General features: G+C 35.4%; 1 protein-coding gene across 2 annotated transcripts; it reads left to right on the top strand.

The window, feature by feature from the left end:
- Positions 1-33,645: 33,645 nt before the first annotated feature.
- Positions 33,646-135,860, top strand: ZBBX (zinc finger B-box domain containing). 2 transcript variants are annotated; one of them, XM_063114696.1, is made up of 19 exons: positions 33,646-33,713; positions 38,799-38,912; positions 41,859-41,949; positions 46,554-46,602; positions 47,546-47,655; positions 53,573-53,668; positions 70,117-70,275; positions 81,655-81,829; positions 87,339-87,459; positions 97,757-97,866; positions 98,253-98,353; positions 99,463-99,542; positions 100,853-100,995; positions 105,015-105,322; positions 111,917-112,070; positions 117,314-117,430; positions 123,429-123,686; positions 133,862-134,000; positions 135,734-135,860. In XM_063114696.1, exons 1-19 carry the CDS (start codon positions 33,646-33,648, stop codon positions 135,858-135,860), a joined length of 2,520 nt encoding a protein of 839 aa, XP_062970766.1. The 2 variants fall into 2 exon arrangements, with proteins under 2 accessions (XP_062970766.1, XP_062970774.1); XM_063114704.1 differs by lacking the exon at positions 117,314-117,430.
- Positions 135,861-144,179: the final 8,319 nt, after the last annotated feature.

Here is a 144,179-nt window from a genome sequence, read left to right as displayed (position 1 = left end):
TCTGTCTGGAGGCCTGATCACTATTGATGTGTTAGGACTTTCCCAATTGTACCCATACAGTGAAAGGCCTAAGTACCATCTGTCCCTGACAACCTGAACCAGTAGGACATGCACCCCCTGTATGAAGTGCAACAATGGAACTTTCTTGGAACGGCCATAAGATGGACCTGTTTTTTCGGGAATGTGATCTACTTCCCTTCAACCCTGCCTAGAGAATTCTGAAAAAATGGAGAAAATGTAACACCTTACTCTCTTTTGGCCATGTATCATGTCTTTTATCCCCCTAGTTAATGGAAGAAATTGGAAGTGGCATTAAAACTTGCCTGTGCCTTCCCAGGACCTGTGGACATGTGTCTCTGTGTAAATATCCACTTATGTAAAGGGGGAAAAAAAATCACATATCATTTCTATAGCTCCACTCTTGGGACTAGAAAGTTAGATCTTAATCAGACTAATTTAGTAACTAGGGCAATATGACATATGTTGCAGTGATAGTTCTTTTTATAAACAATTCTTTTGAAATCCCCATTCTCAATGCTTATCATAGCTATTCTCAGAAACTGTTCCCTTCTGGTCTTTCATAGACTCCAGGGACTTGATCTGATGTGACCAACTTTCCTTCATGCCATTGTATAACATAGCTAACCATTGGTGTACTCAAAAGGCTTCTTTTTCAAATGTTGAAATCGGGTGGTGATCATAGGAAACAGAACCAGAACCCAACTCCCCAATCTTCTCTTGACTACCTATTGCTACTCTGGAATCAGCATTACCCTTAGACCCAGGCAAGTGAGTTTGGGTCTCATGTTATAAACCTCTCTGGCCCTCTTCTGACTATGTTTCCTCTCTAAGGAGCTGAAAGTCTACAAAGTCAAGGAGATTATGTCCATCCAGAGCTTGGGACCCTCTGTTTTAGACTACACTTTGGATACCTGAAACCCTCGAACTCACTTTCCAAACAGACCCAAGCTTGCTTCCAAGGACTGTGGAGGGCACTTCCTGGAGTGTCTCCTCTTTAGGAAGTATTGCTCTGCTACAGGGCCTACCTCAAGATCCAAGAGAAGGCCAAAAGACTGGTGTTTGCAGGGGCACAGATGGAGCTTGGAATCTGAGGTTGGAATGGCCATGCAACCAAGCCTCTTCCAGGGTGCGACAGAGGTAGGGGTGGAAGACAGAGACATAGGTGACTCACTTCTGGCGACTAGGGACTGGTTCTCCTTATGTTACCATGTTTTGTTGCAGACACTCAACGAATGCAAGAATTCCAAATTCAAGCTTAACCTTCTAGGTTCTTACAAAGATTTATTTATTGAAGTAGCAGAATAGACATATTTTCTCTAAAGTTTTGGCTTGATTTATAACTGTTAAACACTCAAACATACAGTATGTGGGCCTTTATTTGTATTCTTGCCCAGGGACTCGCAAATGTTACAGGTTAGCGGGCCCAGATTCTTAGGAGTTTCCAGAAAAATTCAAATGCTTTATGATTATAACTTTTTGCCTAACTTTAAAGTATTTATCTCAAAGTCTGAGCTGGATAGAAAGAGACAAAAACAAAATTCTCTAACTTATCACAGGACAGCTCAGGCTGGAATGAAATCAGGCAGAGCGGCTTGTTTACGTCTTTCTCAAGCCTGGACCTACATTTCATCCTTTTATAAGAAGGCAAGGGAAGGTGAATCTAAAGAAATGCCTGCCAAGGGAGGATGGAAAAGAAAATGTTCACTTTAAGTCTTGGAGAACAGCAGACAAAAACCATCTCTTCTATGATTCTTCTCTGAGAGCTACACTGGTTCCTGAAAGACATTTCCTCTATCTACACTTGGCTATGATTTCTTAGTGAAAAGGCATTGAATATTACCATTGTGGTATTATTTGTATTTCTGGGGCATATATTTGGTTAAAAAGCTACAGGTTGAGTTCTTTCATGAGTCATTTTGCTGTTATGACCAAGCACAGAACAAAAATCATTTTCAAGAGTTGTTATAGATGTGTATCTAGACCTGGCAGACCAAACATACAACTGCAGCTAAGATTACTGCACAGACAGCAGGCTGAGGAATGCTCTCAAGCAGTGTCCTTTACAGAATGATGCTTCAGTGAGGCTAGCGTCAGCCCAGGTGTGTCCTGACTTACACAAACAGAGCTTTGGATGCTGCTACAGGGAGTGCCAGGATTGCCACTGCCCAGCATCCAAGTAGCACCACGAACACTGAAAATTGAAATTTCTTATTACCTTCCACCTGGTAAATTAATCCCCCAGTAGTCGTCGTCGTCTTCTTATTTTATTAAACCTTTAGGAATCTCACCATTCATACAATTTTATGACACCTAATATCGAAGCACAGTACAGATGCTGATAAAGTTAGCATGTCCATATTACTCACTGCTGATCTCCTAGTGAACTGCCACGTATTCTGGCAGATCAGAATGTGGAAGCCAGGTTTAAGCATTAGCTGTGTTGTCTGTTTTCAAGCTTGATACTGCATTTAGCTATGCAGCAGTGGTAGTGCTCATACACCTTAACATTTCTAGGGCCCACCCTGTGTGTAAGTAGGTTAGATGGCGACCTCTGTTACTGATTTCAGAGACTGCAAACCTTTCCTATCACTATTATTTTAAAATATCTACTCTGCACCTACCTTTGTACTAAAACCTGTGCTAAATGCTAGAGCTAGAAAGACATAGTGTTTGCCCTTGAAATCATTAGTGCTATGAGAGAAGCAGAGGTGTGGAGAACTCTTGTAGTAGAGGTGTTCCTTGTCATTAAGTAACTAGGTCTCCATGCTGCTGCCTGTGTTAAAATAGCAAACGTGGGAGATGAGACTCACTGGTCTATTAACATCTGTTTTAGTTAGGTAAAGGCTAAGCTGCTATTTTTTTTTTAAAGTAGGTCCCAAATACAGTGGCTTTAAAAGATGTGTAATTTTCTAGGAAATGTCTTCATCTGCATGATCAAAGCTGAATTGCAGACATGTCCATGTCGTGGCTCTTGGCAAGGGAAAAGAACAGATGTTGAGGGCAAGCAATTTTCTTTTAAACCAAATGAGGCAGAAATTGCACTTATCACTTCTGCTTATATTCCCTTGGTGAGAACTCAGGCACAGCCCAGAAACAACTGCAAAGGAGTCTGAAAAATGTAGTCTAGCTGGATGGCCACATATCCAGTTTAAACTCTATGATTACGGAAGAATAAGAGTATGAATTTTGATAGATAACTAGCAGATTCACAGAATCATTCAAAACTTCAGCATTTTCTGCATAGTTCATTCAATAAAGTAGCTATTGTGCCAGTAAAATCTTGAAGTTATAGGTCATATAACAGTAATATTTTTAATGGGGCAAGAGTAGGTAGGCCTTCTGTGGAATGGTTGTGTCTCATTGTGAACTGGGTGCAGAGACAAGACGATAGTCACCTAAGATAAACTTGAAGTAGACTGTGGTAGTCAAAGGCAAACTTAGAGCCAATCTGGGGGATCACCCTAGAGCACAGTGGAGATGTTATACTGAGCTGGTGTATGAAAAGGTCAAGATCATCTCAGAGCTGTGTGTGAGCACATTCAGTAATTACAGTACTCATGTGTTCAGTTTTTGCAAACAATATCATACCTCTATTTGCCTCTCTAACTGGAAAAGTCACATTAGTATGGACATTAGCTTTGGGCATTTCTACACATAAAATATTTTAGCATTAATATGAGAAAAAATGATTTTAAAGTCATGTATTTACACTTTATACTTCTATTTTCTTTTTGGTATCCTTATTTGGATTTTGCTAGAGAAATTTAAAATACACGAGTATAGTGAGGGTCATAAGCATATATTTATACTTATTTATTTGAAGTTTTTGAAATGCTTGATGCTACTGGGATTTTATAGTTTTGTGATGATCTGGCACCACCTAGCAGACCAAATGAACATTGACTTTGTGGCCACCTGTAGAACACAGGGCACAGAGTGAAGAAAACAGGCAAAACCGACTTTGCAGTGCTACCAGCGGTTCCAAACAACAGCCTGTCCTCTGGTTCTTGTGTCAATAGGCAGTCAGGTTATTCAGGAACTGCAAGGAGAAAATTGTTCTTTTGAATTAGATTACTATTTTCCAAATGCCAAATCCTACCTCCACACAAATTTTAAAATTTTCCGCCTTGCCCAATTTTCCTTCCTTCCCTCATTTTCAGGAACAGAGTTCGGAGGTGGCACTCTGTTTGCCACTCCCCATGGTTCTTCCAACTCTTTCACCTTCATTTCCAGAGATCGTGTTGGAAGCCTTACTAATTTGCAATGAAATTTGAATTGTAAAATACTCTCCTGGATGTGTCCACGGTGCATAAATAGAGAACTATCTTAAGGAGAAATGTCTTATTTACAGGACTGTGATTTAGGTTTCCCTACCATTTAAATTTTTCCCACCGACCTTTCAATCTCATGAGTTCCCTGGAGAGTCTCTAATTGTATAAATTTCTAAGAAAAGTGTGTCAAACCTTCCCACTGTGTGTTCTGAAAAATATAAGTAGAGTTTTGCCCAAATTGCCTTTAAGTGTTTATCACAATCCTCTTTATAGATGTATCACTCTCCTAGACCATTCACACAGAGCTGCTCATCAAACACATCATTAAGGGCTCATTATCTCTGAAGATGTCACTTGGATTGAAAATCAACAAAGCACAAAAGAAGCTATGATCATCTCCACAGTTGGGAAGAATCTACTGGTTGCCCGTGTTGAAGAAAGGACTTACTGCATCTTCCCCTCAACTCAAGTGGCAGATTTTTAAATTATTGGTGACACCAACTCACCAGGAATACCTTTTAAAATTAATTTCAGGTCAGGAGTTCCTATTTAGCTTAAAAATCAAGCTCCCCAAAACAATAACCTATACCAACTTTTTTCACCTTCATCTCTCATTCGGTTTTCAATTCAATGCCATCAGGTTTTCATCCTCCTTCATAAAAACTCTCGAAGTCAGGAGTAACCTTCTCTTTACAAACGTGATGAATGTGCTTCAGTCCTCTCTCTCTCTCTTGCACTTAGCTCGCTTGGGCATTATTCCAATCTTGAATCCCCATTTCTCTTTGGTTTTTATGACGCACTTTTTCTGGTTACCATCTCATTATTTCTACCCTTCCTTCTTTGTCTGCTTTGCAGTTTTCTCTTCCACTGCCTGCCCTGTGTCAGAGTTTGAAGTTCTGTACGTGGCCTTCTTCCTGTTCTTAGCAGAGTGTTTCAGCCATTACAAAGATTTCAGCCACTGCAACTACCTACACCTGACATCTTTCCTGACTCTACACCTACACATTCAATTGCCCTCTGGACATTTCCAACAGTGTCTCACAGACATCTCAAAAGTGCCTAAAAATGAACTCGGTGCGTTTCCTCTCAGATGTGATTCTCATCCCTCACACTGTTTTCATGAAAAGCGTCCATCTAGTCCACTAGCAAGAACCCTAGGCGATTTCAGATGTCTTCCTATTGCCACCTCCCACCTGCACCAAACATCTAAGAAATGCCTGCTTTCCATTACTTTTAGATACCAAACATATCTCCAGTTTATTACCTTCACTCGATCCCCACAATTTCTGTGTTAATTTAGGCCATCATCCTGTCTCACTGGATTACTGTAACGACTGCTAATTGGTAGTGTCTCTCTCACTCTCCTCACCTGCTTCCATACCTCCTTGACAATGCCACAAGAGTGAAAAATGCAAATCTGATCACATTATTTCCATATGAAAAGATGGTTCTATTAATTATTGATAGAGGGATGTTGAAATATTTTACTATGATTGTAAATCTGTCCATTTCTACTTGCAGAAGTGTTCAAATCTCTTGTGGGTTTATCTATATTTTATTTGTTGCTGTAAAGTTTTGCCTCACTTACTTTTGAGTTCTATTACTAGTGGCATGCACGTTTAAAAATATTATGTATCTTTGGTGAATTGACCTACCTACCATTATAAAATAACTTTCTTCATCTTTGGTAATACTCCTTGCTGTGGAGTTTGCTTTGTGGGATATTAAGGTAGCCACATCAGGACTCTCATAATTGGGGTTTGCATGATCTATCTTTTTTGACCCTTTTACTTTCAACCTATCCATGTTGCATTTAAAATACAATTCCTGTAGAGAGCATGCTATTCATTCTGGCTTGTTTTTAATCACTTCTGACAGCATTGGGTTTTTTTTTGGGGGGGGGGAATGTTTATTTTACATTTAATGTAATTAATGAATGGTTTGCTTGAAGTTTAACATCTTATTTTTATTTTCCATTTGGTTCCTCAGATTTTTGTTCTTTTGATTTTACTTTCCTACTTTCTTTTTCATTAATCTAGTATTAATTTAAAATTGTATTAAAATAGTATTCTATTTTATACAATCTTATTTTACCTTCTCATTTTATTTTTTAAGTAGCTGCTTTAGGGGCTAAATTGTGCACATTTAACCTATCACATTCTATCCTGAATGAATATTATTTCACTTCACATATAATGTAGGAAGCTCACCAAATTATAATTCTATTTATTCCCATTTCATGCTTTTTACTATTCTCAAGTATTTACTTTTACATGTTATTAACTCTACAATACGAATGCTTTGCTTTATTAGTCAAATGTCATTCAAAGAAATTAAGGGGGAAAGGCTTATTTACCATTTTCAGCATTCTTTAATTCTTCCTGCAGATCTGAATTTCTAACTGGTATCATTTTTCTTCAGACTGAAGAAATTCTTTTAGCATTTCTTATACTGCAGTTCTGATCGCACAAATTCTCTCGGCTTTCATTTATTATTTATTCATTTATCTAAGAATGTATGTGTTTTACCTTCATTTTTAAAGGCTAATTTTGCTAGATAGAGGATTCTAGGTTGACTTTTTTTTTTTTTTTCACTTTGAAATGTCAATCCATTGTGTTCTGGGTTGCATTTCTTTTAATGAGACTCTTACACCTCCATATGTGATGTATTTTTTACTCTGATTCCTTTTAGTATTTCTCTTTTTACCTTTTGATTTTAGTTGTTTGACAGTGATATGCCCAGGTACATTTTCTGTGAATTTATTCCAGTGGAGATTAACTAAGCTTCTTGGATTTGCAGATTTATGTATTTTTAATCATGTAAGAAACATTTTCAGTGACCGTTTCAATTTTTTTTTTCCCTCTATGCTCCATCCTCTCTCTATCCATCTAGGCTCCAGTTACAATTATACTGTATATATCGTATATTTGACTGCTTGATGTTGTTCCACAGGTCAATTAATGCTGTGTTTGGTGCATTTTATTTAGTCTTTTCTTTTCTCTCTATGCTTTATTTTAGATAAGTTCTCTTGACCCCTCTTCAAGGTCATAAATCACTTAAATATTTTATTGATTATTTTGTTATTTCATTCATTTTCTTGTCTGTCTAAACTTTTTTCACATATTGTATTTTTTAGATGTATAATTTCTAACTACTTTTTACATTTTTTATTTCTCTGCTAAAATTACCCATCTATTCTTCCCATCTTTTCCTATTTAAGATAAGTGTTTTAAATTCTTTTCTGCTAATTCCAGTATCTATAACATCTGTGGTTTGCTTCTGCTGATGTTTTTTACTTGCTTGTGAGTCCTAGTTCTGCCTCTTCTCAGGTCTTATAATTGATTCTTGCATCTTGGAAATTACATATAGAAGAAAAGTGGGAATAGAGGAATCTCGTACATATACACACACATATTTATATGTATGTACACACATGTACATACGTGTGTGTGTGTGTGTATTTTTTTTTTTTTTTGGCCAGAAATTTCAAGTTCTTCTTTCATCTGTTGGCTAAAGTGAGGGGGTGATTATTCAGATTTAAACAAGAGTTCATTTAATCTGGAACTGAGCTGAAGCTCTCCTCTGGTTAGCCCAAGTACCAACACCCAGTTTCCTAAAGAAGGGCTCATCTCATGTTCTTATCAAGATTTGATTTGGAATTTCATGTAACACCTTTGGATTCTTCAATTTTAGTTACAGGGAGAATGTAGGGGATGCAGCAGATTGGATGATTTTTTTTCTCTCCTTATCAGTCCTGACTTCATTTTCTCCATTTTTTTTCTCAGCAAATTTGGAATGGAGTAGAGAAGATTACTACACTGAACAAATTATTTTTGTGCTTGGTAGTCTTTCAGACTCCCATACATCTCATCAATCTCCCATTGCCAATAGCTCAGTTGGCTTCATCTCTACCCAGTAAAGCTCTGGGTCTTGAGCAGCCTTCTGCTTTCCCTGCATCCAGACCTATGTCACACTGTTCACTTACAAATGGCTCCCCTCACTGGAAATCAGTTCATCAAATCTTTCTTATCCCCATAGTTCTTTGATAGTCCCATATATAAGTATGATTTTTATATTATCCAGATTTTGGGGGGGGGGGTTTTCATGGGAGCTAAGGTCTTCTGTGTCTTAAGTAGAAGCAGAAAGTGCCTAGTGAACTCAAACATTTTTCTGAGATCCAGTACAACTGTTACTTCTTAGAAGTCTTTATTGAACTTCTCATCTGAAACTAATTCTTCTCTTGTGGCCCCTATATACAATCTCATAATATCAGCTGTATTACTTTAGAGTACCTAGTTGCTTATAGGATGCATCCTTCTATAAGATATCAGATATTTGAGTCCAAGGACCACATTTTAGTGAACCACTTAGTGCCAATGAATAGTGTAGATTGTGCCTCACAAACAAGTCACAAAAATGATTACATTATATAAAGCTGAATATACTAATTATCCTGATTTGAGCACTGCAGATATGTACAATCAACTATGTTACAATAAAAATAAAAAGTTGTTGAACATACCATTCTTTCTCATGCCTCCGTGACCTTGTACATGCTGGAGTTCTTCCCCCATTGCATAAAATTCCCTTTGCTTCCTTTACCTGGGAAATGCAGCTTGTATGTCAACATCTAGCCCAGTCAATCTCTTTTTAGTCAGACTTTCTTGATCCTCTTTCAGAGCACTTTCCATATTATGTGGTAATATTAAGTATGTCTTCATCTCCAGCACCAGAGTGCAAGCTATGAAAGATAGTAGAAAGAAAGCAGCTTAGAGTGGTTGAAAGACCATCGGTTTCAGTTTCAGATGGATTGGCATTTACATGAACTGGGTTTGTACTTAATAGTTCTAAAAATTTTAGCAAGTTTGTTAAATTTTCTGAAACTGCCTAGGTACAATGCCTGACACATAATTGGTACTTCATGAATGGCAATTATTATTATAGTGGTATTAACAAAATATCTATTGTTATAAACTATTCACAAAATATTTAGTGAATGAATGAGTGCATGACTGAGCAGGTGAATGAGTGAACAATGGCTGTAATGATTCAATTAAACTTCCAGGAGCTTTAGTTTTTATCTAGATCACCTCTGCAAACTACTTTCTTGTGTCTGAGATTTGCCCATTCTCATCAGTATAACCATGCTCTTAATTAATTCCTCCTGAAGCCATGTTGACCTGTGATAATACCCTTCCTATTTAAGAACTATTTATTTCTGGCATCACACATGTCTTCAAATTTTGCTAAAAAACATTGCAAATATCCAATATCTAAAACTTATTTTCATGTGCTATCATAATTCTTTAGACAAAACCAAAACAAAACAAAAAGGCAAAGCTCATTAAATCTTTAAACAATAGACTTATACATATTACATGAGAAAATTCCCTTGGTGTAGAAAGATATTTTCTAGCTAATAGAACACACATATCATAATTTATGGCCTATAATTCTAAAGTTCATAAAAATCCAGACATTTTTGGGCCGAGCCCGGGGCGCACTCGGGAGAGTGCGGCGCTGGGAGCTCAGCGACGCTCCTGCCGTGGCCTCGGATCCTATATAGGAATGGCCGGTGCACTCACTGGCTGAGTACCGGTCACGAAAAAGACAAAAAAAAAAAAAAAAAAATTCCAGACATTTTTCAGAAGAATTGGGATTTTTTATTTTTCATAGTAAAAACATATTATTGACTATGTTATCTGGCCCTTCAGAAAATCATTCCTTTTTACATTTGTTGTAGACTGGCAATAATACATATGACACTTCAAGATAAAATAAATTTGCATTTCACAGTTATAGTCACCCCTTTTTGTTGTGATAAAATATTGAAAAGAAAAAAAATCAGTAAGACATCCTGACAGATCTACACATTTCTGAAACATAAACAAAGTGAAGAATTTGAGAGCCCACAAATCAATTTTCCACCATCAAGATTCATTACCCGTTATCTTGCTTGACTGAACAGGTCTATGACTGAACAAGAATTAGAGCTCATTCTTTTTTTTTTTTTTTCCTTCTTGTATCACATTCACAAAAGAAAGTGCCAGGGCTATATGGGCACACTACCAACTATGTGCATTTTTCTCTTGGACATAAGGGTGCTACCAGCCCAAATGTGCTGTTTCTTTTCCCTGTACCCTCTGCTTGATTGTCCTTCTGTATAACTTGCAATTTGCTGAGCTTAAACTCATTTCACAAGCAAACACATGTGACCTATTTTTCTTTTGTTCGCCAGTGAGTTTGTTTGGTATTTTGAAAATCACATAAGATTTTTTTGTCCTCCATATGCTGCTGATTCAGCAGGACATTTTTTCTTTTGAAAAGCAAAGCCATTTCAAGTGAAAATTCTTCTAAAGATGATTTGTTTTTCCTTAGCTGTATATGTTTTGTCATTGTCCGCATTTCTCTCCGCATAAAAGGCTTCCTCCTGCCTTTCCCTTTTATTTATTGACTACTGTACTAATAATAGTTTTCCTGGAAGCAGAGAAATTTCCTACCCTCTGACTTTTTGCTGGTCAACACAACTCTCTACTTTGACATGTTACATTTGAGATGAAATATTAATATACAAAACTAGGCAATGTTTCAAGAAAGCAAAACTAAGGAAGTAACACATTCTGAAAATTTTCTCATGACGTGGAAAAGAAAAAGTGTGTGTTTGTGTGTGTGCACATATTGAAATGGGATAGAAAGTAATTTATTTATTTTTAAAAGAGCACCATGGGCCATCCATACAGTGCATATGAAGTGACTTGTGTACTCTTGCAAACCCAAGGCGGTGCTCTTCCTCATTCAAACAAAACTTAGCAATTCAACTGGTGGCTGTAGAAAAAACCCTGAGAAATGCAAAGGAATTGGGGCCAGAAAAGATAAGTGAGATAAAGATGAAGGCATTTGTGCAAAGGAGCCAGATTTCTAACACCGAGAATCTCTTATCCATAACTAGTACCTCATCAATTCTGCTGGTGCAGTTGAGTTCGTCATGTTTATAAATGAAAGACTCAAGGATGTGATGATTAGAAAAGGGAGAAAAAAAATAAGCAGTGTCATGCTTACCAGATCAGACAAGAACACCAGGTGTTTCTCCTTGGTCTTTCCTTTCCAGTAACAACCAGATCTGACATTGTGGCCATTGTTTATTTAAGTCCTGTGAAAAGCAGAGCCAAATGGTGACCTTTTATTTTATTTATTTATTTGTTTGTTTGTTTGTTTGTTTGTTTATTTTTAGAAAGAAGACACAAACGATCACAGCTTTTCACGGGACTTAAATTAAATAAAATATCCCTGAAGTAATTTTGCTGTATCTCAGTCTTCCTCACAGTTTGTTCTTAGGAAGAAAAGGTCGAGAAAAATGCAGTTCTTTCCAATTAAAATGTTCATCAACAAAACTATAAAGACTTTAGTGTATCATCATCATGATGTTTATTTGGAAAGGACTTTGTCATTTGCACACTCTCATTCATAAATCATAAATATTTATAACATGCCAAGGCAATAATGCTTAGTTTCAGCAAAACAAAGGAAAACAAAATGAGGGGTTATTTCTTAAAAATAGGTCAAATCTGGGCACAAAAATGTAACAAAAATCTCTAGGTTTGTGAACCCCAATATTGCCCATTTATTTTAAATTCTATGAGTCCATTTGTATAGTGCTTTGATATGCAAATAAATAAATGTAATACTTCTTTGCTTTACAAATAAAAAGTGTCTCAAATGTGACCAAGTTAAGATTTTCATGGAATTTCTTAATAACATACTTCTTCAAAATTTGGTTTATGTATTATCTGCATCGGAATTATCTAGAATGAGGCTTCTTAACTTTTTCATGATGAAGGTCCTTTTATTTTTTTTTCTTAATGTGTAGAGGGCTGAAATTTATACTCTACACTCTTTACAATAAGACAGAGTCTGCTAATCAAGGGGCTTGGGTGTTGCAGCAATGTCAGATTGCTGAGAAAGTTTCTAGTCTCTTGATCTCAATATCTGCACTCCTTTCTTCCAGGATTGGTAACAGTTCAGGAGCTTGCAGTGGTCCTCAAAGCACCCTGTGAGTAACACTGAATTAGCAGGCTTGTAGAAGTCCTAAATAACCAGAACCTCATATAATGGGTCTTAGGAATGGGCATTTTTAACAAGACAGCACATCAGGGGATTTCATTCATTCTTCTGCTTATCATCTACTTATTCTGGCCATAGCCTTGCCCTAGGTTCAAACTTACCTCTATTTTATTTTGATACCTACTTTCTCCCTCAGTGATTTCATCCATTGTGATGGCTTTCTTCTGTCACCCTATATTAACAATTCCAGCTTTTCCAATTCAAATCCAGTGTTCTTTCCACTACTCCACTCTGCCTATAAGATAATCATCCTTAAAACACTTTTTTCCTCACATTTCTATCTCTGCCAATGCTAACACCTTCTGCCGCATGCCTTAAAAATGGCCATACAGCTACATTTTGTACAATTCTGCTATGCACCACTCAGGTATACTTCAAAGTGAATGTCAGCCACTGGAGTTGTGCATCATAGTTGTCCTGATTCTCTCAATGACTCTGGCCTATATCCATGCAAATAGACTTCAATTCCATTGTCATTTGTTTATATTCTCAACGACAGAACCTGGGTGGGAGCCGCTGACACAGAGCCAGAGAAATGCATCCGTCAACAGTCAGCTCCACTGCAAGAGTAGCTTAGAGTAGATAAAGAGTAATGATGGATCTGAGTGCAAACAAATGTGAAATCAGCACAATAACTTAGATATATCCAGAAACTGCATTTTTGCATGCATTAGATTGTGCTTTATTAAGGAGATATTTTGCCCTTGAATTCTGAAATCATGAATTCCGAAATCATGCTGTGACAACTATCTTTCTTCTCTAGTGATCCTTGAGTAAGATACAAAGAAGGCAAAAAAAGTCAAAGAAATACTTAATCATAACTGCGATTTGAACCCAAGCCTTAAAGGAGAACTTCAGAAAGCTAGGGTGAACCATGAAGAAGTTTCCTTACATACCAAGTAAGCCAAACCCTCAAACCAAAGTGGGCCACGTGGCTTTCTCTCTTACTTCCATACTGTTACATTAACTGCTCCAAATTTATAACTTCTGTGTATGGACAACAAAGGCAAAATGGGCCAGAATCAAAGGAAAAGGAGGGAGAGAGAGAAAGAGAGAGAGAGAGAGAGAGAACACAATAAACAAAGGTGGCTTAAGCTGCCTCCTTGGTGAGCCTCAGGCCAGGCCAGTATATCTCGACTTTGTAAACACATGCAAAAGGAAAGATGAGAAAGATTACAGGGGTGTTCTGAGGGAGCAGACCCCAGCACTCTCCTCTGTACAGCCTGTACTTAATGGAAAAGGTGGGAGAAGGTGGGACTACACAGAGCAAGGTGTTGACCATTTAGCCCTGTTTTAAAACCTCTTAAAACATGACCCAAGTCAGTCCTCTGCAGTCTAAAATAGCGAAAAGTGGTGCAGAGAATGCCTTTCTCTGTGCCAGGGTAAAGTGGGCACAAGGAAAAACGAGTCATCGTGCCTGCCTTGAGGAAGCTCAAGGACATATGTGAATAGAGGAAACCAACATGACTTTGCTCCTGTTCCTGTCTACAGATGCAGTGTCTGGCACGGGCGTAGTACAGGCTTTAAAGAATGTCATGCATAGATTAATTGGTGTTGTCATAAAAGTAAGAAAGTTAAAAGTTTACTACCCAATGTTTGTTATCATAGAAGCACATTGATATGTCATGTGATCCAGTCGAAATATTAACCTAGAATTGGACACTTATTATTTTTAAGTGTATTTTTGTCAACATTGCTTTGAACAAATGTGCCTAGAGCATAGCATTAGTGTATATCATTACAAAAATCACCAACTATAATATGAACATTAACCTCTGTTGAATACCTCATACTTTTTCTCACCTATACAACAAATGATTTGAATACACTGCAGTGAGAAAAATATAAACTGTTAAATCTGTGAAAAATGACATTTCTTGCCTCTTTACAGGAACCTGTCACACTTTTCACTTATATTTCAATATTCCTTAAGGTTCCATCAATCACGTTAATGTTGTAAACTTAAAACCTTGTGACAAGAGCAATAAACTATAATGATGGAATAAATTTGGTGGGATAGTAAAAATAAAAATTATGAGGCTTAAAAAACACACCAGTTATAGTGCTTACTGCTATTTCATGTGTGCAATCTTACCCTTCCAACTTTTTGTTGACTGAAATACCCATAATAGAATATATCGCCCTTTGAAAATGTGAGCTTCGCCAATGTTAAAGGGTATTGTCTGAGCAATACTTATATTGTGTAGGAATTTGGAAAATAGTAGGTAAGAAAGAGTTTCCTGGTTTTTTGTTTGTTTGTTTGTTTGTTTGTTTGTTTTCCTGATCGTAGCAATCTCCTGGGCATCTGTTATAGAGTGCAGATTCTCAGACCTCCTAGAGATTCTGAATCAGAAGACCGGATGTGTGTCCAGGGGTTTTTTAGCAAGTGCCCCAAGTAAGTCTGATGATTAGGAAACACATTTGTATCTTTCGACTTTAATATTCTATAATTTTATGGAACCATCAGGACTGCAAGAAACATATCTTTAACAGCTGCATCATGAGGTAGTATTGTACAGAGAACAGAGAAGGTGTAAACATTAACTTAGTTTTAATTAATTTAATTGATAGTGAGCATTTTGACTGATTCCAGCCTTCAATTAATATACACAGTTTTCAGTAGGTGCTATTTTGGATAGTGACTTGGAAGTGAAAATGTATCATCAGAAACAAAATTACTGGGATTTTCAAAACACTTCACAGTTTACAAAGTATTTTTACTATGTGCTCTCATGTGAATCTCCTCACAATCTGACACATTTGTGAAGCACTATTACTGATATTTTATAAATGGGAAAGTCATTTTTATTCAGCTACTATTTGTGGAGTTAAGATTCAACTTTATGATCAAGTCAGGATTCTTTCCTTCATGATCTTTCCGTGGTATCAGGCTGCTTTTCTAACACTCGTGTTCCTGTCTGTTATTATTGCACACCCAGCAAAAGAGAATTCACTACCTCATTCCTGCATAAAAAGGCCCATATTGCAGGTGAAACCAGCTAGTACCCAAACTGATAACTGTTACAAAACTTGAGACTAAAACATTCGAGAACATTATCTCCTTGTAAGAAAAGAACGTTAGTAATTCCTAAAGAGCCAAAGAAAATACTCATCTAGTCCCGTTGATAAATCCCCATATCTCATTACTTTTCCAGCACAACCTTGGCCTTCATTCTTCTAAATGCCTAAGTAACTGGTATATTACTGAGAGTGCTGGGGGATGAGCCCTAGGGAGTACGTAAGAAAATTTTAGGTCTTCCCTCAGAGGATGAATGAATTAGGACTAGAGGGATAATTGAACCAGAGGCTAGTTTCTATGTACCTTTATTTCCTTCGAGATAAGAGGCTCGAGACTGAGAACTAACCGATGGCAAGATCCCATCAGGGTGGTGCTTCTACACACGATCCATGGACCATTGCAGGTGCTTGTGAAATGTACACATTCTTTATATCCACTTCAGATTGACTAAATCAGAATTTCCAGGATTGGGTCATTCATATTTATGTACACTTGAGTCAGAAAACTGCCAGACAGACAACAAACTGATTGACAATGGAGAAATAAAACTTTTTTCTTAGGAGCCAGTTCCCCAAGTATATATTAAACTTTTGGCAGCTTTCTGAAGCATCTAATAGAATGGGTCAACATTAATGGAGACTTGCTGTTTTGGAGCACATAACATTTTGTCTCAGAGAAGTTAGAATATCAGAAGCTTACTTCTTGATTGCAGAAAAAACCATGAATTTGGGAGATAAAAGGACAGAACAGCATTTTTCCTAAGTCAATTGTTATTTCCTACTTAGTTTCTTTAATCTGCATATTTTTGAGAAAATAAGCTACTATTCTTTGACAGGATTATTAAAACCTAAATATGTCCATGTGCATGTGTCTTGCACTTGATGCAATCAGAAAGAAGAGAACACCTAAGTCAGCAATTTCCAAACAATTTCCAGTGGGAATGAAATATTAAAGTCTTCAAATAGCAAATGTTGCTTAGCCATTAGCTGTGTAAAAACTGGGGAAAAGTAAAAAAGAGAAAGTTGAGAAACACTTTGAAATGTTAAGTTATAGTACAACTCCACCCAATGGATTTCTGTTGAATTTCACTTGTGTTGAGAAACAGTGTATACACTAAATGCCATCTGAATTTATATTTAACTGATCACAATTATGTGAAAAGTAAAGGATTAGTGATATGGATAGAGAAAGGATTGGAAGAAAATACATTGATATAAACAGATTTGATATACATGGAAAATGTGGAGTAGATAGATTTTCTATTTTTAAACTATTTTCCACATTTTTATCTCTCTACCTACCTATCTCTCATTTATCTCTATGTTTATATCTATTTGAATCTAGTGAAAAAGGTCAATAAAAATCATTTTACAAGAAACATTTTATGAAGTGCTGAAGGAATTTTTTTGGGCTATCTACATAATAAAAAGATTATGCTGCTTTAGCTCTTGTATCACATTTTTAATTGGTTGTGACTTGTAATCCAATAGTTCAATAAAAAACAGTAGTGAGATAGTTACATTATACTTCCACCTTTTCCATTAACTTGGCTTGCTATTATGACAATTAATTTAATATCTCTACTTCAGTTTATTCTTCAGTGACATGTGGACAATCACAATAGCATTTTTCCCTCTTTGGCATCAAGAATTAATTGAGGTGATGAATGGAAAGAATTGCAAATACACAAAGAAAATATTCATTAACATCCTGCAAGATAATATCATTACTTTATTTCTTGGAGCAGTTTAGAAAAATGAGCAACATAAATCTTTTTGAAAAATAAACCCAAATAAGCAATGCTAAAAAATAAATAAGATTGTAATAAAATCAATAAAGATTAATAAAACAAGCGGCAGTGGAAATTTGTTCAGTTGAGTGTAAGAAATATTTGGATATGCTTCATCAATCAGTTACAGTAAGGCTTAATCTGCTTAAAGAAATCCAAATATAGTAGCTTAAATAAGATGGAAGTTAATTTTTCCTATTATTTAAGACAGATGGGCATTCAGACTGAAAGGGAGACTGTGTCACTCATGTGCCATTGGTAAGAATTTAGTCATGCAGTCATATCTCGCTGCAAGGGAGGCTGGGAAATGTAATCCCTAAGTGGCTACTGTATTACCAGGGAAAAAAGGGTAAAGAGGGTTTTGCTTTGTTCTGTTTTAGGCTAGCTAGTATTCTTCTGGCTGCACTTATAGCTTGGTCTCCAAAAATAGTCTGTGAAATCATTGCATCATTAGATGGAAGCGGCATCCTACATTCACTCCCAGTTGACCTCATCTCATCTTATGGATTTAAATATCATCTATATGCTGATGGCTCCAAAATCCATATTTCCAATATTGATCCTTGCCTTCAACTCTAGACTGATATAGTGGAGTTTACTGCTCCATCCACTTGGATGTCTAAAATCTCAAATTTAACATATCAAATCAGTTAATGGCACTGACATCCATCTAAGACTGAGAAGCCAGCTTTAAATTCCTCCTTTCAAATGAAGACAATCCCCGATATTTCCTTTTTGTCTTTCTCCACTGTGTAGCAGAAAACCTGAGTTTTAGATAGACACCTGGTATCCCAGCTACAGACTATATTTCCAGCCTCCCTTGCAGTCTGGTGCGGTCCAGTGACTAAGCTCTGTCTATTGGTTTGTGGTCAGAAGCCATCATGCAACTTCCAGGTTATGCCCATAAAAAAAGTGGAGCAGCAACTCTTCGTGTGCTGCTGGTGCGAATGCTTTGGAAAACTGTTCGGCAATTTCTTATGAAGTTTAATATAAACCCAGCATATGACCCAGCAATTCTACTTCCAGATCTTTACTCAAGAGAAATGAAAATATTTACCCAAAGGAAATGAAAATATATGTCCACACAAAGACTTGAATACAAATGTTTATAGTAGCTTTATAATAGACCAAAACTGGACACAGTCAAAGGTCCATTAAAAGGTGAGAGTATAAACAAATTGTGGTGGACCTAACCAACGGAATAGTCCTCAGTAACAAAAGGGAACAAGCTGCCAATACACACAGCAACACGAGTAAATTTCAAAAACATTACGCTTAATGAGAGGAGACTTACACGGAAGAGTGCAAACTGTATGATTCTGTTTGTAAAGCATTCTACAACAGGAAAAGGTATTCCATAGTGGCAGAAAGCAGATCAGTGGCTGTCTGGAGTATTAGGTGGGTGGGGGTATTGACTGCAAAGAAACAAGCAGAAAAATTTTTTGAACGCTTTATATGTTCTACATCTTCATTCTAGGGGTGGGTTCACAGGTATATACATTGGTCAAGACTCATTGAACTGTAAATTTAACGTATAAAACTTCTTTTATGTAAGTTACATATACGTCAAGAAATTTGATTTTATAAAAGATGTCCTTATCCACAGTAGAGAGCAAATGGTGACAATTAAAAATCAATCATGTTGAAAAGAGGCAATTCCCAATACGGAAATTCAAATAACCATTAGAAAATGTTTAAGCTCATTATGAAGGAAATGCAAATTTATGATAAAATTTTCATATGTCGATTATTAAAAACACTAATATGAGTGTACCTTCACTTTTCCTTTCCCCCTTTCTTCTTTAAATCTCGTTGGCTTAGATGCTGGCTTCACGGCAGGAGCTGGGTCAGTCGTCTCAGACCATTAACTAAAAGTCAAGGATTGAGGAATGCAGAGCAGCACAACAGAAGGTGCCTGGATCCTCTTATTCTGCAGACACAGTTACATTCTGGGTGCTTACACGTACACGTGAAGTGAGAGAGAAGCCAATGTTTACCATGTTCAATCTACTGCTATGTTGGATCTTGTTACAGCAGCCATCCTGTAACTTAACATAATCATTAGGCCCCTAATGCAATCACTAGGTGGTGGTCTTGCCTGGACTATTGCAGTAGCCTTCTCACTGGGCTCTCTGTTTGCCTTTTGGCTCTCCATATTCAATCTCCTCTGGCTGCCAATGTAATCTCATAAAAAATATAAATCATTTATCATCGCTCTGTTTAAATCTCACTTATGACTTCCTGTATTAATTGGAATAAAATCCAAACCCCTTACTTTGGCTCTCCTCTGCTGTCTTCCTGATTTCCTCTCCATATAGTCATGTCTTCTCTTTTCCTTCATTCACCACATTTAAACCACACTCATTCTTTCCATCCCAGGACACTGATGTTCCTCTTCCAGAAATATTCCAGATTTTCCCATGGCTGGGTCCTTATCTATCATGGGCTCATTGCAAACATCACTTCCTCAGAGAGCTTTTTCTGACTATGCCACCTAAAATAGGATCCCAGGAAAGTGTCTATCCTGTTGACCTGTTTTATTCTCTTCATGGAATAAACCAAAATTGGCTTATGAGTATATTATGTTTTCTTTCTAATAAAATATAAATTCAATGAAGACAAAGAGTTCGTCAATTTTGTTTAACGTTCTACCCCAAAACAATACCTGGCATGTGGTAGGTACTCAATAATAAGTGTCGTTATTAAATATATGTTCCCTAATTCAGTGTAGTTTGCATAATTTTTTATCCTATCTTCAGACCCATAAATACTGGAGGTCATCCTTTACTCCTCATTTTCTCATCTAATCAGTTCCAAGTACACTGGTGCATTTTTATGTATAAGTAATGGCTCCCTTCATTGCTCTGCTTCCTCTCCCTTGGCCTAGGTTACTGGAATCTCCTACAGTATAGCAATGGCCTCTTAACTAGTCTCTCCTTTGCCAGAGTTGTATGACTTCCTTCCACCCGTTTTCTTCCCCTTTTCTCCACTTTTCCTAAGCCCTTTGCATCTTTCAGTAATACTAGAAATATTTAGATTCTCTAAACTTATCATATTCTAACTCCCTGTGGGGAAGTTTGCATATGTTTTTTTTTTCTATCCAGAACACTCCCTAATTTCACCCACCCTCCCAAACCAGTCTGGTGCTCCTACTCAACCATCTGGACCAAATCTAGATAGGACATAACTTATGCTAACAAATCTTTCTTGAGCCCCAACTGTTGAGTTAATGTCCTTCCTCTGATCGTGTTTTCACAGTTTTAGCAATTATTATTCTGAATCCTTGTCTGTATCTCCTATACATAGTTTCCACAAGGACAGAATCTGTCTTGTTCATAGGTAGAGCTGTTATCTGTCAGAATACTGGAACACAGTAAGTCCTAAGAAAGTATCTGGTGAATATCTAAATGAACATCATTTTCACCAAAGATAGCTATGTTATTAGGTGCATTATAGTTTTCAGAATTAATGTGATGATGGGTACACGAATAATATTAACTTGCAGTGGGCTTTGTTTTATAGTGGAGAGAGTTGTTACAGCTTTTTTTGGAATGCTTTGGAAGTAACTCCTGCAAAGGTGAGGCTGTTATTATAAAACGTTTCACAAAATCTAATGAAAAATCTGCCCTTGGGGATCAGACCTGTGTGAGAATAAAGTTTATGAAAGAAAATTATCGTTAGACGTCTCATGTCAAACAAACCTTGTAACTCTTGTTCTGTGCTTCCCAGCTTGAGTGCATAAGAGAAAAATGCAAATTTTCCAAATGAAGTACAGCCAACAGTGCATAAATCACAAGAAGACAGTAAGATACACTTATTAAAACTTGGCAAGGATCAGATATAAATGACTTTTTCTCTGAAATGCCAGATTTTTTTCTTTTTAAGATTATCATTTTCCTAAAGCTACATCAATTATAAATAATTGTTTGCTAGCAAAACAGGCAAAGCTAAACTTAAAGCAAGTAAACTAAGAAATCAAATTGATTAAAAAGTAAATAAAAGATTTCAGCATTTTTTTGAGGAGATGACTTCAAAAGCGTGCCAGAATAACTTTCTTACCTATGGCTATGTGGAAATATTAATTTAAAAATTGTAAGAGTATTGGATTAATGCTCTACTGTTGTTTAAAAGAATTCTCTGGAATCTATTCTTTGGACTTGCCTCACAAAGAAAGTTACTTTATTTTTACTTTATGATAGTTCTGGTAGTCATTTTAGTCAAGGTTCTTTGTTCTACATAACCAAAACCAACCCGTGCTAGTTTATGTAACAAAGGGGAGTTTATTTTAAGAGTGCAGGAGTGTGTCATGCAACATGTAGCTAGTCCTCGGGAAAAGGAAAGTTTCCAGAAATCCCATCTCTCATCTTTGCTTCTCTCCCTATCCCTCACTCTTTCCTTCCTTTTATTCTTTTTTTTATCCTTTCTCCGTTTTTTCTTTCTCTTGTCCACATGGCATAGTATTGCCACCCCAGCAGTCTCTCTCTCTGAGTCTCAATTGTACATTCTCACAAGAGAGAATCTGACTGTTTTAGTTTGGACTCCTGTTGAATAAAGCATTATAGCATGGGCTGATCATGCAATAAATCATGGCTACTAAGATTCAGACTGTGGCCAGGCAAAGTCAGGGGGACGAGTGATAGATTATTGATGTCCACTAACAGTTGTTCATTAATCCTTGAATGGAACCAGGAAATAAAGTTAGAAGCTGTGTTAAAAAATGGAGGAAAATAGTGTTATTTATGTTCAAATAAAGTATTCTCTTTTTGCATTTGACTTTCTAAAGACCTCATTATGTGAGTACTATCTTCACCTTCTTTTACATGAACAATTCAAATACTTTGGTATATAGGAGGATTGGTATTTGCAATAGAAGCTTTAGGGACCAATGCCAATTCTTTTTTTTTTTTTTTTAATCACTCAGTGTAGCATATGCTTGTCTGCAGTAAATGTATGAATGACACTGTGAAGAATTGAGGATTACAGTAATACATTCACTCAGATTGAATGTCAACCTCATTTGTGAGGACCCTGCAGTAAACAGTGCTGAATAAAAAAGGCTAAGTATGGATTTCATACTACTCTATTTTAGGAATGTTGGATGAATGTCTCTCTCAGAGCCATCTCCTCTATAGTTATTGAAAGCTCCTATGACAATTTCAACTCTTCCTTTAGCTTTGGTTACTATCTGTAAGCTGATGATTTCCTAATATATATGGCCAGCCTTTTTATTTCTCCCTACTGCTATCACAAAAGCTGAAACTTCAAAAGTGAACTCATTTCTGTTCTACCTCCTTGGCCCCACTCTCTATGAACTTGTTTACTCTCCTGCTGTTCCTGCGTTGGTTATCAGTACCGTCTACTCAGTTAACCAACCTATCCTATCTAGGGATCAGTAGCTCTGCTCCATGTTCTTGGCCAAGCACATTTCTTTGGTCTCCAAGTCCTGTTGGGAATTTACAAAATCCCCTTGAACCTATTTCACTTGGCCTGTGCCTTCTGCACTGATTTGTTCCAGACATCATTTCTATCCTAGACTAATATATCCATACCTGTACTTTAAACTTATTTCTTTGTCTCTACCTTCTCCTTTTGCCTTATCTTCACTTTGCTACCAGGACTACATTTAAGATACTGCTATAAGCATACTGGGATGATTTTTTTTTTCTGCTTTAAAAATCACTGGGGGTTTCCATTGTGAACAGGGTAACATCCAAGATGCTTTTTAACTGGACTCCAGCACAGCTTTTTATCCTTATCTCTTTGCTACATATACTATATTTGAACAACCCCGAAATTCTGGTCCTGCCCTAAACATGTGTTCCCATACTTTTAAACATGGTACTTAATACATTACATATTAATTGTCTGTAAACTCTCACTCAAGTTCCTCAAGGACAAAAATGGCCTTTCTGTTTACCTTTGTAACTATCTCAGGGCACTGCCTGAAATAGAACAGGTAGTTGTTGACTAAGTGTTGATTAAATGAAGCTTTTCCCATTCAACAAGGCTATTCATTTATTTTCCAACTTGGAAGACATTACACACTGCAGGAACTGAAAATTTATCATATGCCCCGATGATCCTCCTCCACTTGTAAACCATCAGTAATAATTGCCTTGTGTTATGGAAATTTATTCACTGAAGAATTCTGTGTCATGGTTGACAGCCAAAAATTACCATGTGAGAAAAAATTATAAAAGAACAGTGTCTTCTCCTAACTATAAGTTTTTTCCTTTTCTTTCTTTAAGTTTAGCCTTTCAGATGCATTTACATATACTTATATCATACTAATTTAGGTTTTTGAGAAATCTTTTTTATAATCTTATGTTGCCTCTAAAGCTCAGTTATCCTTGGCAAGTTGAAAAACCCCATACATATGTATTAGGAGGTTATATTTAGTATCTGCCAAGGCATGATGAAAGTGGATACCCCATGAAAAAGTAAGACCACACTACAGGACTTGTAAAAAAGGAGATGGTGGAAAACTGATTTTGCAATTCTGAAATGACCACCAACTTCTGCCTATAAAGGATTAAAGGTCTGAGGAGAGGATGAAAATTGAGAGAATACTTTTGGAAAGCCGCTAATATGCTATGGTCCCATCTCCCTCCAAAGGTGGAAGGCTTGGTGCTATCAAAATGTAGTTTCAATAGTTAAAGGCATGATGTTCTATAAATATCTAATGCACATGTGCACAGCCTATTTAATTCATTTGGATGAAACCATCAGAATGGTAAAGCTGGTTCTACAAAAATCTGATAGGCTGACTATATACTGGCACTGAGAAAAAAATATTGGTATAAGATTTCAAGGTTAGACAAAAAACTGGTTGATGTTGTACAGGGCAATAAAACCATAATCTTTGGAATTATTTTATTTAAAAGACCGATATTATTTATATATCTAAATACAAATGACATGAAAGATGCAGGTGAAAGAACCTATAAACATTTAACTATACAAAATCAGAGCCCTTATCAACAGTAAACGATAATCAAAGAAAGAAACATTTCCTTAGAAAATAAGATAATCAAGATAATCTTTAGGTTATCTTAGACATTGTTCTAGTCTGGCATTGAAAAGACATACAATTGTTCCTTTACCTTATTTCCAAGTTTTGGATAATATTTGATGACAGTACCTGTCCCTCATTTCAAGCCTAGTAAGATATGCATGAATTGGTTCCTGCAGTTGGGGACACAGAGGCTGGTTTTTTACTCCCATCTGAGATGTCAGAAGTGCAAGCGTTAGGCTGGCTGGCTGCTGGTGTATGAGCCAGAGACAGGTGACCATGTTAGCTGTCCTGTACTCTCACAGCATGGGAAGGCAAAGTATACAAGAGAGTTTTCTGTAGTTCAGACATGGAACACACAAGAATGTGAGAGAAAGTGGATCGGTATATATTCTGTCCAGCAGGATCGTTGAGACTCCACAGAGAAAAGTGAGAATAATCGCTTGATCCTAGGGGCTCAATAAGCAAAGTTCTGAGGAGAATGCATCACCTACACTTAGAATGCAGGTAAGAGGTCCTCAGTGGATGTGTGTAGGGGGTGGTCTCTGAAGAATGAGCTTCTTCAAACACCCACCAGGATCAATGCTAGTAAGATTAGGGCTTTTCTTATTTTTTTAATCCTTTCCTGTGATTTTAATATAGGCAATTAATAAGACTGAAGCAAGAATGGATGATGGGGAATGAAACACAAACCTTTCTCAACAAGGCCTTGATTTTAAGCTTCCCTGTATTCAGTAGGCCTACCTACTGCAAAAGAGAAAAACCTTAATGCTAAATTGCATGCAAAGTTATGACAATTATATAGGACATTTTTGCTACTTATCTAAGAACTTTTATTACCTGTGAGTGACCAGAAAAGTTTGGCCTGTCATAATTTTCCTCCAGGCAGTGCTTTACCAAGTACAAAATAAAGTTGCTTAATGAGTAGGGCTTGCTCAATGGAAATGTGTGTGTGTGTGTATGAGAGAGAGAGAGAGAGAGAGAGAGAGAGAGAATGTGTCTTTTAAAGCATGACCGTGCAGGTATTTTTTGAATTCAGTAAGTCTGTGCTTTTAATTTCTGGATTGTTTTTCATTCTTTAAATTAAATATTCCTAGTTCAGAAAACTTGCATTCAAATTTTGTCTTCACACTGGCACAATGAAGCATGATTTCGCAAAAACCCTCAGGAACTGTGCTCCTGATATAGATGTGGTAAACTATTTGCAGAATTGCTGGTTTGTCAGTTAAATGCATTCTGCTTCAGCAGAGAGAATATCATCTCTCTAGAGGTGTCCTTGTTTTTACATGTTTCGTTTCATTTCATCACTAATCATGGTTCTGAAAGACAAGCACTTCACACCTTTTATTTTACTATGTGACGTGGCATGGGCTTTTTTTTTTTTTTTTTTTTGGCTCTCCTTTTGTTTTTCATAATTGTGCATAGCCAATTATCTAAATATAAGATAATGTTCTTTTAATGATTTTGAAAAGTGCTAGAATATTTTACACATTATTTTTATGAGTTTAATTTTACCATTGTGCCAGTAAATGCATTGTAAGAATTTTCTTTTTGAAGTAAAAAAAGTCCTTTATAGAAGTGATGAGAGGTTTTATGTAAAATATTGCTCTTCATTGGGGCAGAATTGAAGTTTGTTTACTGTTCTCTCTGTCTAGAATATTCCTTGCCCTTATTGCCCCATTAGGAAAAAGAGATTTGTCTTCCTCTTTTTCTGTATTCAGAGACTTCTCTGACCATCTTGCCTAAAATAGAATTCTTAATTTTTTTATATTCTGCATTATTTTTCTTCATAGCATCTGACATTATTTATATTTGTTTATTGTCTTTATACCCCCACTAAACTACAGTTGGACAACAGGAAGGACTTTCTTTTCTTCTTTGCAGTATTTTTGGGACCTAGAACAATGGAATTTTAATAAATATTTGCTGAATAAATGAATGAATGAATGAATAAATGGGTGAATGCTGGAAACACCTTTTGTGGTAATTCAAAGAACATGCCTCTCTGGGAAACACAGTTTGCACAAGAAAACTAGTAGTATTATGCATCTACTTGAAACTTGTCATTGTGTTAGATTTAATGGAAGGACTTGCAAAAGTTATACCACGAGCATTATAGTAGCAACCATCACAGACACACCACCACCACCATTTCTTACTGTTTATTAAGCATTTATTATGGACCTGGCTTAGAGTATACTACACCATGTATAGAGAAAGTGTATTGTTATCTCATTTAACCAGTTGGACTGGGCTTCATAACTTGCTCAGTGAGTGTGGCAGAATCAGAACTCAAACTCTGGGCTGCCTCACTCCAAAACTCACACTCACAACCACAACACTATCATTGTCTTCTCTTATACATGGTGGCTACAATCTTACAGAATTTAATCTGCCAAGGGATTAAATGTTTTCTTAAATGGATGTTGGTAGGAACATTAACAGAAAGCAGTGGTGCAAGAGTTAGCATATTAACTACCATAGTTAAGACTATTTCTTCAGTACCAAGACAGGTTCAATGTGGTTAAGCATGGAAGTTTACAGAGTGACCGCAAAACCAACCATACATCCTACTTGCAGGCTATAAAATTAGGGATCGAAGACAATAGAATATTTATGAAGCCAAAGATAAAATAAGTTCACCAGAGGTTCCTCTTTGTTCTGAACAGAAACGTTTGAGCAGTATGGGTTGAGGATGTTTGCGTGTATGTACCTCTTCAAAGCCTGTTGAATTTCCCTGTCTTTCCTTTGACCGCTCCTTTGTCTCCCGTTTTGTGGGCTCCCTGGCGCCCTCTGCCGGCAGTTAGCGGCAGGACGAAGCATTCTGGTTGCTATGGGTACCGAGGTAACGCGGTAACCAAGGAGACCAGGGTGGAAGCTCGGGGCAGCCAGCCGCTGCGGGCGGCGGTGACGAGAGCGGCTGGGGTCTCCAGGTGGGTTGGCTGGATGCGGATGGCGGTGGCGGGCGGAGGGTCTCGGAGCCGGCGTGGCGGGGCAGCTAGTTGGGCCTGGGGGCTGTCGGGAGCGAGAAAGGAGACTCAGCAGCGCCGGGTGCAGCTGGACGCGCCGGCCCGGCAGGTGTTGGCTGAGCCTCTGCCATGTGCCCACACAGTGCCAGGCCTGCGGGCAGCAAGACGCGGCCCCGGCCTCAGGAGCTGAAAGTCTTTTGTATAAACCAAAGCCTTCCAAGCCCATGAAGCTGAAGGAGGCGTGAACCGAAGGCGAACCCCAGACAGTGAAACCCAGGCCTTCGTCAATTAATTGTACCCCTTCTGCGGCCTGACCTTTTCAAATGCCAGCCTCTTTTATCCTTTGAAGTCATTTGCGCCTTATGAAAAATCTGGTGCCCCGAGAAGTCATATCGCAGCCCCTTTTGCAGCCTTTTTTCTGCCTGCGCGTCCACATGCACCCACTTCATTCTTTCAGTGCACTCCTCCTAATTAAAGGCTGTGTTGGGGAATGTCTGATTCCAGAGATATATGAAGCTGTGGAAGTTTTTCTTCTTCCCAAAATCGGCATTAGAGGTGCTCAGATGTATAGGGTCAGTTATACATATATTTTTGTAGGTTAACTTTTTAAATCTATAGTTAGCGAATCTCATTTTTAAAAATTCTTGTAAAGTTGAAGCTACACAGGATTAAAAGTATATAAACTGTATGCTTATGGAAATCTAACCACCCACTCCACTTCTCTCTAATCTACCTTATTTTATGGCCTACACAGAGGCCTGCCCTGACCTCCTATAACATTACCAGTTGGATTACAAATGAATTATCTGAAAGTAGCTTTTTTGTTTACTTCTTTCAAGGTACTTAATACTTCTTGCAATTATTTTATTTGCGTTTTCATTTTTTCCTACTTCCTTCACCAGAGTATCTCAATGAGGATTAGTATTATACTTGTTGGTTCACCTTGTTCCTCAGTGTTTAACTTGACACCTGGCACAGAGGAGGTGTTCCATGTACACAGGCAACGTCAAAAAGTTCAGGGAAAGATTCGTGTTATCTTTCAATTATTTCATTTTTCCACAACTTTTTGATGTACCGTTGTATTTGCTGATTGCTCATCAAGGTGTGATAGGAGACATGGAAAAAAGGAAACAAAAAGTTTTGTTGAAGTAGGAAAGGTGTGTTTATTTAAAATTATTTCCATAAGTTAGATCGTGCAATAAATTGAAAGTAGCAGAAAAAAATCACATACTTAAAACCTAGCATGTTATTATTGTCACTGCACTATGTGTAGACACTGTACTAATTACTGGGGATTTAAAAATCAATGATAGAACTGCCCTAAAATGTTTGGGATACTTAGCTTATATAGGCAAAGATGCAAAAAATAACAGAGGACAGCATATGATAGCAAATGAGTTTAATGCACACTATGATCTTATAAGAGGAAAATCTCACTTTTGATGGCCTTTGTACTGGGAATTGAATGGAATAAAATTTGGTGAGCAGAGATGTGGAAAATAAAGGAGAAGGCTTCGGAAGATTGGGACACATAATGAAATATCCTAAGTACCAAGGAGGGTACCTCAGTGTTATTATTCCTTTTACTGTAGGGAACTATTTAGAGACAAAAGTTAGTAACCTTGTATTACTTGGGTACAATTTGATACCCAAAAAGTTTTCAATAGTGTTTAGAGATATTGCTAACAAATTTAGAAAATATGGCAAACAGTTCTTTCTCTAAATTTCCTTTTCATGACAGGTGAAGAGTGTGAAAGGGGAAGAATATTTATTAACAAATCTCCTGAACAGTATGAATTAATCATTTTAAGCATGTAGAATAATATTTAGATTTCAAGTCTTAAGAGGAGCTAACAGAACTGGAAATAAAACTGTAATTTCTGGTTTTGTCACCTGTCTTGGATGTATGCCTTTATTTTCCAATGTCTAGAATATTCCTGGGAAAAATACCCAGGGTAATAGTGGAGCATATGAGAACGGGTGGGATAAAGTATTAAAGGGCTTAGGTTTCTTAAAGGTATAATTTACGAGGGCAATGATTTCATTGTTGTTTGTAATCATAGAAAGTTTTTAGTTGACACGGAATTAATAAAAATTGTATATTGCTTTACTATTGTGGCTTTCACACTTTTTTTCTTTTAGATAGCTATGGAAGAGTTTATTTATAATGAGTTTGACCCTAAGGCTCTTTATATAAAGGAGATGAAAGCAGAGATGCTGTGGGTAAAGCACAGCCTTGATGCTCTCCTCTTTCCTTTCTCCAGGTTGTTTCTAAGGCTGCCCCCTTCCCTGAACTCTGAGCTCTCTGCAGGCCTTTTAGGAGCCCACAGCTTTATAGGTCACAGATCAGATACCTTTCGTTTAATATCCTGCAAATTAGGGGAGACCTTCACCATTTTCTACATGAATAAACTGAAGCTTGGATATTGCTCTTATGCAAAGGTCTTCTGACATTAAATTCAGTATCAATATTGCTTATAATTTTAATCTGAAAGTATTTTTAAAAAGCATCTTTTGTTGATATCTAAAGCAAACATTCTCACTTGTTCTCAAGGGAACCTGTATGTTATAGAGGGAAAAAAAATGGACAACGTGGATACCATTTAGTGCCCTGATGCAGTGTTTTATGATCAGATACCTTGGTTGGCCAAAAGATTGATTGCAGCTTGAAGTCAATACCTGATTTACTTTTAAAGCCTGTTCTAGGGAAACATGACATATATTTATTTAGTAGGCCTCTCAAAGCATAAGATATTATGCTAGGGATCATATATTATCAGTTCTTTTACTAGAATTTTTTAAAGATTTAAAAATGTGTATATTTAGGATAAGGATGATATCAGATAGAGGAAATATTCAAAGTAAAATTCTCTTAATAGTTTAAAGCAACTATTTTTAATAAATTAATTTTCATTTAACATTTCTAGCTTGGATCTCTGATTTTTAAGTACTATGGTACTAAGTGGCCTAAACATGTTAATTCATCCAAAGGAGCTTGTTGATTAGACGCTTTTAAAATATGTACCAAAGCAGGGAAAAATCCTTATTTATAGCTCTTAGGTTTTTGGGCCAAAGATGATCTGAGTCATTAGAAGAATCAAGTAACCTTAGATAAATTTTCAATTACAAAAAATGGCCCATTGTGAAAACAGTGGTTTCACAAACCTCCTCTTCTGCCAATTGTGTAATAGTAAGTTCCTTGGGATCTTTACCTCTTGCTGAATGTTCTGTTTTAAGCTTTATAGATGATCCTAAGTTCCTTATTTTCGTTCTGTGGCAGCAGTCCTCAATGTTTGGGTTGCTTTCCCCAAATGGGAACATGTGTAGAGGGATCATCAAACCATCATGGACAATTTTGGGTCATATTGGGTGCATGTGTGTGGGAAAAAATAGGGATGGGGACAGAAAAAATGATGCAGTCTAATAAAACACATATCTAGAAAATTTTCCAAATCACTATTAAACTTTTGGTGTTTAATTGTAAAAAATTTTGAGTGACCAAAGGACATAAGGAACTATGAAGTTTGCATAACAGGGAGTTTATCTGTATCCCCCTGGTTTTATTAGGAGACTAAACTTTTGTGCTTTGCTTTTCTTGCTGCTGACTTTGTTATATCCTTGCTGTCCCAAGAAAGGTGACTAATTCTCTGCTGGCTTTACTAAAGGAAACAGAACTGCATGACTCAATTATAATCTTCCTTTTTAGTTCATACAAGAAAATTGGCTTATGTGTGTGACTTGAAAAACATTTAATTAAGAAGCCTTACTAATTGCGTTCAGTGAAGTGAAATGCCCACTGAATAAGATCATTTATTGGTTAAATCACATTATCAGCAGAACTATAAGTCTGAATCATCTCATTCTAATGAGATTTACAGACTTTTCTTTCATTCTTTGTATAGGTAAAATCTATCATTGTGTGTCACTTTTGCTTTATTCATATACATATACACACAAAATTGTACATCTCAATGTATAAATGAAATTAGGGCAATTTAGATGATCTTAACCAGCTAGATTAACTTTGGATATTTTTTAAAATTTTATCTTTTCAATGATAACATTAGGGAACTTTTTACAAAAAAGTTGTCGATAGTAGACAAGAGTCCAACAGTTGGATTTTATCATTATGATCAGAAAGGAATATAGACTGCCTGTTATCGAGTCAGATTAGTCCTGGAGGTTTTTAAAAGGTAGCTGTGTAGCCTCTGATAAAAATGAGACAAGGTTACTACCTGCAAAGATAATTACTAAAGGCGCAGGAACAGAGAGTTCCATTTTAAAATGCTGCCATCTCCCTTCCCAAAAGCAAACCAGATCTTAGTTTTCCATTTCTGTGGTATCTTTCTTTTTGACACTTATTTTAGCTTTGAGAGACAGGACTTGGTGGTTGAAAAATGAGTCTGAGTTAGATGCCTTCCCAAGATGCTTCTTTCCCCTTGATTTTGAGTCCCTTGAGGGAAGATACCTTGTCTTATTCTCCATTGGGACTTCACTACCTGAAACAGAGGTCACAAAGTAACAGCTAAATAAATGTTTGTTGATTGTACAAATATACTTAGTCCTATGAGGCAAGCACTACATTGCTTAAAATATAAAATTATATTGTGTAATTTCATTTTGCAGTTATCTTCAGAGAATAAATTCTGAAGGAATTTCCAAATTCTACCACTCCAAAGTGGTGAAAATCTACCCTTTCAAATTAGATTTGACTTTTAGAGGTAATTCATAATTTGGAGATAGATTTGAATGAACAAAGTAGTTGCTCCTGCTGCAGAATCATTTTTAGTTTTAAATGAGGTGCAATGAAATGGATTTGTGTTTGTTGGGTGTATGACGGACTCTGCAGACGATTTCAAAAGAGAAATTTCAAAAATGTTTTGATCAATGGTTGCATCATTGAAATTATGAGATAGTCTCCCCAAACAACTTTGATGTGGTGGTAGCCTTCCATTTGGTTACTCCAATTTTGGTACCATCTCTCCTTGAGTCTTAAAGCAAAGCTTCTAAAAACATCTCTTGTTTTTCCCTCTAAAATACTCACTGACTATTATTAACTATAGAATAAATTCCAAATGCTTTAAATTGGCATTTAAAGTCACCCATCATTTGGCCTCAGCCTATGTATCTAAACTTATGCCTACTTTTTCCCTCCGTGTAACCTGCACATCAAACAAATGGAACTTGTATTAGTTCTCATTCAAGAGTTGTTTTTTTCCCCACACTATGGAATGTTCATTCAACCCATATTTTCATCTGTAAGCCCCCTTTCTTCTTCAAAGCTTCACTTAAATGCTAGACAGCTTGAATTTTCTCCTCCCTGTGTTATTACATCTATAAATTGATGTATGGCCTTAATTTCTACCATGTTTTATGGCTTTTATATACAGGTCTTATATGCCCTACTTGACTCTAAGCCATCCAAGCCCAGAAAACAAATCTCCTTGGGCCTTGACTTTTCCATGCCTCTTAGCACAGTGTCTTGCTTATAACAAAGCCTTCATAAATATTTACTAGGGTTTTGAGCACACAGGAACACATACATAAACCCACTGCATCAAATGGTTTGGGCATTTAAGACTATGGTCACAATGATATTACCTCGTATGTTTCTTTAAGACTTTTTGGAATTTGGAAGTTTTTATTCATATAAAAATCTAATAGTTGTGCATGAGATTTAGTAATTCAGCATTACAGAGTAAATTATTATAGAACCATGAATAATTGGGATGCCTGGGAAACAGGGCGTTTTGAATAATTTAATTTTCTGGTTAAGTCAGAGTTAAGCAGAAAATCATTTTTCATTTCTCGTTGAAAAATTCTTTCCAAAATATGCTAATTTCTGATCTTAGCCAAAGAGCATCATTAAAATTTTCTTTGATAAATGAGGATATTAGAATGCCTTTGGGTAATTATTATATACCTTAATTCTCATTTTACATTACCATATATGTTAAAAAAAGGTTTTGGGCTTTGGATTGTATCTCAAAGGTTCTTTTAATTTTGCTATACATAGCCTTGCATATTACTTACGGATGAAAGCAAATGCCTGATATATATACTTTTATAGTCTTAGTCATAGAAAGAGCAAGAATATGTGCTTTTGTTTGTTTTAAACTATGCATCCTTTATTTTCAGTTGAATATTTCCGTCGTCTTTTGCTATATATAAATGTTTGTGACATTTCAGTTCCATCGGATATGTTTCATCAGTGACTTATTAATGTATAAATATTTACATAACAATGAATTTAACGTATATACCTTTTTTTTGCTGTTTAACCTTTGATTAGCCTTTTCTCTCATAAAGATTTATGTCGTTAAAATTTTCTTGAATTATGTGGAATTTTTAACTTGTAACTTATACTTCTTTACCTCTGGCATAATTCCTTTGTCTTTGTTACTTTTTCAGAATAACTTTCAGGCAATAGTAGGACGGTAATCATGAACACCAAAGATTTTGTAGTTCTTCCATGGGGAAAACCTGGAAGTTCTGTAAAGCTAAAATATAAGTAAGTATGTACATATTTATTTCTTAAATAAAAGTAGTTGCCAAAGTTTTTGTGTATTGGAATTTAAACTATTCTTTTTCCATGAGCCTGCTCAGAGTTCAACTCACATTTTGTGGATCCTTATCTCCATTTTCTTGTCTTCACACTGCTGTACTTTTATCTTTGAGACAGTAGACTTGAAATATTATAGATCTGTAATAGTTTAAAACTGAATACTAAAAATATTTATTACATCAGAATCTAAATGAAAAGTTGTAATTAAAAATTGAGTTCATTAACTATTGAAGCAGTATAACAGAAACTTAAAAATATTTTCATAACCCTTATTGAAAGTTAAAAGAGAATCACTCAGAAATTTAGGGAGAAACTGAAATTTAGGGAGAACATCAGGGTGAGAGACCTTTAAACAGGGAATAGAAAGCACTGCATAGCCCAGCCCTTTGCATAGGTAAAGGACATTATGTTGAATCTACCTTTCCCAGGAAGGGAACCTTCTGTCCTAGATTGATTAGGAGATGCATTTAGCCAGAACCACACAATTCTGAGTATCCTGGGAATTTTATGACATTGCAGGAATGTGGGAGGATTTAAGCCACTGTTTCCCTATGAGATCACCTAGAGTCACGGGGAATCCTCAGGACCTTCCTCTCAAATGTCACTATGAGCCAGCCAGCATGGGCTGGGGACAGACTTTCAATTTTTAATTTTGGTTTCTGAGTTCCCTGATCCAGATCAATAGTCCTGTGGTTATTCAGTGTCTTCAGAGCTTTCCTATTGCTCTCTTCATTTCTGAGCTACTGGGTATAAAAGCATTCGTAAATTGGAAAATGTTATGCAAATATATGGCATTATCATTATTAGAAACACCATTTTTAGTGGGGAGGGGGTCTATTTAATTGCTTGTACTACCTTTTTTTTAAATATAGAAAAAGAGAAAGGTGTTGCTTTGCCTCACCTGGATTTATCACCTCTATTCCCCTGGGTGATGGAGCCACAAAAAGGATTACTGAAAGCCCATTTCTTCCAAGCAGTGAGAGACCCTGAAGGGGTTAATTTCCTGGAACCCTCAAGAGAGAGGCATTCCTTCCTTTGGAAATTAACCACGAACTGGGGTTCTCTTCCCACATTTATTCTCCAGACCAGGAAGTTACAGAAAAAGAACATAGGTGGGGTTATGTCTAAGTATAGTTTAACAATAAAGGCTGGTAACATCAGTGAAACAGGCAAAGTAACATTCCATAATGCAATTTGCAAAAGGTTGAGTCTATCCACCAACAAAAGCTGGATCTTAGCAAACGCTGTTTTTCCCTACAGCAATTTCTTCAGTATTTTTACATAACAATCAGTAGGTTAACCAAGGACATCTGTCCTTGAGCCAGCAACTTTGCTGTGTTAGAAAGACTTTAGCCTGAGGAAAGAACATTTCTATATGTAATTCCAAAAGGTTAGGCTAAACCGTAGACCACAGCACTTTGGAAAACAGGCCCTGTGAAATGCATTTGCTTTATAAATGTTGGTGCTCTCTACAGAAAGGGACATGCATTATTTGATTTCAGTGATATGTTTCAAAATATGCGTCTACACCTATAAACATTCATCTAACAAACATGTATTAAGTACACATGTTCTTCACATCATGCTAGGGAATGGTGGATACAAAAGTAGGAAGTCCCAGTCCTTTCCCTCAGGCAGTTTGCAGGGCATGTGAATAAGTAAAATGACATTGACAATTACTCTGTATCTGTTGCTTATAACAGAATATTTGAAACTGGGTAATTTATAAAGAAATAAAATGTATTTCTTGCAGTTTCAGAGGCTGGGAAGTCCAAAGTCCAGGAAACACATCTGGTGAGGGCCTTCTACAGCAACTCAGGGTGTCACATGGTGAGAATGGGCTGAGCAAGAGAGGACTAACCTCCTCACTTGCTCTCCTTTTAAAGCCATCAGAACCACGCTCATGTCTCCATGAATGGTTCAATCCATTCACAAGGGTATAGTCTTCGCAATCTGATTACCTTGTTGAGGCCCCACATTTCAATTACCATAATAGGATTTCCCACCCTCTTAACACTGTTACACTGGAGATTAAGTTTCCAATACATGAACTTTTGGGGGACATATTTGACCCATAGCAACAGCATAGTAGGAAGTGTGGTGTGATATGTAAACACAGGACCTAGGAGAACTTAGCCCAAACTACTAGGGCAGGGGTGAGGAGGTATTCAAGATTTGCCTGAGAGATACAGTTAGTTGGATAGTTACTGGGTGAAACTTGTGCAAAGGCACAGAAACCATATGATTTAGAGACTTTTCACACATATCCAATTGGCTAGGAACAAAGTTGGAAAGAAGGGCAGGGTCTAGATGATAGCTAACTTGTGTGCCATGGTAAGAAATGAGGGGGAATCACTGCTCCCTGGCCTGTATGTTTTCCTGACCTATCCATGATCCACAAACCCATAAATACCAGGACAGGAACACCCACTCTATGGTAATTGCATTGGAGTTACCTTTCCCACTCTTTCCTTGTTCCCAGCCTGTTTTCATTTGACATTGTCTTAACCATTGTCTCCACATTGTTTGATACTCTGGTGTTCTCCCACTCCTTTCTACCTTTTGTTTTCCAGCCCTCAACCCATTTCAATCTTATCTCGGGCCCTTAGATTGGTTGTGTTCACATGATCTCTCCAGGGTCACCTTAGCTTTCCTCTGTGGCCTTGCCTGCCTGCCCTTTTGGCTGTGTGTCTAAGGCTGTTTCCAACAAGAATCCTTTGTCTTGTGTGAGACCCATAGAATCCAACCATAAACTTAACCACTTGGTCAGTACGCTGGTCCTTTTTTTCAGTTTCATCTCTTCTCTACCACAGTGGGAACTTCAGAAACATTAAAGATCTTCTAAGCAAATGAATCATTTTTGTGCTTTTGCCCTCTTCCTCTGAAAGTGTGTTTGACCTCTTCCTTCCTGTCAAGTGTCGTGGGCTATTCAGATTTGGGCTGGGAGACCCAACTGGTAGACAAATCCTGAATTGTGCCCTCAGACCAACCTGGCATGGTCTAGTTCACAAAATGGCACGTTGTCTTTCCAGCTGCTCAAGTAGGAAACCTGGGATTATTTTGGATTCCGTCCTTGTCTTCTCTTATTTCTTATTTTTCACTCTACTGCCTCTACTCAGTCACACCAGCATAATCTAACATTTGAATTACTGGAATAGTCTCTTCTCTTGCTTCAGCCTTACAATGTCTAATTGATTTTCTGTGATACAACCAGAGTGATCCTCCTAAATGCAAATCTGATAAATTTCCTTAAAACCCTTTAATGATCCTCATTGTCCATAGAATATAAATCCCAATTCCTTATCATGGCTTACAATGCTCTTCATGATCTGACATCTGTACTTAGCATTAAGTGGCAAGAAAAGTTGTATTTCTTGCCACTTTTCCTATCCTGCACTTAATGCCTGTTCACAGGGAACATCTAGTTCCTTGACCCACACATTACTCTTTCCTACCTATGTCCACAGTGTTCTTTCTTCCTGTAACACTGCTCTCACCACCTCCCTTTGACTGGCTAAGTCTTTTCATCCTTTAGGTCTAAGTTCAGACTTCACTTTCTGTAGAAACTGTTCCTATAGTACCAGAGCTGGGGTATCTGTCCTTTCTGCGTGTTCAGGTAGCCCCCTGTATGTCCCCGGAGAGAGCACTATCACACTGTATCTCAAGTAGTCTTCATGCCTCTCCGTTGTGTCTCATATCCTATCACCTGTCACCGTGCTTGTTTGTAGTTGGAGCTGAATTACTCTGTGTGGAGCAGACAGAATAAAAATAACACTTTTCCCTCTATCTTAGCCTGCTTCTTTGAACCTTCTGGATAGCCTTTGACTTCTATCACTTTCTGGATATCTCCCTGGATTGCATCTACTTAGAGACATACCCTTGCCCCATTGCTCTTTGGCGACCACTCATCACCTTTGTAAATTAGCTCCCTTCTCTGATAACCATTATTCTTTAGTTTGGTTTCATGCCATAGCATGCATGAGTGACCACACTACTTGATTATAATAAAACACTAATGTAATAAGGAAAGAAGAAATGTAAACTCATGATAGATAATAAAAACTGGAGAATTAGGTTGAATTAGATCTGTGAAAGAGAGATTCAGTAACTAATGGAAATAAAAGACCAGAAGTGTAAAATGAAGAAAATGGCTTTTGTTAAAAGCATGATGAGCTTCAGATGTTATTATCAAAATATATAAATTCACACACACACACACACACACACACACACACACACACACACACACACACACAAAACCGGGGGGGGGGAGAAGATATAACAACCACAATTACTTGAAGTTGATATGACAAGCAAACAGAAAGGACATTGTTGGGGGGGAGGGGGGAGGGAGAAGGGAGGGAGGTTTTGGTGATGGGGAGCAATAATCAGCCACAATGTATATCGACAAAATAAAATTTAAAAAAAAAAATCTTTGCACAGGTACAGATATCTCCTATACCTAAGCCCTTAATAGAGGCTGTCTTTCTAATAGGTCCTAAATAGGCTCTCTTCTACAACCCCCTCCCCATTATACACACATGACATATAGGTAGAGATTTATTTAAGGTTTCCGAGATGATCGGTTCAGCAAAAATGCATAATCTGCCTGTAGAGAAAAAATGTTGTTTTAAATACTGTGCTTCAAATTACTTGAATGTTGTTAGAGGCAAGATGGCGTGAAAATTAAAAAATAATAATTTTTCTTTTGTTTTCTTTTTGTGTGACATAGATATTGGTGCATGTATTAAGACATGGCTTATGTGTAAAGTGAATTGTGATTTCAAACCTCTAGCAATGTAACTGGAAAAACAAAAGTCTAAGGTTATACCTTGCTTAAGGAGAGTATTAACAGAAGGCTGATGCTAACTTTAGAAACCATATTTCAGGGAACTACAAAGGAATAGTTGAAATATTCCATCATTTATTTATTAGTAATAATTTTAACTTAAGAGAAAAGTATTATATAAAATTATTTTGCCTTTTTTTTTTACCCCAAATGAAAATTCTACATTTAACTCATGTCTTAAGAAGTGCTCAAGAACTGCGAATGGAGAAAGTACAATTAGAGTTAGAAAACCAAGAGATGGAAAAGAAACTACAAGAATTCAGATCAACAAGGAACAAAGAAAAGGAAGAAAAAGAGTAGGTAAAATTTTTAGAGAATTCTATAGGAGTAAACTGAACTATGTTATATGCTATCTTCATTCCAGTAAAAATGTTTAGTTGATGGATAATTTCTCGCTTTCTCTGATGAACAAACAATATTAAATCCCTCTATTTTTTGCTTTTTGTTCCACTTATGTGAGGCATGTTACTTTTTAAAATTACCATTAATTTTGTTTCTTCTGAACTTTATTTGGTCTTATTGTTTCTTGTTTCTCTTCTTCCACTAGGCTTCTCAGCGATTTATAGTCTGGAATGTTTAGGACAACAGTGCAAACTTTGCTCTCATACGATTGCCATCAATAGCAAATGAAAACTGGTTTATGTTTTGGGTAATTTTTATTTATTAGAAGGTTTTTGAGAGTAGGAGTTTGCATGTTGTTTTAGTCCATTTTGTGTTGTTGCTATAACAGAAATACCTGAGACTGGGTAATTTATAAAGGAAAGAGGTTTATTTGGCTTACTATTCTGGGACAGCTGCATCTGACACGGGCCTCAGGCTGCTTCTACTCATGGCGGAAAAGTGGCAGGCAGCCGGCGGCGGGTAGAAGCAGATCACATGGTGAGAGGAAGCAAGAGAGAGAGAGAGAAGGTGCCAGGGTCTTTTAAAGCAACGAGCTCTCCCAGGAACTAATAGAGCGAGAACTTACACATTAATCTCCCCTCCCCCAGGGAGAGCATTAATCCATTCATGAGGGATCCTCCCCCATGACTCAATCAGTTTCCAGCACTGCCACATTGGAGATCAAAATTCCACATGAGTTTTGGAGGGGACAACACATCCAAACTCCATCACATGTCCATGTATCAGAATCATTCAGACCCTTAAGTATGTTTGAAATATTTTTAGCAAATGCTAGTTAGCTGAAATTTTATTAATGAGAACTTTTTAATATTATGCTTGTATATTTGTACTAATTTTACTGAGACTGTTGTTTATTATAAAAATAAAACACAAAGACGATAGAAGTCAAATAGAACTGATAGTTACTTGATGGAAATTATGTCTTTCTAGCTCAAGGCCAACTTCCAGCCCATTTTCTAGCACCACTTGTATTACTAAAAATTATTCCCCCACAAATGACATCTTTGTGCAAGTCTATTGTACATGCGTATAAATGTGTGTGTGTGTTGTGTTTGTGTGTATTTTATGTGTCTTTTCTCTTATGATTTTACAAATGAAGTCATCTATAAAAATAGGAGAATTAATTCATATCCAATATTTTACTTAATATACAGTGCTATTGTCACAACTATCTCATTCTCTCAGTGGCTACACAGTATTTCTTTGTGTGGATATAATAGCATATAATTTTCAGATCTTTAGTAAGTTTCCAGTATTCTGTGACTATAAATACTTCTGTGAACATGCTTTTACATGTAATTTTGTTTACATGTGCAAGGGTATCTGTGGGATAAATTCCTACCTCTGAAATTTTAGGTCTAAGTGTATGTACATTTTGCAGTGAGGTGGACACTGAGGAATTGTCTTCCAAACAGGCTTCAAAAGTTTATAACTTTCTCCTACAGAGTATGAAAGTGCATGTTTCTAAAAGTGCATGGAGCTAAATATTACCAAAATCTTTGTATATTAAATTTACTTTGATGTGGTCCTAAAAATGATGGCCATCAAATACCTATGAAGTATCTTCTAAACTATTAAAAAAAATTCAAATATTTTTATTAAGGTCTCAGTAGTATTTATCTTTACAGTCCAATTCTTTAAAAAATGTGCATGACACATACACATACCCTCTCTAGTAACCAGAGCATTGTTTTAATCAAGGCATCTCATGTACATCATTCCAAATGACAAAGTTTGTTGTATGTGTCTTGCTGCTTTTCTTTTAATGATTCAGTGGCCAGTTCTTTTACCTTCACTGATTTGGACTTAGTTTGAACTTCTCAATGGGTCATAGTATTTAGACTCTGGGAATCAGAGTTCCTGAAATCAGCCCATGGCAGTTTTCTTAGCTGTGGAACATTTTCCTTAGCTGTGGAACATTTTCTAGATGTTTTAAAAACATTCTAAAGCTTGAGTGAGTTTTCGAAATAGTTACGTTCTTTTCTAAGGTCACACAGATAGTAAATGTTGTAGCCAGCACGAGAACCTGCCACTCACTGGTCAGGAATGTAGAAGTCCAGTATTCTTTTTTTTTTTTTTTGTCTTTTTCGTGACCGGCACTCAGCCAGTGAGTGCACCGGCCATTCCTATATAGGATCCGAACCCGCGGCGGGAGCGTCGCTGCGCTCCCAGCGCCGCACTCTCCTGAGTGTGCCACGGGCTCGGCCCTAGAAGTCCAGTATTCTAATCTTGGCTTTATTATTCATTATTTGTGTGACAGTGGATAAATTGTCATCTTATTATTTTTAAAATGGGAGTTGGGCTGCCTGCCCTGGTGACTTCAAAAAGATTTTGTGAGACTCAAGTCAAAGTGCTTTGAAAACTGTTAAACTAAACTTTGCCTTCTTTGCAATGTAGGAACTCATTTGTGATCTTAATAAGGAATTCATCACTTGGTAGATCTGCTGAATACTTCTGGGTATAGTTTTGCTTCTGTTTCCTCTTTACATTTGTGGACACTTAGCTTTTAAAACTACATGACATCCTATAAAGTTTCCTATAAATCAGCAAAGCTATCTTTAGTCATAGTAAGTGTCAAAAAAAAAAAAAAATGGAACTTTTCATTTGTATTTGGACATTTCACTTTTGTTTTTCCACAAACATCACAAATATGATGGAGCTATATTTTAAAATTACTGAGGATATTGGGCATTATTGATATTTTATTTTCATTTTGTGTTGGTTTGTTAAATGTTAGCAATGAAATTTCCATTTTGTGAAACAGGGGAAATATATTTGTTTTTATTAAAAGGAGAAATGTATTTAGTAATTACATTTTGTCTTGTTTATATATATCGAAGGTCAACTGGATATCACTGGAAATCTGGAAAATGGGGAAAATTGGGTAATCAATCACACATGATGTCACAAAATAAAGGAAATGTTATTAAGGTAAGAAGATACTATTTGATTCTCAGGTGATTTGCTAAGCAGTAAGATATAAATAATTTTTAGGTTTTGTATCCACATCCATACTTAGAAATCTACTATTTTTTAAAACAACTTTACCTATTATTAGATTTTTTATTCATTTTTTTGGTAGGTTAATATGCAGCTGTCATTATTCAGGTATACAAGGGCAATTCACAAAGTTTATAAAAAAAAAAAACAATTAAAAGACAATACAAATGTTTCCATGAAGTTTTTGATGTAGCCCTGTATTTTTGCTTTTCATATACAAGTTGATTTTTTTAAAATTACCTGGAAGTAAGTCTTTTCATTCTTAATTTTTTCAAATTTCAAAATTAATTTTCTGATTTAGCTCTGTTTTAGCTTAACATACCTGCATGAGAAATAGAACTATGTAGTTCTATATTAAGGTGAAAGTTAATGTTATTTGATAAAATAAATTACAAACTTTATTGCTACCTTTATATCACATTTGTTTAGTATATTGCATATTCTGTTTGAATAGTAGTTATTATTCATAAACTGTTGATTCTGTGTGTGAGGATACCCAAGAAAAAAATGCTTTTCAGTTTACCAGCTATAGAATTGCTTTATATTTACTGTGTATTGTAAAATATAACATTACATTATCCTTAAGGTTAAAACCAGGTAAGTGTTTTCATGGAAAGGAAACTGTTTTGCTTCCATATTCTTTAGATCAAGATCCATGACTTTGTAAATTTTAATGTACACAGCTTTTTGTTTTGTATGTACCTGTCATTAAACTTGCATTGGGTTAGTTGGCATCTACAAACCCCTTACTCTGCACTTTTAAACTTTTTGGCTTCGAAGAAGCATTTCATTTTATAGAGCCATTCCCTTAGTGAAATAATTTTAGAGTTAAAAATTTTATAATTCACTTTCCATTTTTTTCTCTTTCTGAGATAGGGTTCAATCTTGCAATGCACTTGAAAGCCCCTACAACAAAGAATTATTTGACTCAAAATGTCAATGGTGCTGAGGTCAAGAAACCTTGACTTAGACTATATAGACTAAAATTCATACTCATTTTATTTGCTCTATGATCTTAGGCAAGCCGCTTAACCTTTACAAGATTCTATTACCACATTTGTAAATATGCATGATAATACCTTCACAGAGTTCTGAGCAATGTGTGAGATAACATATGTCAACCACTTTGTAATCTTACCTGAAAATCACATTAAAATATCTGTTTATGTAGAATGAGAACTAAGAAAAACCTGAAGATAATTATTGGGTCATTATTAGATGTGAAAGTAGATTTCAAGTGGTTGAAAAGGAAAGGTAGGAGGCATGAGTAAAGACTATTTTTGCAGTGAACAGAACAGCAGAAGATGACCTTTTAAGGGTTTCATGATGTTAAGGAAAGACTTTATTATATTGTTTTTTAGAATTGGGGAGTTGAGTGAGCCAGTTTATAGGCAGAGGGATGGACATGCCAGTAGAGGGAAGATTGAAAATGCAGATGACAGAGGGACCAGTTGCTGGGGTGTGATATTTGAAGAGAAGGTTCATTAAAAAGCCTTTCACCAAAAGAAGGAGGACACATTTTCTCTGGGACAAGAATGATGGAAGGAAAAACAGGTGGCAATAAAAATAAATTTTAGAGGTTGTATTTGACAGCTGGTGTTGTAGGACACTGTAGACAATTGCAATGAGAAGACCTCAACATTCCTAGCAAAGTTGAAGGTAATATCAGCTGGTCAGGTTAAGGAAAAGAAATGGGATGAATTTGGGTTTTGGGTAATTGAGAAGGTTTGGAGTAGCCACTGTGGGAATCATGATTGGGATTTAGCAGCAAGTGAGTAAATGGATTGCTAAAGAGCAATAAGGGCCCACTGGGTTATCCAGCATGGATTTGTGGGAGACCCTATAGTATTATTTCATCACAATGGTAGGTAGACATTTATAGGTCCAAGAGGGAGGAGGTAAAGTGATTGAGGTCAGCACTGAGAACTTTGGGTTTGGGATTTTAAAGGTGTGATCATTCAGAGTGCTGCTTAGGTGCAAGGTTTGGTCATAGTGGTGAGGTGGCTGAAGAGGTGTTTAGATGTTCACGGTAGCCAGAATGTTGGAGGGTCTTCAGTACCAGAATGTCAAGTGAATGTGGACCAGAAATGTGATGGAGGGAAATAGTGGGCAGACTGCTGAAATTTGACGAAAGATCCTAGATATTGGTAAAGGCAATAAATATCTGCTGGAGACCTTCGGTAGAAGTGACTTTGCTGAATGATCATAGTGAAACAATACTCTGGAAACTGTACTAAGGAGGAAATAGAAAGAAAATTTTTCATCTCTCCTGGTGAGTGAAAGGGAGTGGAAAAGGAGCTAGTTCCTCTGGAGAGTGCTTTGGTGAAGACTGTGTCTAAGGAAAGGTGGGTTCTAGTTAATGTGAACTTTTGGATGAAACATTTTTAAGAAGGATTAAAGTGTATGATGGTTAAGTGACTATTTAATAGGGGCTTCGTGGAATGGCAGGGGAACCTGGATGAAAGAACAATCAGTAGAGAATAGCAAAGGTTCAGTGGATAATTAGGCTGATAGAAAGAATATCTGAAAAGGTGGCTTATGGGAGGAGTTTTGGATGAGCGTGGCATTGGTGAGAGTTTGGAGGCACCAGGGAGGCAGGTGATGACATCATGGTCTGACCCCAATGGCTCAGGTAATGTCAGTGTGGTGAATCCACTAAGCTGCACTGGTCCTTGATCATACACACTCAACAGCTGCTGGTGGAGAGGTAGGTCCAGTCCTACTTCACTCCCCTACCCTTTCCCAAACAGGTAAAAATCAGACTTACGAATATATTCTATTTAGTTAAAAATAGTAGCTAGAAGTTTGTTCATTAAAATATCTTTATGCAATTTGAATCATTTGAAGTAAATATGGCTGTATTTATAGAGCAGAAAAATATTATTTATAATAATAAAACAAATTATAAAATTTCCCTAATAATGGGTTCATTTTGCTTTGGCATATCTATCCATTCTGTCCAGGTAGCCTATAACTACACTGATCATGTTGCAATTTGGATGTATTGTTAAGGTAATAATACGGGATAATTTGATTGTGAAAAATGAGATTAAATTATTTGTAACTTGTATAACACTACCAGTTTAAAAATAAAAGTGTGATTCATATAAAAATGTGTTATTTCAACCCTATTTTCTTTTTTTGCTGTGTTTGGTACATAGCATCTGAGCAGCCACTTCAAAGAATGTGAGCAATAAGTGCCCCTTTGAAGCAAAACTGTTAGATTCACTGAGAATAATTAGGCTGAGATTTTCAAAGATGACTGCAGTTGGTACAGCCGTGGATATGGAGGCAGCCATTATTCTCATACTCTTATGTACAAATTGGGCAAATGAGCATGCAAATTGCAAATTGGCTACTAGGCATGGATTGACAGCGTCTATATAAATGCACAACATCCTCTATGCTCGTTTTGTACTTTAAATGTTGGTTTTAATAAGATCAAGGCAAGTATGTTCAATCGTCAAGTCCATTTTATTTCCTAAAATGCTAAGATCCAAGGATTTGAAGTGACTTTACTTGAAAAACCTAGCAGTGAATCTTATTTATTCATATTTTTGGCTACAAATTAAGAAAGTCAGGGATCACAAATAATACATTGAAAGTTGTCTGTGATGCTTAAACATGTAGTTCTTTAAATTGGGCAAATAAGATAATAACATCAGCGTCTACAGCTACACAAGCAGAATAGCTCAGTCAGAAGTCAGTCCTCACAAATATTAGACTTTGTGTGTTTCAGAAAGAGGAGAAATAGAAAAGACTTACAAGCCAGGCACAGAAAGAGAAATATTGAATGTTCTCACTCCTAAGTCAGAGCTAAAAAAATAAGTAAATCAACAATAATAATGATAATAATAAATCGAACATTTAGAAGGATAGAACAGAACTCTGGTTACTGGAGGTGGGAAAGAAGGAGAGTGTTTAATGGACACAAAATAGCTAGATAGGAAAAATAAGTTCTAGTGGTGTACAGTCAAGCTAGGCGTCTATAATTAAAAATAATTTACTGCGTGTTATCAAATGGCTAGAAAAGAGGAGATCAAATGTCCTCATCACCAAGAAATGATTAAGTTTTGCATTGATGAATATGCTAATTACCGATTTGATTATCACACATTTTATACATGTACTGAAATTGAAATTCAACTCTGTACCTCACAAGTATGTATAATCAATGTATTTCATTTTAAAAAAAGACTTATTGAACCTTTACAATATTTGAATACTAGCACTTTATTACAATTGTTCCGTGATGATATATGATGATTTTTGTTTAAAAGATAATTTATGGTGTGGTTTTAAAAAACTAGTTTATATATATATTTTCAAAAAAAAATTAATGAATTTTATCTTAATTAAAAGGTCTATATATATTTTAATTATGATTTCTTATTTCATATTCTTTCAAAATAAATTTTTGTTCAAGATGCGCAAAAATGGTGCAGCTTTCTAATATTTCTGTTCGTAACTTCATTAAACTTTCTTTGAATCACTGAATGTGTATCTCAAAAATCGTATCTATTTTATAAATACAGCTTTCTGCTGGAAAAGTGAAATTAAAATTGCTGAAGGAGCAGATTCAAGGTAAACAGTTTACCACTTTATTGTTAGATGCTAAAGGTATAATTTCTTTCTTTTACATTTGAATTCCATATAAAATGAAATTACTAAAATTGTTCATGCATTATAAAGATTCTAAACCCCCAAATAATGGATTTTGATTTTCAAAATAAATTTTATCCAGGATTTTTTTTTTGGGGGGGGGACCTTATTTTTGTCAAAAAATATGAACAGAATATAATTTTAATAATAGCATTTTTCAAAAATGAGGACTTTCACAGCACTCTTCCTTCAACTTTATTGTTATAATCTTGTAACTAGGGAGAAAATTTAGCAGCATAAAAATTCTAAATTAAAACTTTACTCTAGAAAATTAAAAGAATATTGAAAAATTGCTTTATATTTTCATAAATTATTTAACAAGAGCAAAAACCAAAAATAAAATTTGAATTTATAATAATTCCGAAGGAAATAAGATAGTTTTCTGAAAGATAAACATTCGATTTTGAATGGTTAAGTTAATTTGATAGAACAAATTCTAAAAATATGTATGATACAATATTTATTATTTGTATTTAAATACATATATTTAGTATAAATAAATAATAATATAAATGCTTAGAAGTTGATCTATGTGGACTTCAGTTTGATCCAGAGTTGGGAAAGAATGCCATAAGAATTCCATCAGGAGCATAGTTTTTAACATTCTGTAATTCTATACTTTCAGTTCAAGTGAGTTTAAGCAGCGCAGATATGGGGGGACACGTGGCTTTGTGCTCACGGAGGAAGTGGGGCCTACCGTGGCCTCCGCAGTCTACTGGGAAGATTAGACTTGGCTGTATATCATTCTTATTGAGCAGCTAATGTTTAAGTACTATTTGAGAATTTAGAAATGTGCATGGTTTCATAACTTGATCAGAAAACTAAACATATTTTAAAGTGATTAGTCTGACTTTTCTCCTTCTAGAGCCGGTGAAACGATCAGTTAATTATAAAATGTCAACTTCTTCTGAAAGTGAAAAACCCAAGATAAAAGGGAAAGTTTGTGGTCAGTGTGAGAACAAAGCTGCTCTACTGGTATGTACATTATAATAAGCAACCGTAATAGAACTTTCACATGGCCTTGGCCACTCTCCTGACTTAACCGGCTTTGGTAGCCCTGTGCTTTTCTCTCATCACTGTGTCTGTGGGTGAGGTGTGCACGCTGCTGGGTAAGGCCAACACCTATACTTATTCACTGACTCATTCTTGTTTAAGGCATCACCTTAAATCTTGTCCTTTCTCCTTTGGATCATGCCTATCAGCCCATAAACATGGGGCAGCATCTTCCATCTAAAACCCACACCAAAACCAAGCTACAGTAAAATTTCTTTTCAAACTCCAAATCTCCCTCTGTACCTCACTACGGTAAAATTTTTTCTGAAGAGCTGTCTACACTTGCTGTCATCATATTGTCTCTCTCTCAATTTTTTTTTATTGTGGTAATATTTACTTACTGTGAAATGGAAAGAACTTAAATGTACAATTTTGATAAATGTCTATACCCCTATTAAGATATAGAACATTACCTTCACCCCAGAAAGGTCCTAGGTGCCTCTTCTAATCAATTCCACCACAAAGGCAAGTAATGTTCTGATTTTTTAACACTGTAGATTTGGTGGTACCTATTCTTGAACTTTATGTAAATGGAATGATACAGTATATATTTTTTGGCTTCTTTTGCTCCTCCACATGGAGATTCATCCACACTGTTAAATTAATCAGTAGTTTTTTCATTTGTGTTACTGAGTAGTATTCCATTGTATGGATATACCACAATTTGTTTATTTATTCACATGTTGAATGACATTTGGGTTTTCTTTCTTTTTCTCTTTCTTTTTGCTATTGTGTTTAAGGCTGCTTTGGATATTTGTGTGTGTCTATTTTGTTTCTCTCAAATGATGTGTATTCTTTCTTTTAAAACTTATGAAGCAAAATTGAAAGAAAAATATAGAAAATAATGCTTTCTAACAGCTCTCTAACTTCCCATTGATGCCAATTTTATAAATATTTTAAAATATTGTGGTAAAATACATATAACATAAAATTTACCATCTTAGCCATTTTGAGTGTGCAGTTCAGTGGCATTAAGCCTATTCATCTTGTCGTGCTACCATCACCAACATCCATCTACAAAACTCTTTGCATCTTGCAAAATTTAAACTCTGTACCTGTTATACAACTCTCCATTTCCTCCTCCGCCCAGCCCCTAGCAAATACCATTTCACTTTCTATCTCTATGAATTTGACTATTCTAAGAACCTCATATAAATGAAATCATAACAGTATTAGTCCTTTTGTCACTGGCTTATCTTACTCAGCACAATGTTCTCGAGGTTCACCATGTTGTAGTATGTGTCAGAATTTCCTTCCTTTTTAAACTGAATAATATTCCGTTCATGTATGTACCATATTTTATCTATTTATCTATTGATGGGCACTTGGGCTGCTTTCAAATTTTGGCTGTTGTGAGTAATGCTGCTATGAACATGAGTGTACAAATGTCTCTTCAAGATCCTGCTTCCAATTCTTCGGGGTATATACCCAGAAATGGAATTGCTGGATTTCCATTCCCTCTTGAACCTTCTCCATTCAGTCTCGGATCTCCCCTACTATCCAGCAACCATCCCTATTACCACTATCACCAGTGACTTGCACATTGTTAAATACAATGGTCAGTTCTCCATTCTATTCTTAATCTATTGGGAAAACTTGATACAGCCTCTCTCTCCTCCTCTATGACTGTTCACTGGGCTTCCTCTGGGACACCATGCTCTCTTGTTTTCATTTTATTTTGTTGGCTATTTCTTCTTAGTCATCTTTGCTGGTTTTCTGTATTTCTTGACCCCTTAATGTTGGAGTGCCACAGGGCTCAGTCTTTATGTGTCTTCTCTATTCTATCTATACTTACTCTTTAGGCAATTTTATCTGTTGTCTGGGCTTTAAAGACCATATCTATGCTGATGATCCCAAATTTGTACATCTATCCCATGTCACTCCCCTAAACTTTTGACTCAAACTGTCTTCTCAGCACCTCTGCTTAGATGTCTAATAGGCATCACTAGCTTCTTATATTCAAAACTGAGCCCTTGATTTTTCTCCAACAAAGATCTTTTCCCCACAATCTCCTCAGATGGATAAGTGTCAACTCAAATGTTCCCTACCCTGACAGCCCTTTATAAAATAGCAAAATCCAAGTTTCACTCTCATTTTGTGAAGCTACTTCATGGTGTAATGTTTATCACCATTTGTTATATGTTTATTTGTTTATTTTCCACCCACCTACAATGTAAACTGTATGAAGGTAGGGGTTTAGTTTGGTTTATTGCCTTGTGGCCCACCACCTAGAATTATGCCTGCAGTGTAGTAGGCACTCAACAAGTATTTATTGAATGAATCATTTCTTTAAATCTATTCCATATATAGACTTTTCCTTAATTTACACATATTTTTCTTTCAGTTAGCACTGCCAGTATCTTTTGTAATTTAACATACTACACATATGGAGAAAGCAGTTTCCCCCTCAAATAATTTACTGATTATAAATAATATTTGTAGATTATGCTATAGTTTCAAAGAAGTTAGTCATGATAATTTCTGATATAAGGCTATATTGCTTGTCTTATTTAATGGCAGTTTTAACTGAGCTCAAAGAGTTACAATGCTATACATCTAATAAAGAATTAATCATAATATTAAATGTAAAACCCTGGCTTTTGGTATGATGCTCTTACTATTACATCATAGTATTTTTTAAAATTTTATATCATGGTGGACAATAATTTAAGGCAATCTTAATAGATTATAACTATCCAGAAATGTGTAAAAAATATTTTAAAATCCTAATATTTCTTGAGCTGGAAGTATGAAAACTAAAAGGGACTTGTTTAATCGAATCGTGGCCTGATAATGACCTGAAAAAGGATCTGTGGGGAAGCTATGAGTCAATATTTCTCGTGAATCCTACTCTGTACTGAGCAGTTCTTAAAGGTCATAGAACTTGAACAGTATGGTATAAGTAGATAGGGCTTAACCTGGAAGTAAAGGGTCTGGTCTTCTAGAGGGAAGGGAAAGTAAGATGAAGGATATGCCATATAGGATAAATGCCATCTGCCTTAGATGAAAAGTAGATGAGACTGACAATATATGTAGTTATTAAAGAGCTGATTGCCTGAAAACTGTTGTATACAGAAGCCAGAATTTAGGCCCTAAACATTCTTCATGAATTTTGCTACGACTTTAAGAAAGAATGTTCTTTTTGTGTGTGTGTGTGTGTGTGTGTGTGTGTGTGTGTGTGTGTGTGTCTTTTTCGTGACCGGCACTCAGCCAGTGAGTGCACCGGCCATTCCTATATAGGATCCGAACCCGCGGCGGGAGCGTCGCCGCGCTCCCAGCGCCACACTCTCCCAAGTGCGCCACGGGTTTGGCCCAGAAAGAATGTTCTTTGTTTTAAAATGAATGCAATATTTTATGATAGTTGTCAAAACACAATAAGCTATTTAAAAATTTAAATTAGGCAGATCTAATGAACTAGACTGTACTGTTAAATGTTGAGGTTATTTTGTGTTCTTAGCTTCTATTCTGGTATGTGGTTATGCTGTCAATTAAATAAATATATATATGAGGGTACTTCAGAAAACTTGTGAAAAAATGAAATTAAAAGATAATACAAATCTTTCCATAAACTTCTTGAAGACCCCTTGTGTATGTGTGTGGAGTTTTTTTGTTTGTTTGTTTGTTTTGTTTCCTCCTTTCTTTCATGTGGGAAAATTGTGTATGGCAGATAGAGGTTAAGAGCTTGCATTTTGGAGTTTTGAATTTCAGCTTTACCTGTTATTATCTATGTCACCATTACCAAATAACTTAATCTCTATTTCTGTTTTCTCATTTGTAAAATGGGATAATAACAGTAGTCTATACCTCCTTTACCTCAAAGTTATTGAGGATAATGGGTTAATTCAAGTGAAATATTTAGCATTCTGTCCTGCACATAGAAAGGAGACAATAAATTGTGTGTTTTTGTTATTGGCACATTTTCTTATGACCTAATGTATTTGCGTGTATTGATGGCAAAGATAAAATCCCAAACTTCCAAATTTCTTATTTTTAAAAGAAATTCCATTATCTTTAGAGTATCTCTATATCGCAAAACTGACATGGATAGTTAGAAAACTATATATTAATTTGGCAAATGTGAATAATTTAATTAAACTCAAATGGATTCTGAAGGCTTAGCACAATTGATCTGGCACTCATCAAATTAACCGGATATTTATTAAAACTACGCTTGGGTATTCCATCATTGAAGAAGCGTCTGTGGTGGAATGGAGTCTTTAACTACGTTTCTAGCATGTTTCTGCCAGTTATACAAACTGCCTAAAAAGATTTTCCAGTTGGCGGTCATTTTAACTCAACTTAAATCCAAATATGCTGTATAACAAAACATATAAGCTTACTCTGCAACTCCGGCTTTGATCTTTCAGTCCAAAAATTTCTGTTTGGCCACTTTCATTAAAAGTCTGTTGTTAACATCTATGTGGCTTAGAATTATATACTGAAACTGATTTTAAGTTCTCTATATTATCTTGCAAAAACAGTGCCAAATATTTACAAGAAATTCATTAAAATATTATCAGATGTGTTAAATAAAAAAATAGAGTTTAAAAAAATCTATATTAATGTGATAATACTACCATACATTTATGTGAAATTATAGTTTTAAAAAAATGATTTCACACTTAAGAAATATAGATTTAGGATAATGTTGTTGTCATTATTTCTCTAAGATACTGTGACTCTTGAAACAAGGTTTGAAAAACTAGGACTAGTTCCTGTGCTAGGGATAATGTTTGGTTTTCTTCTGCTTAAATAAAAAATCAAGTTCTGTATAGTTAATTACATTTGAAAAAATACGTTTGGATTTTGATAAATACCATACGATGCAGTCATTGGAAATATTAGACTTTATGTTATTGCAGATTTTATCAAGATTTTTCAGCTTGGGCCAGACTGAAGAAAATGAGGGATCTCAGCCATTTGCACTGCTGTTTATCACGTTGTCAGGGGCTATTGAAGCAGCGCTGTAACTGCACAGTAGTGATTTCATTTGCAGTAAAAAATTCATTTTCTTTTCTTTTTACTTTCAGCCCTACCTGGCACCATCATAGGTACAGGTATATTACATTATTCAATTTATCCATAAATTTTAAACATTGTGTTTTAATATCATAGAGAATTTGGAAAATAAATATAAACTTGTCCATAATCATTTCATTAGTCATAAACATCACTTACATTGTGATGAAGTTCCATTCATTTTTTTTTCCCTTATTGTTTCTTTCCTTTGGAGACTCTACTAAGAACACTTTTAAAACTGTGTTTTGAGAATCACCAGTGAAGAAATATATGGGGATTTTTGGGATCAAATAGTATACATATCATTTGAAACTAATTATGCCATGTAAATCCATATAGAAAGATAAAAAAACTCAAAAAAAATGAAGGAGTTTTGACTCAGTCATAATGCTGTTTAGTTTCTACCAAGCCAAGAAGTTTGACATGAGGCTACTGGTTGTTTTATGATTTATTCATAAATTTTACATGTATATACTCATCTAACACATATACCTAACACTGGCATTGCAGCTATTACATTTATTTTGATAAGAGAGTAATTAGTGCTTACAAGTTAATTTTCCTCAAAGAGTTAAATCTTCACATGTACAAATCGTTATTCCTTTTTTTTTTGGTAGCTGGCCAGTATGGGGATCCGAACCATTGACCTTGGTGTTATAACACTGCGCTGTGTCATATTTTTGGTTTCTCAATTCTCATGATATCTAGGCATGTAATTGGAAAAATAAATATAAGGAAAATAACATCTTTATTCAAACATTTTCTCAAAATCATGCTATTATAAGATTGTATGATTGTATTTTTAAAAATATCTTTTAAGGTATGCCTTGAATGTGGAGAAGATTATTGTTCAGGCTGCTTTGCTAAAATTCACCAGAAGGGGGCACTAAAGCTCCACAGAACAACTCTTTTGCAGGTATGACTTTCTAAAACGCTTTACTTGTAGTGTATTTGTAAAATATTTCAACATAAAGACATTTAAAACATGTTTAATTATCTAGAATTCAGGATGTCTTACATTAATTTCTAAAATTCTATTACGTACAGTCTTTGACATATATCTTAAAATTATTTTACTAAACACTAATCTAGATTCTGTGTTACTATTTAAACTCTGTTTTAATATAGTTGCTGAAACACTTAGCTTGATTAGAGTCTTTACATTATGCATTCTATCTGTGAACTTGACATTTAAAACTTAGACAATATTTTTATCTATCGTGGTTTCAAATGAACACAAAGTTTATTTTAAGTATTATTTCTATCGAGTTTATATATAAAAATCTCTTTTGTTTTCTTTTCATGTTTATTTTAAAAAGTAGTCTTTTATTTGTTCTCACCCATTATAATTTAGATAGGCCTATTTTACAGTTTTCTACTTTTTCTTCTACATATCAGGACCTTTTATTTATTCTTATATGGTCATTGCTTTTTGAAATAACCAAACTCAAACTCTGGCAGATGTCTTTAAAATTCTAACACTTAAACAATAAATATGGTTTGATCTAAACATAACATTACACCAGTGACATTTAATGATTCTATTGGTTTGTCATAGATTGCAGTCATTTTACAGTAATTTATTCAACAAATATTTGTTGAGTACCTTCTAGGAAGTAGGGTCTGTGCTAGGCAGTGACATTATACAGAATAATAATGCTAAGATCCTGCCTTTAAGGACCTGGAAATAAAAGTGAGAACCAAGGACCTTGTGTAATGGGTTAATAATTTTAGTATTTTCTTGTAGGCAAAGGGACGAAGATGATCAGATCTGTATTTAGAAATATCACTGTTAGATTTCAATCTTTACATGCTATCTTGATATAAATATTGATAGCTTTCAAGGATTTTTTTTTCTAATTTATCAGTATACAATGTCATTGATTTTCGTGTCCCTTTACCAATTCCTCCGTTTCCCCTTTCCTCCCACCCCTCTCCCCCATCACTTTGAGATACCATCTCACTCCAGTTAGGATGGGTAATATCCAAAAGACTGAGAATGATAAATGCTGGCGAGTTTGCAGAGAAAAAGGAACTCTGTTACACTGCTGGTGGGACTGCAAAATGGTGCAGCCTCTATGGAAAATGGTATGGAGGTTCCTCAAACAATTACAGATAGATCTACCATACGACCCAGCTATCCCACTGCTGGGTATATATGCAGAGGAATGGAAATCATCATGCCAAGGATGTTTTTGATCCAAGTTATGATAACTGCAAATCATAAAATAGACCTAACTTATTTACCAAAGTCAGTTACTTTTGAGAAGCCACTCAGTGTTTAGAGACTCTGGGTAGAAATGAAAGAGAGAGAACAAAAAACAACCCACTACTTTGCTCCCTCAAAATATCATAATTGAACAGCCATGAGAAATGAAAACCAACCTATATAAAGGTAAATATAATTGTTAAGTATATAAATAATATGGAATTTAACTAAAAGCAATCCAGTTTAAAAGATGAATAGTATAATTAGCCCACTGTGAATCCATATTGGGAATTTTTCACTCAGTGATTTATTCAGCACATTTTCTGAGCTATCAGTCAGTGGATATATGCACTGGGCTAGCTGATGTGTAAGATACAGAGAAGAACGAGGCATAACTCCTTCCCTTAATTTCAGTATTTGAACTTTAAGACTTGCCCACGTTTGATTCTCTTTCCTTCTCTCTCCTTCCTTTCCCTCTCCCCTTTCTTTTTTTCTCCTCTTTCTCTCTCTCTACATGTCTCCGCCTAACCCTCTTCCCCCAATTTTAAATGACAATTAGGCTTTGCCATGATAGGGTTTATTGTTATCCAGACACATATATGATGTGGGTCAAATCATACACACTAAAAGCCACAAAACATAGATTATATTTTCTAAGCATTGAGCATTTTTCTATTCCATATTAACATCATTAAAATGGATGAGTCCTATCTCCTAACACTGAAGAATATGATCATTGTGGATTAGAATCTCATAAAGTTTTAGATGTAGAATGGTTGAGAAAATTTAAAAATATTTACTGAGTATATACCTCATGCCATTCACTTTCTTTTGTAATTAGAAATGTACATTGCTTCTTGTGTACACCTTTCTTCAGGTCATAAATACCTTTGCACAGAGAATTTAAGGCAACCTACAGGCTAGTTTTTCCATGTTTACTAAGGTATAATTGACAAATGAAAATTTTATGTTTTTAAGGTGTACAAGTTTGACATTTTGATATATATGTACCGCTACATTATGAAATAATTGCCAAAGTCAATCTGATGAACATTTCCATCACTTCACCTCATATCACTAGTTTCTTTTTCTTTTTATGCTAAGAACACTGAAGATACCGCCGGCATCACGTTTTCTAGTTTTGACTGCAGGGAGGAAAGTTTGGTAAGCCACAAATAGTAAAATGGTATTTAAGTTCCTAGTGAACCTCAAATTGTTTAAGACACATTTATCTCTAAAAGCTAACGTGGATGAATTTCACAATATTCATACAAGTCAAAGAGCGTGGCAAGTAGTCATGAATCCTTCATAGTTTCTTCAAATACGGGGGTTCTTTTATGCATATAAAATCAAAGTTAAATAACGATAAAGAACCGTGTGTCTTCCGTGCTCATGTTTCCTCTCTGTATTGCCCTCCCATCTGTGGAGACTAAAGTTACTACCTGGTGCTGTCACAGGGAGAGTTGTGGGAAGTGCATTGTTTGCTAGGAAATCGTGAGGTTGGCACTTAGGAAAGAGCACGCACGGACCTCCTGTACTGGGGGGTAACCTACATGCCGTTAGTCTCTTTTCACATACCATCATTTCACCTCCTGAGATTGCTGAGGAATGAAGTGCTTTGAAGGAGAGAATTTTTCCAGATAATTCAAGTAAATTAGTTAATTTATTCATAAAACAAAAATTTTAAATTGAAAAAATTGTGGTTTTGTTTTGTTTTCCTTTTTTAGATTCTACATATAAGTGAGATCGTGCAGTATTTGTCTTTCTGTGTCTGGCTAATTTCACTTAGCGTAATGTCCTCCAGGTTCATGTTGTCAAAAATGGCAGTATCTCTCTCTCTCTTTTTTTTTTTTTTTTTAAGGCTGAATAATATTCCATTGTATGTATATAGGTTTTCTGACCACACACATACACACACAAGTAACTATATGAGGTGCTAAATATATTAATATTCTCAACTGTAGTAATAATTTCATTATGAATATGTATATCAAAATATCAGGTTGTACACTTTGAATATATGCAATAATAGCAAACTACATAAGTAAATAAAGTGTTTTCTTTTTTTTAAGGAAACTATTTCAAAATGTATTACATACTCCCTTTCTTGGTAAATAGAGTACAGTAAATACAGTTTCACTACATGTTAGTGATTCATGCCCATTATAATGGCCACCTGTTCTTAGAACACTTAATAAGAAAGAGGCCTCAAATAGCTGATATAGTATGTATAACCATACATTCTTCCTAAGGTATTTGCCCTTCTGGTTAGTACTTCATTTTTCTCCTGTTTCATGGCCTTACCCGTTCTCTCCCATCATTTCTTGACTCTAATCAATTGTCCCTTTAGCTATCTGCCATTTTCTTCTTATTTCTGTCTTCTGCTTAACGTTTTAGTTTTTTCCCGTCACGATGCTTTTTCCTCTCCTCTTTTCTGTCATTCTCTTTCCCTGTGCATTAAGGTCTAGTTGTTGTGCCTTAGCCTCGATGGCCATTTGGTCAGTAACGAATGGATATCTCTTTTGCTTAGCCCTCATTAATCAGTCATATGATGTTTTTCATTTTTTACCATTTTAGTAATTATTAAAGTCATGAGGCTTTGTTGACTGCTTAATTTATACCCAGTTTGAGAAATTAGGGCAGACATCTGGTAGATGAATATTAAGCATTACTATATCAAAAGCAAGCATTCTGGGCTAATGGCTGTCATTCTTTGCATTCTTTAGGCTATGCTGTTGTTTTTGATTATTATAAAGTATAGCCAAATTTGATAGCTGCAAACCATTTCAGCCCCCGTCTTACAGCTCAGTGACTCCTGTGAATTCACAGTCAGCAGGAACCATTTTGTATAAGCAAATCTTGTTTTACTTAAAAGATAAACCCCTGAAAAATTGAAGGCAAACTATTACTGTTTACATGTTGACTAACATTATGATTTCAAAGGGTCTTTCTTTTGATTTATGATTGATTTATACGTGGCAGTGATTCAAAACACTTCAAGTTTTTTTTTGTTTGTTTTGTTTTCTTGCTTCTGAGACCTCTGTTAAGTAGGCAGTTATCTGCAAAATAAAGCATAAATGCATAAGGGAAACTACTAAGGATAAACATTCTACTTCTAAATTTAGAAAGATTGTCAACACTAAGGGTTGAAGCAAAAGGTTTTTCAGATGAGAAATAAGATCTTAATATATGAGGGATTCCTGTTTCCTTTTAACAACACATGATCAGAAAGAAGAGACAAGGTTAATCAGAGAGAATAAAAGATGAGGGAAAAAAAACAAACAAAAAAAGCATTCTATTGTGAAGTATGACAAGCACAGGGAAGTTAGATTAAGCAAATCATTAATAGATTATGGTAAGTATATTTCTTTAATTGAAATGGAGATTTTCTTAACTGGAAAGAAGAAACCTTGGGAATGGGAGTGATTAATATTGAAAGAATGGATAATTGAGACAGAATTGCCATGTTTTCTGGTATGAGGCATATATATGTATATATATGCAGCCTCTTTTTATCTCCAAAGAATGGTATGTTATATAAATATGAGTTCATATGTGAAAATGTGTCTACGTGAACATACTTACAGGAAAATAATTACTGGGCCGAACCTCAGTTATTGTCAGAATATAATTTATGCTTGCTAACTTTGTAATAGTTATACATTTTTTAAATTGACAATGACTGGTATCATCTTTTAGGATCACACTATCATTATTTTGTTAATGTTCAGGGTAAAAATCACAGGAGTCCCCTTGCCTCAATTTGGGACAATTCTCATAGGCTTTTACAGGTCTTCTCTTGTGATTGGCAATTGCATCAAAGTTTAGCTTTTCCTTGCTCAATCCTCCTTCCTTCACTCGCCCACAGTGTACTCAGAGCACTCTCCAGTAAAGCCCAGGCAGGCAAATCTCAGCATTTATTTCCTGGGAAAATGGGAGCATGATAATATGGAATTCAGAGTAAAATTATAGATAATTGTTGAGAATGCTGGAAATTTTGAAGGTCAGTACAAAGCATCTCTTTTTTGCTTTCCAAATTCTGAACCAACTGAGAAATAGACATTGAAGTCAGAAGTTAGAAATCAAAATATCAACTTTATTATTGACATAATCAGAATTGGTGGTTGTGGCTTGCATGTTAAGAAGACAAATTCAGTTTCCTGATACTTTCTTATATTGAGTGTTTTATTTCTCAAATTGTTCACCTTTCTCTTTGGCAGGGCAGGGCCTGCCCAAAGGCTTTGTGGATGTCTAGGTTGTGATGCATCACTCCCCGGGCAGGCAGCTCTTAAAGAGTGACCCCAAAGGGACAAAGTTGAGCATGCTCCATTGCTTCTCCCCAAATCACCAATAAGACAGAAATACATGGATGGCAAGTAAATGTTTCCCCAAAAAGGAATTATTATGAATTCAGAAGATTTTAGAATCCAGATCATGTAAATATCCTGAAAAATGTAAAAGTTGCTATCTGTAAATATTAGTTAAGAAATAAAATATTTAAAATGTATATACACAACTAAATATTGTCATTTAAAAAATCTGTTTCTTAAATATGAATAATGCTTATTCCTTACACTATGAGTCTGTGTTCATTGCCCGTCAATTTATCACCTTGCACTTCCTCTGTCAAAGGATTTTTAAAACTATATTGCTATTGACTATTCACTCTTACGTATCTTATGATAAATTTCAAATCTGTGAGGAGGGCTATTTCTGTCTTGTTCATCACTGTATTCTCAGTACTTAACATTGTCCCTGGCCTATATAATCAATTTTCGAATGAACGAAAATATGAATGAGTCCCTAATGACAGGATGAAGCTCCTGAAATAACTTAAAACTATGCTTATTTATCTCTGAATTTTGAAAGCCAAAGAGTTTATTAACCAAAGATTGGATAATTTAAAGAATTTATTATATATTAATGTGTTATGATGGTGAAGCATTAACAAACACTTTCCTCTCCAGTGTGAGAATCTGACCTTAAGTTAACTTTCTAACATTTCCCCTGGGAAACTAATAAAGGTAGTAAGGTCAGTTATGCTCTAGGCAACATATTTAAGGTAAATATGACCTCTGATTGGCAAATTATATCTAAAAAGGGAGAACTATACATACGTAGAGTAAGCTATAACACCCTGAATGCAATGAGTTTTGTAATTGTCATCTCCACTGTTGGGATCTGGAAGCCATGAGATGGGGATTGGCTCTGGTAGGAAGTGAGGCTTCTAAACCAGGTATATCCTTCTCTTGCCTAAGCTGTACTTCTGCCTGAAGTCCTGCAAGAGCCCACCAAAAAGGAACCACTGACGTTGTCCTGATGGCAAACTGTGCTCCTGTCCTTATCCTTCTGAGTCGACTGATGCCAAGAGTGGTTTGCTGCTAGTCTTGAGCATCTGAAAGTTTAGCTAGCCTAGGCAGATTCCTTGGTGAGCATTGCATTTAAATCTTTGATTAATCAGTATTTCAAAAAATAGGATTGTGGGATGCCCCCAAAATAAATTAAAAACATTTGTCCAGGAATTATTGACAAGAATTTTTAAAAACAGCTTTATTGAGATATGATGCATATACCATATAATTTATTCATTTAAAGTGTACAATTCAATCCATTTTAGCATATTCACAGGTATGTGCAGTTATCAATACAATTAATTTTAGAACATTTTTATTACCTCAGAAAGAAAACCCATACTGTTTTGCTACTATCCATTTTTCTTATTCTTCCGGCTGCCCACCCTCCCTTCCTTTGGGACTAATCTACTTTCTTTCTCTATAATTAACCTATTCTGAACACTTTATATAATTGGAATAATATGATATGTGGTCTTTTATGTCTGGCTTCTTTTTCTTGCATAATGTTTTCAAGGTTCATCCATGTTGTGCCATGTGTCAGTATTTCATTTATTTTTATGGTAGAATAATATTCCCTTGTATAGATACAGCACATTTTGTTTATTTATTCATCATCTTATAGATATCTGGATTGTTTCCACCTTTCAGCTATTATGGATGAAGCTGCTATGGACATCTCTGTGTGAGTTTTTGTGTGGACATATGTTCTTATTTTTCTTGACTAGATCCCTAGTAATGGAATCTCTGGGTCATATCATAACTCCACTTTTTATTGTGTGTGGAACTGCCAGATAGTTTTCCAAAGTGTCTACAGCATTTTGCATTTCCATCAGCTGAGATCAAGGGTTCTGATTTCCCTACGTCCTCACCTACACTTATTATTATCTGACTTTTTGACTCTAGCATCTTAGTGGGTATGAAGTAGTATTTTATTGTGGTTTTGATTCATACTTCCCCGATGACTAATGATGTCAAACATCTTTTCATGTACTTAGTGGCCATTTGTATATCTTCCTTGGAGAAATGCTGACAAGAATTTTTAAGAAGACCTACATGTGGGACAGTTTAATATCTTGCATTTCAGTGAAATTACATCTGTGGTGATGAGTTTTAGATGCTAGTGCTAAGAAAAGCTAGGGAAAGGGAAACAAACACAATTGAAAGGGGTGGAGACAAAGGAGAGTAGGGCTTCTAATCCCATCAGTGAAAAGTTGGAAGAACACAAGTGGTTTAAGTATATTACAGGCACAAGTGACAGATGGAGCAACCAATACAGTAGAGAGGGTAGCTGCCGAACAAGGGTTTAATGCAGAGATGGCCTGAATCAATCTCAAAGGGAGAGGAGGGTGTTTCTGTGATGTTTATGCTAAGGGAATCTTTAAGATAAAACTCATATATGCAATCTCAGAATCTTGCAGGAATATTTGTGGGGCTCAGATTAAATGACAACAAATATAAACATATTTTGCTCATAGCAAGTGCTCCATGACTTAGGTTTTATTGGTCAGGATATACTGTAGTATCAGTAGAAATTCAACCCCATTTCTATACCACCTACATTTAAAGCCTTGCAAACAAAGTAATATTAATGATAATGAATCCAAAGAATTAGTGAAAATTACTTTTTTGTTTAGGGCTCTTTGCTTTTTCTTTTTCTCTTTCTACAGATTTATTGAGGTATAATTGATACACAAAAAACTGCTATATTTAATGTATACAAATGATGGATTTGGACACGTGAATACACCTGTGATATCACCACCACAGTCATGGTAGTAAATATATCCATCACCTCCAATGTGTCACGTGTCACTTGTTTTGTTTTCTTTCTTTCTTTTTTTTTGTGGTAAAACACATAACATGAACCTAGAAGACATTACGCTAAATGAGATTAGTAAATCACAGAAGGACAAATACTGCATAATTCCACCTACATTAAGTACCTAAATTAGTCAAACTTATAGAAGCTGAAAATAGAATAGTAGTTGCTAACACATGGGAGGAGGGGAAACGGAAATGTTTTAGAGTTAACGCTAACGAGATAAATAAGCTCTAGGTATTTGCTGTTCAACGTCGTGTCTATAATATGTTATTGTACACTGAGGGCTGTTTTCAAAAGAGTCATAGTGATATACATTTTGAAAGGTTTTATAAAAAAGCAGTGGAGTAAAGTTTAAAAGCTCAATTTATCAGAATACATTTAAAAGTACAGAATTCCTCCCTGTCCAAATAGAGAATAATAGAATCTCAATTTTGGAGCATCATTTGTAAACCATAAAGATCATTAGTCTAATCAAATGTCTGATCTTTCATCAATCACATCGATGCTGGATATTTGAGGAGCCTGCATAATTTGCAGGCAATGCCTATGTTATTTCATGATTTTTTTTGTGGAGTCTGACAAATTTTACAATAGTTTTGTTTGCTATATTGTAAATTCATTAGTCTTTATGGGATAAAAATTGTCCAATTGTGATGTAACAGCAATACTATATTTACAAACCAAATATGACAAATTATTGATTGCTATTTGTTAGTGAGTTTATTCTGCTATGCCTAAAAGTCTGTTATTGAAATCATTGCTTTATAAAGTCATTTGTTCCTCATGTAGGTCAAATGTGAGTAATTGCTGAAAGCAGCTAACTCATCTGGATGCATTACACATGTAATATTAGTTGAAAACAATAGTAAGAACTTGCTAAGGTAATTAATATAGCACATAATTATATGGCATCAAAACTGCAAACAGAAAGCAAGATTGCAGGTGTGAATTTCCTGTGTTATTTTCTTGTTGCGATTCTGGCTCACTTGTAAGACTGCTCTCTAAGTAGAATTTTTTAAGGTTATAATAAAATTTAAAAGGCACAATTATTTAGACCTAAATCACATGTTGTTATTTTTCTTGAGAACAGGCGACTTAAAAAATTTTGACAATATTTTACTTTTTATGCTTTGTGTTGTCTTATTTTAAAATATTTTAACTGGGTTAGATGTGTTTCATTTTATTATTTTCACATTACTTTGCGATAGTACTAAATATTCAGCCCAGATTAATTTTATTCAACATTATCTATCTATTGAATAATAAACTTCATTTATAATCAGGGGCATGTGCTCAGGTCCTTGCTTATTTTTATTATCTCTTTTTGTGTCAAAGATGAATAATAATACATAAATCTTTGATTAATAAAACCTGATAGAAATTAACCTTTAGAGGAAAGGTAAATCTAGGAGTCTATTAAAGTTATATGGCGTTGGAATAAGCAATAAACTTCAGCCACGTGAATTTCACATTTCCCAGATTTGATTCCCATCTAGCTTGTGATAGGTAGTTTTTCATACCATTGATATTTTTGTATTATTCATGCAAATACTATATCTGTTTGTAGAAATATGATGAACAGAACTGGATTTAAGTACATGATACTGCTGTGAATTTCCCCATTGCAATTTTCTTTGACTCCGTAAATATTTAATTTTCTATTTTTTTAATGTATTTACATGGGAGCTTTTTCTCAAATTATGTTTTCCTTTTACAGTTGGAATTCCTGCCCTTTGCCTTTCTACCTTTTCCATCTGGTCTATAGCTAACTTTTTTTTTTCTTTCTTTTGGTCCTATCAGTAGATCAATCTTTGATCAAATAATTTATTGATATCTTTTCTTCAACTTTCATGGTGAATTCAGAGTTGACTTTGGTACAGCCTATTTTTAGGGAATAAGTGTATACTAAGACTGTCCATCTGTAAAGAGGGGATTCATCGAAAAGCAAAATAACAATTTGCTCTAAGAAGATAAAATGTATTTTAATAATGTGGAAAAGTTGAGAGATGGTGCTTATCTTTTTCATCCTTATTTAGTGGATTAAGATGTTCAAAATTATGTATTTTTGTAAGTAAATTACTTTTACTTTGCAAAGTTATTTTTACTAGTGGAAATTTAATGGGCTTATTGTATCCTGTCATAGATCCATGATAATTTGAGGAATTTATCTGCTTGGTGTAGCTACTATTTCTTCCTTTGCATGTAGTTTCCAACTCAGAGAGATTTTATCTGATTTGTTCCTGCTGATTTTAAATAACAGTATTCTTATACTATAATAATGTGATGTATTCAATGTGGTATATAAATAGAAATATGCTGGCAAAATAATCAGAGGCTTCTTTGGATAAATAAATCTTGAACAAATGTTTTGATGATTTTTATTTATTTATTTATTTGAAGTAGTTTCTTTTTATTGTTTTCTGCTTATTACAAAGCATGCTCACTGAAGGGAAAAAAATTCAAAATTACAAACTTTTCTGAAAATCAATTAGAAACACAAAAGTGAGTACTAGAAAAAAGTTTTCTGAAAATCTTTGGAACAAAAGCTTGAAAAACAGCCTATGCTGCACCAAAATTACCAATACTTGAAAAAAAATCATTACTAGGGGATATTCATTTTCAACTAAATTGCTGTTTAACCCAACTGTTATGATGATCAAATTGACTTTTTAAAAATTTTTATTGAATCATAATTGATTATACATATTTTTTGGGTTCAACATTGACATATGTTGATCAAATCAATATTACTAGTATGTATATTGTTACAAATTGTACTTATTCTTTATGCCCCTTGTCCAATCTCTCCCTATCACCCTCTCCCTCCACATCCCCCCTCTAATTACCCTAGATTTCTTCTTTCCTTCTGAAAGAGTAAAGGTTACTCTGTTGATTTGTTGCCTACATGATCTTTCCAATGCTGAGAGGTATGTTCAGGTCCCCCAATATTATCGTAGAGCAGATGCTTCTTCTGTCACTCTGGAATGGGCTTTGTGGAGAGAGACATCTTCTTTTCTTTGGTCTCTGCTGGTGACTCTCCTTGTGTCAATGCACTCTGCGTGGTGGTTGTGGCATCTAGCCACTTTTGTGGTAGCCATGGTTATTATGGTGTCTGTGGTGGGCCACCCATATGCAGGTGATGTTTTTGCCATGCTTCTTGGCACTGGCGGTGTGCCTGATTGTAGGGGAAGTTCTGGTCTCCAACTCTATGCCTCAGGTCCCAGGGTGGGCCCTGAGGCGTTGGCATTGTGTCTGGCTGTGGGAGGGGGGTCTGGTCCCTGGCTCCAGACTTCAGGTCCCTGGGCGGGCCCTGAGGTGCTGGCAGTGTGCCTGAGCAGGAACCAATTTTTTGTCCTTTGCTTACTTCTAAAATGGGGGAACATCCTATGGGGACCAGTACTTGAGCTGTGTAGTTGAACTAAATTGCTGCTTTGCTGCTGATTCCCTAGGGAATGCTTTTTGTGCAGCTCAGGTTTTAATGGTTGACCTTGCTGATCGGCTGTCCTTGCTGTGCCCCAGTGTTCCCCCGGTGGTCCTGTCTCCCCTGCCGCCCATGCTGCAAAAACTTCCCATGGGAAAGACTGTGCTCTGGTCCCTTGTGATGATTCACTGGCCTCTGAGTAGCTCCTTTTGTTCACTTGTGGCTCCTCACTACTATGTGGGTCCACAGGAACCCTGTTAGTGGTCTTGATGGCCTGGGTGCCACCAAGGCCCCCTTCTCCCTTGCCAGCTCCAAGCAACTCCATCCAAAGGGCACAGTAGTGGCTTTTGCCAGCTCCTGCTCCATGCACTCAGCAGCTCCGGCCTTAAAGCGGCCACAGCACGAAATGGTCAGAGTGGATTTTTCTTTCTCTCATTGTGGCTTCTCCCCATCTTCATGCACTCTGTAGGTCTCTCCTCCTCTTCCCCTGAGCTCTAGCAGCCCCAGCTTGGCTGTTGTTGCATTTTTATAGTTGTAAATTGGTTGATTTGTGGGAGAGAGTGACATTGGGGACTATCTATTCCGCCATCTTGACTGGAAATCAATCAAATTGATTTTAACCAAAGACTATGCTAACCTATATTTTTAAACCATGGTCTCATTTATTCTCCAGCTTTGCATATGCTGTTTCCTTAGTAGGGGGACCCTTTTATCCCTACTCTAATCTGGCAGATTAATGAGGTATTAACTAGTACTTATGAACTAAAACTTATTAAAATTAGGAATATGAGGACCTGATAAAATTTTCAAGATTTTTAGTTCCTTGCTTTGAAAGTCCTTGTTTAAAAAGTTAAATATTTGATTCATAATATAATTTAGTTTTATTATGTCATGTTAAATATCTACATAGGGTGACAATGTCAAATATAAACTGAGCAACTTTCTTATAAATTTTATTTTATCAGAAACAAAATTCTGATGATTATTAAATTTTTGGTAAGTCCAAATTCACAACTTATGCTTAAGAAGGTAAAGTAGTTTTGAGACTAAAATGTTTGAGAACTGCTGTTCTATGTAATGTGTTATATACTGCAGCACTGTTATAACTGCAAAAGATTAGAAACAACCTACATGTCCATCAATGAGAGACTGGTAAAAATAATTATGATGCATCCGTATAATGAAATATTCTTAATTTTTTGACTATCAATACATCAAGGATTCAGGTCAGAGAATATTTTTCACAGAGAGCCCTGCAAGAAGTGGGGCAGGTGATTTTTAATAAAAAGTTTATTTTACTATAAATTGAAGCATAATTCTTTCATATACACATGTTGCTGCCATAACATGACATATGATTCCTGAAAAACTTCCCGTTCTGGACAATTACCCGTATAATTAACAGGGCTTGAGGGAAAATTAGGCTTAGGGAAAGAACACTCAAATCCAATGGCATTTTGTAACCAGAGCCCTAACAAAAACAGTTAATAATCATAGTTAAAACACTAGTATGTGTGGCCTAGTTGCGCTTCCTTCTCTGTGATGTAGGTCCTGGTAGTAATTTGCTTCCAACAGTGATCATTTTCATCAAAGTGAAAAATCTGAATCACAACATATCATTCTTTATTGATCCACTGTTTGAAATCAGGGGGAGTGTCATTACAGCTTCTTTATCTACAACCATACTTTTTCTAGATAGCTTAACTTAATGGAATGCATGGTTGTTGAAGCCATTAAAACAGTCAGAACTTGCACTGAGAGGCATTTCTATAGATTTTCAGCTTTTTTTCTTAAGGTCTTTATATATTGCTAAGGTTTTGGCTTTAATTACAAGAAAGCTTGCCCTTGATTGCTTCCAAACAGTGACATGCTGAAAAAGAAAAACTTAAGAACCAGTACAACTCTGGAGTTATACTGACGTCATTTTCCTATTTACTAGTTGCATGTGAGGTAATTCACATCAAAGAAATCAGAACAAACCATATGTGGGAAAATATTCCTGATATGAGAGGGAAGTCTTCTCTCAAAGGCCAGGCCCAAAAAAGAATTATTTGTACACACACACACACACACACACACACACAACAATTAAAAAATTTTCCATTAGTACACCTAACTTGAACTTCCTGAGATGATTTTATAGTCAAAGCTATCCTAGTGCCAACCATATTTAACAATCACTGCAACCAATGAATTTATGTTTCTTAAGTTCTGCTGTAACACATTTTTTTTGTGCGTATGTGTATGTCTCTATCTCCACCTCTACATCTATTTGCTAGCAAATTCAAATGAACTAACAGAACTCTTCTGCAGTGTTTAGAGCTTTTAGTTTTTAATGTAAGGATGTGGAGGAAATAAATCTCATCTAAAATTTTACAACTGGAAAATCAATGAAGGTTAGCTCTATGAAAGGAGATATTCCCACTTTTTTTTTTTTTTTCAGACTTGCAAAGTAACATAGATGTAAACTATGTGTGAACTTCTTTCAGCTGGATCTTCTGGATCACAAAAGGAGGCATGTCTGTCAACGAGATAATTAAAATTTATTGCTGGATCACAAGGGTTTTGGATGATGATAGTAGTTAGAGTTTTGAAGTACTGACACTGCCATAAAGTATATCATTTTTCGATCTACACTAAAACTTTTACTCTTGGACCTTAACTTCTACAAGGTGCCATCCATTCCAAAATGCTATAAAATATCAACCCTCTTTACTTTGATTAATGATACATTGTCAGAGTGATGAATTCTTCTAGAGTGTAATTTGAAAGATAATATCATTCTAGGGGAAAAAAAAAGTTCAGGTGAAAATTTAGAACAGTTACCAGATGAAATCCTACCATCATACAGTGTAGTGAAGGATGTGGGGGAATCTGGAAATGCTGGCAGTAAATCACATACTATGCTCTAGTTTAAACTTCTATCCTACAGTGAGATATATGATTTACTATGTACCCCGAAGGTACATAGTTTTGGTTTGATTTTAATACATTTTTAGCATGTAGAGCAGTTGCACAGGTAATTTTACATATTTTCAGTCTCTCTCTCCTCCTGTTGCTACCTATTAGTATTGCAATATTTAAATTTTCATCTTTAGAAAGTGAAAAGAAAATTATCTTTGAGTTTTAAAATTTAAAAATATTTTATTAACATATAGAACATTGTTAATGACACTTAATACACATTGTTATCTATTTTAAAGTTTTATAGCAATTACCTTCAAATTCCTGTTTATTAGTTACTTAGTATTTAAAGTGATAGTTGTTATATTATTAAGTGAAGATAATGTGTTTTGTGTTGCAAATCTAGATGTGTTTTTCTAAGTAGAGACTAAAGGTCACAGGGATACCTTCTGAACTGTTCACAGAAGTCACCTCTGGGGAGTATATTCATGAATGAGGAGGAACCTCTATTTCTTACATTTTAATATGGTGGGACAATGATATATAGTTTTAAATACGTGGTCAAATATAAAAATAGGTTTAAAACAAAAAATTAAACCACCTAATTTGCATAGGCAATTGTATGCAGAATTACAGTTTTGCGAGTCTTTTTTAAAGGAAGGAAAAATGTTCAAATCTATTAGAGAAAAAATTTAATACTTTCAGTTTCAGGAAATTAAAGGTAAAACACATTTTCTGCATATGCTGTTTGCCGGGAACTGTGATAGCCATATAAAAATTTAAAAATCATGGTTTTTCCTTTTCTGAGCTTATGTGGTATGATGGGATAGATCAACACCAAAAGTGATGTAAAATCAATATGGTAAGGGCTGGTAGACATCTGCTCAGGGGGTTAATGGGATGCAGAGGGTGGGTACCTCACACAGTTGTTGGTGGAGGGTGCAGGGGAGGGTTCTAGATCTGTGGGAGTAACATGGGAAGGGTCTAGAAGGTAAAGTAGGAGTCTGCCAAGCAAAGATGATGTAGAGGAGGGAGGGCCTTCCTGGTAAGTGAACCTCATGAGCAAAGGCACAAAATGAGAAACAGCTTGGAGTTTACTAGGGAGCTACAGATAAAGGCACTTCCTGCTGTGCACTTTTGAATAGTGAATATTTTCTAAAGATGTTTTATCACCAAGAAATGCTCATTACTGCTTATTCAGGCTCTTGCCGTGTTAGCTATATTTAGTTCTTTAGCCAAGACGTGCACAAAATAACACAGCTCTCTATTTCCACTATTTGGCATAGTGGCAAGGCCATGAGTCATTAGAATTATACACACCTGGGGTCACTTTTCTGCTCTGTCATCCCCTCACTATGTTTCTTTTTTCCTAAAACAGGGATAAAAAATGTTCTGTTTTAGGGTTTCCTTGAGGAATAAATCATATGCTTTTAATGTGCTTTGGATGGCTTGAGCCCAAACTAGTTCCTTTAGTTGATGGCAACTGTCAACCATTATATTGGTTGATACAAATGTCTATTTGTTTTTTAAAATATTAAATAAAATTTATTGAATTTCAGGAGCCATAGAATAATGAAAATATAATTTCATGTGTATTAATTACTTAGTTTGACATATTAGGCTTTTTAGTCATAGTTTGTTCTCTTTTTCATAGGCAAAATCTCAAATATTTTCCAGTGTATTGGATGTTGCCCATCGATTTATAAAGGAAGTAAATCCAGATGAACTCAAAGGAGAGAATAATTCTCCAAAAGAGACCAGTAAACGTCAGCATAAACCCAAATCTCTACTTCTACAAGGGAGCAGCTCTGAGGTAAGCTGAGGAAAATATAGTAGACATTTTCTCTCATACATGACCATGTTGACTGTCATTTATATACTTAACTAGAGCTGTAGAGTTTTGCAGATTATTTTATCACATTGTTACTTACTATGAATATGTTTTCTATAAATCAAATACATCTTGACCATAAAAAAATCTTTTCAAGGAGATTGCTTTTATTCCACTGAACACTGATCTTTTGGATGAATGATCTATTTATTGATCCTATGACTTGCCAGGCATTTCCACTACGTCAGGAATTGAATGAATATTTGGGGGAAACAAACAAACAAACAAAAACCCACAATGCGATATAACAATTTTATATTAGTCAGACTTGAGAGAGTCAAAAAATACAAAACCTTGTCAAGAGCTTTAGGTGACAGGCAACTTTTCAGTTATTTAAAACCAGATTAATACAAAATTCTGGCTGTTATTCACATTGACTACTTATCCAACAGTGTGCTAGATAAGCTTTTATCAGCACAAGTCTATATTTTTACAATAGACTTGTTTTCTTTAGCAAGAAACAAACTTCAAATTTTGATCTATGTTATAATCCTCTTTTTAAAGATATCACTCACCTTTTCCCTGCAGTTCAGACACTATGGGTAACTTGGCCAAAGTCACATAGCTTGTTACTTGGTGACCAAGTCTGTTGAACTTAAGTCTGTTGATTTCCAAACCCATGCTCATAGAACCTCTTTCCAGCAGAGAAACTATGCTTGAATTTTCCAGCAAAGTCAATGTATTTACATGGATTTTGCTTTCTAATAGACTTGCCAAAGATGTTTTGTGAAGAATCACTGAATGAGTTACAGTCTCATTACTGTAATAATAATGTATTGAAGACCAGACACTGCCCTAAGTATTTTATCTCCTTTTGTCTTTTCTCAACTATTCCTTTTTTCAGATGAGAGAATAGTGGCAGAAAGCAGTTTTCATAAATTGGCCAAGGTGTCATTGATAGTGGAGCTTACATTTGAGTTCCGACCTTCTGGATTGAAGTTACTTGTTTTTAACAATTAAGCAGAGGCTGTGGTTTTAAAGGTTTCTCCTTCATGGCTGCCATCTTATCTAATTTATCCTATCAAAAATGATAGTGATAAATCAGCAGCTAACACTTTTTGAATACCTTATACTAGTCCTTGCTCTTAATGCTTTACCTGCCTTATCAGATAATCACAATAACCATATGTTTTGTGCTGTTATTACCCCCATTTAGCAGAGAAAGTTAGAGAGAGGTTAAGTAACTGGCCCTACTAGAAAGCTGTGTAGTGTACTCCTTCGTGCTTTTAATTCTTACAATAAATACTTTCTCTTGTCTCCATAGGTAACTATGTATACTGTATATACCCTCAATCTCTTGTCTTAACTTAAAAACCATTAATTCAGTGGTTATATTTTATTTTATTTTTTTAATTTTATTTTGTCGATATACATTGTGGCTGATTATTGCTCCCCATTACCAAAACCTCCCTCCCTTCTCCCGCTCCCCCTCCCCCCCAACAATGTCCTTTCTGTTTGCTTGTCGTATCAATTTCAAATAATTGTGGTTGTTATATCTTCTTCCCCCCCCCCGGTTTGTGTGTGTGTGTGTGTGTGAATTTATATATTAATTTCTAGCTCCCACCAATAAATGAGAACATGTGGTATTTCTCTTTCTGTGCCTGACTTGTTTCACTTAATATAATTCTCTCAAGGTCCATCCATGTTGTTGCAAATGGCCGTATTTCATTCGTTTTTATAGCTGCGTAGTATTCCATTGTGTAGATGTACCACATTTTCCGTATCCACTCATCTGATGATGGGCATTTGGGCTGGTTCCAACTCTTGGCTATTGTAAAGAGTGCTGCGATAAACATTGGGAAACAGGTATACCTTCGACATGATGATTTCCATTCCTCTGGGTATATTCCCAACAGTGGGATAGCTGGGTCGTATGGTAGATCTATCTGCAATTGTTTGAGGAACCTCCATACCATTTTCCATAGAGGCTGCACCATTTTGCAGTCCCACCAACAATGTATGAGAGTTCCTTTTTCTCCACAGCCTCGCCAGCATTTATCGTTCATAGTCTTTTGGATTTTAGCCATCCTAACTGGGGTTAGATGGTATCTCAATGTGGTTTTGATTTGCATTTCCCGGATGCTGAGTGATGTTGAGCATTTTTTCATATGTCTGTTGGCCATTTGGATATCTTCCTTAGAGAAATGCCTATTTAGCTCTTTTGCCCATTTTTTATTTGGGTTGCTTGTTTTCTTCTTGTAAAGTTGTTTGAGTTCCTTATATATTCTGGATTTAATCCTTTGTCAGATATATATTTTGCAAATATTTTCTCCCACTCTGTTGGTTGTCTTTTAACTCTGTTAATTGTTTCTTTTGCTGTGCAGAAGCTTTTTAGTTTGATATAATCCCATTTGTTTATTTTTCCTTTGGTTGCCCTTGCTTTTGGGGTCGTATTCATGAAGTCTGTGCCCAGTCCTATTTCCTGAAGTGTTTCTCCTATGTTTTCTTTAAGAAGTTTTATTGTTTCAGGGTGTATATTTAAATCCTTAATCCATTTTGAGTTGATTTTAGTATACGGTGAGAGGTATGGATCTAGTTTCATTCTCCTGCATATGGATATCCAGTTATCCCAGCACCATTTGCTGAAGAGGCAGTCCCTTCCCCAGTGAATAGGCTTGGTGCCTTTGTCAAAGATCAGCTGGCAGTAAGTGTGTGGGTTGATTTCTGGATTCTCTATTCTATTCCATTGGTCAGTGTGTCTGTTTTTATGCCAGTACCATACTGTTTTGGTTATTATAGCTTTGTAGTATAGCTTAAAGTCAGGTAGTGTTATGCCTCCAGCTTTATTTTTTTTGCTCAGCATTGCTTTGGCTATTCGTGGTCTTTTATTGTTCCATATAAATGTCTGGAGAGTTTTTTCCATTTCTGAGAAAAATGTCTTTGGAATTTTGATGGGGATTGCATTGAATTTGTATATCACTTTGGGTAGTATGGACATTTTCACTATGTTGATTCTTCCAATCCAAGAGCATGGGATATCTTTCCATCTTCTTGTATCCTCTCTAATTTCTCTCAGCAGTGGTTTGTAGTTCTCATTATAGAGATTTTTCACCTCCTTGGTTAACTCAATTCCTAAGTATTTTATTTTTTTGGTGGCTATTGTAAATGGGCAGGCTTTCTTGATTTCTCTTTCTGCATGTTCACTATTGGAGAAAAGAAATGCTACTGATTTTTGTGTGTTGATTTTGTATCCTGCTACTGTGCTGAAATCATTTATCAATTCCAACAGTTTTTTTGTAGAGTTATTAGGCTGTTCGATATATAGGATCATGTCATCTGCAAACAGGGACAGTTTGACTTCATCTTTTCCAATCTGGACGCCCTTTATTGCCTTCTCTTCTCTGATTGCTCTGGCTAGTACTTCCAACACTATGTTGAATAGGAGTGGTGAGAGTGGGCATCCTTGTCTAGTTCCTGTTCTTAAAGAAAAAGCTTTCAGCTTTTCCCCATTCAGGATGATATTGGCAGTGGGTTTGGCATATATGGCTTTAATTATGTTGAGATACTTTCCCTCTATACCTAACTTATACAGGGTCTTTGTCATGAATGAGTGCTGAACTTTATCAAATGCTTTTTCAGCATCTATAGATATGATCATATGGTCCTTGTGTTTGAGTTTATTAATATGGTGTATCACATTTATTGATTTGCATATGTTGAACCAACCTTGCATCCCTGGGACGAATCCCACTTGATCGTGATGAATAATTTTACGTATGTGTTGCTGTATTCTGTTTGCTAGTATTTTAGTGAGGATTTTTGCATCTATATTCATCAAGGATATCGGCCTGTAGTTTTCTTTTTTGGTTATATCTTTACCTGGTTTTGGTATCAGGATGATGTTTGCTTCATAGAATGAGTTTGGGAGATTTGCGTCCATTTCAATCTTTTGGAATAGTTTGTAAAGAATCGGTGTCAATTCCTCTTTGAATGTTTTGTAAAATTCTGCTGTGAATCCATCTGGTCCTGGGCTTTTCTTTGTTGGGAGCCTTCTGATAACAGCTTCAATCTCCTTTATTATTATTGGTCTGTTCAAACTTTCTACGTCTTCACGGTTCAGTTTTGGGAGCTTGTGTGTGTCCAGAAATTTATCCATTTCCTCCAGATTTTCAAATTTGTTGGCGTATAGTTGTTTATAGTAGTCTCGAATGATTCCTTGTATTTCAGATGAATCAGTTGTAATATCTCCATTTTCATTTCTAATTTTTGTTATTTGAGTCTTCTCTCTTCTTTTTTTTGTTAGCCATGCTAATGGTTTGTTAATTTTATTTATCTTTTCAAAAAACCAACTTTTTGATTCGTTGATCTTTTGAATTGTTTTTTGGTTTTCAATTTCATTCAGTTCTGCTCTGATCTTAATGATTTCTTTCCGTCTGCTAACTTTAGGTTTGGATTGTTCTTGTTTTTCTAGTTCTTTAAGGTGAAGTGTTAGGTTGTTCACTTGCCATCTTTCTATTCTTCTGAAGTGAGCGTTTAATGCAATAAATTTTCCCCTCAATACTGCTTTTGCAGTATCCCACAGGTTTTGGTATTATGTATCATTGTTTTCATTAGTTTCAATAAATTTTTTGATTTCCTGCTTGATTTCTTCTTGGACCCATATGTCATTAAGTAGAATGCTATTTAATTTCCATGTGTTTGTATAGTTTCCAGAGTTTCGTTTGTTATTAATTTCTAGTTTTAATCCATTGTGGTCTGAGAAGATACATGGGATAATTCCAATTTTTTTGAATTTATTGAGACTTGATTTGTGACCTAATATGTGATCTATCCTGGAGAATGATCCATGTGCTGATGAGAAGAATGAATATTCTGAGGTTGTTGGGTGGAATGTTCTGTAGATATCTGCCAATTCCAATTGGTCTAGAGTCTTGTTTAGATCTTGTGTTTCTCTACTGATTCTTTGCCTAGATGATCTGTCTAATATTGACAGTGGGGTGTTCAGGTCCCCTGCTATTATGGTATTAGTGTCTATTTCCTTCTTTAGGTCTAATAGAGTTTGTTTAATAAATCTGGCTGCTCCAACATCGGGAGCATACATATTTATGATTGTTATGTCTTCTTGATGGATCAGACCTTTTATCATTAAGTAGTGTCCCTCATTGTCTCTTTTATGGTTTTTAGTTTAAAGTCTATTTTGTCAGATATAAGAATAGCTACTCCAGCTCGTTTTTCTTTTCTGTTTGCATGGTAAATCTTTTTCCATCCTTTCACTCTTAGTCTGTGTGAATCTTTATGGGTGAGGTGGGTCTCTTGTAGGCAGCATATAGTTGGGTCCTGCTTTTTGATCCAGTCAGCCAGTCTGTGTCTTTTAATTGGGGAATTTAAGCCTTTTACATTAAGAGTTGTTATTGAAAGGTGTTGATTTATTCCTAGCATTTTATTGGTTGTTTGGTTGTCTTAGGTGTCTTTTGTTCCTTGCTTTCTGATTTACTGTTTGTTTTCTGTGTTTGTTGGTTCCTTAGGTTGTAGATAGTGTTTTTGTTAGCTTGTTTTCTCTTCATGAATGCCATTTTTATTATACTAGCGGGTTTAGATTTTTCTTGGGTTTTTATGGCAGTGGTAGTTATTTTTCAGGAACAAAACCCAGTACCCTCTTGAGGATTTCTTGTAAGGGTGGTCGTGTGGTAGTGAACTCTGCAGTTTTTTTGTCTGAGAAATATACTGTTTGCCCCTCATTTCGGAAGGATAGCCTTGCAGGGTAGAGTATTCTTGGCTGGCAATCTTTGTCTTTTAGTATTTTGAAAATATCATCCCATTCCTTTCTAGCTTTTAGGGTTTGTGATGAAAAGTCTGATGTTAACCTGATTGGGGCTCCCTTATAGGTGATTTGACGCTTCTCTCTTGCAGCTTTTAAGATTCTCTCTTTGTCTCTGAGTTTTGCCAATTTGACTATGACATGTCTTGGAGAAGGCCTTTTTGGGTTGAATACGTTTGGAGATCGTTGAGCTTCCTGGATCTGAAGATCTGTGATTTTTCCTATACCTGGGAAGTTTTCTGCCACTATTTTGTTGAATATGTTTTCAATGGAATCTCCATTTTCCTCCCCTTCTGGAATACCCATGACTCGGATATTTGATCGCTTAAGGTTGTCTGATATCTCTCTCAGATTTTCTTCAATGTCCTTGATTCTTTTTTCTTTCTTTTTGTCTGCTTGTGTTATTTCAAACAGCCCATCTTCAAGTTCAGAGGTTCTCTCTTCAACTTCGACAAGCCTGCCGGTTAAACTCTCCATTGTGTTTTTTATTTCGTTGAATAACTTCTTCAGTTCAGCAAGTTCTGCTACATTTTTTTTCAGGACATTGATTTCCTTGTACATTTCCTCTTTCAGATCCTGTGTACTTTTCCTCATTTCATCATGATGTCTAGCTGTGTTTTCTTGAATCTCATTCAGTTTCCTTAGAATTATCACTCGAAATTCCTTATCAGTTATTTCAAGGGCTTCTTATTCTATAGGATCTAGAGTTTGAGATTTATTAACTTTTGGTGGTGTACTTTCTTGATTTTTTGTATTTCTGGTATCTTTTTTTGGTGTTTATTCATTGTGGCAGGGGGTTTCACAGTCCACCGGTTTGAGACTAATGACTAACTAGGATGTTGCTGTGGTTGCCAATTTCGTATGGCTCCCTCCATGACTGCTCAGTTGGCCTCTAGTGCCTTGTGTGTGTGGTTGCCTCGGGTCTTGGGCTTCTCCGGGGAGCCACCTTTCTGGTCAACTTGGACTCTGCTGGGCTGGTGGATCATGTACCACAGGGTGTGTGATCTCTGTTGAGCTTTCACTTACTGTGCAGGACTTCTCCCTGTTCCGTGTGCTCTGGCCCAGGCTGTTAGATCGTGCAGTGGCGACCCCAGCGGGTGTGTGGTTTCTGTCGAGTCTCCGCCTCCCTGGCCGCATGTCTCCCCACTCTGTGCACACTGTGCTGGGCTGGGGCATTTCTTCTGCACCCCTCGTCTATCAGCTGGGCCTTCAAGACCCTGCTCGGCACCGCCTCTCCCAGGAAGTCTACCAGGTTTCTGCTAGGCACAGATGACCGGTCTCTCTGGGTGCCTTTGTAGCACTATGTAGATCTTTCTTGGGTCTTGTCCACCTTTGTATCCCCCCAGTATAATCCGAGTCTAGCGCCCACCTGCAGCCTGGTCTCCGGCAGGTTCAAGCGGACCTGGGAACTCTCCTACCACACTATTCCCAACCAGAAATTCGTTAGGCTTTTTTCCAAACTGGTGGCCGCAGAGATGGTATCTGCCTCCCAGTAACAGGGTGTTTACCTCGGGCCGGAGTCCAAGGTGTGGTGGAGTGACAGTCGGCCCGCCCGTACTTCCTTGCCCTCCCAACACTGGCCGGGGACGCCCCCCGCCACCAGCCCCGCCAGAGAACCGCGGAGGGAGTGGGAGGGGAGGCCGGTCCGCAGGCTCCGGAAAGCCCCACGCCAGGCCAAGCAAGTGGGAGGGCTCAGTGATGGCCAGCTGGGCGGGGCTGCCTGCACCTGGGAAAATGGAGGCAGCACCGGGGCAGTGAGTGGCCTGGTGGTGCAGGCAGGAGCCAGGTGGGCATCCACCCCCCGAACAGAGCTGTGCCAGGGGTCACTCACAGTGCTGTGCCAGGTCGGGCGCTCACTCTGTCTCTGGTTTGTTGCCTTCCCAGTTCTCGGCCGCTGCCGCCTCGGGCTGTTCAGTCGCGGCGCGGCTCGGGCACTCCCAGGAATCTTCTTTAATGCCGGCCTGAAACCTCGAATCCTGAATAGGGCAGCTGGCCGCCTTCAGCACGGCCCCGGCCTCCAGGATCCTGTCTGCATCCACAGCAGCCCTGGCGCCGTGTTCCCTGTTTCGAGACTCGCTTTTGCAGCTAAGAAACAGTTCTTTTCCTGCTCCACACTTCAAAGCTGTTGCCTGTAAATGAGGCAGCCTCTCCTGCCGGGGGCAAAGTGGCGGTCACCCCCCACGACCGGCCAGCAGCAGAGGTCCTCCCTTAAGAGATGGCAAGAGGAAGGTCCACAAGTTTCCCGGCTGCCTGAGGCCCAGTGGCCGCCTTTTCCACCTCAGCTACTCCGCGCCAGCCGCCGCAGCCGCCGTCATCTTGAAAAACCAATTCAGTGGTTTTATACAGGGGTGTATATTAAAATCAACTGGAGAATTGTTAAAGAAATACACATGACTGAGTTTAATATTTCTGTCGGTGGGGTCCAGACATATGTGGTTTTAACAACTACTCAGTGATTCTGTTCAGTATTCTTGGGTGGGAGTCACTGCTGTAGACCCTCAGGTGTGAACCTGTGCACACACTGAAGAGGTAACTCCCTCATAGGCTTGGTATTTCTCTGTGCTGAAGAGCAGTGGTTCTCAAACTGTAAGAATCAGAAGCACTGGTAAGTTTGCTAAAAATGTGCATTCCTGGGTCTGCCACCCAAATTTTGATTTTGTTTTTCTTTTTACATCTGGATAGGGCTCAGGAGTCTGATTTTTAATTGGTACTCCTAAGCAGTTCTAATGGCTGGAAGAGTCAAAATAGTGGCCAAACCTGATATCTGTTTTATGGGTTTTTAAAAAAATGGGTTCAAGCCTATGAGGAATCCTTGGATAGGGGTGCAGGTTATGAAAGAGCTTACATTTTAGAGACTAAAACCTGGGTTTGAAATACTGATGCTAGTTTTCTTATAGCTTTGTAACATTAGGCAAATTACTTAGCATTTTTCAACCTGTTTTCTCTTCTGGAATTGTGAATATTAAGACACATATTACTGAGATATCATGTGCTTAGAGAGTAATGAATGCACAGCACTGGATATCCATATGATCCTTCAAGTTTCCTGTCACCTTGAGAATCGAGCAGGGTGATATTGGACTCTGAGTGGAAGTGGTTTGTGACAGTTATGAGCTGAAATATTTAAGAGCCAATGTACAACTCTCTAGCTTTTTTCTATACTTCCTATGTGCAAGTCAGGTATTCCAATGGCATAGCTTCGAGTCCAAATGCCTTACATCTCTTATTCACTGCTTAGAAGAGAGCTGCCCTGGAAAGATGCTGGAATCAGTGTGTACCTAAACCATTTTGTATTAAACCACTGAGTTTTCAGTGCTTCTTCATTAGTGCAGCATACATACATAGACACACAGACATATTGTTACTGGATACCTTGCCACATACTCCTGAAACTCAATATCTTCAAATTAAATTCATCCTCTCTCTTCCAAAACCTGTAGATGTTACTGTTGGCCGCACCCAATCTAGTTTTCCAAGCCAACAAAGACAGTTATCTTCTGTAGTCCTGTCTCTTCCTTCACTGAGCATCCAATCAGTGACTGTTGTTAGTTTGGTCATGTTACCATAACAAAATACCACAAACCGAGTGGCTTAAACAACAGAAATTTATTTTCTCACAGTTCTGTATGCTAGAAGTCCCAGATCGAGGTACTGGCAGATTCAGTTCCGGTGAGGCTTTTCTTCCTGGCTTGTAGGTGGCTGCCTTCTTGCTGCGTGTGTGTGTGTGTGTGTGTGTGTGTGTGTGTGTGTGTGTGTGTGTGTGTGTGTGTGTGTGTGTGAGAGAGAGAGAGAAAAATCTCTGGTGTCTCTTTCTCTTCTTAAAAGGATACCAGTCCTTTTGAACTAGGGTTTCACCTTCATGACACCATTTTCACCTTAATTGCTCTGTTTTAGGCCCTATCTCCAACTACAGTCACAGTAGGAGTTAGAGCTTCTGTATACGGGGGAGCACAGTTAGTTCATAACAGTTACCATGTCCCATGCAGTCTACCATCTAAAAACTCTCTTGAATGGTTGAGTACTTTTTTCTATTTTTATTGCCAATTAGCTTTTTCTTAAAGAACAAAAGATTTATAAAGTGGAAAGTGCATTTCATCCTCTTTCCTTCCAGGAGTCAATCAACATTTTCAATTTTGTAGGTATGCATTTCTTTACACAAATGTTAATATACTTTGTATACTGCCTGCAAACCTATTTTTTGTGCTTAACAATGTAGTTTTCATATTCATAGAAGTACATTCTGCAACTTTCTCATTCTATGTAGTGGCTGTAAAATACTCCATTTATTGGGTGTGGATGACATACAAAAATCTCTTCCACTCATCAACATTTATGTTGTTTCAATCTTTTGCCAGTACAAACTAAAATATAAAGTATAATTTTAAAAAAATATTGTTTTGCATATATATAGGTATATCAGTATGATAAAAACCTGAAATTCCTAGGCAAAGAGGGTTATGCATTTGTAATATTGGTCAAAATGGCCAAATGGCTATCACATTTTATTGGTTTCCTTGTATCCAAACTCACTATTCCCCAACTTCTCTCTCTCTTTCGTACTATCATGTGGAAGTTTGTTCAAACTGAATCTATATTTTGAACTGCATTTGTCTTTTCTCCCCATCATTAAGTTGAGGATCATGTAGTGTTTCATATGCATTGATGAACTTGTTCATTCGTTCCACTAACCTTTAATGAGCACCTGCTTGGTGCCAGACACTGCTCTTGACACTGAGGAAAAAAACCCCATAAACCCCAATGTCATTATATTCTACTGGGGAGCGACAGGCAATGAGAAATAAACATGTAGAGTAAATTCACATGGAGATAAGTTAGGGAATGAAAAATAAAGCAGTTAAGAGATTATAAAATGGCAGAAAATAGAACTATTATTTTTAGGATAATCAGCAAAGAGCTGTCTGAGTAGGTGACATTTGAGCAGAGATGAATAAAATGAAGGGATGGGTATGTGAGGACATGGAGGAGGCTCATTCCAGGCACTGAGTACAGCTAGTGCAGGACCCTGAGGAGAGAATGTGCTTGATGATGGGTTTCCAGAACTGCAAGAAGGTGAGTTTAGCTGGAGCAGGGTAAATGAAGGGGAGAATGGAAGGAGGTGAAATAAAAGAGAGGGGAGTACAGGTCATGTAGGGCCTTGAAGGTGCTGGTAGGAACTCGGGGTGTGAGCATTTTAGAAAACTGCTCTTTCTGATGTGGGAAGGTTGCAAGGAGAAGGTGATTAGGAAAGTAGGATGATTGGATGCAAGAGTATTGCAGCTTTCCAAGACTGCTGGTGAATAGCATAATTATAAGTCAAAAGTCCTTTAGGCTCTTGTTTTAATAATTTCTGAAGAGACCATTTATAATTGCCAATAGAGTTTTAAGGGAGAGAGTAAAGCATGTGAATAAGTACGACTTAAAAACATTTCATTCTAAGTTAAAAAAAATGTCTGATTTCTAATGAGTAATAATCAGTCCTACCTGTATTTTAAGATACAAAAAAATTAATAAAGTATACTTAGATACATTTTTAATTGGTTTAGGCAGAAATTACAACAACAAAAAGAGCAGAATGTACAAATCCAAGAGATGGGCCCTTGTGTGAAGGGTCATTTGATGAAGAAGCTTCTGCCCGGTCCTTTCAGGAAGTGTTAAATCAATGGAGAACTGGAAATCGTGACAACGAGGAGAAACAGAACTTACATGCAGCCAAACCAGGTATGGCTATTTTTATAACATGAATGTTGTAAAATAAAGATGACTTCATGCTATTTATCTCCATTCTCTGTGAATATAAATGCAATTTCAAAACCTATAAACATTGGGGTAACATTTTCTATAACTCCTCAAAGGAGTATGCACTGTACAATCATTGGTGAATGGTTTAATATTTATAGACCCTGAATTGGGCACTGGGGTATTTGTGTTTGTTTTCTATGTGAATTCAAACTGTCAAATAAATGGAGAATTGGATTCTTTCAGTTCTTTCTCTCCTAGCAGGAAATTTTTGTCGGGACAGCTAGTTCTTTTTTGACACATAGAATGGGAGGATCTGTGAGATAGAGAAGTAAAACAATCTTTTTATATATGTTTTAAAAAATATGATTTCAAGGACCCCTGTAAACTTGGGAGAATTTGTGTTTTAATTGCTTTTCTTTCATTTTGAAGAGGTATTTCTTGTTTTTATTTGCCCTTGATGATTTTCACTCCCATATTCTAGACATTGAAGGACTAGATGAGTGAGTGTGCAGTATCTTTGCTATAAGTTTTCCAGTGTCTCTTGAGGAAAATCAAAAGTTTTTAAAGTATTCAATTTATTAATCTTATTACTCAGAATCCTGTAGTGTCTTCCATTTGCTTTTCATTGAATATAAAGGGTTAGATAATAAATTCCAATCACATATCTTACTTGACAGAGGCATTCAGTTTTACTAATTTTGTTTCATTCTTTTCTGTAGAAGGAACATCTAATTATATATCTTTTATAACATAATGTAGTTCATAATGTCAAGGTACCACACATCATCTTCTTAATTATAATTGGATTTTTTTACTAAATAATGTTTTCTCCTTTAAATATTTTTCCTACATTTGTTCATGATATTAATATTTCCAAAACTATTTTTATGCTCTTTTCTTAGTATTACGTACCTTAGTAAGTACCTCAACTCTCATTTACTGCACTATTTCATGTACTTTATATTTGTAATTTCATATATTAATGTATTTTTTTTAGTTTTACTTTTCTACCCTGAAAGGGACTAAGTCTTCAATAGAAATACCTTTTTAATGGTCTACTTTGAAAGGCATAATGTTGAAAATAATGCCATTACTGAGTTGAGAAAACACCAGAAGTCCAAACCATTCTTAAAATTTGTTTTTTCATAATGGAAATACCTATACGAAAAAATAATATAATTATAATTTAAGAACATTTGTTTATAAAAAAAAAATTACCAAGAAGAAAAAGAAAATAGTCCAATAGTTTACCAGCTAGAGACAAAAAATGTTAACATTTTGGTATATATTTTACAATAGATACAGTTGTAGACACAGGCACACCCAAAAACACAGGAGCAAAAATTAGGTAAAACTGTATATTCTATTAGTTTACTTGTATTTTCACTGCAATTCTGTCATGGACAACTTTCTATGTAAATACAGATATACATAATCATTTGTAACTGTTGTGTCATATTCTATATAGCATGACTTTCAGACCTTTATTGATGGATATTTTGTTTCTCATTCTTTGTATTATAAAAAAAAAAGTTACGATAGCCATCTTAGCTATTTGCACAGTTACACAATTACCTTAAAATAAACTTCTAAATGTGAAAATGTCTTAGTGGTGATTTGTTTCATAAAATTTTGGTGAGTGTTATCCAATTGTTCTCTAAAATGATTACTTATGTCAGTTAAACTCTCTCTGGTAGTGTGTAAGATGGCTATTTCTCCATATTTTCTAGTTTTTTTTTTTTTTGGCTATTTTGATAGACAATTACTATCATTTTAACTGGCTATCACTTGTGAAATAATTATTGGCTATTCTTTGTCAATATATTTTGTTTTTAACATTTGCCAATATTTGGGCACAAGTGATGTTTTAAGTATTAGAGGTATACAATATTCCTTTCATAATAATTCTGTCAACAAATATGGAGTACATACTATGTACTGTGGGTGAGAGAGGGAAGAAATATGCAAAAGCAGTCACAACCTATTCTGTAACTTACAATCTAAGCAGAGGTCAAAGAATCAATTAAATTATCAGCATAACTTGTCAAGAGAAATGTAATTCCATGTCCACACCAGGTGAAAATAGCATGCACTAAGGAATTTTCAGCACCTTGTCAATCATATCACATGAGTCTGGGAAACAAGTAGAGGAAGAGATTTTAAGAGTATTAGGCAGAAAAAGTATAAGATTAGGTGGAATTTATCACTATAGATGTACTCACAGTATTTGGGTCTCACTGTGTTGGCTCAAACACTTCAGGAATGGTATTACCAATCTGCCAGGTTGGTTAATTGGAGCCTGGATTTAATTTTACAGTTAATGAGACTGATATGATGGAACTTTCCTGACATTGTGTAGGAGATGAAATTGGAAGACTCTGAGAGATAGGAATGTTGGAATTGATAATGTGCAACCCACTCAGCTGTCCTTTAACTATACTCTCTATGAGGGCTCAGAGGATGCTCTCATCACCAAGGCATTAAGAATCCTTAAAAGTGTTTTTTTGTGGCTTTCCTTAGTAGGCTGAAGATGATTGTGGGGGAGATGCTTCAATGGAATTGAGCTGCCTGATTTCAAAGGAATAATGGAAACCTGGAATGGAAGAGGCCAGGTGTTGGAACATAATTGTGCCAAAATTGTGGTGGAAAAATGATCCAAATTAGGAGCAGGGAAGAGTAGTAATTGGAATGTTTTAATTTGCAGAGATATTTCTGATGCTAATTCGGGCACTCAGGAATAAAAAACTTGTACAGCCTGCTGTTTTACCTATATAAATAGAAAATTTATGTCTGACGGTCAGAGACCTGAATTGGGCTACCATACTGGGCTCTTGGAGTTTTTATGAAGTTTTCAGACCTAAGCCAGTCCACAGATCTGGAACCTCTTAATTGAGGAAGAGGCTGGGTCTATCAAGGAATTCTGCAATGTGGCGACAGTGTACACTCTGTATCTTACTCGAAACCTTCACTAGAAGAATTTATGGCTATTTACCAGGATAAACATGCAATGAGGAAAGGTAATACCCAGACCCCCAAAGATTCTGTCTCTGAACTGACACTTAATCCCAGGGGACTCTAAGTATCACCATAGTCCACCAGTCAGTGACAGAGGCTTAGGACGGTAAAGTGATAGATGAAGTCTTGTCGTGATTCTGTTGCATATAGGATATGTTGGGAGTTAGAGTCCATTATGTAGTTATTTCCCTAGTCCTGAATGTATATTGGAAATGGATACTAATGGGAAGAATCTCTACATTGGTACTCTGTCCTTGACATAAAGGTCGTTATGGTAGTACATAAGTAGAAGACCCTAGAACTGTCCCCCCTCCCTTCCATACTAAAATAACATTCCAGAAACAGCACTACATTTCTGGAAATGCAGAGATTAATGCCATCATCAGATACTTGAAAGATGCAGGAATACTGCTTTTAAAAAATGCTCCCATTTAACTTACCAATTTGATGCAAAAGCCAATCGTCTTGGAGAATGACTGGATTATAAAGTAAACTTTGTCAGATGATAATGATGCCAATGACAGTTGTTTTTCTGGATTTAATATCTTTACTGGAGAAAACCATGCATTCTCTGTCACTGAGGAGCAGCTATTAACTAACCACAGAGCATGTAAACTTTTTTTCTGTAAAAGGCCAGGTAGTAAATGTTTTAGGCTTTGCAGGTCATTCAGAGCTACTCAACTACTCAACCTTACCATTACAGCATGAAAGCAGTCATGGACAATGCATAAACAAATGTGTGGCTGTATTACAATAAAGTTTATTTATGAACATAGAAATTTGAATTTCATAAATTTTTTTTTTACAAGTGACCATATATTATTCTTCATTTGATTTTTTCTACCATTTAAAAATGTAAAAACCATTCTTATCTCACAGGCTGTACAAGAACACAGTGAGCCAGATTTGGCCCCAGGGCTTCAGTGTGATCCCTGACCTAACAAATGCGTTTTTTCTATTTCTATCAATAAAGAAAATCAGACATAGTTGTGTTTCTTTTTTCATGTGTTGGGATAACAATATGCCTTCACACTCAGACTTACATTAACTCTCCGCCTTTCTATTGTTTGTAGTCTGAAAGGACCTCGATTATCTTGAGATTGTGGACAATAATGCTTACCCATCCAACTGAAGGCATCATGCTAGGTAGACGTGGTGAGCAGGGAGTATCTGTTACAAAATGATTATATTGGACCCTTTCCATTGTGGAGAGGACAGTGGTTTGTCCTCATGGGAAAAGCTATGTATTTAAGATATGGATTGGCTTTCTCTGCCTACCGTGTGTCTGCCAGCAGGAGCTTTACTTATCCCCCTGGTATCTCATACAACATAGCCTCAGACCAAGACACTCATTTTATTATGAAGGGAGTACAGCTAATACCCATGGAATTAACTGATCTTACCATGTGCCAGCTGCTGTAACTCCTTCCTGCCTATCACCCTTCTATGTTTGGAGGTTATGTCTCAAGTGGCTCTTCTCTATGACCTAGATGAAAAAAAAGTGAGTCCTAATTTTTTTTTCTTTCAGTTTCCCTGTTAAGAAATCTCTTATTTTACAGTGGAAAAGGAGGCTCATATGGAGGCACCTCTTTTTCTCCTCCTTTTTCATGTTCTCAATACTGCTCGTTCAGTTTAATGGATTCTGGTTGGAGTTTCTCAGAACCTCCTCCGGTCGCTGTCTTCAGTGCTGCTCTATTCTTTGAGAAGAATAGGAGTGGGGTGACTTACCCTCTTTGGTTTATTTCTATTGCTGGCACTTGGCTGTTTCTGGAAGCTAATCATTAAAGTATGCAGTATGAGGTTGGGACTGCCCTCTAGTTTTAGAGTTTGTAAAAAAAATTTTTTTTTCCATCTATACTATTCCTCTATGATGTTCAGTTTGGAGAGAGGGGCAATATCTGGGAGGGTGGAGAGACTGGTAATCCTGAATTTACACTGTTTCCCCCCCCCCCCCCCCAGAAAACTTCATCAATTTTAAATATCTCTGAATAATGATTTTAATTTAGTAGTACTTCAGAAATATCTTAAGCATCTGAAAGTAAATTACCATGTAGATATAAATGCATGAGGGCAGTTCATTCCTTCTAGGTGTCATTCTGAATTACTTATTTTTGGTTTCCCATAATGTGTAAATATTATTGTCAGTGGGTATAATACAAATCTTTACATATGTGTGTGTTTATAGAATGTACAGTAAAATCTTTGTATTTATCTTTCTCATTTAAAAGAATTAGTTGCTTTAAAAAACGTTAAGAATCATAAAATCCTTTCATTTCAAGGAATTATTGAAGAAAACTCTCTACATAATCATTTAATAAATCACCAATATTTAACACTTCTACATTATTTAAACCTTAACCTATTGATTCTATAAATATCAAAGCACGTATGCCTCAAAAATGATGAGTTCTATATCCTGAGTCATTTATAGACTTGTTTTCACTAATTATGCACATTGTATTTATTTTTATAGACTCAATGGAAGAATGTGAAGTACAAACTAATCTAAAAATTTGGAGGGAACCACTTCATATTGAATTTAAAGATGACAGTCTATCCTATATGGAAAAATTATGGCTTAAAAAACACAGGAGGTATTTTCTGAATTTTTAATGTTATTATTAGAAAATATAAAAGCTATTTATGTTCCTTGCTTGTGTGACACATCTTTCTGTAGCAATTTTATATGTATGTTTCTCATTTGCATAAATAATTTTAAAGCAATATTAAATCTGTGAAGCTTTTACTGTTCTAGTAAGAACTTTAATTCTATTTATGTATATAATGCATCATTAATTTAGAGTTTGCCTTGCGAAATGTGTATGTGGGGAAAAGGCACAAATACAGTATAGAACTTAAGAATGGTAGTAAAAATAATGCGATAAATGAAAGATTACCTTGAAAACATATTTTGTCAGCTTTTTTATATTAGCATAAACATTTTTTTCAGAATCTACATTTATGTTAACTAGACCTTTAATTTTATAATTTTATTAATGGTAATTGAATATATTCAAAGACTTCTTAATTGTTTAAAAATTAAACTATTCAAATGTTAAACAAAAGTTATGAAATAGTACATGTTATAGTCGCTCGTAATTTTATCATCATATAAAGCCCGTAGAATTTCACATTTTGATTTCTGCATTTCTAATAGCTCCTGGGTGACACTGGTGTGAATGATGCTTTGGACCAAATTTTGAGGAGCAAGGTGATGGAGGAATTCTCTAGAATGTAGCTGAGGAGTGATCATCAAACCCTTGTGTCACCTTTAGTCATACAAAACTATCTTCTGAAGTGGCCCATTCTATCTCTGGAACATTCTATGATATCTTCTAGTGAGCTGTAATATGTCTCTAGCTAGTTTCTAAACTTGGTCCTAATTTTACTCATTAAGCCCAGGCAGAGCAAATATAATTTCTCTGTGGCATCTCTTTAGGTTTTTGAAATCAGCTCTCATGTCTCCCTTGAAGCTTCTGTTTGACAGGTTAATACCTGCACCACCCACCCTCTTCAACTGTTTTTAATATGGCAGATATTTTTCATTTAAATTTTTTATTTTGACATAGGCATAAAAAAAGTTGAAAAACAGTACAAAGAATTCCCAAATATCATTCACTCAGCTTTCCCTAATGGGAACATCTTATATAAACACAGTGCATTTATCAAAACCAAGAAATTGACATTGGTACAATGTTATTGACTAAGCTATAAATTCTATTTAGATTTTATCAGTGTTTTTATTAACATCCTTATCTTGCTCCAGGATCCAATCCAGGATCTCACACTGCAATTTTTATCGTATCTCCTTATCCATTACCGTTTTTCATTCTTTCCCTCTTTCATGACCTTAACACTTTCGAAGAGTGTGGCTCAGGTGGTTCATAGGATGTACTTAGTTTGGACCTGTCTGCTGTTTTTCCATAATTAAATTGAAGTACGCTTTGGGGAAGAGTACGACAGAGAGGCCGTGTCCTTCTGTATGCACGATGTCATGGGATCCTTATTACCTTATTACTGGTGATGTTAACCTTGATCTCAGAGTTAAGGTGGTTCTCACCAAGTTTCTCCACTGTAAAAATCACTACTTCCCCTTTACAATTCATAAATATTTTAGAAGAGATACTTTGAGGTGACATCTTCTGTTTTCCGTTAAATTTTCACCTTCTAATTTTAGCGTTTGTGAGTGGATTTTGCCTGCAGTGGTTATTACTCTGCTGCTTTATTGCTGATTTTCTATTTCCTTCACTCCTACATTTATTAACTGGAATTCTTCAAGGAAGAGTGTTCCTTCTCCCGCTTTTATTTATTTATACCATTATTTATGTGAACTCATGGAAATTTATTTTATTATTTAGGTTAATATCTAATATATTATTTATTTTGTGACTCAAATTGTTCCTGCTTTGGCCATTGGGGGATCCATCAGGTTGACCTCTCTGTCCTTCTGACATGTCCTCTTCCTTTTTGCTTGTTTTTGGTTAGTTTGCTTTAAACATCTCTGCTTTTCAGGCATTCAAGATGCATGTTCTCTACCCACCCCACCAGGAATTGCTTCTCCAAAGAATTCTGATTCTTTGTGTTGGAGAATACCATTCGGAAACTAAGATCTGGATTCTTGGTGTGCTCTTTGCTACTCAGGTGTTAGAGATTCTAGGCCTGAGGACCGAGCTAGGAAATATGTATATACACAGACATATGTGCGTGCGCGTGCGTGCACACACACACACACACACACACACACACACACACACACACACTAACCCAGTATACACACACATCTAAATTTATTTGGGTACATATTAAAGTAGTGTGAGTTCACACTGATACCTCTGACTCCAAACCAGCATCACATGTTTCATTAAGCATTCTCCCTTTGTTTTTATGAAATTTCTTTCACCTACAGTGAGAAACCTGTCTTTCATTATCTAGAATATATTTATTAATGTATGAACCCTAAAATATATATAAAGTAGTTTCAGAACTATAAATACCATTGTGAGAAACAAATTTACCAGTAGAGTACAGTTTTTGTGTCCGGTGCTTTTCGTCATTAGCCTGCAGTATCCAGCTAAACCGTTTTATTTAAGCCATGGTGCCCATTTGTTTGCCACCTCCTTTAGGGTGCTTATGCCTTTTGATGGATTCTGCACATATCCTAATTGATATTTAAAATTTGAATACAATAAACCTAAGGCTTACAGACCTATGGTTTTTACCAATCCATAGTAATGTGTTTATCACAGTACCAAACAGTACAGTTCTATCGCCCCCAAATTCCCCTGTGCTTCTCATTTTGTAGTCAACTCCCCTTCCTTCCCCAACCCATGGCAACTATTGTTCTGCTTTCCATCCTTATAAATTTGCCTTTTTCTGAAGGTCGTATAAATGAAACATACAATACTTAGCTTTTTTGTTTGTTTTGTTTTGTTTTTTATTGCCTTATTATTATTTTTTAATTAATTCTTTTTTTTTTTTTTTACATTCTAAGATGTTGTTGTGGAGCAGTTTGGGGGGGAAGTGGAGAGGGGAAGGGAAAGGGTGGGAAAAGGAGAAAGGAGCAGGGCAAGGTTGAGGCCCGTGGCACTCCCCTTATTCCAGCAAGGGAGCCCAGGGGGCTTCCAGCAGTGGCTCAGTGGTCATCACTGGGCTGGGTATGATATCAGGGGGACTGGCTGAGGCCCTTGGCCCTCCCCCCACCCTGGCTTGGGAGCCCAGGGGGCTTCCAGTCCTTTTAGGTTTTATAGGTGTTCTTTGGTGTTGTTGGTATCAGAACTTTGTCTCTGATCTGTGGGTTTTTTTGTTTTTTTCTTTCAGTTCTGTGTTGGATTATTCACTATTCCTACAACTTAAACTCTGTACCGGAACGAATTTGTTGTCCTGTGGTTATTTCTAAATTGAGGGAACTTCCTGTGGGTACCAGTACTTGAGTCCTGTGTTAAAGCTAAATTGCTGTTTTGCTGCTGCTGATTCTCTGGGGAAGGTTTTTTTGTGCAGCTCAGGTTTTAATTGTTCACCTTGTAAGCACTTCTAATCTCATGAGGTCTGGCACACCTGGGTTATGTGGAAACTCTGGTCTGGGTCTGAGTCTTCAGCAAACTGCACCCTCTGCAGTTCAGTATTCCTGACCAGTTTCCACTGAATGGTCCTGTGCTGATTGGAGGGCAGATCGGCTGTCCATGCTGTGCCCAATGTTTCCCCAGTAGGCTCGTTTCCCTACCCCCCCCACTCCAAACATTTCCCATGTGATGGGCCATGCTCTGGTCCCTTGTGATGACTCACCAGCCTCTGAGTGGCTCCCTTTTTCAGTTGTCTGTGGCACCTTGCTCCTATGTGGGCCCATCAGAACCCTGTTAAGTGGTCTTGCTGGCCTGGGGGCCTCCAAGGCTCTCTTCTCCCCTGCTGCCTCCAAGCAACTTCATCCAAAGGACACAGCTGCAGCTTTTGCCAGCACCTGCTCTGCTCACAAAGGCCAGCCTTGAAGTGGTTGAGACTTGAAATGCTTGGAAGTCTTTTCTTTCTTTCATGTGGCTTCTCCTGCCTTCATGAACTCTGTCGGTCTTTCCTCCTCTTCCCTTGAGCTCTGGCTGCCCCAGCTTGGCAACCATTGCTTTTTAATAGTTGTAAATTGGTTGATTGTGGGAGTGGGTGACACTGGGTATCATCTCTTCTTGACAAAAAGTCAGTATTTAGCTTTTTGTGCCTTTCTTTTATACTAACATAAACTTTTTCATGTATATATGTACATAATGTGTGTGTGTGTGTGTATTTAAAATAGGCTTATAAGAACTTGACCTTTCATTAATATTTACATAAGGTTTTTGTTTGAATATATGTTTTTAATTCCATGGGTAAATACCTGGGACTGGGATGGCTGTTCTACATAAGTCCGTGTTTATTTTTAAGGGAAACTGCCAGACTGTTTTCTAAAGTGACTGAACCATTTTGCATTCCCTTCAGCAATGTATGAGAGTTCCAGTTGCTCCCAATCCTTGTCAGCACTTGGTATTTTCAGTTTCTTTTTTCCATTTGGTTACCATTGTAAAAGATATGCAATTGTATCTCATTGTGGTTTATATAGCAGGGATTTAAGTTCATTTGTTACTTTTCTAGTTATTCCTGTGTAACTAATGTCCAGGTTGTCCATATATTTTTTAAAGTATGAGGCCTATAACAGCACATCAGGTGTGAAAATCAATAGTGTGTACCTGTCAATTGCCTTTTTCTAGTTTAGCTGTTAGAACCTAAAAGTTATTCCAAAGTCACTTAACTTTTTTGATGGATGCCTTTCTGTGTTGGTCATATCGAGTTTCTTATACAATAAAAGAAGCACAATTTTGTTATCGAAAGATTTCCATCACTTGTGTTTGGATACATACAACAAACTGTACTCACAGACACATCAAGTCCTGAGTTATGCTGAACACTGAATGTGGGCCAATTTCCTTAGCAGGGAAGAATGAACACTTAGCGAGCATATTCACTGTGGTTTTATTTATGTGGTTATTTTTAAATTATAATCATTTTTGAGTTAATAATTTACATCTTAATTATAAGAGTCAAAGTAGGACAATACATTTGCAAATCATAATTTATTAATGTTTTTCTGATGCTATGCTTCAGAAAAGTTTCCCATGGTGATAACCATTACAGTTTTGAGGTACTTTTGCCTATTGTCATGTTTGGCAATAGGCTTATAAATATATGTTCTATTGCATTTTATTTTCATATTTTTTTCTGATTTGAATAGTAACTTTTTTTGTATTTTACCTGAAACTAGTATGTGAATGTTAATAGATTTTCTCACTCCATCAGCTTTATTGAGGTATTAATTGACAAATAAAAATTGTATATATTTAAATTGTACAGTGTAATGTTTTGATATAGGTATACATTGTGAAATGATTACAATAATCAAGCTAATTAACATATCCATCACCTCACACATTTATCATTTTTGTGTGTGGTGAGAACACTTATGATCTGCTGTTAACTATAGTCATCATGCTGTACATTAGATCTCCAGAACTCATTCATGCAACATTGCTGAAACTTTGTACAGCCATCTGATATGTATGTGTGTGTGTGTGTGTGTGTGTATATATATGTATATATATATAACATTTATTCCAACCCCTAGCCCCTGGCAACCACCATTCAACTATATGCTTTTGTGAGTTCACCTTTTTTAGATTTCACATATAAGTGAAATCACATAGTATTTGTCTTCCTACATTTGGCTTAGTTTTCCTAGCATAATGTCCTCCAGGATATGGAAACAACCTCAGTGGCGATCAATTGATAAGTGCAATGGAATATTAGTGAGTCTTAAAAAAGAAGGAAATCCTGCCCTGTGACAACATAAAAGCATTGATAGATCTTAATATTGATGCCTCCAGTGGATCTTTTTTAAAAATTTTTTTATTATTTAATTTTTTTAAAATTTTAAATTCTCATTATGCATTGTAGTTAATTTTCATGTCCCTTTACCCATTCCTCTTTCCCTCTTCTTCTCTCCCCTCTCTCCACTACATCATATCTGTTTACTTGTCTTAACAAGTTCAAGGAATTGTTGTGATTGTTGTGTCTTCTTCCCCCCTTTATTTGTTTATTTATTTATTTTTAGCTCCCACAAATAAGAGAGAACATGTGGTATTTTTCTTTCTGTGCCTGACTTGTTTCACTTAACATAATTTTTCCTAAGTCCATCCACATTGTTGCGAATGGTAGTATTTCATTCTTTTTTATAGCAGAGTAGAATTCCACCGTGTAGATTTACCACAGTTTCCTTATCCACTTATTTGATGATGGACATTTGGGCTGATTCCAACTCTTGGCTATTGTAAATAGTGCTGCAATAATCACTGGAGTACAAGTATTCCTTTGGCATGATGATTTCCATTGCTCTGTGTATATTCCCAGCAGTGGAATAGCTGGGCCATATGGTAGATCTGTCTATAATTGTTTGAGGAACCTGCATACCATTTTCCATAAAGGCTGCACCATTTTGCAGTCCCACCAACAGTGTATGAGAGTTCCTTTTTCTCCATAACCTCACCAGCATTTATCATTCTCAGTCTTTTGTATTTTAGCCATCCTAACTGGAGTTAGATGGTATCTCAAAGTGGTTTTGATTTGCATTTCCCGAATGCTGATTGATGTTGAGCATTTTTCATGTGTCTGCTGGCTATTTGTATATCTTCCTTTGAGAAATGCCTATTTAGCATTTTTAAATTGGGTTATTTGTTTTTTTGTTGTAAAGTTATTTGAGTTCCATGTATATTCTGGATATTAATCCTTTTTCAGATGTATATTTTGCAAATATTTTCTCCCACTCTGTTGGTTGTCTTTTCACTCTGTTGATTGTTTCCTTTGCTGTGTAGAAGCTTTTTAGTTTGATATAATCCTATTTGTTTATTTTTCCTTTAGTTGCCTGTGCTTTTGGGGTCTTATTCATGAAGTCTGTACTTACTCCTACTTCCTGGAGTGTTTACCCTGTGTATCTTTTAAGGAATTTTATTGTTTCAGGATGTATATTTAATTCTTTAATCCATTTTGAGTTGATTTTTGGATATGGTGAGAGGTATGGGTCTAGTTTCATTCTCCTTCATGTGAATATCCAGTTTTCCCCATCACCATTTGCTGAAAAGATAGTCTCTTCCCCAGGGTGTAGACTTGGTGCCTTTGTCAAACATCAGATGGGTGTAGGTGTGTGGGTTGATTTCTGGGTTCTCCATTCTATTTCATTGATCTGTGTATCTGTGTTTATGCCAGTACCATGCTGTTTTGGTTATTATAGCTTTGTAATATAGTTTAAAGTCAGGTAGCTTTATGCCTCCAGCTTTATTTTATTTATTTTTTTTTTTGCTCAAGATTGCTTTGGCTATGAATGTTCTTTTGTTCTTCCATGTAAATGTCTGAACAGTTTTTTCCATTTCTGAGAAAAATGTCATTGGAATTTTTATGAGGACTGCATTGAATCTGTAGATCACTTTGGGTAATATGGACATTTTCACAATGTTAATTCTTGCAATCTAAAAGCGTGGGATATCTTTCCATCTTCTTGTGTCCTCTTTAGTTTCTCTTAACAGTGCTTCATAGTCTCATTATAGAGATTTTTCACATCCTTGGTTAACTTTATTCCTAAGTATTTTATTTTTTTGGTGGCTATTGTAAATGAGCTAGTTTTCTTGATTTCTTTTTCTGTATGTTCACTGTTGGGGTATAGAAATACTACTGATTTTTGTTTGTTGATTTTGTATCCTACTAGCTAACAGAATAGAGCCACACATACACAAAATTATACACCACGATCAAGTGGGATTCATCCTAGCAATGCAAGGTTGGTTCAACATACACAAATCAATAAATGTGATACACCACATCAATAAAAGCAAATACAAAAACCATATGATCATCTCTATAGATGCTGAAAAAGCATTTGACAAAATTCAACATTTGTTCATGATAAAGACTCTCTACACATTAGGTATAGATGGAAAGTATCTCAACACAATTAAAGCCATATATGAAAAGCCCACTGCCAGTATCATCCTGAACAGCAAAAGGCTGAAAGCTTTTCCCTTAAGATCAAGAACTAGACAAGGATGCCCTCTCTCACCACTCCTATTCAACACAGTGTTGGAAGTACTAGCCAGAGTAATCAGAGAAGAGAAGGAAATAAAGGACATACATATTGGAAAAGATTAAGTCAAACTGAAGTCAAAAGTCACCCTGTTTGCAGATGATATATGGTCCTATGTGTTGAACAGCCTAAAGCCTCTACAAAAAAACTCTTAGAGTTGATAAATGATTTCAGCAAAGTTACAGGATGCAAAATCAACACAGAAAAATCAGTAGGATCTTTTAAATCTGGGAAAACTTCATGAAAAAGAGTGCAGAAGATTTGGACTGAGAGTATTTTAAGGGCAGATGTTAGCAATTAGCTGATATTCTGACTCTAATTCCCCTACTCTTTTCATTGCAAGTAATTCTCAATTCTAGCTAATCATCATAAGCACCCGGGGAAGTTTTCACGGTACTGATTTCTGGACCCACCCCTAAGCTGACCTAAAAATCATTGGCTCTAAGAGTGGGTATGAGATCAAGCATTAAAAAACAAACAAACAAAAAACTTTCCTCGCCATTCTTATGCAAACAGCCTAATACTGATTCACAGTTCAGATTTAGAACTACTCATCACACATTTACCCAACTGAATTGGTAAATGCTTAATAAATATTTGCTAAATTTTAGAAGAGGAAAGTTTGGTGAAGTGAACACTATTATAAAAGATATTTAATCCTTTATTTATGTGGCATGATCTTTTAAAAAAGCATTGGTGCCAGGGTTCAAATATCCAGAAACCTGACTTAGTTCATGGGCAAATCACTTAAATTCTCTTTGTCCAAGTTTTCTCATTTGCAAAATATTGAATTTAGAATAAATAATTTTAGGGCCTTTGAAGCTCTAATACTCCATTACCTAGATTCTATAAGTCTGCACATCAGGGCCTTTCCTCATAAAATTAAAGAAGGTTTCACTTCTTGAAGGAGTATTTGGATAACAGTATATTTTTGTGTATGTATGATAAGTTATTATTACAGTATATCCATGTCAGACAGTAATAGGATTCTGGTGGCCAGTTTGTCTTTGACCTTAAACTCTTTAATATTTTTACCACTTAACTAACTATGTGTTTATACATATATATATATATATATGTACATGTTTATATATATATATATATACGTACGTATATATGATATTATGTTCATTGAATTTGTTAAGGCACAAAGCTGAATAATACATAAATATTTTGTAGCCATATTATATATACATTACATATATTGGAAAAATGCACATAACCATAGTCTACCAGAAGAGAATTCAAATTTCAATGCTTTTGCAAGTTGCAGAAGAGGCAATATAAAGTAAGAACATGGACTTGGGGAGGCAGAGTGCTTGGTTTCAAACTCCTCTTCTGCATTTGCTACCTGAATGACTTTAAAAAATTTGGTTCACAGCTTTGTGCCTCATTTTCACCATCTGTAAAATTAAGATAACACTAATGCTTACTTAAATGCCTATTAAGATTTAATTTACCAAAATTAGCACACAGCCTGGTACATTTTAAGTTTTATATCCATTTTAACTACTAAATATTATTAAAAAGTCCTTGCCTTTTACATGGGAATCTTATGAGCTTATATGGTCTAGAAGGACTATGCAGCTACTTACATTCTTGTGCTAAATACTCTAAGCCCAATGCCCACCCCCCAATAAGCTGAGAATATCTTCTGGAATCAAATGCACTCTCTTAAACTCTGCGAATTCCTGGGCTTTATTGCCTTCTATATGAAAAAGTCCACATCGATTCTTATTGTTAATTAGGTAATAGATGCCATAGTCAGAGCACCTCACATTCATGTCTTAGGAACCAATTTTATCACCCTACTGGTGTGGTGAAAGTTTACACAAATGCCCTGAAACTTACTTAGAACTTATCAACATAATGCCAAGGCTATGGGATAAAACACACATTCATAAATTAGCTTTTTAGACAGCATGCTGTGTTTTATGGACTCCACATGGTTTTATAGAATGCTGATTTCTGTAACTTTGAATTTCATCTTAACAAAAAAAAACAGTAGTATATGCAGTTTAAAAATCTTGTGGGATGTCAAGTTGATTTACAATGTTTTTTGTTTGTTTAGTATATTATGATTCTGTTGTACAATCACACTTATCTTCAGTGAATTAAAGATATAGTTATGATTTTATCATTAATTTTGTATATTCACTTGTTTGATAAATAAGTCAAGATCTTGTCTGGGGGAAGTTTCAAATAACATATTTTAGTCTTTTAATTGCTTCTTTCTTCTTTGGTAGAACTCCACAAGAGCAACTTCTTAACGTACTGCCGGATAAACTCATACATTCGTGTAAAACCACTAGTGAGGCACAATGTTCTCAGAATGAAAGTGATGAAGACAGTGATGGTTAGTTCAGTCTTGATTAGATATTTTCAAATTTATATTTCAAATTATATATACTAAGAACTAATCAGCATCTGCTTTTCGTTTTCTTTAATGTATCATTTGCAAATAGACTATGTAATCCTTTATCTCCCGATCAAAATCATGCATGCTTTCTTCTTCCCACTTTCTAGACTTACTTTGCCTTAATTTAAATAGTTTCACTTAGAAATTGAATGCTAAGAAAATGTGTGTTTCACTTGAGCTGGAGAAATTGGCAGTATTTATATCTTTGTGTGGATGTGCAGAAGAACACTATCCTTTTATTGTTAGTTATATTATTTGAAGAATGAAAATTATCAGGTAAGGTATTTTCTTTGATGACATTATTTTCTAATATTATTTCCCAGTTGAGGAAACCAAAATACAACATCCAGCTCTTTTTCTGCCAGTAGAAGAATTAAACACAGAGAGACCTGAACCATCTGTAAAGATAGTTGAACTGGATGATGTAAGTGCACAATGACCATTCACGTTCCTCAACAAACAGGAAATTCATAACATTTAGTTATAGTTACATATTATTTTTAACAAGCTTTCTTTCATAATTCAATATAGTTTAATAGGAAATTTACAGGTGTTTGAATTTGAACACGCTGAGAATAAAACAGCATTATCTTAATGTAGAGAGCAAATTTATGAGCTGAATTGGTATTGCCAATTTTTTGGAAGCATGCAGTATGGGAGGTCAGATGACAATTGATATTTTAAATTACAGAAGTGCACTTTGATGTTTCATTAATTTCGTTCTTTATGTTATCAGGCTTTTTAGTCTCATTACATGGTATCTATTTAATAAAATTTAAGTGCAAATTTAGTTTCTTTAATGTCACTTAATATTTTCTTTTTAAAAGAAGAAAAAGTATTTCAGTTTTAAGAGGTTTAGTGTAATAATAACTTGGACACAAACCCTTAGAAGACACCAGTAGAATGAGCTAGAGCTAGAACCAGTCTAGTTGGAGCTCTGGATTGAAGGTTTAGGGTGTGACAAACACTTTCTAGTCATCTAGTAGCTGAATGTACCACTTGTCCTAGATATTTTTCTTACTGTGGTTGTCACATAAAATGACTAGAATGGAAAAAATACCTCTTTAAATACTGCTTTCTTCTTCAGGTTGAGATGTTGATAGCTTCTGCTTTTTTTTGGTTTTGTTTTTTGTTTTTTTTGTTTTTGGCCCAGTGACATTTTTAATTCTCCTCTGAATGAATCTGAGATATTGTTGATACATAGAGTAAGCTTACGATGTGCTAGTAAGAGAACCAGTAGCCTCCTAGTCACTAATCTACTTGGCAGTTAGTAGTTACGTAATTAAGTATAAATTGTCATTGTTGATTCTGGGTGTGATAGTAGTGATAAAGTTACTGACACATCAAATAACTACAGAGTATCAGTTGAGTTGGTTTAGTTCTCCTAGAACTCATGTGTTATGGAATATAACTAGAATTCTCATGACACCATTTGTAGGAAGAAAGTACTCTACGTATCACTCACAAGTTAGCTGGTTAATGTATAGTAAATTTATTGACCATACTAATATTACATAACATACATTTAATAAGACTTATGAAGAGGAATTTGAAGAACCGGGGAACGCTGTGCCTTACAAAGTTGAATTCACCAATGCAGACAGTCAGCAAAGGTAGGATCTTTCTAATTCAGTTTGGATGCTTATTAAAAACCACAAAAGAAATCAACTGTCTCTTTAAATGAAAAGATAATGGTGTCAGAAATAACTTTAATGTTAGAGTATATTTTACTTAAACCATGTTTAAGTTTGTGTATAATATTTCTAATGTGTATCAACATTCGTCAATTAGAAAATCATCTATTAGTGATATTTGTATTCTTCCCTAATATTTGGGTTATTTAATAGATTCTTCTGAATTTAGAGATTGTTATTATTTGTAACATTTGGTCAAGTCTGATATATTTTATATGAGTTTTCTTCTTTTCTCTTTTGATTAATAATAATTAACTTCAGTAAACTGTGGAATGAAGTTCCTATTAAATAGCCCCTATATCAATTCTTTGTTCAGATCAGCTTAGACCCCTGTTAGCATTTTGCAATAGCTTTGGGCCTAAGTGATGCCCTTGGACCCAGATATCTAGTAGCAGATGTGCTTTTGACAGCAGAGTTTTGGAAGGAGACAACTTTCTAGTCAAGAGATAAGAGGTTTATATCTACTAGTATCCCCAAGGAAATGAATGGCATTTCTATTCTCTAATTTGATTCTTTTATTTATCTTATCACATGTCTGTGCTTTGACCCTGATACAGTGTTAGAGGAGGTGGAGAAAGTTACTGATTATGGTTTGGCAGTAGTTTTACAGCTTTGGTTTGGAGGTACCCATAGAACTACAGTAACTTTATCTCCCTCCTGGGGTCATGAGTGACATAAGAAGACCCTTTTGGTGAAGTATATATAATCCATGAGTTTTATGATGGTATTACATAGAGCTTACATAAATGTCAGATATTATTAAATACATTATTCAATTCATAGAGAATGTTCTTTAAATTTCAACTACACTTTTAAATAGTAATCATTACTAAAAATTAAAATACCAAATACTGCTTTTTATGTCTTATAGCTCATTGATGAACCTTCATTTCATCAGATTTCAATGAGCTTGAGATATAATTTTTCATTTTTAGAAGAAAGAATGTAAGAAATCAAACATTTCAAGATGTTTTGGAAAGGAACTTTCAGTTGAAATCTTGCAGTTAAATTGAATTTGGTCCAGTTATCTATTTCTTTTACATCCATAGCACTATTTAGTTACTTACAGTTTAGCATGTGTTCATGGTAAGGTGAAAACAAATATTAAATTAACATAAATAACCTATTTCGTTAAGGTTTACTATACCTGTTTTAATAAATTGGGACTTTTTCTTTTCTTTTTTTGTACCTTTTAAAAAAACTCTATTCTTTATCTCTAAACATGAAAGTTGTCCATTTTATAATTATCAGAAGAAAAGTTTTCCGTATGAAAATGACATCCATCAGCATCATGTTTTCACTAAGGAAAAAAGAGACGTCTTAAATCTTAGTCTGAGAAACTCCTCTACATATTGTAAAGATAACTCAAAAGGTAACTTTTCATTGTTGTTTAATGTTATTAACAATGAATGTTGCTAATTTAATGAAACCAGTAGGGATTGCAGCCTATAAAAGCTTGGCTGTTTATGCTGTTCATTTTAAAACCAGAAAATTTAGTCTCAGAAAAAAAAAAAAAATGGTTGAAAATATGTAATTTTCTGGCAAATACTCTTTTTAGTCAATGGACAGCAGTGTTTGTATACGTAATAAAATCAGCCAATTTAGGATTCTCTAAAAGTTATTATGGACTGAGCTAGCATTTAAAAGATTTTAGTAACAAAATTCTGACTGATACCCTGATCCCCTCACTTGCGTTGAATCTTTCCCAAAAATATTCAAATTTGATGTAAAGTTTTATACAAGAGATAAAACCTAAACAAAACAAATCATCTTGTTTATATTTCTACGTTATTACTACTAGTTCCCTTGAGATCTGTAGATTAGAATGCTATGTGAAAATGTCTGTTTTCAGTTTCCAGATTGTGACATCATCATTTAAAGACAGTACAACATAGTATCCCAGCTAGGAGTCAGATTTTGTTTCCATATATGCCTTTACTGTGTGCCATTGAATATGTTACTTATTTTCTTAGACCTAATTTTCCTAACTTAAAATGTAGGAACTAGATAATTTCTAATCTTTCTTCAAATGTTATATTTGATCTGCATAGGATTTTAAGGAAAAAACCAAGAAATATATCTTATGTGAAAATTTTGAGAGATACCAGAGGGCATTATTTAAAGTAACTAGTTGTAAAACTCACGATTACCTTCTGATTGGGCAGCAGAAGGTAGAGAACAGTGGTAGATCTGTGGTAATCCTGTTGGCCTTGCCATTTTCAACTACTATGTCTTTGGTGTTGTGTCTAAAAATCCATTGCCATACCCAAGGTCATCTAGGTTTTCTCATATGTTACCTTGTCAGAATTTTATAGTTCTGTGTTTCACGTTTAAGTTTTTGATCCATTTTGAGTTAGTCTTTGTGTGGGGTATAAGATCTGCGTCTAGGTTTATTTATTTATTTTTTGCACATGGATATCCAGTTGTTCCAGCACCATTTGTTGAAAAAACTACTTTTTCTTCAGTGTATTGCCTTTGCTCCTTTGTCAAACATCAGTTGACTCTATTTATATGGGTCTATTCTGGGCTCTTTGTTCTGTTTCAGTGATATATTTGTCTGTATTTCTGCTACTTCCACACTGTCTTGATTACTGTAGATTTGTAGTAATTCTTGAAGGAGGGTAATGCCAGTCCTCTGATTTTGTTCTCCTTCACTATTGTGTTGGCTATTTTGGGTCATTTGCCTCTCTGTATAAACTTTAGAATCAATTTGTTGATATCTACAAAATAAGCTGGGATTTTGATTGGGACTGTGATTAATCTACAGATAAAGTTGGGTATAACTAACATCTTGACAAAATTGAATCTTTCTATCCACGGACATGAAATATATCTCTACTTATTTAGTTCTTTGATTTCTTATATCAGAACTTTGTAGTTTTCTCATGTAGATCTTGTATTAGTCCATTTCTGTTGCTTTTAACAAAACACTTGAAACTGGATGATGTATAAAGAAAACAAAATTTATTGCTTATAGTTTCAGTGGCTAGGAAGTCCAAAGTCTAGTGAACACATCTGGTAAAGGCTTTCTTTAGTGGTGACTTCAGGGTATCACATTGTGAAATGGTGGAGCAGAGAGAGCAGAGCATAACCTCCTCATTCACTCTCCTTTTAAAGCCCTCAGAACCACGCCCGTGACCACCATTATTAGTCCATTCACTACTGCAGGGTCCTACAATCCAATCACCTCCTCAAGGCTCCACCTTTTAATTACCATAATAGGATTTTCCACCCTCTTAACAGTCACAGTGGGAGCTGTTTCTACTACGTAAAACTTGGGGACACAATTCAAACTTCAGTGAGTTTTAGGGGGACATAATTCAATCCACTACAGATCTTGTACATATTTTGTTAGATTTACACCTAAGTATTTCATTTTTTTGTGTGTTGCTAATATAAATGGTCTTGTGTTTTAAGTTTTAAAACTACTTATTTGTTACTGGTATATAGGAAAGTAATTGAATTTTGTCTGTTAATCTTGTATCCTGTAACCTTGCTATAGTTGCTTCTTAGTTTTAGGAATTTTTTGGTGATTCCTTCAGATTTTCTACATAGACAATCATGTTATCTGTGAACAAAGACAGATTTATTGCTTCCTTCTCATTCTATATACTTTTTATTTCTCTTTATTGTCTTATTCAATTAGCTAGACTTCCAGTACAATGTTGAAAAAGATCTGTGAGAGAGAACATGCTTGTCTTGTTCCTGATCTTAGCAGGAAAGCTTCTAGTATCCCCTCATTAAGTATGATGTTAATTATAGGCTTTTTTGTAGATTTAAAAAATCAGATTAAGGAAGTTCCCTTCTCTTCTTAGTTTGAGGAAAGTTTTAATAATGAATTGGCATTGGATTTTGTCAAATGCTTTTTTTGCATCTCTTGATATAATCGTGATTTTTCTTCTTTAGCATGTCTGTGTTATGGATTAGATTGGTTTTTTGAGTCTTGAAACAAAACACATAATTTTTATGTGTTAAGAGGGCTTCCAATGAATAGACTAAATTAAATCATACATGTACTTTCTGCAATGCATTTTTAACATTACTAAAAGTCTGTTTTGTCACTTTTTCAGAAACAATGGATCCATACAGTGGAATTTTGCAATCTTGCAAAAATGTTATAGAGGGTAGTTGTAGGTATTTTAATATAGGAAATGGCATATTTTTCCTCCCCAAATCTGATAATTTCTATTCAGGTTTAAGAGGGAAGTACAGCATTATTGTGGAAGTTTCATTATATCGAGTAGGCTTTTAAAAGTTTTTCTTATAAAAGTATTTCTCTGACATACAAGTTATTTTATTTCTAACAGTATTTGTTATATTTAAGAGGTAACAGTACTTAGAAGTAGAAGTTCTTAAATACTATGTCTAATTGCCAAGTCATATAAACATTTGATCACAAAAAATAAATTCTTTGGGCTGTAAAGCAGAATTTCCATCCCTGGAGACTATTTTAGTCAAAGCCTCTACTATTTTACACAGTCTTTTTATAGATAGATTTGTTTTGGAAAGAGAATAAGGGATAATCAGATAAAGATTTATTCAATCCAGATAACAGTATATGTACTTTTATTTAAAATAAAAGCAATATGGCACAAAAATTCTTAAAGAATTTTCATTCTTCAGAAAATCTAGCCTAGTGTTTCACCACTCTGACTGCACATTATAATCAGAACTTGGTGAGGGAAAATAAAAAAGACCAGTGCCTGAGTCCCACTCCCAGTGTGTGACTTAATTGGTTCGAGGCCAGACCCATGCACTGACATTTTTAAAGAGTACCTTCAGATGATTCCTTTTGTGCAGCTAGGTTGAAAACCAGTGATCTTAAGCCAAGTGATTCATTTAAAGCAGATATAATGAAGTGGGTGATTAATATAAACTTGCTCATTTTGTAGCTTTCTAGAAGCAGGCATCGCAGCTACACGTTTTCTGTGCCCCTAGCTGCTGCTGTTCTTTCATCTGGCACATTTCCCTTTGCCCTAATGAGGCATGCTAGGGAAAAGAGGTAAAATGTGGAAAAAAGGTTCTCTCTGCATTACTTCTCATGAATTGCAATTGTAAAATTTGAGTAGGAGAAGGGGTGAGGAAGTGGAAATTAAATCACAGGCCAAAATAAAAATTTGCATCAATTTCAAGATGTCATTGCAAAATAAAATCTTACCTTCTTCCATTAGTTTCGCTCATTAATATTTGACTATATAAGTAAATTGTGATTATTGTTTGTGAATGTAAGCATAAAGTATTTTAACATTGAAACTTTAGTAAAGAGTTTTTGATAAAATAGTGTTTTTTGATGAAGTTTTTCACCACAGAACTTTTGGTTTATGAACAGTTTTATCAATTTGTTGACTTAAATATATTTATTTACTTTTTGTAAACGTGTGTTTTTAACAGCAGGAACTTCAAATACAGATTTTGACAACCTTGCGGATACTGATGTTTATTCTTCTGACACTGAAAAACTAGGGGGAAGCAGCTTTTTTGAAAGGAATTTAAAAGAGATAAGTAGAGATATAGAAAGTAATGAAAAGTCTGATGATTCTTGCATATCACTTGAGAACAAGGATTCTTTGCCAAGTACAGATTTAGAAAAACCTTCTATCGAGGAGAAATTATCTCAACACATCAAAGAATCCTTGGAATTTATCAATCTTCATGAGAGGCCGAAGTTTGAAGATTCTAAAGCTACAGAATCAGCACTGGTAAATCTCTGTTTACTATGTTAAAATTTTGATAAGAAATTTTATTCAAAAATGTCATGTTGACACAATATATTCTTAAATGTTACTTTCTATTAAAGTTAAAATGTGCTACCTTATATTATCATGAGGTAGTTTAAGAGTAACTCATATGGGAAAGAACATTAAGGACCTATAGGACAAATTCTAATATAATGTATGCCATTTTAACAAATGATTTTCTGTGACAAATAATATTTTAAGGCCCACTTCATGCACCATAGTTAAGAGTGCTGTTACTTTTGCAAATGAAATTCATTATTATGAATAACATAGTATAATAAATCCTTTCTAGCATTTTACTATAATACAGTTACTGGTTTAAATGAAATAAATGCAGATATGTGATTAGAAGATAGAAGCAGCGTCTGTGGTTTAATATAAGTATAAAGTAAAGAAAGCAATTTTTTCAGGAATATGGCTAATAAAGAAATAGAGATATAGTTTTTCTTTTTTTCTTCTCAGAGATTAAAAAAGGGAAAGTAGCTAATTATTGCATTATTGCTAAATTTTAAAACTATATTTGATTATTCATTCTATATTCTAGAAATCTTCAGTAATAATGATTATTAATAACAAATTCTTCAGAAATTGGGTAAGTTCAACATTTTAACTACCCTTAAAAGTCATTTAAAATGAATCCTCATGGTGCCTAAACTTAAAAGGGAAAACTTAAACAAAAACGCAGAAAAATAAATACTTGAGCTGCTTCTACTTCTGTTGGGGGTTGGCTTTCTGTGCCCACTTTGTGGCAGTTGTTGTGTCTTTGTGAGGCAAAGGATTTGAATTGAGACCTCTGCAAAATACTTAGATACCTAAACATCTGCTCAGTCACTGAAGGAATACACTAGGAGAAATATACACAGGAGCAACAAAGTGAAAGGAAACTGATTTCTGCAGGGAATGTAGGCCAGGTCAATAAAACAGCTGCCTGCAAATGGAAATCTTGGGCTTTCGGTTAGCATAGGATTGTATACATACATTTGAATATACACTTCTTCCTTAGGTTGTCTGGGCCAAGATATTAACATTATTGTTAATCCCTGCCTAGTAATACCTTGATGTATCTGGCAGAAGTAAATCCCAATCTCTTCTAGAAGGATATTCCCATGACATAGACAACAATGGATTCCGCAAGACAAAGCCCCACTTCAAATGAGCTTACCTTCCCTCTCCCCCACTGAAGAACAAAATTAATAATAGCATGGATTTTACATGAACACCAATTTCTCAATTTCCACAGAGCATCATGAAGAGGGCTAGGTGACTCCTGCACATTCAGGGGCCTATGCCATGGGAGAGGAATCCTGAGCAGAACCCAATTCTTTGTTACAGTGTGCAGTAAGCCTGCCAGACCTTGGCCCTAGAGGAAACAATTGTCTTTATTACACTGGGCAGTAAACAAACCTTAGAAGCTGTTGTTTATTTATAAAGATTAATAAGTTAGAAACGGTTCCAGATACATTGACCAAGAAAACAAAGAGAGAAGGCACAAATAAATCATATATATTGAATAAAAAAGGAGGATTTAATGTACTTTCATTGTTAGCTTCTTGCAAACAACTTTATACCAATACATTTGAAAAATTTGAAAAAATGCACCGATTTCTAGAAAAATTATTTATGAAAATTGACTCAGGAAGAATTAGAAAATCTAGAGAGATTTACAACCATTAAGGCATTTAAACCAGTAGTTAAATGTCTGTTTTCCTCCAAATTTTTTTTCCCTTCATGGAAAAAAATAAAATAGGCATATAAGTTTTGCAGGTGAATTTTAACAGGGCATTAAAGAATTAAAAATATCTAATTATTCAAGCTCTTTTGGAGAAAAGAAAAAAAGGGAAAATTCCCCAATTAGTTTTTGAGGCTACTATAACCTTGATAGTAAAACTGGGAAAAGACTAAGAAAAATGAATTTTTAAGTCAATCTCACTGAAGAATATAAATTCAGGTATGAAATAATAGCAAACCAAATCCAGTAACATATATACCAAAAGAAGTAACTCAATTGGCTTTATCTTAAGAATCCAATAGCTCAATGGATGCAGTTAAAAAAAAAAAAAGAAGATAAAATAAAAACTTTTAGTAAAACGATTAATAAAAGGCATTTGGAGAAAAGTCACAGATGTATCATCTGTGGTAATTTGTATGATACAAAACAATGTAGCAATTAAAATGTCTGAAACAGAACTACTTTGATTAACATGGATGTAATTTAAAAATATGGTGTTAAAATTTAAATGTAAAAGGAAATGTGACATGATTTTTGCAAACAATTAAGACAATTGTAACTTCTTATGGATACACTTAGATGTAATAATAGTCAAAACATGCTTTGGAATTGAGTATGTCAATGTCAATCCAATAACACAATGATCTCTATTATCTATTCTCAAAGGACAAAATTACAACACATTTAGTTAAAGATTTCAACTGGCTTTATTTGCAGTTCTAGAATCAAATTGGGCAGTGCTTCTTTCCATAAAATAGAGAAGTTTTCCAATGAGCTGAGCCGAGGAGGTTGGTTTTAGAGACAGAGAAAGGCTGAAAGAAGCTGAAACAAAGAACAAAAAGCTGATTGGTCATTTCAAAGTTATTTTTTTTTTTTTTATTTATTTATTTATTTATTTATTTATTTATTTATTTATTTTTTTTTTTTAAATTTTATTTTGTCGATATACATTGTAGCTGATTAATGCTCCCCATCACCAAAACCTCCCTCCCTTCTCCCTCCCCCCTCCCCCCAACAATGTCCTTTCTGTTTGTTTGTTGTATCAACTTCAAATAATTGTGGTTGTTATATCTTCTTCCTCCCCGCCCCCCGGTTTGTGTGTGTATGTGTGTATGTGTGTGTGTGAATTTATATATTAATTTTTAGCTCCCTCCAATAAGTGAGAACATGTGGTATTTCTCTTTCTGTGCCTGACTTGTTTCACTTAATATAATTCTCTCAAGGTCCATCCATGTTGTTGCAAATGGCAGTATTTCATTCGTTTTTATAGCTGAGTAGTATTCCATTGTGTAGATGTACCACATTTTCCGTATCCACTCATCTGATGATGGGCATTTGGGCTGGTTCCAACTCTTGGCTATTGTAAAGAGTGCTGCAATGAACATTGGGGAACAGGTATACCTTCGACTTGATGATTTCCATTCCTCTGGGTATATTCCCAACAGTGGGATGGCTGGGTCGTATGGTAGATCTATTTGCAATTGTTTAAGGAACCTCCATACCATTTTCCATAGAGGCTGCACCATTTTGCAGTCCCACCAACAATGTATGAGAGTTCCTTTTTCTCCGCAGCCTCGCCAGCATTTATCGTTCATAGTCTTTTGGATTTTAGCCATCCTAACTGGGGTTAGATGGTATCTCAATGTGGTTTTGATTTGCATTTCCCGGATGCTGAGTGAGTTATTTTCTTTGTAGGGTGGGAACAGGGAAACAACAATAGAGGAATAACTGATTGGTTAACATTAGGTTACTTTAGGTTACTTTTTACTCATAAGGATTAAAGCAGAGGGAACTTCATTATCATGCCCTTTGAAACTGGCTTGTTTGGAAAATTAGGCTGTTATCCCTCTCCTGATTTCTCAGATGGTCAGATAACAACTTCGTTTCTTTTTGGTGCCTTGGAACCTCAGCATGAGTGACTTCATTGTGATTTTCAGTCTGGTCTGTTGGTACAGGAGCTTAGTCCAAAACAATGGCCTCTTATAATTTTTATTTAACTAAAAAGTCTAAACCAGTTTTTGGTATAGATATTTGAAGCAAATCTTTTAAATTACTGGTATTAAATTGTTTGACCAAGTTTGTGTTTGTTGTATATATCTACATTTTAAAATATTACACAATTAAAAATGAAATAAAAAAAGTATATTTTGATCCCTTGTATTACTATTTTAAAAAATGTGTGCCTTTGTTAAAAGTGGTAAATGATTTACATCATGGGGCACAGTGCTTTATATGTAGTAAGTGCTCAGGAAGTAATCATTGCAATTTGCTGAATTACCCTCACCAGATTTATTGAGGGTATATGAGAGTTTTTAGTATTATCTGTCTGGATGTTGAAAAATATCTGCATAGCACAACGATTTTGATTTTGGCACAGTATAGCATTATTGCTGCTTAGATATTTTTCAAGAAGGTACTGATTACCCACAGGGATTACCCACCTGAGTGTACTTTTGGTGAGAACTCTCTGAAGTCCATGTCATCTGTGGTTACACTGTTCTGGAGAGCACTACTTATTTCTTTGTCCTCATATTTCAGTTTAGGTAACTAATCCCGTGACTTGCATCCCATCTGACTTCCTGGTCTACTATCAATTGATCAGACTCTGTCAGGAAGGGTGTGAGTTAAATACCACTCTTAATTTCCAGCAGTGTTTTTTCACTCTTTTATACGGTAATATCACCCTATCCAAGTAATGTAAAATGTGTATCATTACATTTAGCTGTTTCTTAAAAGGAAAGTGTGTGTGATTAGCACACATTCTTGTTTCATTCTATTTCACACTATAAATCACTCAAAGTAAAATACATCCAACAGAGCTAGTTCAGGAAGCAATTTGAAAGAACATTTAAACACCTGGGATCCATAAAGTTCTCACCAACTTGAACCTGATCAAATACATGGCTACTGTTTTTCAATTAGGTGAGACTACATGTAGTCCTGGACAGTAGTAAAGTAGTAGCGTGTAAAGCTGCCTTTTCCTAATGGGGGATATTGGATTGAGAGACGTGTCATTTGTTCAGCAAGAATCTGTCCGAGAATTTTAAAGAAATCTTCAACAGACAAATGGGTCTCTAACTTAAGGACTGCCCTTTTTATAAATGAAATAAACAGCATCTTAATCCATTCTAAGGTAATTATATCTGAGGGATAAAAAAGTATAAATAGTTTCACAGAAATTGTCCACCACTTCTGATAGGATTTAAACTGAGTGGTAAAGATTCTCCCTGAGCATCTTTCAGGAGATGGCTCATCTCTGTCATGAGTGGTCGTTGGGTCACAGCTGGAGAGAATTTGAGGAGCTGCAAAACAAAAGTTGACCAACAGGGGGCTACATCTAAAGTAAGGAGAGTTTTCTGAAGTGGTCATCAGAAGTGGTACCCCACGGTCTACAGACTGAATTCTTGCTTTTGAATAGTAAAGTGGTTGAATCTTACTTTCTTTTCATCCCTAATGACTAAGCCTGATATGTTTTTATTCTTCTCCTGCCCTAGTAGAAGCCATTCTCTGAGCAGAAACTACTTAGAAATCTATTGTGCTGCAGTAGAAAATTCATGTTCCTGGAAGCAGGGTCAATTTTTAGCAGTGGGATTTCCTGAAACCCAAATTGAGTGTAAGATGGCTCATTTTGAACTTCACTTTTAAGAACTGATTTCATAATATGGAACTTCCTATGGAATCAAGTTCTGAAACTATCAGTAGTTAACTTTGTGAGTTTGGACAAAACAAAACTTAACCAAGTTTTCCTGTTTAACTAAGACTTTAAAAACCAATCCGTATTTGATATTGGATATTGCAAATATGAGTTCAGTTTAGGTATTGCAAATATGAGTTCATTAGAGCTGAGGGAATTCTATCGTTGTTGACTGATGTCTGGGAGAGCCAGGGAAGATGTCCTGAGAAGAGTGGACTTGAATTTGTCTTTGAATTACATGCTTATTGGTCACTAGCTTTGTTTTATAATATTCTCTCATTCATATGACTTCTGAATTTATACAGAGTTATAACAATTTGCTTTGCCTTATTGAGTCCCTTGAAACAGACTGTATTGGGGCATTAAGTAGATTCATTAGGGGAATGATAAATACTGATAGCCACTCTGGTTACATTTTAAGCTCATCTAGAACTCTTACTTCTGAATTCCTAATCGGTTTCCTACTAGATTTATGTGCTTTTAAAAAATCCAGTAATGTTCAGTCAAAAATAAATTAATTAATAGGGTGGTGGAATAAGCCTAGGCTTCAAATCAGCTGGATCTATACTCAAAGCCTGGGTCTGCTAGTTTCTAGCTATGTAGACTTTGTAAGTTACTTATTTTCCTCTTGCCTCAGTTTCCTACTTGTGTATTTGCTGCATGATGAGTATTTTGTTAACTTGGATTTTGCTTATGACCATTGTCAGATCAAATTTTATTCCCATTGGTATTTCACTTTCATCTTTGAAATTATTTTATATATATACAAATACACTGGTTCAAAAGCACTGCATGTGAAAGAAACTTTGTATTCCAGAATAATTTATGTGTAAAGTCTTTGAGAGAAGAAACTAAAAGAAGAAAGGAAAACTTTATTTTATTTAATGAACTTCTATCCTCCTTGGATTGATGGCAACTTTCAGATAATTACTGTAATTGTGGCTTGTACATTTTTAAAAACATTCTATGTATAAATGTTGTGTTATTATTTATGTCTCCAATATTAGAACCTAATCTTGATGAAGGCAGAATTCATGCCAAGTATGTAGTAGGTGTTTGATGACTGAACTTCTTTCTTTGTTTTGATGAGGTAGAAAATAAACTTAATTTTGTTGAATATTTTGTTTCCTAGTTGTTACAAGAAATAGCCCTCAGAAGTAAGCCTATCACTGAACAATATCAAGGACTTGAGAGATTCTTTATTTCTGATACAAGTGAAAGACGCAACTTACTTCCTTCTCTTAGCTTAGAATGCAGCTATTCCAGTACTAGGATTACGCTTGCAGGTAAATGTGGGCATGAAATCGATGACCTGTGGATGAACCTAGCAAATTTCTAGCTCTTTTCTTAAAATAATCAACCTGTCCTCATTTTAGGAAATAGTGGGCACTTCTGTATAATGAATGAAATCATTTCCTTCTTGCTTAGATAAAATTATTAACCCTGTATAAATTGTCATATATTACATTTAAAGCTACTATCAGAATGTGAGAAAACATGACTATGTGAAACTAGGCAGAGTACTTTTAGAATTAAAGTACGGCCTTTTACTAAATTGTAAAATAGTAGAAACCCTCTGAATCACTTTGCTAACTGTTAAGTATTATATGATGATTGTTAAATTTAGTCTTTAAGAACAAATCTCAAAATTTCAGAATTTGTGGTGTTTCTGAGACATTTCTGTAATTTCCTTTTTTTCCCCCTCAATTTTTATTATAGAGGTAAACTATGTATAACTTAAAATTTACCATCTTAACTATTTTTAAATGTACAATTTAGTTCATTCATAATGCTGTGCAACTGTCACTATCATACATCTCCAGAACTCTTTTCATCATGCAAAACTGAAACTCTATACCTATTAAACATTAACTCATCATTCTGCTCCCCCCCAGCCCCTAGCAAACACCGTTCTACTCTCTGTTTCTGACTTTGACCACTCTAATTATGTAATATAAATGGAATCATATAGTATTTGTTTTTTGTGACTGGCATATTTCACTTAGCATAATATTTTCAAGTTTCATCCATGTTGTAGCATGTGTAGTATGTGTCAGAATTTTCTTTCTTTTTTAAAAAAGAAATATAAAATGTAAAATGTGTGGAGAGAAGGTCTAATGCTCCGTCTGCCCAGCTTCTCCTTTGTGCATCTTCCTAAACCTCCAAGATTCTACGAGACATAGTTTGAAGGTTACTATTAAAGGTTAACGGTGACCTTTAAAGTCTTGTTAAAGGTTACTGTTACTTTCTTTTAAATGCTGGATAATAGCCCATTACATAGTTATACTACATTTTGCTCATTCAATCATCCATCAATGGGTACTTGTGTTGTTTCTACCTTTTAGCTATTGTGAATAATGCTACTAAGAACTTGGGTTGTACAAATCTCTCTTTAAGAACCTGTTTTCAATTATTTTGGGTAAATACCCAGAAATTGAATTGCTGGATAATATGGTAATTTGATTTTTAGTGTTTTGAAGAACCACCATACTATTTTCCGCAGTGGCCATACAATTTTCACATTCCTGCCAATGGTAGACAGTAGTTCCAATGACTCCACATCCTTGACAACACATGGGATTTTCTTTTTTTTTTTTTTTTAAATAGCAGCCACCCTCATTTTAAAAAATTTTTATTCATTTATTTATTTATTTAGGCAACCAACTGGTAAGGGGATCTGAACCCTTGACCTTGGCATTACCAACACCAGGCTCTGCCATGAGGTGCTATATCACTGTAGTTTAGATAGGCATTTCCCTAATGATTAATGACGTTGAGCATCATTTCATGTACTTATTAGCCATTTTTATATCTTCTTTGGAGAAATGTTTATTCGAGTCTTTTGCTCATTTTTAAAATAAGGTTGGTTTTATGTTGTTGAGTTGTAGGAGTCTTCAAAATTATATTATGAATATTAATCCCTTATAAGATATATAACTTGCAAGTATTTACTTATTTTTATGGGTTGCCTTTGTAGTCTATTGATAGTGTTTTTTGATGCAGAAATTTTAAAAATTTTCACGAAGTTCAATTTGTCTGTTTTTTCTTTTTTACCTGTGACTTTGTTGTAACATTCAAGAAATCATTTTCAAATCCAATGTTGTGAACCTTTTGCCCTACATTTTCTTCTACAAATTTTATGGTTTTAGGTCTTATATTAGGTACTCGATCCATTTTGAGTTAATTTTTGTACATGGTATTAGGTAAAGCTCTAGATTCATTATTTTGCATAAGGACATCAAGTCTTGCAACACCATTTGTTGAAAAGATTGTTCTTTTCTCAGTGAATAGCCTAGGCACCCTTGTCAAAAATTATTGAAATTATAGAGTAGATTTTAAGAGTTCTCTCTTTTTAAAAAATTGATCAATTAACTAATTTATTATCATTATACAATATAAATATACATATGCACATAGTTGTGCATATCTGTGGGGTGCAGAGTTGAACATCAATACCTGTGTACAATATCTGATACTGAAATAAGGACAATTAGTATATTCAACATTACACAATGTAATCATTTCTCATGGACCTTTACCAGTTCCTCCCTTAACCATCCCTTCCCACCTCTGTTAACATCAGTCTGTTCTCTCCTTTTTTTTTTTTTTTTTTTTTCCCTGACCGATAAGCGGATCGCAACCCTCGGCATGGTGTGGTCTGCACCACACTCAGCCAGTGAGCGCACCGGCCATCCCTATATTGGATTCAAACCCGCGGCCTTGGCGCTCCCAGCGCCGCTGTGCTCCCAGCGCTGCACTCTCCGAGTGAGCCATGAGACAGGCCCTGTTCTCTCCTTTTTAAAGTTCAGAATATTATTGCGATTGTTGTATCTTTTTGTTGTTTGTTTGCTTGTTTGTTTATTTATTTATTTTAGCTCCCACTTATGAGTGAGGACATTTCTTTCCCTGGCTTGTTTCACTTAACATGATTTTCTCTAAGTTCATCCATGTTGCTGCAAATGGCAGAATTTCATTCTTTTTTATGGCAGAGTAGTATTCCATTGTGTATAGATACCACATTTTCCTTATCCAGTCATCTGACAATGGACATTTATGTTGTTTCCAACTACTGGCTATTGTAAATAGAACTGCAATAAACATGGAGGTGCAGGTATTCCTTCAATGTGATGATTTCCATTACTTGAGTATATATTCAGTAGTGGAATTGCTGGATCATATGGCAGTTCTTCCTGTAGTTGTTTGAGGAACTTCCATACTGTTTTCCATAATGGCTGCACCAATTTCCAGTCCCACCAATAGTGTAGAAGGGTTTCCCTTTCTCTGTATCCTCACCAGCATTTAGTTATTCTCTTTCGTTTTGATAATAGTCAATGTAACTGGAGTGAGATGATATCCCATTGTGGTTTTGATTTGCTGAGTGATGTTGAGCACTTTTGCATTTATATATCTTCCTTTGAGAAATGCCTATTCAGCTCCTTCGCCCACTTTTTTCATCAGGTTATTTATTTTCTTACTTTTAAGTCTGGATATTAATCCTTTGTGGGATTCATAGTTTTCAAATATTTTCTCCCACTGTAGGTTGTCTTTTCACTTTGTTAATTGCTTCTTTTGCAGTATAGAGCTTTTTAGTTTGATATAATCCCATTTTTTCTCACTACACACAAAAAAAAGATAAATGTGAGGTAATGCATATGTTAATTAGCTTGATTTAACCATTTCACAATGTACACATATTTCAAAACATAATGTTGTACAACATAAATATATACAATTTTTGTCAATTAATGGTAATAATGTGAGTATTTATTTCTGGGCTCTCTATTCTATTCCATCAGTCTGTATGTCTGTCTTTATTCTAGTACTACACTGTTTTTATTACTGTGGATTTTTTTTTGGGGGGTAGTAACTTTTGAAATTAGGAAGTGTGAGACCTCCAGCTTTGTTCTTGTATTTTAAGATTTTTTGGCTATTCAGGGTCCCTCATGATTCCATGTGAATTTTGGGATGGATTTCTTTTATTTCCACAAAAAAATGTCAGTGGGCATTTAATAGGAATTTTTTGAATCTGTAGATCACATTGGGTAGTATTGACATCTTAACACTATTAAGTCTTTCAATCAATGATCGTGGGATGTGTTTACATTTATTTATGTCTTCTTTCAGCAGTGTTTTACAATTTTCATTGTACATGTCTTTAAACTCTTTGGTTAATTCCTAAGTATTTTATTGCTTTTTTTTAAGTGGAATTGTTTTCATAACTTATTTTTCAGATTGTTTATTGTTAGTGTATAGAAATGCAACTGATTTTTGCCTATTGACTTTATATCCTGCTACTTTGCTGAGTTCATTTATTAGTTACAAAGGTTTTTTTTTTTAATCTTTAGTGTTTTCTACATATAGTATCATATCATCTATGAACAGATATAAGTTTACTTTTTTTCTTTCCAATTTGAATGCCTTTTGTTTCTTTTTCTTGCTTAATTGCTCTGGCTAGAACTTCAAGTACTGTGTTTAATAGTAGTAGCAAAAGCAGGCATTCTTGCCTAGCTCCAAATTTTAAAGGAAAAGTTTTCAGTCTCTCATTGAGAATAATGTTTGCTATGGGTTTTTCACATATGACTTTTATTATGTAGAGGTAGTTTCCTTCTATTCCTAGTTTACTGAGTGTTCTTATCCTAAAATGGTACTGAATTTTGCTTTTTCTGCACCAATTGAGGTGATCATGTGTTCTTTCCCTGCATTCTGTTACTATGGTGTATTACACTGATGGATTTTCATATGTTGGACCATCCTTGCATTCCAGAAATAAATCTCACTTGGTCATGATATGTAGTCCTTTTTATATGCTGCTAAATTTGGTTTTCTAGTTTTTTTGCTGAGAATTTTTGCATCACTTATCATAAGGGACATTGGTCTATAGTTTTCTTTTCTTGCAGTGTCTTTGTTTGATCTCAGGATAATGCTGGCCTCATAGAATGAGTTAGGAAGTGTTCTCTCCTTTTTATTTTTTTTTTTGGAAAATTTTGAGAAGTATTGGTGTTAATTCTTCTTTAAATGTTTTTACAAACTCACCAGTGAAGCTGTTAGGTCAAGGATTTTTCTTTGTTGACAGACTTTTGATTATTAATTCTATTTCTTTTGTAGTTATACATATGTTCAGATTTTCTATATCTTCATGATTTTGTAGTTTCCTTTTGAAAGCTCTTGGTGTCATCCATATTCTTAGGTGTCATATCTGTTCTAATGTGTTTATTAATGTACAAACTGTTATGCCTTATGTTGTATTGTTGTATATGTTTAAAAATAACTGTTTCTATTCAAGCATATTATATATATATATGTGCATTACATTTGCAATGTAAAGTATTTTTTCTTTTAATTAAGACATATGAATTTAATATTTTTTATCTTATAGTTATGAAATTTTGTATTTCTTAATATACCTCACTGTTATAAATATTCCTTATTTAGCTAAATATTGTCTAATATGGCAATAAATATAATAAACCAACAACATGGATTTCCCTCTTTTTAACCTTTATATTATCTTACCTTTTTCCCATTTCAGGAGACAGCGAGTGGATCCCAGACTGTAGCTTAAGTGCACATGCTGATAATGCAATTGCCTTGGGTGTTCTGGACAGTGCCCCAAATCCATCATCAAGCAGAATACAGCAAAAGATGTGTAAGATTGGCTATACGGCAGCAGTGGCATATTGCTGGCTCACTTTATTTAGTATTTTTTTTCTTAGCAGTTTAATAGACAACTGAAAATTAGTTTTTGCAGTTACATAATTTAAACTTATTCATTTGAATTAAATGTCCTGGATGTTCCTTCCAAAATCAGAAATCCAAGTGTACTCATTATTCCTCTCAAACAAACATGAATTACAGTCTCAGTTATTTTCTATAACAATATATTAATGAATAATACTTGTAAAATATACCTCAGGTTATGGTATATTTTGAACAATCATTATAAAATACAGACTCATATTCTCCCTCTCCATTCATATTATAATCCCACATAGCCATATGTAAAATAAATGGCTTAGATTAAGAATGTTGCTTATACCTGGGATTGAGATAGCTTGGTTCTAAACCTAATGCTGTACGTGTTAACTCTGGAATCTTGATTTCAGTTCATTACCTGCATTCTCTAACCAAAGTAATTGCAAGATTTTCCATAGGATATCTCTTTTGACATGTTAAATGTCCATTGTAATATTTTTCTTATATTACGATTAGTGTATGAAACCATTAATATCGCTAGTATTATTAGTTCATTACTGTTATCCCATTATACCTGCTAATGTAGGTTTGCTTTATGCTGTATTTTAGTGAATTAAGGCAATTCAATATACATGTGTTGAGTATGTTGGCATTATGCTAGGCCCTGGGGATAAAAGAATGCATAAGTTATGTTCACTGATCTTGGGAGCTCAGTTAGGGAGGAGTACTTGACAAAGTGGGCTATTTGCCTTGGTTTAAAGACTAGCTTCAAGCTTGAAATTTAATTGCATATAATTTGTCCATATGTATAAGATTTGTATGTCTCTCTTGCCCTAAACTGTGTGATTAAAACTTCTTAGCCAGCTTTAATCCTTTCCATATGCATTTATGTTGAGAATCTGTCAGATATAAAAAATTTTAGTGGAAAACTCATTCATTGTGATAAATGTTTTTTGGCTCTATAATTAGGTACCTCTTCTCACATCAAAATCTAGAGCAGCTTCAAAAGTTCTGGTCGTTTCCTTCTGAGGCAGTCAGAAGGAACTGTTTTAAGTCACTGTATATTGATGAAACAAATTCTTATGAGAAATTTGTTACTATGACAAATCCTTACAAATAAGTATCCAAATGCTTTTAAGTGTTAATTTGGGCAGATCAGTAGGAGTCGATAATTTACAATGAAAAACAGTTGTTGGAGTAGCTACCTTAGGCCAGGTACTGCCAGAAACTGGTGTGATACAAACTAAAACCCTTGTCTTTACTACCCAAGGAATAGCGTCCATTGCAGAGGTTCTCACACATAAGTGTGGACACAACAACTTGGGAAGCCTGTTTTAATACAGATGTCTGGATCTCATTCTTAGAGATTCTGATTCATTAAGGCTGAGGTGAAGCCCAGGAATATGCATTTATTTTATCAATGACTCCCCCAAATCATATTTTGAGAAAACTGCTATATAGATATACAAACACATAAATTATACCAAATATAATATAGATTTTACTAAAGGACTATGGGTAATGTACTTTTGGAGATCTGTAGGTAATTAATGATAATTTGTGCTATCAATTACAACAGAGGTAGAAACGTGCAGTTTTTTAAAGAACGGAGATGGTAAAATAATGATTTTTGCCATTGAAAAGTACAGATATGCAAGATGTTATAAACTAGGTAACAATTCAGTTGAGTCTTTAAAAAGTAATAACATTTACCAGCTAGGGGAGTTGAGAAATGGCTTTCTAGACATAGGTAGTGGCTTGAAATAAAATAAAATTTTTCTGGGCTATGCCACAAGTTATAGAAATCTTATATTTTGAAGTGATACCAGTATATAAAGGAATTTCTATTTCTATAAGATTTTAAAATTTGTGAATGTATAAACACAGTAGCCATGAAATATTTGTGTGTTTAGCAGCAAGTTCATTGATTCTCCCCATGACTTGCCAAAATTTACTCCTCTCCCACCCCAGCTTCCTGTCTCCGTAAATGGCCACACCATTCAAACATTGATGAAGTCTGAAACCTAGGAGTCATCTTGGTTCTCACTCACCACATGGAATTCATATCTAGATCCTGCTGATTTCAACTTCAAAACTGAGCCCAAATCTAACCACTTTCATCTTCACTGCTCAGGATGAGCCATCATCTCTCACTTGTGTCCCAATTTCACTTTTACCCTTTCTAAAACCAAGTTGCTAGGATTAATTTCCATCATATTCTACCATTTATAGTCAGTGAGTGAATTGTGTATATTTATAGTCATAAAATTATTTATATTTATGTTTTATAGAGAATGAATCATACTGTGTATAAATTTAAGCCATAAATTTGTATGATGTCATTCTGCTGCCTGAAAGCATCCCAAAGCTTTCTACAGAAGGTAGAAAAAATTATATTCCTTACCATGCCAGAGCTGACTATGCATCTCTCCTGACTGTATCTTCTCCCATATTGTGGCCACACTGGCTTTCTTTCTATTCTTGCCACACTCTTCCTCCCTTCTTATCCTTGTAATTTACTCTTTCCTCTGATCCAGGATGCTCTAAAACCTCCCTCTCCATCCTCACACCCACTTCATTGTATAATTGGTTCTTTCTCATTATTCATTCTCAGCCCAGATGCTTACTTCTTAGAACGGCCTTCTGAGATCACTCTGTCCAATGTCTATCACATTTTACATTCTTTTATCTTTCTCATAGAATCTATCACCCTCTGACATGATCTTATTTGTTTGTTTATTTTCTGCTCTCTCCCACCCTTGGTTGGAAAGAAAGCAAGGACCATTCTGTCCTGTTAGTGTATCCTCAAGGATGGAAAAGGGCCTTGGATGCTGTAAGTGCTCAGTAAGAGTTTGTGAATGAGTGAAGTAAGGTGGTAGGGCTGTGTGTTAGTGTGGAGTGAAACTTGAGGGTGGGGGTAATGTCATTCATTTTTGTATACCCTGATTCTGACACAGTGCCAGGCAGTTTTAGGAGTTAATAAACTATTTTATAGTTGAATTGGATTGAGTATTAATTCACAGGTTCTCAGAGTTAGACAGGATTTAATTTAAGACAGTATACTAATTCCTTAATTTTACAGATGAGGTATGAATTGCCATATATTGGTCACAAGCTGAGTTCTAATTCAGAGAAATGAGATGAGAAGATTCTTAGCCACCCAATTTACCCTTCTTTCCACTAACCATGCTGCCAAATAAAATTTCCATATATGTTTCAAGAAATCCTGGAAAATACATTTCTCTATTTTATGTATAAATTCTCAGCAGTTTACACAGTGGAACAAGAATGTCAATAGACAATAATTCAAGATTCAATTATTCAGGAGTAAAATAGTGAGTCCTTTGATAAGAATGTTGTTATTTGTTGTTAAAATGCTGTCCAAAAAGCATGTTGCTGTAAATGTTTTATCAAATTATAATGTTATACTTAGAACAGAAGCAATGATCATTGTATTAAATTCTATTCAGGGAGTGACTCCTATTTTTCTTATCCTTATCCGCATTTTTGTGCCCATTAATATTACCCAGAAGCACCATTTATCTTCCCAACATTTGACATAGTTTCATCAGTAATCATAGAACATATATATTGTTTAGCTAACACCAAGGATAATTTATTTTGTTATAGTTAAACTGTGATCAGTGTTAATCAGTAGTTTCCTAAGATTATACTGCCATTGATAGCACAAATTACTCCCAGAATAATTTCTTATGTTTTATAATCTGCAAACTGGGCTGTGTTTTAAGTTATGGAATGATCCCTTCAATCATGGCATTTTTTATTAGTGTTACTCTTAATGTGTCAAATCTTAACCTTAGTAATAACATTAATAAGCTTATATATTAACCATTAGAGAGAATGATATACTGACCTAAATAAACACTAAATAAATAAAATCAAGGACAAAATTGGGGTCTCTTCTGTGTTTTTCTATGTCTGTGTTACTTTAAACTATACTTTGAGCATATATCCAATAGGAAAGATGGTCTGTCTCTTTGCTGCGTGCTAAGCAGAAGTCTGACCCATCCCTTGTGTACATTCTCACTTGGGATCAATTAACTTCAAATACTGTGGCAACCATATGTTGTTATGAGTTCAGCAAGTGTTTGTACTCTCCTGAATTTTCTGAAGGACATCTACATTATGTTAAATTTTTCTCACCTCATGTTTGTCTGTGTTGGCAGAAATCCAGTCCTTATTAATAACATCTTCTTTTGTTTTATTTTAATAAGAGTTCTAAACTTTTTAAAAATTACTTTGACTGAAACACATAAGTTACAAGAGTATGGTTTTCTCTATAGATCTAGTATTTTTGATTTATATAGTAAATTACTGTAATACTCACTGACTACTACTGCTATTCTTACTATTGCTTTATTACACAAAAATGGCAAGTTTGCTTTTCTTGATGGCTGTGAATGAAATATTGATTCTTTACATATTATAGAAAAAAAGAGAAATTACTTTCAAATTCTAGTCATCAAAATAATTCTTAGGGATATTTATACATATATTCTTAACACATAGACACATTTTAGTTATTCTTCAGAATTGCCTCTGAGCACAAATGTACACGAAAGGTCAGAATCTTATTTTAATTTATTCATAATTTTATTCTTACAAAAATTGTTTTGAAAATTGATTTCTGAAATGTTTGTTAAAATCAATGCCCTTGAGACCTACCTTAGTCAGCTTTAATTGCTTAAATAATTACATACTGCATTCAGATTCTTGTTAGGGTATTAGCTACACTCAGAGTAGATTTTTTTTTTTAAGTTAAAAGAAGAAAGATAAATTCAATAGTCATTAAATGTTTAATACATGGTAACTGCCTGTTGTCACTTTATTGAATTTTACATTTTCCTTGTAGTCAGTAGGGTGGGCATAATGTTATAAGACGAATGTTCAGTCAAATCATGATTTTTATGATAATGACAATTGCATTTTTGAAAAAAATCGAATATTTTACACAAAGTCAGTTTATGTTAAGAGAATGCAAAGTTATAATATGCATTATTTACGTTTAATATAAATATATTTATGTAAATCAGAACAGTGATTCAGTACATTTAAAAATTTACCTGCACTATAAATTTTTTAATTGGTACTTTGAAAATTCCCTTGGACTTTATTAAAAAACATTCTATGAGAAATACCAAATTATAAATTAGTTATGTTACTGTAAGATTTGAAGAATTTTTTTTTTCCTACCGTGAAAGAAACATACATGCTGAAGAAACCAAGTAAGTCAAACTTTGAAATAAACCAAGACAACGTAGTGGAACAATAAAATAACCTGAGAAATAACCTGAGAAAATCTGTGCTTCTGGAACTTTTCCGTTAAAGTACCCTATAAAGCAGAGAGTGAACTCATATTTAGGAAAATTAGAGATGTGATCTCAGTTTCTTTAAAGCCTGTGTTTTTCTACAAATCCACACAGATTTTTGCGTATTAGCCTATTTTTTCCCATATTTTCAATACAAGAATAAATTACATACCATCAAGTAAAGCAGGTTCACTAGGAAGTGGCATTATGTTATTTTACGGGTTTTTTCTATTACAAGGTACAGTGTGATATTGTCCTAAAATTTAAGAAACATCGCACAGTGCTTGACTTTGGGATAGATTATGAGTGTGTGTTGTTTTGGTCTGAAGTTGACTTGATTTACAGATATTTTGCTTTAGTGAATATTGAAATAAGTTTGTCTGTTTCTGAATGTAGAAAATTAAGGGCAAATTACCCAGAATTGTTCTTTTTGGGAAAGTAATTTGAGATTAACAAATCTGGTTAGCTAGAATGGATGATCAACAAAAGTTGATTTTCTCATAAATTCTGTTGCATAAACTTAGCTGCTCTATATGCAGGGGGCTGGTATTTTGTATCTTTAAGGACTCATTCAGAGTTTTAATAACAGTTGGTTTTAAAATGTTTTACTTCTCGTTTTAGGCCAGACATTACAGAGACCTTCAACAGCAAATTTACCACTTTCCAACTGTGTTAAAAAAAGCTCCAGCGGCCTTTCATCTTCTAATCCTCCATCCAGAAGTGCAGCTGCTGGACCATTATCCAGAGCTGCTTCTGAAATTTCAGAAATTGAATATATTGACATTACTGACCAGAATGAGCCCTTCTTAGATGACACTGCTGATCAACAAACCTTGGACAGTTTGAAAAAAGAATTAAATATGCTGAGAAACCTTGCAGGTAATGTTAGTTATTTCACTATGGATAACGTTAACTCTGCCCCCTACCCAATTCTTCATATCTTCCTCAAAGAAAACAAGCAAGCAAACAAAAAAGGCTTTCCATTTCCATCTTTAGCCATCAATCTTTTTTGCCTGTTTTCTTGGATATCCCTTGATATCACCCTGAACATATTATAAAATATGTGGTGCCCAGCCTCACCAGAAATGGTCCCCCTTAGCCTACATAATGCACAGCTAAATTGTAGTATAAGACCTTGATGTACACATAAAATAAAATCCTTTTTCTCCTTTTTACAAACCCTCTGAAAGGTTAATCTCTGGAGCTTTACGAAAGCCACTGTCCAACACCGCTGTTGGAAACTTGAGTCAGTAGATCTTTTACAGCAGTGCTTCTTAATCTTCAGTGTATGCACAGATCCTCTGGGATCTTGTCAAAATGTAGATTCTGATTCATTATGTCTGGGGTGGGGCCTGAGAATCTGCACATTCAGCAAGTACCCAGGAAATGCCAGTGCTGCTAGTTGTCAGACCATTGTTTGAGGAGAAATTATACTTGTATATTCTATTTTCATCCTCAATGGAAATAGTCTAGCAGATAGTGACCATATTCCTGAACGTGCAAAGGTCTGGTTCAGTAACAAAACATCAGGAGAAGTAATCCTTTTGTTTTCAGCAGAAAGTCATTTTTATGGTTCGAAGAAGCCAGCTGTAGATCCAAGAAGTGAGCTAGAAAATTCTTTGGTCCTATAAATTCCCTTGTTTTTTCTGTTTGTGGTGTCCTTCCTTATTGATCTTAGAATAATGACTTTGCCATTTTTCTAAAAGTGATACAACTTTGTTTTGAAAAATTGAAGCAATATAAAAAAATACAAAAAAAAAAAAAAAAAGAAAGCCCCCCCCCCCCAAATCTAACTCCTTTTTGGTTTTTTTTGGCAGCTGTAAAGTACAGGGATCTAAACCCTTGACCTTATAATACCACACTCTAACCACCAACCGAGCTAACAGGATAGCCATCTTCATACTATTCTTAAGTGATCAGCATTTTAAACATGTCTGTTTATATCACAAGTCCACATATAAAAATACATAGTTATAAGAGTGAATGGTTTGAAGGAAAGACTGTAATAATTTTATAAGACTAGATTTATGCTCTGAATAATATTTTTTATATATACATACAAATATATATATTTTTTACCCAACTTAACAAAAGAAAAATTTAAATGAAACTAGAGGAAATTGTACATTCCAGATAAGTATTTTTTCACCACAAAAATATCAAGATGAACTATATGAAATTACCCATTTGTAGACCAAAGACTGTGGAATATTGGCAGTGTTATATGTTTCAACCTACAGTTTTTACAAATGTCCCTTTAAAATTAAGGGAGAAGGTAAAAAGAAACAATAAGCAATTGAGGCCATTTATAATTATATGTTTTAGTTTTAGACAGTAATGATTAAATTCATATAATAAAAGATGAGGACTTCTTTGTTTATCTTCTTTAAAGTACCTGCTAATCTAGACAGTATAATACACCCTTATTGTACTTAGAATTTCATATTTTGTCAAGGTTTCCTTTTACTTTCTTTTTCTTAGTGAAAATCCATATGGATTAAATGCCAGCATTTTTCCCATGGCTTAACAATCTTGAGCGTTTTATTTTGATTCATCTGTAGATGGCATTTTTTATTATGTCTGTCTTTTATCCTTATGGCTGATTGGCACATTAACTAGATTCAGTTAGTGGGTCACAATTTTCTTCCCTCTGCACGTTGGGGACATTTCTCCACTGTCCTCTGACCGTGAATATGGTGCTAGTTGGTCTTTTGTCACAGTTTTTCTGCTTAACTTTTGTTTGGTTGATTTTTTTCCTTGTGGGCAGGGATCATGGTAGCTCTATTACCTCTGTTCTTTCATATTCGAGAATGTCTGCTACCTTGATATTTGAATGGCAGATTGGCCTAGGGTAATATTCCTGGGTCACCTTGATCTTAACCCTGTACATACTGATTTGCCATTTTCTGTTTCTGAATTCTGCTGGGAAGTAATCTGAGGCCACCTTGATTTTTTACCTCATCCTCGGTCTCGCATGTGACAGACTTCTTTCCAGGCTGGCTGAAAAGTTTTTCTTTTAATCTTCGAAATTTAGTAACTGGACCAGGATTGTGTTTTGGTGTTGATAATTCAGCATTTCTTAAAATGCAGGGTTCTCTTTCTATCAGCAGAATAAGTAACTCCTAATTTTGAGAGAAATTTTCTGCTCTTATTTCTTTGAATTCCTTTTCTGTTCCATTTTGTTGTCATGAGTAAACACCCGCAGGACCCTTGTCTATAGTGAATGCTGAAAGAAAAAATGACGGAGGGTACAGTTCGAGCATGCAACAGAAAGGAGCATTTTTTTCTGAGTTGCACAAATCAGGAGCAAGGCAGGATCTAGATATCAGAACTTACATATTTTTAACAAAGGTTGTGTTATTTCTATGCATAATCAAGTGGGATGAGCGCACATGTGCAGTGCAGTATCACGTATGTTGCGTGCAACCCATGTTCTCTATGGGGTACAGATTTAAGCATTAAAACAAAAAGGAGTTGGCCTTGTATCATCAGAGGATGGAATTTCAGGCAAAGTCGAGACTTGTTTGCAGCCTCCCAAATCTGGCCCAAACTGGTTAGGACTAATTGGAAGTTATCACTGGGAAGCTGTCTCACCAAATCTGAACTGTTGAATGAAAGGGAAGAAAGGAAAAAGACTGACTGGGAAGACAAAAGAATGAAGAGGTAACTCTTAATAAAAAAGGTGGGGGTTGGTAGCACTCAGTTTGGCTTTTTCCTACTGAGAAACCTATTTTCTTTGTGTTGGATCCTCTTTAAACAATGTATTACTTATATTTCCTTCAATTGTTTTAACTAGTTTTTATTCCCCTTTGTGTTTTGAATTTACTGTGATTATCTCAAGTTTGTCTTCTATGTCAGGATTTTAATTTTCACCTATTTATAGTCAACTGTTTTGCACTTGACTTTTATAAAACTAGATCTCTAAAGGTGTTACTTTAACTTTTTCTTTTACATTTTTTGAGTATTTTTATTTTGATATAATTTCGAACTTCCAGAAAATTTGCAAAAATTCAAGAATAGTATAAGGAACTCCTGGAGACTTGCATACACTTTATCAGGTTCACTAGCTGTTTATCTTTTGCCCCATGCATGTGCACAAACACATACACACGTGCACGCACACACACACCTTTTTTTTTTCTTCTGAATCATTTGAGAGGAAGTTATAAACACTGTTATTGTTTACCAAAAAATACTTCATTGTGTATTTCCCAATAACAGGAACTTCTCTTTTATAACCAAAGTGCAATGATCAAAATCAGGAAAGTGAACATTGATGCAGTATGATTCTCAAATCCATAGTGCATTTTAATTTTTAAAAAGTGCCCCAGTGATGTTCATTACAGCTTGTTTTTTTGGTACAGTATCCAATCCAGGAACAGATGACCATTTGTTTCCCTTTTGATGCCTGATATGTTGTGGCTTGTTCTTTGAGATTAGTTTGCTCCTTTTAAAAAGTTTGTTTTATTGCTTCTTTTATAGCCAAAGGACTTGTGGGGAGTTTTCTTATGGTACCGATCTGTGTTTTCTACTATACTGGTCTTTTATTTTCTTATCCTTTTCATGCTGTGGATTTTTGGATTCTTGTTTATTTGCATAGCTAGTTGTTTCATTTCTTTATATCTTACTTGTCAATGCTTATTGTGGGTCGCTTTGTTCATATCTTCTGATATAGTGAGTTCATATCTTCTGAAATAGTGAGACTAAATTATCCCTAAAATCTTCTGCACCTGTCAGCCTCTCTTTGGAGCTACTGTTTGTGGGGTTGGGTTTTGCACTCTTTTCTGTATCCTGCCAGCTCAAAGGCATGGGGAGGAGGATAAGACTGAGGAGCTCAGATGTCTTTTTCTGGATTTTATTCAATTGATTAAACCTGGTTTTCAGTGTGTTCTGTCTCTGTGGGGACACCTGCAGCTTTGCAGTTTTCTTGACTCTGCTAAGATCTTGAGGTGGGTGTTTAGAAGCTTTAAAAATATTTTGGTAAAGGGACATGAAAATCAACTACGTTGTATATTGATAAAATAAAATTAAATTAAAAAATATTTTAAATGTTTTCTCCTCACTTCCCTTCACCTCCTTTTCTCCAAATTGATGTGGTATTGTCGAGACTTGTCAATTCTTTTGATGATTTTCTCCTTCCTGTTCCTAATTTGTTGTCTGTGTATTGAGCGAGGAAGCATGGTGGACAAGAATAGCACCCAGACGCCCCTCAACAAATCTAGTTTATTTCCTTAGCTGTCCCTTGTCCAAGTTTATTATGTGAGCTTGTGTCCCTTTCTTAATTTGTTTCCTTCTATGATTTTACTACACTTTAATTTTTTGCTTTTTCTATTCATTTCATGAGGGCTTGAGAGAAGAGAGTCTTATGATTCATCTTTACCTATTATTCATGTGCCTCACTCTAAATTACTAAAAATCAAATGTAAATCTCCTTGGAGATAATTTTCACCTTAAAGGCCACTTTTGAAATGACTTATGTCAGGTCTGAACTGTATCTAAAGGGATAACCATACAGTTTTTAATCAGAAAATAAAGGGCTTATTATTTTGATAAATTCCATCATTTACAAATGAAATACAGTAGCTTACAAACAGTAGGTTTTTTTGAAAAAAAAAATCCAGCTTTTCCACTTTCTTTATCATTTTTATTCTTACATGCTTAACTATTTTCCTGGTCATTCATTTTCTCATACATTAACACCTGTATTTTTACTGGAACACAAGATATATCTCTATCTCCACACACACACTTATGTGCCCAGCACATAGTAAGTCCTCAAAAACTGCTAAATTATATAAGAAACCAGTTGCTTCCTACATACAGTAAGATAAGATGCTCCTGTTAAGCCCAATTTTTAGTCAACTCTAAAGCTGTTTCCATTCAAAAACAATATTTTCTTCTGGACTGCTTTGAGGATTATATTTAGCTATATATAGTTCATGCCATTTTTTATTCCTTCTACAAATATCTTTGTAAATAGCACTATAGTCACTTCTTTAATGAGCTCTCATGTTAGTATAACTTACTTACTAAGGCACCTTGTCAGTTTTTTCATATTGTTATAGCCTGAAGATATTTGGAAAGTATCAGAAAATATGCATTATGAAAAAGTATCTTTAAAAATGCAGTTTAAAGCATTTACTTCTTCAATAGTTACAAATTATTTGTTTCAAACTCATTCTGATTTGTGGCTTAAGAGTTTTTGTGGTCCTTAAATTTTCATGGCATTCTTATGTTTGTGTAAGTCCACAGCTACTAACTGAGACAAGTAATTAGAGGAAAATACTTTTTCTTAAACAAGAAATAGTAAAAATCTACATGATACTAGCAGATGAAGCCATACTGTCTGTGAAATAAAATAGTGAGACAGTGGCTTCCTGATTAACTGAAGCTTCTGTTTATAGGTTGACCATCAAGTAACATATTAAACTGTAAAAGTGCTAATCTAACAGAAATTTATAGTTAGCAAATTAACTAGTAACCCTTGTAAAGACAGCCAGGATAGATGGGCCAGGATGGCAATCTTTTTACTTTTGGGTGCCTTCAAATTGTACAAAACAAATGAGTACACGTACAAGCTACTTGGTGAGGTAGATGGGGCAGGTGCTGTGCTCCATTTCCTCTTTTCAGATACAGTAACCAAGGCTCTGGGTGATGTAGGAACTGCCCTCATTTTCCCCTATGCAGCAGAGGCAAGGCACAAACTCCCACAAATCTGTCCCCACCTTTCTTTGTCTTACCATTGTATGACAATGCTACCTAAATAATTTTGAAATCCTTACTTCAAATTAATAATGTGAGCCCTTAAAGAAGTGGGTGTGCGCAGAGTGAAGGTAATGGGGTGAAAGCATGGAGAGAGTAAGACAAGCAGGGATAAACAAGGCAAGACATAGTGGCAGGGAGAAAGAACGATGGAGGGAACAGAAAACAGGAAAGGCTGAAGGGCTAAGAATGGGGCTCACAGGTGACAGGGTGAGTGTTCTGGTTGTCACACCCTCCTAAATATGAGGATGTAGATATGCAGCTATGCCAGATAGTTCTTTAGGAATTGTTCATTTATTTATTTACTCTTATTGGGAAATAGCTTATCTAATTGGTTCTCATTCTTTGAAGTTTTTTACTTGTTTCTTTGGTCCTCTCTCTCTCTTTCTTTCTTTTTTTTTTTAAATGCAAATAGCCATTTGTCTCCCTGTGGAGTACAGTTTTATGTATATATTTTAAATGACTTTATTTTTAGAAATGCACCTTAGAACTCTATCATTAGTCAATAATCCTCAAAAAATTTATTACAAAAATAGGGCTCATTCTATCTGCACTGTATGACTTAGCTCTATGTTCATTTAATTAGAACTCAAATGTCTAATGAGTTTGATTACCTTTTCTGGTAGTATTCTTTTTTTTATTGGTTATGAATATTCATGGAGTACAAAGCTAATTTGTCACCACTTGTGCCCAAGATGTGATGGCCAGATCCATACTGGTCAGCATGCCCATTACCACAAATTGTGATTATACCCCGTGTCCCCTACCCAATTATCCTCAACCTCCCTCCCTATCCCCCTTTCCTCCTCCACTTTGTATCCCTACGTTTGTTCTCTCCCTCTGTAAGTCCAATCATCACTGTGGTCTTTCTTTCCTTCTTTCTCTCTTAGCTCCCACTTATGAGTGAGGACATGTATATTTATCCCTCTGTGCTTTGCTTATCTCACTCAACATAAGTTTCTTCAAGTTCATCCATGTTGTTGCAGATGGGAGAATTTCATTCTTTTTTATGGCAGAGTAGTATTCCATGGTGTATATATACCACAGCTTCCTTATCCAATCATCCATCAATGGACGTTTAGGTTGGTTCCATGTCTTGGGTACTGTAAACAGAACTGCGATGAACATGGGAGTGCAGGTGACCCTTCAACATGGTGATTTCCATTTCTTTGGGTATATACCCAGAAGTGGGGTTGCTGGATCATATGGAAGATCTATCTGTAGTTGTGTGAGAAAACTTCATACTGTTTTCCATAGGGGTTGTACTAATTTACAGTCCCATTAACAGTGCAGGAGCATTCCCTTCTCTCCACCTCCTCACCAGCATTTGATATTGTCTGTCTTTGTGATTATAGCCAGTCTAAATGGGGTGAGATGATATCTCAATCTGGTAGTATTCTTTATATCTAGGCATTACTATTGGTTTTAGCACTGTAATTTTACCAATTCCAATTCCTGTATTGACTGCTGTTCTACAGGAGCCTTCCCTCTCATTGGGGTATGTAAAGGTTCCTCAGTCACCTATCTGCTTTTACCTTGTGGAAAAATAGAAGAGAAGATAATATCTTAAAGCTAAAGAATTAGAGTCTGGAACATAGTGATTTACAGTATCGGTGGGCTAAAAGAGCTCAGGTCTAGTTCCAGTTTTTTCACTTCATGATTGTGTGACTTTCAACAAATTACCAGTTTTCTGTGGGACCTCAATTTCCTAATCTTTGGTAAGTGAGGATGGGAGTAGTTAGGTCGTTTCAAAAATCTTAGCTTAAGAATCTTTTTCTTTTTTTTTTCAAAATTAATATTTTAAAGAACTTTTTTATTGAAACATATTAATCGTACATATTTATGGGGTACAGTGTTGAATTTCAACACATGTATCCTATGTGTGTTATCTATTCAGAGTAATTAGCCTGTTTATCATTGCAGAAGTTAATCGTTTCTTCATGATGTGCACATTTAATCTCTCTTCTAGTTGTTTGGTTACATCAGGTAAAACATTATTGATTATAGATTTCTGGTTTGACTGTACACTAATAAGGCTTATTTTTTCCATCTCACTGCACTTTTGTGTCCTTTAATCAGTCTTTCATAATCTCTCCTCCCTCCTCCCCTTTCTTATCTCTAGCAACCATAGTTCTTCTCTCTCCTCTTATAATAGTTCAACTTATTATTATTATTTGTTTTTGTTTGTTTACTTGTTTTGTTTTATTCTCTCTTTTTTTATGTTTTATTGATTTTTTTTTTTCATCCTTTTTTGTGACCGGTAAGGGGATCGCAACCCTTGGCTTAGCGTCGCCCGCACCACACTCAGCCAGTGAGCGCACCGGCCATTCCTATATAGGACCCGAACCTGCAGCGGGAGCGCTGCTGCGCTCCCAAGCGCTGCACTCTCCCGAGTGCGCCATGGGACCGGCCCCCTCTTTTCTTTTAGCTCTGACATATGAGTGAGGACATGTGGTATTTCTCTTTGTGTATGGCTTATTTCACTTAACATAATTTTCTCTAAGTTTATCCACATTGCTTGCAAATGGCAGAATTTCATTCTTTTTTATGGCTGAGTAGTATTCCATTGTGTATATATAGCACATTTTCTTTATCCGATCATCTGTTGATAGACATTTAGGTTGGTTTCATATCCTGGCTATTGTGAACAGTGCTATGATGAACATGGGAGTGCAGGTATCCCTTCAACATGATAATTTCCATTCCTTTGGGTGTATACCCAGTAGTGGGATTGCTGGGTGATATGGCAGTTCTATTTAGTTGTTTGAGAAACCTCCATACTGTTTTCCAAAATCAGTCTTAAACTAGTTCATATAAAGCTGTCCTGATGATTTCAAGAATGTTGAGGACAGCAACCTCATCCTAAGCCTGCTGAATTTATCCATGTATTATAATTTGAAAGTCACTGTGCTAAATATTTTTAAGGATGCTTCCATCCGTACATGTATGGAGGTCTATCTTTCAGTAGGAATAATCTAATTTACTTTCAGTAGGGGAAAGAAAAAGAAAGCAATTTACTTTGCTTGCCGAAAAACTTCAACTTGATACTAACCACCCCCCCAACCAAAAATCTGTTTAGACCTGTGTAGAATACATGTAGCTCGGTGTTTATTCCTTTTGACAAGGAGGATGTTTACTTGGCACTCTCATAAGCATGAAGGGAAGAATAGCACCCAATAATTTTGACGGCTTTAAAAATCATTATAGTACCATTATGTTACTATGTTAGATGGTTCTTACATTTCATCAATGGCAAAAGAAGATATTATGACCTTTCTAATATAGTAATAATATTTATTTCCTTACTTGAATTTTTGGCAATTAATATAAAAATGTCTGCCTAAGCATTTCATTTATTTAACTTGCACTATTTATCGTTACCTAGGCTGAATCATATGCTAGCTTCATCAAAAGGGGGAGGATTGAAGGTTTCTCCCCTTTTAAATACAGACAGTTATTATTTACCCAAACAAAGCAAAGAAGCCAAAAGAGAAAGAGAAACTTTGCCAAGGCTAACCTTTCCCTTAGACTGTGTAGGGGTAAAGTTTTTATTTCTTAGGAGAAAAAGGAGATAAAGTGTCTCACATGCAGGATGGTTGAGGAGCTGCACAGTATTCTAGCTTTAAAGAGAATCACTTGAATTTCTTTGAAATGTTGTGAATTCTTAGACCAGGACATTTGACACATTTCTTAAGTGTCGTGTATACAGTAGTCCTCCCTTATGCACAGTTTCACTTCCCATGCTTTCATTTACCTGAGGCCAACAGAGGTCCAAAAATATTACATACCATAAGACATTTTGAGAGAGAGAGAGAGAGAGAGCGCACAGCCACATAACTTTTATTACATTATATTATTATAATAGCTCTATTTTATTATTGTTGTTGTTAATCTCTTATTGTGCCTAATTTATAAATTAAACTTTATCATAGGTATGTTTATATAGAAAAGACATGGTACATACAGGATTTGGTACCATTCACTGTTTCAGGCATACACCAAGGTCTTGGAAATCATCCTTCACAGAGAAGGGGAGTCTACTGAATTTAAAAATCAATATGATTAATGTGACTTGATACCCACGCCCTAATTTGGAATCTCAGATCAAACTTAGCTCACACTTCGCCATCCCATAAACATTAGAAAATTAAGGGATGATTAAAAATCTGTGCTGACCCTCTTTGTCAAAAACTGCTTTTTGTAGTTTACCATGCATAAACTTCCAATACAATATGCTGTGCATTTGTTTCTTGAATTTATATGTTGACAATGCATGAAATACAATATTTCAGATCCTTCAGAGAAACTTTACAGCCTAACCTCAGAAGACTTATCAGCTTTCAACAACCACTCGCTGCATATAAGTCAGACTTCCACAGACTTCCTCAAGACTTCACAAGCAAGGGGTATCTGTGGAGATGAGAAATGGAGGTAAGTTAAGCCTGAAGTTTACATGTAAAGACAGTGCACAGTACAGTTTTGAAAAACCTCAATTAGGTATCTTTACTACATAAAGAAAGATTGTCCTCACATGTGCACTTTATATGACCATTCTTTCTAAATTGTTTGGGTCCTTTGCTGACCTATTATCAGGATTAAGTAAAAGGCTTATAAAGTGGTTACTTTAATGTGAAGACATAGTTCTTTGCTGCACAATGTGTACCATAAAAATGAAAAGACATTTAGAATTTAATAATTATTCAGCAACAGTTGCCTTACTTGAATTAATTAACCTAATAAATTTCAACATTTTGCATCAATAGAATCTTACCCAATGTGAATAAAATTTTTAGAACAGAAAATTGAGAAGTTTCTTTCTTGAAATTTAGTCTAGATTATTAACAAAGTCATATTTTAGTTTTTGTCATTTCATTCTTTCCTCACATAAAGAAATAACATTTAAGGGTGATGACCAGTTTATAAGGAGCATAGATTATACTAAAAAGTGCTTCAGAAAAGGAGTCTATTGTGTCAGCTTATTATTGACACACTAGAGTTTACTGAAGAAAGAGGAGGGTTTCTTCTAGAAGGACTCAGTTAAATGTCAAAGAAAAGTCCCTTGAAGTGTAAATTCCTTTGATTGGTTTGAAGTCTAATATTGCAGTAAAAGGGAATCAAGAGGTTGTTACTCTGTCTTTATAAAGAAGTGAATCATTTAGTTTCAGTTCTTGGAATTTTGCATTTCTGACACAACTAACATTAAAAAAAAGGATGAATTTTTATGGTTGCTATTATTTCCACTAAAAAGTCATTTAAAAAGAAATTAACAAAACCTACATTTACTCTCACTATCATTTCATAAAATAAAGGAAATCTAATACTAAAAATATAAGGAGAACATGCTAATAGAATAAAACACAGTTTTTTAAGATTAAAAGTGTCACCCAAAAGTCACTACCTTGTCCTTATATTTTCTTCTCTTCTCTTTTTATATTCTCTTCTAAATAGTTAGATCTATACTTGTCCACAGACCAGAGTTTATGAGCTGATGATTTACCTTGTGTTGGGCATAAAAAGTAATCCCAAAAAACAGTTATATCCATTGCAAGGTGCAGTATTTTATATTATTTGATGGCATCCGTGGACTGAAAATCTAAATAATTTAAGACTAAAAAATCTGAATTATGTGGGCTCCTCTCTGTTCCCGTACACTATCTTTGTTCCCACCACACACAATAAAAGCAACAAAATAAAATAACAAATAATTGCTCTCATTAATTTTAGCTTTGGCATATCTTGACTGGCTATCCACATAGTCCCTAATTTACTGTACACAAAAGAGGTGATTTATCTGGCAGTCTATTCATTGGGATTCTCTTAAACAGCCATGTAAGGATGAATGTTCTTAATGATGACCCTGAGGCTTTGCAAATTTCTGAAGTGCCTTCTTAGTCATCAATGAAAGACACAACCAGAGACCATAAAATCTTCTCTCCTTGGTTCTGCTGTGGCTTTATTTCTTGGGAGAGGGAAAATGATGAGAATTTCTCATTAAAAGTAGGCTTGTGTATTGGGCATATTGAAAATTATGGCCCCGGTCTGACACAGCCCCCTTACATCTGCCTGCCTCCAGTGACTTCGACGTATAGTATCGATTAGAAGATAAATGAAAAGTTGAAACCTGGTTCTGTATATTGTGTATTGATCTTGTAATGTATTTCCAGCACTTCTGGAAAAGATACCGAGATTCAGTCTCTGCTGTCACTTTCTGAGAGCAGTGCAGATGAGGAGGAAGAAGATTTTCTTGACAAGCAACATGTCATCACACTGCCATGGTCAAAGAGCACTTAATGATCATTTGTTCCTTACTTTTTCCACTTAATACCCAGAGTAAAGCAAACTGAAAAAGTATCCAAGTGATTACCTGTTGGTGTGCTGAAGATTTTGATTATTAATGTTTCTGACTTGTTTGCAAAGTAATAAAAATTAGTGAAATTATAAGTTTCAGGGCTTTTTCTTCCAAATGTATGTCAAACAGTAGTCTGTATTGTAGATCATATTAGTAAAATTTGGTGAATTTTAAGGAATAACAGTTATAACTCTGTCTATAAAACCTACCATAGAATAGAACATGATTATATTTAAAGTAATGTTTCGTTGTTTGTCTTTTAAATACTTATCAATAAGAGTGTATATTTGACAGCCAAGTCATACAATAATTACAGTGTTTTTTTCTGTTAGCTTCAAAAGTGATGCTAGAAGAGAAAAAGAGGACCCCAAATAAAGTGGACATAATAACTCGTCAGACTATGCTCTAGTAAAACACAGAAAAGACCCAACTGCATCTTATTTAGGGAAGGTCAATGTAATGGTTAATTTTATGTATCAACTTGTCTAGTCTGTAGTACCTAGATCAAACCTTATTCTAGATGTTTCTGTGAAGGTATATTTTTAGATGAGATTAATAGTTAAATCAATAAATGTTGAGTAAAGCAGATAACTTTTCATAATGTGGGCTGACCTCATGCAATCAGTTTGAAGTCCTTAAGAAAACAAACAACCAAACAAACAAAAACAAAAAAACTGAGGTCCTCCAAGGTAGAGGGGGGCCTTCCGACTGCCTTCGGGTTGTGTTGCAACGTAAGTTCTTCCCTAGGTCTCCAGCCTGCTGGGCTGAACTGAAGATCTTGGGCTTGCTAGACCCACAATTGTGTGAGCCAGTTCCTTACAATACATCTCTCTCTCCCTCTTTCTGTGTGTGTGTGTGTGTTTGTGTGTGTGCATGTGTGTGTGCTCTCTCCATATATATATATATATATATATACACACATTCACACACACACACACATTCTATTGGTTCTCTTTCTCTGGAGAACCCTAATACAGTTAGGACAACTGTTGTGCTAGTCAAAGGAAATACCACAAGTGGAAGTGTTTGGCTGGTGTTGTGTAGCAGTAGATCCTGTGGTTGATGGGTGTTCAAGGTTTTATATCATCTTATAATTTAAGGGCTTATGAAAAAGGAGAGCAGGAGAAGACACAGGGGGATCATTCTGTGGTTGTCACTTTGTGACATTTTGGGACTGTTTCCCTTTATGGAGTTTATGTCAAAAAAATGTCCCTGAAGATTGACTTTGCTTTCACCACAACATAACTATGCCTCAGGGTTCAAACTCTTGTTTTCTCTGTGATTCTGGATACTATCCCCTTATACAAGACAGGTGGTTGTTTAGTGTAAATTTGTCTGATACTTTTTCCATGGCAGCAATAAATTGTACAGGAATTCACACACAACATCTACTGGAAGGATAGCAAATGATAATGGAGAGACTTATGTCTTTTAATATAAAAATGCCCTGTATTAAAAGTTTTTAACGTACATGGATAATAAGCATCAAGAAAGCCAGACATATTATCATAATAAAATGCTGCAAAAGAAATAAATATCTTTCAAAAGAGGGTAACTCCTCAGTGGTTTTTATTGTCCTCTTAACACTTCTTCTATCACAATCCCACAGAAGGGCAAAAGGGAGTCACTCTGGAATGTTCATTTGTGTCAAAAGCCCTTTGGGCATATTGTCATGAGGCTGCTGGCTTTTTGAATTTTAGTATCGATAGTTAAAATGGGGATTTCCTGTTCTATAAATCCATTTCTGATGTTTATAACAGAATACCTGAAACAGGGTAATTTATAAAGAAATAAAATTTATTTCATTCAGTTTCAGAGGCTGAAAAGTCCAAAGTCCAGGGAACACATTTGGTGAGGGCCTTCTTGGAGGTGGTGACTCTCCACAGAGATGTCGGGTATCACATGGCGAAATGGCTGAGCAAGAGAGAGCTAACCTTCTCACTGGCTCTTCTTATAAAGCTGTTAAAACCACACCCATGAAACTCATTAAACCATCAATTTATTACTTGGTGAATGGATCAATCCAGGGCATGGTTCTCACAATCCAATCAATTCTTAAACTCTGCAACTTTCAATTACCATAATAGGATTCCTCCATCTCCCTTAACACTGTCACATGGGGATTAAGTTTTAATGAGTTTTCAATCCACAACATCTGTTCATCTGTTAACACAGGAAAAGATGTTATTTTCTTTTTAGCATATTTACTCATATTTAAAGTTTCTTGACTCTCCCTACCCTCCTTTGCTCTAAGACAATATCTTCCTTTTCCCTTCTGATGAAGAAAAGTTGTCCCTGTGGGTGTGATTTATAAAACTTCAATGCTTTTCTCAGACAAAGAAGAAGGAGGTGTTGTCCTATTCTTCTTAGGGAAGGATTGGGCCACTGTTGTTCCTTCTGTATATTCGGCCTTAGCTTGAGTCTTTTATGAACTGGCTCAGAAGATTTTATACAAAGCTATTACCTTTTACATTACACGAACTTTTAAATGAATATTTAGCTGATAATTAATCGCCATCAGTACAGACCAAAATTTGAGATAAGAAGTGTGCCAGTGACTTTGTCATTTGACTTCTGATATGACATTGAAATTAAACATAAGGGTCCTCTGTAGCAGAGAACAGACCTCCTTCTGCCTTTATTTGCTTCCCATAACCATACATTTAGAAAAGTTCCTTAATTCCATTGCCATTAGTCTAATGAGGAAATAAAAACTAAATAAGATTAGAGGCTTTGCCTGAAGGACCTTCAATGTGCTCTCTCTTTTTGAACCTCAAGCTTAAAATTGCTGTTAAATGACTGCGTCTTAGGACTATAGAATTGAGAGAGTTATAGATATTTGAGAAGAATCCCAACCATATTACAAATACTAGAGTTAGTACAGTGTATCTCTAGCAATTATTGGATAAATGACCACATGAATTTACATGCAAATTGAGATTTGGTAGTTTATACCCAGACTTGCCTAGTTCTGTGATAGCCATATGAAATTCTATGATTTTATACCTCTAGACATACACATGATGGAAACAAATTGATATTAAATTGTATGTGATAGTTATAATATGTTGTTCAATATCCACTGAAGTCATTCACATCTAGCACACTCTGCTGAGTGTGTCACACAACACAGACCAGTGCTGTCCACCACCCTTAAGATCACTTAATGCTGAGCCTTATATGGGAGGTGGACAAAAATATTTCTTGAACAAAAAGAATGTTACAAAATAACTTCACCTCTGAAATAGGGCACTCAGAGGTATAAATAATGCCTTGATTCTGGAAAAACAGTTCTCCCTATCCCTTTGATCAATTTTTTGGACAGATCTTGAGCAATGCTCATCTCATCCTGGTTTTGGCATATGTTGTTTCTCATCTCTTAGGTCTTAAAATGGACCTTCTCAAAGAGGTTTTCCATAACTTCTATTTCAATTAATTCCCCTTGTTCCTTTTCCTTCATTCTTTCTCATGGAATCCTGCTTTTTCCTTCATAATACTTATAATTAATATATTTGTATAATTTTTGAAGGTATTTCTCTCAACTAGACTGGAAATTTCAACAGAATGTATTATATCCATTTTGTTTGCCACTATGCACTTAGCCCCTAGCAGATGAATGAATGAATGAATGTGTAGGATCCAACTGATAAGTCATCTCAGTCTCTAATTTTTCCCAAGGAGAGACAACATGATCCACATAATGAGAGAAGTACAGGGTCTATCCTCAGGTTATCACTATTTACTAGTTGGCAGATCTCTTATTTGAATGTATTCCTTCATCATGAATGGAGAAAAAGATACTGGCTCTACTTAGCTCAATGGTATGTTGTGAGAATGAAATGAAGCAATGAATGTGAAAACACTTTTGAAACTGCAAAGAGCTCTTCAATGCTTATTATAACTACTTTTCATGAGTTTATGCCACAATCATTGAATATACAGACAAATTAATGGTGGGTCAATAAGTGAATTTAGGGTCAAGGTGACATATATGATTCACAAAAATCAATCAGTGTCGAAGAGAATGCTTTCAGTGATTTGAACGATTAGATTGAATGATGCATAAAGCTGGTGTTTATGTTTAAAAAGCACATATCTAAATTTATTTTATAAAAAATCTTTCTGAAACATTGTTTCATGTGTTTATAGCTTTATTCTCCCATGTGCAAATTAAAAATTTTAAAATATTAAAATTGTACCAGCACTTTATAAACATCCTGTGCATCTCACTTCCAGAGAGAAAAAATTTTAAAACATGCTATTTATACTTCCCCAAATCTGTTTTTATCGGATATTCTGTTTCATCATAAGTTTCATCCCTGGTTATTTATTACTAGCCACATTTGCATGAGAACAATGTTTATTTCCTCAGAGTTCATCTGTGCCTGTAGTTTATCCCCTACCTAAAGTCATAATTCTTTGTTAGTGACACCCTGATTGTTTGCTGGGTAAATGATTATGATGTTGAAAACAGGATTATGACTTCAGCTGGGGAATAACCAGCAGGCATAGATGAACTCTAAGGAAATAAAGATCCTCCTCTTTTAATGCAAATGTCTTGCATAGTTAAGGAAAAAGAGAGGGTATTCTTAACATTCTCCATAAGGTGATAGTTATATTTAAAATTAAAAGAATTAATTGATCAATGGAGTTTCTTTTTTGAATACATAGCATATGCAATAACAGTTATGGAAACAATTATAAAAGGACTCTCTATATGCTCTTGCTTCTGTCAGCAGGAAGCAGTATGTGCATTACTTTCTATACAGAAAAAAGAAATACACATTACTCTAGATACAAATGTTTTTAAATATTTCCAAGGAGGGAAATGTACTCCATCCCTATTAATTAAACCTTATATATTTAATATAAGTATGAAAAAAATGTTTTAGAGCAAATTTTTCTATGATTTTGTATTTTTACATAATTGTCATATTTTTATAGGATAACATTTTGTTATTCATTCAAATGATGAGTGTTCTTAAAGAGCTTCTGTGCTTAAGAAATGGGAGCTAGAACTTCAGACAGTATATGAACAGATGCACATTTTATTTTTCAAAAGTATTTATCACATTTACTTTTTCCTTTGACCTTTTGTGCCACAGCCTTAGAAGAATATCTTGTACATTAGGCTATTAAATGAGTTAGTATTTGGTTTAATTTTATAATACAAGAAACACAACATAACAGTGGAATGAAATAGAAGTTAATTTCTCTTGGGAGGAAATTAGGTCTGGCAGCACACAGTCACGAGCTACTGTGGCAACTACATATTACTGGGTCGTTTCCTTCCTCAAGACTGTCTCATCACCCAGGATGGCTGCGGGTCTCTAGCCATTGCAATCTGAATGTCAGGCATCAAGAAAAGGGAAGTGGGAAGAACCAGATAGGTACCTTGTAGCCGAGAGGACTTTTTTTAAACCAGTCTTCCTGGAAGTCTCACACATAGTTTTTGCATCTTATTGGCCAAAACTAGTCATGTTAGGTGCAAGAGAATTTGGAAATGTGGTCACTTAAGTGGGCACATTGCTGCACAGAGTAAAAATACAACAGAGGGTTGTGTTACTAGGGAAGACGTGAAGTGAAGTGGAGGCACCTGAAGGCAACTGGCATCTGTCACATCCTCTAATGCTGTCCTCATTACTGATCTATACCTGCTTGTTTTCACAGTAAATAGATTTTGCAGTTAATGTTGTTTAAAATATGTGATAGAAACCAACCTTTTGAGATTTAAAAAAGTCAAGTTTAAGAGACACTACTGTACCTCAATTACTCAATTTCTTATATAATCCATACCACTTTTTTTTCTTTTTTATGCCTTTACAAAAGCGTACTTTCATTACACAAACAGAGACCTCATCATTATTCAGCTCCAAGTTTTCACCTTAGGACTTCCTGAAACATTCCAAATCTCTTTAAAGTTCAGTCTTTGGGCTAATGCCCAAATCTAATCTGCTTTGGCAATGACTTTCAATGCACTGTGTTAAAAATGCTGTGATATGAAATATTTGTTTCAAATGGATGTTCCAATATTAGGCTATTTTGAAACCTATGATATTGGAATTTTCACAAGAATACACAGAGAACAAATATAAAATAATATCTTCATATAGAAATGTCAAATATCAGTATAATAGATCCAGGAATTACAGATGGTCCCAGAGATAAAGCCTCACTGTTAGGTTCCCAGAAAGTTGCATATCTTAACAATTCTGTGACAATATAACTCCCAGAATATCAGCCTGGGAATGGGGCCCGAGATCTTCTAGGGCTTTACCACAGATCTCAAACTTTTGTGGTAGAAGCATCACTGTTATATTCCCATAAAGCAGTGTTCAAGTCTTTACACTCCATGTATAAAATGAGAGATTAATTGCTTTCAAACTGCTTTCTGGGGACACTTAGGGTTTCGTGATTTGGGGGAGGAGTGTGAAGGGGACTGAGTTGCTCACCAAAAGAGTGTATGCCTGGATATATTTTAAATAAAGGGGTTATTTGTAAGATTGAAGGAAGAATTCTACTACAAAAGTTGAGATCTGTGTCCTACAGCCCTAGAAGGTCTCTGGGCCCCATTCTCAGGCTGATATTCTGGGATTTACATTGTTGCAGAATTGTGAAGATATGAGACTGAATTTTTCATCTTTTTGCTATAAAACTGGACTCCAGAGAAGCATGGAGAGAAGATAGTTTCTTCTTGTCAATTCATTGAAAACATCCAAGAATTACCCAACTTTATTGCTAGTTGACTTCTAGTTAGTTATTTTTTTCTTCAAGTATGGAAACCCACTCAGGATCCTGAAAGTAAGGGAGATATATTGTAGTCAGCAGTAAACTTGTGTGGAAATCCAAGAACAGAAGCTATAGAAGAGCTGGCCTCGAGGGGAATTAAGGGCTCCTGGGGCCTCCCCCTCAGGATGGTCATGGACGCTCATGGCTGCTTTTCTTGCCTCAGTAGCTCTATCTTTCTCTACCAACAGCTGCTTCTGCTCATCCTACTTTCTATAGTGCCCCACGATTTAATTTATTTGGGTTCATTCAGGTCTCTCACTCTCATAGCCTCCCTCTCAGCCCTACTCACACAGCTGTTTCAGTCTCCTGAATTGGTTTTTCAACTCTAAATCAAAATGGAGAAGTTGAGTTGGTCTAGCTTATGTTTTCGAGCCAGGCAACATGGTATCCTAAGCTGTTGCCAGGCCATGGTGAGGGAAGGGGTAGAGAGAGGGAAGGAACATTTATGTTGAATATCATGGCCTCTGCATCACTTAAAAAGTGAAGTGGGTAAGTGGGTCTGGTATGCTGTAGGTATCCCTGAAAGATTCTCAGGGGCGGAACTCAGTATCAAAGGGAGAAGGTTTATAGGGCAGAGTGTTAGGTGGGTGTGGGGGAAAGAGCATTGAGGCTGGTGGAAGGTCAGGACCACTCTGTATGGTAACCTTGCAGGTGCTACCTCTCCTTTGAAACCCGCATGGCCTCAGAGGGTAGTGTTCTCACTAGGCCTCCTGAAAGCCTTCCTCTCACAGGTGATTTGAGAATAAATCTTACTCTACTCTCAAGAGCCATTGCTGGAAATGAGTAACCTGAAGCTTCATTCTGATCTTGTTCTGTAAGACCTTATCATAGACACTTCTTCATTTCCAGGACTGATATACTTGACAAACTACGAAGTGAAATTTCACACCAGATTCCTCTCTGGGCAGAGTATCCTATAGAGGTCTCAACCGACTTTCAAAAGCGACCTTACAAATGTGGCAGGTGCTTTCCCTAGGCTTGCTTGGCCTCCAGGGCTGGATCATTCTGAAGGGAGCTCAAACCTGTCTGACACAGATTCCCTTTTATTGATTCTTCAAATGGCCCCATTTGCTTCTTTATGGAGGAGGAACTAAACCTCAACCAGATGCTCGTGATTAAAATGAGAGATAATGATAATAGAACTTTTACCAAGTGTATGTCTCTTCCTGCTGTCAGATAAATGCCAAGGTGCAAACGAGCCATTTATCTGCAAATAAACATCATACTGGGAGTAAATGGTTTATTTTCCAAGTAAGTTTGAAACAATTATACTTTGACAGCAACACTCTCTTCTCAAGATTTTAGGTTTATTATAACATCATTAAAAACACATTTAGTTGGTATTAGTGAAACACATATCATTGCACTGTTATGTAAAAAACAATTTTGACATAGAGCTAGTAAAAAAGCAGTCACAATTTTTCATATTTCTAAACAATGTATCCTATCTTTTCATGAATTAAAGTATATTA

Source organism: Cynocephalus volans, chromosome 1 (genome assembly GCF_027409185.1).
Source record: "Cynocephalus volans isolate mCynVol1 chromosome 1, mCynVol1.pri, whole genome shotgun sequence".
Lineage (NCBI taxonomy): Eukaryota > Metazoa > Chordata > Mammalia > Dermoptera > Cynocephalidae > Cynocephalus > Cynocephalus volans.
This window is presented reverse-complemented; position numbering and strand designations above follow the sequence as displayed.

Excerpts from the sequence above, each read along its gene's own strand:
- ZBBX (XM_063114696.1), top strand. The coding sequence starts at position 33,646 with ATGAACACCAAAGATTTTGTAGTTCTTCCATGGGGAAAACCTGGAAGT. Across the intron at positions 70,276-81,654 it reads TACAAGGGAGCAGCTCTGAG|GCAGAAATTACAACAACAAA; the intron begins GTAAGCTGAGGA and ends TAATTGGTTTAG. Across the intron at positions 99,543-100,852 it reads AATGCAGACAGTCAGCAAAG|TTGTCCATTTTATAATTATC; the intron begins GTAGGATCTTTC and ends TAAACATGAAAG.